The 121896-nt window shown below is 41.8% G+C and overlaps 2 protein-coding genes and 4 non-coding genes across 6 annotated transcripts; 2 read left to right on the plus strand and 4 right to left on the minus strand.

Annotated features, from left to right (window-relative positions):
* Window positions 1-68321: 68321 nt before the first annotated feature.
* On the plus strand, window positions 68322-68885 carry LOC113833763 (corticoliberin). The gene has a single exon (XM_027398703.2). The coding sequence runs from the start codon at window positions 68322-68324 to the stop codon at window positions 68883-68885; it is 564 nt and encodes a 187-aa protein (XP_027254504.1).
* Window positions 68886-71176: 2291 nt separating this feature from the next.
* Window positions 71177-113897, minus strand: Trim55 (tripartite motif containing 55). Its single transcript, XM_027398878.2, has 10 exons — window positions 113730-113897; window positions 113062-113234; window positions 107775-107940; window positions 105570-105665; window positions 92578-92811; window positions 92311-92333; window positions 92086-92210; window positions 90896-91134; window positions 89381-89668; window positions 71177-71299 (listed from the first exon to the last, which is right to left on the minus strand). The coding sequence occupies exons 1-10, from the start codon at window positions 113895-113897 to the stop codon at window positions 71177-71179; spliced, it is 1635 nt and encodes a 544-aa protein (XP_027254679.1).
* A 2712-nt stretch (window positions 113898-116609) lies between these two features.
* Trnaa-agc lies at window positions 116610-116682 on the minus strand. Its single transcript has one exon. It is a non-coding gene; the product is annotated as a tRNA-Ala (tRNA).
* A 122-nt stretch (window positions 116683-116804) lies between these two features.
* On the minus strand, window positions 116805-116893 carry Trnay-gua. The gene is given in 2 exon segments: window positions 116805-116840; window positions 116857-116893. It is a non-coding gene; the product is annotated as a tRNA-Tyr (tRNA).
* Window positions 116894-117257: 364 nt separating this feature from the next.
* Trnay-gua lies at window positions 117258-117350 on the minus strand. Its single transcript has 2 exons — window positions 117314-117350; window positions 117258-117293 (listed from the first exon to the last, which is right to left on the minus strand). It is a non-coding gene; the product is annotated as a tRNA-Tyr (tRNA).
* A 337-nt stretch (window positions 117351-117687) lies between these two features.
* Window positions 117688-117760, plus strand: Trnar-acg. The gene has a single exon. It is a non-coding gene; the product is annotated as a tRNA-Arg (tRNA).
* The last annotated feature ends 4136 nt before the right edge of the window (window positions 117761-121896 follow it).

Here is a 121896-nt window from a genome sequence, read left to right on the forward strand (position 1 = left end):
TCTCTCCATTTAGTTTGATGTTGGCTGTTGGTTTGCTGTATATTGCTTTTATTATGTTTAGGTATGTTCCTATTATCCCTAATCTTCCCAAGACCTTTATCATGGAGGGGTGCTGGATTTTGTCAAAGGCTTTTTCAGCATGTAGTGAGATGATTGTGTGGTTTTTCTTTTCCAGTTTGTTTATATGATGGATTACATTGATGTATTTTCATATATTGTACCATTCCTGGGATGAAGCCTACTTGATCACAGTGAATGATTTTTCTGATGTGTTCTTGGATTCAATTTGCCAGTATTTTCTTGAATATATTTGCATCAATGTTCATGAGGGAAATTGGTCTGTAGTTTCCTTTCTTAGTTGTGTCTTTGTGTGGCTTGGGTACCAAGGTATTTATAGCCTTGCAAAAAGCATTTGGCAATGACCCTTCTGCTTCTATTGTATGGAACACTTTGAGGAGTATTGGTATTAGCTCTTCTTTGAATTTTTGGTAGAATTTTTTACTGAAACCAACTGGCCCTGGGTTTTTTTTTTTCTTTTGGTTGGGAGACTTTTGATGACTGCTTCTATTTCATTAGAGTTTATAGGTTTATTTAAATTGCTTATCTGTTCTTGATTTAATTTTGGTAAGTGATATCTATCCAGAAAAATTAACATTTCCTTTAAATTTTTGAATTTTGTGGAGTACGGGTTTTCAAGTTGACCTAATGATACTCTGGATTTATTTAGTGTTTGTTGTTATGTTCCCTTTTTCATTTCTGATTTTGTTAATTTACATGCTCTTTCTCTGTCTTTTGGTTAGTTTGGATAAAGGTTTGTCTATCTTGTTGGTTTTCTTGAAGAATCAACTCTTTGTTTCATCAATTCTTTGTATTGTTTTCTTTGTTTCTACTTTATTGATTTCAGTCCTCAGTTTGATTATTTCCTGGCATCTACTCCTCCGGGGTGAGTTTTCTTTTTGTTCTAGAGCTTTTAGTTGTGCTGTTAATTCTCTAGTGTGACTATTCTGTAGTTTCTTCATGTGGGCACTTAGAACTTTTCTCTTAGCACTGCTTTAAAATGTCCCATGAGTTTGGGTATGTTGTGTCTTCATTCTCATGGAATTCTAGAGAGTTTTAATTTCCTTTTTTATTTCTTCCTTGACCCAGAAATGGTGCAATTGCACTTTGTGCAATTTCCGTGAGTTTGTAGAGTTTTTGCAGTTTGTGTTGCTGTTGAATTCTAACTTTAAACCATAGTGATCCAGTAAGATACAGGAGGTTATTGCAATTTTTTTGTATCTGTTGAGGTTTGTTATGTTGCCAAGTATGCGATAGATTTTAGAGAAGGTTCCATGTGGCTCTGAGAAGAAGATATATTCTTTTGTGTTTGGATGGAATGTTCTATAAATGTCTATAAACCCAGTTGGGTCAAAACTTCTGTTAGTTCCTTTATTTCTTTGTTAAGTTTCTGTCTGGTGGTCCTGTCTAGTGGTGAGAGGGGGGTGTTGAAGTCTGTCACTTTATGTGTGTGAGGTTTTGTGTGTGATCTGAGCTTTAGTAATGTTTCTTTTACGAATGTGGATGCCTTTGTATTTGGGGCATAGATGTTCAGAACTGAGACTTCATCTTGATGGACTTTTCCTGTGATGAATATGAAATGACCTTTATCTCTTTTGATTGATTTTAGTTTGAAATCTAATTGGTTAGATATTGGAGTTTCTATACCAGCTTGTTTCTTGGGTCCATTTGATTGGAAAATCTTTTCCCAACCCTTTACTCTGAGATAATGTCTGTCTTAGAAGTTGAGGTGTGTTTCTTGTATGCAGCAGAAGAATGAATTCTGTCTTCGTATCCATTTTGTCTTTCTATAGGCAAGTTAAGACCATTGATATTGAGGGATATTAATGACCACTGATTGTTAATTCTTGTTTGTTTTGGGTTTGTTGTTGCTGGTGATATTGTATGGGATTTCTCCCCTCTTTTTTCTTTTGCTTTTTAGGCATAGAGGGATTATCTATTGCCTATGTTTTTGTGGGTGTAGTTAACTTTGTTGTGTTGGAGTTTTCCTTCCAGAACTTTCTGTAGGGTGAATTTGTGGATATGTATTGTTTAAATCTTGTTTCATCATGGAATATCTTGTTTTCTCCATCTATAGTTATTGAAAACTTTGCTTGGTATAATAGTCTGGGTTGGTATCCATGTTCCCTTAGCATTTGTAGAACATCTATCCAGGACCTTCTGGCTTTCAGAGTTTCCAAGAAGAGGGTGTGTGTGTGTGTGTGTGTGTGTGTGTGTGTGTGTGTGTGAGAGAGAGAGAGAGAGAGAGAGAGAGAGAGAGAGAGAGAGAGAGAGAGAGAGAGAGAGAGAGAGAGAGAGAGAGAGAGAGAGAGAGAGAGAGAGAGAGAGAGAGACTGCTTTGTGGGCAGTCTCTGGATGGTTCACCCTGTCGGGGCTGGTGCACTACATGAGGAGCTGACCCAGGAAGTTCAAAGGGGGGGAGGGTTGGGCCTGAGTGGGCCCCAAACTCACCTCAAGCAGATGGCAAAGAGGGGCCAAGACTTTGATGAGGTTTGGCTCCAGATCATAGTTGCCCTTTTCTGACTTACCATTGTATCAAGAATTTTTCAGTTATGTTACATTTAATATTTTGTGGGAATATATATATTTTAATTGTATTTATTTCTTAAGCCTCTTTGCTTTTAGAATGTTGAATATATGGTCAAAATTGCCATTTTTACATGCCCAATTCTGGTATGCTTCCATACATATAAGAAATATAAAATTTTACTAAAAAGCAGTTCATGTCCACTTTTAACATTAACGTGCTCACTCATAGCATTTTGAATTATGAGGGGGGGTCATCAGGCACACCTGCTTTACTTATAAGATATAGGGGGTTGAAGAGATGACTAGGTGGTTAAGAGCACTTACTGCTCTCACACAGGATATAGGTTTTGTTCCAAGCAGTCACTCCGGGCAGCTCACAATGGTTTGTAACTACAGCTCCAGAGGATCCAATACTTTTTCTGGGCTTTAAGAGCATCCTCACACATGTATGTACACATACACAGACAAATACATAAATAAAATAATAGAGAAGTAAGTGATAAGAAAGAAGTAGTGGGTTCATTTAATTGACTTTATGCAGCACACATCCTCACGCACATCTTCTCCCGTGCCCTGTCTGCATGCTAGCCAATCCCGGGCATGATCAATCACAGCTGATGGTGCCGAAGAATTAAATAATTGGTGTCAACTTCAAAAGAACACCTTTAATTAATGGCATTGCTTGACAAATAGATTTCCCTTTAAATACCAAGTTTCCATAATAAGATGTTTCAATAGGCCTTATAGTTACTAACTTACAAAAAAAAAAAGGGTTTCTTCCTTCATAAAAAGGAGTTTCAGAGGACAAATACACCACCATTTCCTATATCACTATTCGTGTGTGTGTGTGTGTGTGTGTGTGTGTGCACGTGTGGATATGTATATGTATGTGTTGTGCATGTGTGAGCATGTGTGTGCATGCATGTATATTAAATCTTTATTAGTCTAGTTATGCTTTAAGAAATTGTATTTTCAGGCTTAGAGGGGTTTTGAGTATTTTCAAGAACATTAAGAGCTTGAGACTTATGTCTATCAAGAAATTAAACCTCTACACTAAAATGGATGCATGCTTATGTTGGAGTCTGGCAGTTTTAGGGGGAAAGTCATTCATTTGACTACATCTGTGTCTCTTATACATTGATATTATGCATGAGTTCGTTAATTCCCATTTGTTTTAAATTGTAGGCAGTATGGATAAGGATGCTTCTAGGCTTTGAGGGAAAAGCTACTTAATTGAGTTTTTATTATTGAGAGGAAAAATCATTAACCTATGTCTAATATAGTGCTAGATACTATAAAGACCAAGTGAGGTGAAAACATGCTTAGGGTATTTTTTTTTAGATTGATTGATGGGTCAAAGCCTCTTAGTGAGAATGAATTTCCCTTGGTATCTAATTGGCTGGAGGGAAGAAGCCACTGAACAACATCTGGGAAGTGAGATGCCACAAAGAATGCACACACACACACACACACACACACACACACACACACACACACACACACACACCTTGTGGATTAGCCAGGTTAAGTTAATTATCATATATACTACTTCACTTAAAATGTACTCTCAGAAATTTTCATGTACACAAAATGTTATTAACTATAGTCACCATGATGTATATTTGATTTCTTGAATTTGTTCCTGGGACTAGATGTTTTCTTCATATTGTAAATGAGTAGATTGGGTTTTACATTTTGCAAAGTGGCTTCTAGAAATGGCTTTATTTTTAAGAGGCTACTGTTTAAGGTAAATGGATGAGGTACTCAGGAATATTTTAGAGATACTTTCTGTGGTGGTTTGAATAAGAATGGCACTCATAGGCTCATATTTTTGAATGCTTAGTCACCAGGGAGTGGCAATGTTTGAAAGGATTAGCAGGATCAGGAGTTGTGGTCTGTTGGAGGAAGTGTGTCACTGGGCATAGGCTTTGAGGTTTCAAAAGCCCATGTCAGGCACAGCCAATCTCTCTCTTCCTGCTGCCTACAGATAAGGATGTAGAACTAACTCTCAGCTCCTTCTCCAGCATCATATCTGCCTGCATGTTTCCAAGTTTCCCACCATGATGAGAATGGACTAAACCTCTGAACTGTAAGCCAGCCCCCAACTATTTTCCTTTATAAGAATTGCCATGGTCATGGTGTCTCTTTACAGCAGTAGAACAGTAACTAAGACACTCCCCCGTTTGCCATGAGAAGATACAGGAAGCCAGGAAGACATCTCTCTTCACATGGAGAGTTGGAGCTCCAGATTTGAATGTGACATGAGAAGGTTCTATTAATTTGATACTGACTGAAAGGTTAAATGAATTTTAGCTCTAGAATTTATGTTTTTATTCTGGAATTCTTTAGTTTTTAGATATGTAAAATGTAGCCAGAGAAGTTAAAAAGAGCCTGGGTGACCATCCAGCTTAAGGAAGCAGGTTGCCACTGTGATAGCTGCTAATAAATGCCTACATCTGTGGAAGAATTTAATCTGAGGCCTGGTTTTCTGGTAACCTGTCAGTCACACATAGAAGCACATATTTGTAAGTTGGTGCAAATGTACTGTCAGTAACATTCATAATATCAAAATTGTAACTCAACAGGAATTGGAGTTTTTAAAACCAAAAATTTTATATTATGAGAAAGCTCATGTTTGCTGTAAAAACAGCAATTTTCTGTTGTTATATATCAGAATAGTACAGATTTAACTTGAGATTGTTTTTGTGTGTGATTCTTAGTGTATTATTTACCTGACAATATAATTACTAGCAACTATAGTGCTGTCACAAAATTCCTGGGCCAGTGTTCCTTAAAAACAGTGGGTTTTTTTTTGTTGTTGTTGTTTTTTGTTTTTTCTTTTTGACACAGAGTTTTACTGTGTAGCCCTGGCTACCTTGGGACTCACTCTGAAGACCAGGTTGGTGTTGAACTCAGAAATCTGCCTGCCTCTGCCTCCTGAGTGCTGGGATTAGACATGAGTGCCACCAACACCTGGCTCCTTTAAATAGTCTTAATTAAACAACAAAAAAGAAGTACTTCTGCTTTTGATAAACTGGAAGACATTCCTTTTATTCTTTCTGCCAATTCCATAACAAGAAGACCTCAAACCCAGATAACATAAATAAAATAACCTGAGAATTCTGAAGGGTTCAAAGGAGAAGCAAACCAGGCAGAAATTTGGTACCCAAGGATCAGCAGCATGGAAGGTACTGAGGAGTTTCTTCTTGCCTGACAAACCCCACATTTGAAGCTTCTAAAGTTATCAACTAGGAGCACCAACAGGAGTCACTCAAGCCTGCTGTTCAGGCAAAGGATCAGGAAATGGGGCCACTTAGCAAGAGAAAAGTACTCTACCAAACACCAGAGGAGCAACTGTGGCCAGCTTCAACCTATGCCAATTGGTTAACCCTCACCATAGTCTAACACGGAAAATTACCACGTAGGTTTCACAGAAACTTGTATAGAGTCAGGACTTTTACCAGACTTCATCGTCAATGAGGCTACCTCTTTGATGCCCCACTGCCATTTAAGGTGGAAGTTATTTATATATATATATATATATATATATATATATATATATATATATATATCTTACAATAATTATAGCAATCACAAAAAACCTATACAAAGAAATAGATGAAAAACAATATAGATACACTTCAGTGAAATTCTAAAAAAAAAAAAATGTTAAGTAACCAAGAGGAAGACAGGAAAAATAAAGGTGAAATGAGAAACTAAGATAAATAATTAAAAAACAAAAATGGTCTGATTTAGTCACCACATATCAGTAATTAGTTTAGATGTGACTGGCTTAAAAAGACCAAATTGGCAGAATCACTAAAAGGCATGATTAAGCTGTGTATTGCTTGTAAGAAATTCGTGTGAAGTAGAACAAAATAGAAACATTGGAGGGAAGCAGATGTAAAAAGATAACATGCCAGCAATCAAAACAGACCAGGAGTGGCTGTTAGAGAAACATGTAGTGACATCAGAGCTAAGAAAAGCACAGCTCTGAGGAGACATTACATAATGACAGAAGTGAGCATCCCAATAAGAGATAGTCACGCTAGAGGTATGCACAGCAAACATCCAAGCTGCAAAACATGTGAAGCAAAAACCTGAGGGAGAAAACAGACAAATATGGAGATTTCGATAGTCCTCCATCAGTGTTGATAAAAAGATAAAGAAAATGATCAAGGTTATAAAAGAACCAACAAGATGATCAGCAAGCAGAAACAAATTGATGTTTACAGAAAGCAGCCCCCAGTCACAGCAGGGTACACATCCTCCCAGGTGCCTCTGGAACATGTACTAACCCCTACCCTGTTTTAGTCCATAAATCATAAGCTTCAAAATTTAAAAGAGTAGATGTCATTTAGTGTTTTTTCTCTGACCACAATAGAACTAATCTAGAAATCAAATAAGATATCATCAAAACATTCAAGCACTGGAAGATAACAGCACATGTCAAAGATATGAAAACAAGAAAAAGAATGGCATGCAAAGAATGTATTACATAAAAATTCACAGGACTCAGCTAAAGCAAGGTCCAGAGGGACATCTTTTTAGCACTAAGAGCACATGCAAGAAAAAGGGAAAGCCTTAACTGGGCAATCTAAGGACCATTTCAAGAACCTAGACAAAAAGAACTGCAAAATACACCCAAAGCAAACACAGAGGGGAGAACCAAAGGTTTAATCATGTGTCTACATGCTAGCTTGTGAGTGCTCATCCACAGCAGGTTACTCCCAGTCAGTGAGTCTATGGTTAGTCAAACTGGACTACCGCACACCCAAATTGCTTATTTAGCAACAGAAAGGCCCAGGCCATCTACACAGACATCAGCATAGATGAGTTTCCAAAGAATTACTGTGGCGGGAAAAATTCCCTGAGTTATATCTTGTGTGATTCTAGCTATACCACAACAGTCTTGAAATAGTGAGCTGACTGGTGGTTGTCAGAAGCAGAGGAGGCAGGAGATTAAGGAGGCGTCAAAGGGAGGTGGGGGTGATTGTGAGAGGAGGGCAGCATGGGATATCTCTGTGGTGATGAATTGCTCTTGACCTTGACTGTCAAGAGTGTTACATCTCTTCGTTGTGGGGTGATGGTGGTAGGGGAGGAAGGGAGGGAGAGGGAACTGGGATTGTCATGTAATTCAATCCTGTTTGTAATCCAAATAAAAACAAAATGATTAAAAGAAAGAAAAACGTTGATGCTATTTCCAGGGCGTATGGGACTGCTGTAGACAGCATCCTCTTTTTCCTTGTCTTTCCCAAAGAGTACCTTTAAAAACCCGTGTTGCACCCCACCAATGCCAGGCAGAGTCTGAGTAGCTACCATGGCATGCAGCCATCCAGCCAGCCTTGATATTGCTAAGGTGCTGGCTGGTGGGGCCCATCCATCCCACTCTCTACCCCAGCAGCATCAGGCCATTTCCTGGTGGTATTTTTCAGTCTTTTGGGACCTGCTGCAAGACTAGATTCCACAGCCATTTTCCATGTGCCGAGCAAGCTCTCAGTTCTGGGAGACTTTTAGGTTCTGCCATTTTATTTAAGATGGTGGAAAGAAGCAACTTTGACAGCTGGGGACTGGGGCGATGGCTTAGTCAGTAAAGTTTGTTGCACAAGTGTGAGGACCTGAGTTCAAGCCCCAGCAGAGGTTCAGTAAGAGGGAAAGATACTAAACATTTACCTCTTGCCTCCACACACTTGTGCATGCATGCACGCGCGCGCGCGCACACACACACACACACACACACACACACACACACACACACACACAAGTGCTAAATCTCGGGGCAGTGTGTCGTCAAAGACATGTGGCACCGCTCTCCCAACCTCCTAACTTTCCATAACTTTACAGTTATCTCAAAAATTAAAAATAGCCAAGCAAGACTATTGCATTTGGTTTCTTTTATATTTTCTAGTTAAAGAGAATATTGAAAAATTGGACTTAAAACGTCCCATTTTTAGATGTTGTAGTGTCTCTTTATATCTGTTATGTTATTTTGATAGGTATGAGTGGCTAGTTTGCATAACTGACTCCTGGCCTTTTGCACTTTGCCAGCCCTGAGGGCCTGCCAGTCGCCTTGTCTTGTATGCTTTCAGTCTTGTGAGTCCCAGGTAAGTCATGCTGTTGCTATGGTAGCTCTTAGGTGAAGAACGTCATTCTAACTCCTGAGTTTGAGAGAGTGTTTAGAACTATAGTGGTTACTATTTACTCCAGGTTGTGAGCTATTTGGAGCTACCATTGATGTTTTCCTTAAGTGTGGGAAGTCAGGAAGAAACAGCACCAAACCTCCATTGCCCAACTACTGGCTATGCACTGAGCTTTCACCACTGTGTCTGAGAAAATGCACTGTGGAGGCATGTGTGCCCAATGGCCTTCCATCCCCAGACTTTGGAAAAAGGACAGGCGTGGCTCTTAGTCTCCAATTTGTTAGGTAAATGGAGGAGGGGGCACGGGGAACTAAAATTTGTTAGGATGTTTTAGACTGCTTGGTTTCTGAGGGTCTTTCATGTTCTGTCCATTCTGCTCACCCCCAAACTCAATTTTTCCAGGAATTTCTTGGTCTGTTGAAGTCTCTACACAAGAAATTCTCCTTCTATGTGACCCAGCAACAACTTAATGGGGTAGATACTTGGGTTTAATCAACTTTAGTAAAAATCAAGGCTAGAGCATTCAGAGCCCCACATTTTCGCCCCTTTTAGTACCTCTCTGATAGGGGAGGGTGGTGGTTTGGGACTGTATTGGTTAATATTGTCGACATGACTAGACCTAGAATCACTTAGCAGGCAACCCTCATGTGAGGAGTTTCTAGGTGGGATTAATTGAAGATAGAAGACCCACACTCAACGTGGGTGGCACCATTCCATGGATGAAGGTCCTAGACTGAATAAAAAGGGGAAAACTAGAGAAAGGATCCCCAACACTCATCTCTCTGCTTTGTGGACTGTGGACACCATGTGACCAGCTTCCTCACACTCTGACTGCTATTCCTTCCTGGCTATAACAATTGATTATTCTTTCTGTTGGTGAGCCTCAATAAATACCCGCCTTCTCAAGTCACTTCTGTCAGGGAGTTTGTCACCACAGTGAGGCAAATAAGTTACACAAGGACATCCAGGGTATTTAGCATGTACTTTTTTACCCTTTTCAGACTTGAGAGTCTGTTCTCATGCAGTCACCTGACTGTCCAGTGTGTTAAGTTCCCAGAGTAGGAAGTGCTCTGCAGTGAATAGGGAAGGTCAGCCTTGACTGTAGTTCACATCTTGGTCTGATTAGCCTCTGCTCTTTCTATTTTCTCTGCAACTTTGGCTCACTTAATCTTACCATTGCCAATTCTTCAATTTACCTGGATTTGGAAGGTGGCTGTAGAAGAGAAAGGGGTTTTGAACTTGTACTATTTGGTTCTAGCACTATTTGGACGTAAGTAGATTTTCCTTCATATTTTTCATATTCTATCATTATTCAAATTTGCTGTAAGCTTGTGTGTGTCAAAATGACTTTGTTTTACAGGAATCTTCAGGCATGAGTGACATTTATCAGTGGTAGTTAGCATTCACAATGTATAATGTACACATATTTATCTAGTCATTTTTGGTCATAAAGTCTTCTAAGATACGGGATTGTTACAGCAGCCCATAAGAGATGATCACTCAGACACAGTTAGAGCCAAAAGTCTTTATTCCAGTTGGCTGGGACTATACTCAGGTATTTGGGACCCAAGTGTAGCCTCAAGCATTTAGAGAAAGAGATTTTTAAAGACAAAACCCACATCCTTTTATTTTGCTCAGGAGAAGGGGGAGGTTTTGCTCAAGGAAGCGGTTTAAAAAAAACTAAGTTAGCCGGGGCATCTTAACCTCAGGTTCCTAAAATAGAGTTGGATAATTTTCCATGGCCTTCCCCATCAAGGAGATCAAATTCTAGTTAAACCTAAAATGGCTTCCGCAAGAATATAGGATGGAGGAACCTCTGCACTGTCTTCCTCTGTCACAGGGTGACAAAACTGTTCCTAAAACAAGATTTGGCTCTAGAAAAATAAATATCGCATTTGAGGCAAATAAAACTACCAACAAAGTAGCAAGTTTCAATGTTTATTTAGAAACCACATTCCTGAGAGAACCCTGTACTTGAACAACGAGGAAAAGTCAGTAGAGAGACAAATGAAAAGAAAAGCAGGAATGAAGGTGTGTCATGTTCAGGAATTATTATTCACGCTCCATCCCCAGGCCGGAAGCCTGAGGTTTTAGGAGCGCATCCTTTGCATTTCCAGGACGAGCTGTCACTCAGTGACTCACCGAGCAGGGGTGTGCAAGGAAGCCACATGGGGTTGTTCTCACTGAGAACAAGACAGCGTGATGTCAGAGTCAGCCCTGGGTAATGCGTCATCCATACGCCATTACCAAGCAGTTCCTGCCTTGATTCCGAGTCTCAGAAGACTGTAGGATTCTGGAAGGGCGAATCTGTCTAACAAGATTGTCTTCTGTAGGCATAAAATAAAAACCAATTTGATGCATTGGAGGTACCTTTACTCCCCAAAGATCTGGATGTACTCAGCTCCTGCCCCAGGGGGATTAGTCACACGCCTCCAAATGTTGCCTCCACTGTGTCACAAAAGGCAGGCCCCTCTAGGCAGCCCACTTCTGAAACAGCCTTTATTTTGAGTAAGATATGAAATAGCATTTCTAATTTGAATGGCAGGATAAATTGTAGGGAAATAAAATGTAATGTCTCTAGCTGGAATTCAACTAAGTTATAAAGATTAATAACTCTTTTTCAAAAGGCTGTCTGATTTTAGGGAGAAAGCCTCTCCTGTTTTGCAAAGGAGAATATGAACTTATGGGAAGTCATATAGTGTTAAGGGGTCACAGCCCTGGTTTGGAAAAGGGTGGACCGAAGTTAGTAACAACAATAAGAAGAAATCAAAGGCAAGGCCAAAGGGATGAGGACGCCGTATGGGAATGTGTGCCTGGTGCTTAGAAAGCTTTGTTCAATCTGCCACCAAAGGACAACGTGTGATTTTCTTGAAGATCTCTTCATCTGCCTGCCTGCCTGTCTGTCTGTCTCCTGTGTGTGTGTGTGTGTGTGTGTGTGTGTGTGTGTGTGTGTGTGTGTGTGTGTGTGTGTGTGTGCATGCATATGGAAGACAGAGGTTGCCACTGGATATATTCCTTAATCACTCTCTGCCTTAGATTAGAGACAGGGTCTCTCACTGTACTTGACTGGCCCCAGAGATTCTCTTCCCTCTGTCTCTGCACTGGAGCTTTTTATATGGACCTTCTTTTTATATGGGTGCTGGGATTGAACTCATGTCTTCATAATTTCCTGGCAAAGATTTTAATGACTGAGCCATCCTCCCAGAACCCTCTTGAAGCTCTTGAATGCCTGTTTTTAAAGATGGAGAGTCTCTGGGGCTGGAGAAATAGCTTAGAGAGTTAAGAGTACTTCCTATTCTTGCAAAGGACCAGCACCCACATGGGAAGACTCACAATTGCCTGCAACTCTGGCTCCACATGATCTGACACACTCTTCTGGCCTCTGTGGCACTGGCACACATGTGCACACAAAGACATGTAAATTAAAAACAAATGCAATTTAAATGGAGGGCCCTTAAAGACCAAGACCAATTGCCTCATCTTCTGTATTCACGCTGAATTGTTTAAAGCCAATGCAGAAAAATGAAATGTACTCCACATGTAACAGAACTTCAGGGAAGGAATATCACAGAGGCAGCATTTTTATCTGCATATTACCTAACTGGAATTCCTCAGGCTTCAGTGAAATAGAGCTCTTCGTATTCTGTACTTAGAGGAGAGAAGTAGCTTTTCATTGTGTGAGAATCATTCCTGTACTCAAAAGAACTTGTTATAAGACTCTTGGTGAGAAACCCAGTAATCGACCTCCTTAAAGGTTCTGATGCTCTGCTACCCTGGCTTCAGCCTTGCAAAGGTTCACCTGAAGTGCTGATGCTGACAAGGGCCTTAAAGTAAAAACTTAAAGATTTTTACAGTTGCATTCATTCTAGGAATTGACAGAGGAGACCGTGGCGAGCTGAAGTGCTGACAAGAGAACCAGCTGAGTCCTACAGTTTGCCTATGTACAGCAAGAACCAGTGACATGTTGTAGACAGGTGGTAAGAAAAGTAGAACAGAATCAGTTTTGGTTGAACTGAGCTTCCAGACACCCACCTGTCAAAAGTGCCTCAGAGTACGACACCACAGGGATGCTGGCTAGCACCTGTCATTTTAATCCAGCTACAGGCTGTGAGATTTAAACCCCTTTCTTCTTAGCCAAGGTGCCAAAATGACAGTCTTGCAGGCTCAGTTCCCAGGAATGGTGGGGGTTGGTGGAAAAATTGTCATTGCCACATAGGTTTGGTTTGCAAGGATATTGGTTTACATGGGATCTCCAGAGGCCTGGAGTTGAAGCAGTTGTGAGCTACCCGTCATGGGTGCTAGGGGCTGAACTCAGGTCCTCTGTAAGAGCAGCATATGCTTTTGACTACTGAGCCATAGCTCCTGCCCCTGATTAAAGCTCTTCAAATGTGTTTATGTCACTGCATCCTGGAGCTGTGGCGGGTGAGATCTTGGCCTCGAGGTATCTAGTGCAAAGTCTTAGGTGTAACAATCCAGAAACGCTGTCCTTGACTTTAGTGGTAACTTTAACCAAGTTCACACTCCTTTCATTACTAGACTACAAAATTTCAGCACATTTCTGCTCTTTCTCACTGAGAATCTGGGTAAATGCAGTAAGCAGCAACCATACCACAGCTTGAATGTTTCACTTTGCTAAGATTTCTTCTGCCAAACAATCTGGTCCATTCGGTTTGAATCCAGTCTCACTCAGATCTTTACAACACAGGAAGGACACAGATACAGACAAACACACACACACACACACACACACACACACACACACACACACTTCTTATACAGTCCTGTATTCCCTCTTAAACCTCAGGAACTTGGCCTCCAGTGTCCACATCACTATCATCATTCCCCTGCCTCAGAGCAGTTCCAAAGCCTATGAACCATATGATCAGATTTATGGCACAACAGCTCATATCAGTTTTCTCTTCTAGTAGAGTTTAGTTACTGAGACCAAATGCCTGGCAAGAAGGAACAGGAGAGGAAGGCTTCATTTGGCTCATGGTTTGATGATAGAGTTTATCTTGGTAGGGAAAGCATGGGAGCAAAGGTAATAGTGGGAGCTTGTCCACATCTGGGCAGATCCAGTGTAGGCAGAAGCAGGGCTATACTGTAATCTTTTTCTTCTTCTTCTTCTTCTTCTTCTTCTTCTTCTTCTTCTTCTTCTTCTTCTTCTTCTTCTTCTTCTTCTTTTTTTGGTTTCTCAAGACAGGGTTTCTCTGTGTAGCTTTGGAGCCTATCCTGGCACTCGATCTGTAGACCAGGTTGGCCTTGAACTTACAGAGATTCCCCTGCCTCTGCCTCCCGAGTGCTGGGATTAAAGGCATGAGCCACCAACGCCTGATTTAGACTGTAATCTTCAAAGCCTAACCCACAGTGATCCAGTTCTTACCCATTGGTTCCTCTTCCTAAAGATTCCACAACCTCCCAAACTGTAAGTGTTCAAACACACAGTGCCATGTGGGGTATTTATATAAAAACTATAGCAACGGATAACTGTATTAAAACTAACATTATGTGTTTTTAATTTGATGAAGCTTTGAGATTAGTAGTACAATGAGATTTATGTAATATGCAGCCATAACATCTGAGCTACTTTTCTGTTGCTGTGATAAAACACCATGACCAAGGTAACTTATCAATGAAAACATTTAATTTGACTAACAGTTTCAGAGGGTTAGAGTCCATAAGGACAGAGTGAAGGAACAGTTGAGAGCTCAAATCCTGATCCACAGACATGAAGCAGACAGACAGATAGACAGACAGTTCACACCGAGAATCACATAATCTTTTGAAACCTCACAGCCCATTGCCAGTGACACACTTCACACTTCTTCCAACAAGGCTATACCCCCAACCCTTCCTAAATAGTTCCACAAATTTGGGATCAAGTATTCAAATATATGAGCCTATGGAGGTCATCCTCATTCAAATCATTGTATTTAGCAAAAGACAAAAACAAAACACAATGCTAAATAGCCAAATGGAATACAATCTTCAGAATTTCCATCAAGCTTGAGCTTACTTCCATTCCTGTCTTCTAGCTGACCCTGATTCAAAGAAAAACACTTTCAAAAGCTTTCACTTGACAGGTCTCTTGGTGCCAAGTTAAGCACTGACCATCCTCTAGCACATGCTAGACACTGGGTTTTCTGTGACAAATAACAGAGCTGACTCCAGTTCAGTGAGATAGTCTGACCACAGGAACATAGTCTTCTGATGGGTTGCACATAAGTTTGGAAATTGTGGTTGTTTCAGGACCATACAGTGCCTGGAGCCTGCTTCTGGTTTCTGAATTTCAGAGCAAGAAGGGTGCTTTCAATCCTTGAAAGTAGGGAAACCATAATTTAAGGAAGTCAAGTGAAGGCCAGCTCTTTGATAGCCTCCTTCATTCCATTAGAAGAAAGCATTGTTTATTCCTCTTTTCTTGTGGCAAAACAGAAGAGTCTTTTCTACAACATGGATCCCATATTAGTTAATCAATCAATTTATTTATTTATTTGTTTTCCAGTGAACAATTGCCCTGGTGGCTTCCAAGTCACTGTTAGCCTTTTTACCCTTCCATTAAATGAACAATTTAGCTTCACATGTTGGTTCCTCCAACTTTATCTGCTGGTGACTTTTTAATAATGGTTTAGTGATCCAAGGCACAGGGATTTAAAATATACATTGAAATCAACCTTTCTTTTTTCAAGACAGGGTTTCTCTGTATTGCTTTGGAGCCTGCCTTGGCACCCTCTCTGTAGACCAGGCTGGCCTTGAACTCACACAGATCCACCTGCCTCTGCCTCCAGAGTGCTGGGATTAAAGGCGTGCACTATCAATGCCTGGCTCAACCATTTTTGCATCCCAGGAATAGATCACACTTGACCACATTGATGATTCTTTTTGTGTGCTGTTGAATTCTATTTCCTAGTAAGGATTGACCCCACAGGTTCATGAGTTTGAACACTTGATCCTCAGCTAGTGGCTCCATTTGGGGAGGTTGGGAAACCCTTAGTAGGTGGGATCTAGCTAGAGGAATTGGACTCCTGGAGGGCAGGCCTTGAGGCTGGAGCCTGAACTCACTTCTGATAGGTTTCTAATTCTAACAGGGAGCAAAGTGCTTCTTAGTAAGGGAGAAGGACCTTTTCTTAAAGCTAATTTTAAAAAAGTTTAGCTGCCTACATGATATCGTATCTTGTGAAAATTGTATGGTTATCCTGAGCCCAGGGATATCATTTTCCCCTAGGCCATTTCCAGTTGTTTTCCTGACATGTGTTCTATGAAATCTTGAGAAAGAGTTTTTAGTGGATGTAATCAATCCATGAGCTGATGGCTAGTATGTTAGGAAGGGAAGAACTTGATTTGAGTGATGGAACTGAGATGAGTGGATGGCTTTAATGGCAGGTCCCAGAGGGGAGTGTCTGTGGGTGGTTTCTTGTTAGCATCTTTGCTTTTGTAAGGGGAGGAGTGATATTCAGAAGCAGTGGCGGAGAATGAAGAGTATGCCCCTGCTGGCTTGTTGGTATATGGAAAGCAAACAGATGGGCGGCCCTCTTCAGGAAGGTGATATTGATGCACACCCAGTAGATTCTGATTATCTCTGCTGATACACCATGACTTCGGGCTAATGCTGGAAAGCAATATTTCTAGACAGTTGTAATCCTGAAAGATAACATGATACAGAACTGAAGTTGCACCCTTGTGAGCCAGCTATCAGTCAAGCCGAAGGGGATCAGTGAGGGGCAGGCAGATCTTTCTGGAGTTTGAGGGTGTGGAGTGATTAATTGACAGTGGAGAATGGCTGGGATCAGGTGTTAGAGGGAAGAATACTGATAGAGAGGGAGCAGTGAGGGTCATGTGAGGAAGCCTAAGATGTCCTTCTCCTTCCTTGACTCTGGCTTTTGTAGCACCCTTGTATTTTTTTTTCTACACTGACTTTATTTACTGTTTAGTTCACACAGTAGAATATGGTTGTCCTCCAAGCCTGTGTGTGTGTGAGTGCACTCGTGTGTGATTATCTTCAAGAAACCAGCCTAGATAGACAGTGGGCACTCATAGCCTAAATGTATAACACATATTAACTCACCCTTGGCCAAGGTACAGGTAACATACAAATATACTTAAGGCACATATGTTGACAAAGGATGCTTTCCAGAGGGGTGGACAGCCTAAAAGTTGCCCTCCCAGGGCCACTTTTCTAGAGTCCAGAGCTAAGGGGGGATGTCAAGCACAATTCTTTGTGTGTAGTTTGTATGAGGTAGATGCTTGGATTTGGATTTGCTGACACAATGAATGGCCCTTTCAGACCAAATCACCAAATATCTTTTGGTCTAGTCAGGTTAATCTTCATAATAAATAGCTTGATTATTCCTCTGATGTGAGAAAGAATTAGTATTGGCTTTCCTACTCCAGAGCAGACCAATGATAATTAACAGCATGCTTTAATTTGTAAATAAAATTTGGAATATGTTTAATCTAAGTGAAAAATTAATATACATCTTTTTTTGTTTTTTTTTTTTTTGAGACAGGGTTTCTCTGTGTAGCTTTGGAGTCTATCCTGGCACTTGCTCTGAAGACCAGGCTGGCCTCGAACTCACAGAGATCTGCCTGCTTCTGCCTCCAAAGTGCTGGGATTAAAGGCGTGCGCCACCTATACATCTTAATGACAGTATAACATATGATGCTGAACATCTGTGGAGTTCCCATATCATTGCAAGAGAGACCTCTTTATTTCCTAGACATGATACTGGAGTATCCAGAGGCAAGTTTTCAAAGCCCATGTAGTCACTGGTGTCCTTGAGATGCTGGGCCTGAATCACTCAGCTCATTTCCAGTGTCAGCGTTAAGATCATCCTTGTTATTGATGATGGCAGGTTTGGCCTTTGGTAGCTGATGGATGGAGCCTTGGCACAGGCTTTTGGATTCTAATTTCAATGGAACACAGTAGAAATCCAAATACTAGGGTGGATCTTTGGCTTGACCCTCCCTGGTTGTACAGGTCTGAGAACCATATGATTGCAAGTGCAAGAGTCCTGTTAAGGGCAGAGGCAATACATCAAACTCCTAAACTTATTTAGTCATTCACTCATGAGGGAGGACACATTGTCAACATGATTTTGAAACAATGTTATAAATAGCAAGAATACAATGATCTGAGCTCTACTTCCAGGGAAGGATAATGTCCACCACTATAATGGTTACTTTTTGGAGGAACAGAGTTACTGTTGAGGAAACATACCACCTTGGACCTCTTGAAGAGTTGAGCTGGCATCCAGGTAGGGAAATCTAAGGATGAGTAGGTGTCAGCTGGTGAGGAAGGCATGGAGATCTTGCCCTAGATCTGGAGATCTAGAGAGAGGAGAGACTCTGGAGAGACAAGGGCAAAGTGTGTTGGACTGGTGGAAATCTAGGAACACGGGTTCAGCAGTGGCAGGAGCTGGAACAGGCATCATACTGTGCAGGCTTCCTACTCCACAAAGAACCTGAATATTTTCCCAGGTGCTGCTGAGAGGGCACAGTTACAGGGCTCTCTCCTTTATCACCTCTGGCTTCTCCTTCAGGGTCACCAAAACTTTATACCAATTTCACAGGAACAACTAGTCCACTTTTTTGTTTTGTTTTGTTTTTAAATTTTTGTTTTTCAAGACAGGGTTTCTCTGGGTAGCACTGGCTGTCCTGGAATTCACCCTGTAGGCTAGGCTGACCTCAAACTCAGAGATCTGCCTACCATCGCCCCTGAGTGCTGGGATTAAAGGTGTGCACCACCATTGGGCTGACAAGTTCACTTTTGTTAATATTTCCAGGATCATGAGTGCAAGAGTTGTCTAACTTGTCCTAGTTTGCTGACTGTTGCTGTGATAAACACCATGACCAGTACTAACTCAGGGAAGAAAGGGTTCATTTGGCATAAAAGTTAAAGACCGTCATCTATTCTAAGGGGAGCCAGGGAGAAAGTCAAGGTAGGGACCTGGAGACAGGAACTCAAGCAGAGACCATGGAAGAACGCTGCTTACTGGTTTGTTCTCCATGGCTCCTCAGCTTGCTTTTTAAATACAACTCAGGACCACCTGCCCAGGGGGTGGCACTGCCCACAGTGGCCTGGGCCCTTTCATACCAATCATGAATCAAGAAATGCCCACAGGCTTGCCCTAGAGGCTAATCTGATGGAAGCATTTTCTCAATGAAGAGTCCCTTTTCCAAGGTAACTCTAGCTTATGTCAATCTGACAAAAACTCACTAGGAACAGCAATGAAATGACAGCTATTGCCTATACTTCCAGAGTAATTTTTTAAGTATTTTAATTTTAAAGACAGTGGTTTTAGTTTTAAAACTTGCCACCAGCAGGACATTTGCTATGGATAAAAGCTAAACTTGGTACCAATTTAAGTCCAGAACATTCCAGCCATTCCTGAGTGGCTTATAGGCACATGAATACACAGGAGCAATGGGTTTTGACTCATTCTTACATTTCTTTGTATTTTTGAAGAGAAGCCAGCTGTACACTTTGGTTTATCTAAATCTTCCGCCATGATTCTATGCAAGAACCATCCTGTAGAAGTTTTCCAAGAGGCCACCAAGAATGATATTTGGGAAAAAAAAAATTCCTCTCCATTTTGGCAACCATCCAAGACCAGAACTTGAAAGATGACATCCAATACAATAGCCTGGAGTTCCTGAAGCTTTACTTGTGGGCTCTTTTCTCCAAAACTTTCCAGTTGTCAAGAACAGGCTGGTATAAGACAAATGGCCTAAATGTGCTAGCTCATCTGGTCGTGGGCCAGAGTCTGGCCAGAGGTCAATGACCATGTGTTCACTTGTCATCCTGTGGTGAAGGCAGGTAATGGAGCCAGCCTCACAGCTGGCAACATCCATCACCATCTGCATCCATTCATCAACAAACTCCTGATGTTCAACGTGTCCCTGAAACTGGACTAAAAAAGTTCTGAGGGTGTAGAAAAGAGAGCTTCTTTCCCCTCCCAACTTATAGTCAGAAAAGAACAGCAAATAGAATCTACAGTGTGGCATGCCATGGACCTGGCAGAACACCGGCAAAGCCAGACTACCCAGCCATACTTTACCAGGAAGTGATGCTAAATTGTAGGTTTTAGAGCCATCATGAGCTGAATAGCACCCAAAAGAAAAATATCCACAGATGTCCTGAACCCTGGTCCCACAGGTCTGTTTGGAATTAGGCTTTTTACTGAGGTAATCAAGACAGGCTTTAGCCCATCATCAATGGTATCTTAAAATTGAAGTATGACATAAGTCAAGAAAACACCAGAAACATATCCTCCCAAACCCCATCATAGAGACAGGGGCTTGTCCTAATAGTGTAGGATGCGCAGGAACATGACAGCTGGAGAGGTTGTGGTAACTAATAGTTTAAGCTGGAGAGGCTGGAGGGTGCCAGAGTCCCTTCTCCTCTGCTTAGTTCAAGGGTTTGTGTCCTTATCAAATTTCACATGAGACATAATCTGCAATAAACCTGTGATAAAAGATCAGGCCTTTAGGAGATGTTTAGGCCATGAAGGATTCTCTATCATGAGTAGATTTGTAATTTATAAAAAAGGCTACAAAAGCAGTATGATATAGCAGATGTACAAAAAAGAGCAGAAAAAGTTGAGAAAGATAAGATACAGCCTCCAGTGACATACTTCTCCAGATAGGCTAGCTCTACCTCCTAAAGTTTCTAGAACTTCCCCCAAATAATACCACTACCTGGGAAGCATACCTTCAATAATGAGCCCGGGGAGGAAATTTTATATTCAAATCAGAACAGGCTTTCACAAAGGCTAAGCTGGTGGGTGGGGTATTTTCTCAATTGGGGTTTTCTCTTCCCAAATGACTCTAGCCTGTGTCAAATTGACAAAAGATGAGACAGCACAACAGCACAAACAGTGAAGTGTTTACACCATCTATGCACATCCTCAGCTATTCTTTCAATAGCATCTGGACTATTTGTAATATACAATATAAATGCTATCTAAGCAATTGTTCTAGTATATTATTCAGGGAGAAAATCAAAGGAAGAAAGGTTGTATATGTCCAATATGACCCAGCACAGCACCCAACCCACCCGAATATTTCATATCTGTAGTTTGTTGTGCATGTGAAATTCATGGAGGCTGAACTCTTGGATGTGGAGGGTTTACTGACCATTAGGAAAGACAAGGACCTGCACTACTCTGGGATCCAGAGAAGAGAATTACTTATTTTTGCTGAGGCTGAAGAGAGCAGAGACAACTTCAGATGAGATAAAGCCTTGAACTTGAGTTTTAAAGGATGGTAGAGAGATGTCAAGGGTACAAAGACATTGTGAGAAGGGATATAGTTGAAAGCATCATGGTGTTTTTTGAAACTGCAAGTGATGCTGTGAGTAGAGGAGACCCATGCCAAGGGGTAGAAGATGCAAGAGATGCAGCTGAAGGCTGAGGAAGGACCTTTGAGGGCTGAGGAGGGGCTGTCTGGGCTAAGCCTGAAGAGCCTTAAAGAACCCATGCAAAAGACTTGGGGTGGTTAGAGGGAGAAGGGGTTATAGGTAGGGACCCAGCTGCATACTGGAAGTGGAGTTGAATGAACTGATAAAAGGTAATCTGATGACTAGCTTCTTGAGTTCTTTGTGTATTTTGGAGATCAGTCCTTTGTCAGATATGGGGTTGGTGAAGATCTTTTCCAGTTCTGTGGGCTGCTGTTTTGTCTTGTTGACTGTGTCCTTTGCCTTACAGAAGCTTCTCAGTTTTAGGAGGTCCCATTTATTAATTGTCTATCTCAGTGTCTGTGCTAGAGGAATTATGTTCATGAAGTGATCTCCTGTGCCAATTCGTTCCCACTTTCTCTTCTAAGAGGTTCAGTGTGGCTGAATTTATGTTGAGGTCTTTGATCCATTTGAACTTAAGTTTTGTGCATGGCGATAGATATGGATCTATCTGCAGTCTTCTACATGTCAACATCCAGTTATGTCAACACCTTTTGTTGAAGATAGTATAATTTTAGCTTCTTTGTCAAAAATCAGGTATTCATAGGTGTGTGGATTAGTATCAGGGTCTGCACCCCAGCCTGACAGCTGGGGAACCAGCATAAGACTGAACTAGGTGTCCTGAATGTGGGTTTTAGTTGGGGTGCCTGGGCAGTCTATGAGGCCTCTGGCAGTGGAACCACTATTTAGCCCTAGTGCACGAATGGACTTTCAGAGCCTATTCCCTGTGGTGGGATACTCTCTCACCCTAGATACATGGGGGAGGGCCTGGGTCCTGCCCCAAATGATGTGAAAGACTTTGATGATCCCCCATGGAAAGCCTCACCCTCCCTGAGAAGTGGATGGGGGGTGGGATGGGGGCCTGGTGGGGGAAATGGGAGGTCAGGAGGGAGAGGGAACTGGGAGTGGTATGTAAAATATGATTGTTTTTAATTTAAATAAAAATTATGCATTTGGATATAGGTACTTTCCATGTACACATGCCCAAGCCAAGTAGAAGGCTAGAAGTCAAATGGCCTCTTTCAGAAAGCTCTGAAACATTGCTGTTGGCCAATGGAGTCATCTAGCTTTGATTATTGCCACAGCACATGCATAGCCAGGAAGGGATCACACATAAATATTTCCCAGCGGCAACTGCTAAGGGAAAAGAACATTGGCATTTCTTAAAGAAGTGATTGGGATTCTCCAGCCACACTGGAAAGTGCGCAGTAAATATTGGACAGCTTGAAAGATTTTTCTTGTTGGCCTGAAAGTGCAGACCAGATTCACTTTGCTGGTGACAGTTTTTAATTAGGTGTTTATAATGAGACACTGATAGTCACTTGAGAGACTTTTTTGGTCCTTCATGGAGGAAACCTGAAGGGAGAGGGATTCTGTGATTCTAGGAGAAATTAATGTATAAACAGATTTCAATGTGCATTTAGGAAAACCCCACAGGAGAAGCACTTTGTGCTCTGAAACTTGTCACATATGTTAAAAGTGAATGCAGTGGGGAAACGTGAGACCCTGCATAGGTTAAACATTTTCTCTGTGGGAAAGAAGCATCAATATTGATGAAAAAATTAGGAACACTTTCAAGTTAATTAACGTACATTTAATTTCGATTTTAGAAACATCATATTAAAGTAAATAACAAATGTGCCCTTAAAGCAACAGAACTGAAGACTAACTGCCATGAAGCAGGTCACCTGTGCTCCTTATGGAGCCATTAAACTCAATCAGTGGCTCGACACTAGATCTACCATGACAGGTGTGCTAGTTGCACAGTGACTTGTCCCAGCTAGACTCACTTGTGTCTTTAATTGCAAAGAAGACATTAAACAGCAGCTAAATTTTCTCCTTTTCACACTCCCACTAATACTGTTACTTCTACATGTGTTTCTATCTCTCAAGCAAGAACCTTAAGCCAGGCCTGCAATCCATGTTCCCCAGCAACTGAGGCAAGAAGATCACCGGTTTGAGGTCAGCCTAGACAATACAGTGAGACCTTGTCTGGAATCTATACATATTCCTTATAAAAGAGTTGGTATTGTGTATGATATTTGCTTTCTTTTATATTCATTGTTTACCATTAATGATTTCAGATCTGGGAGCTGGAGAGATGGCTCAGTGGTTAAGAGCACTGACTGCTCTTCCAGAGGACCCAGGTTTAATTTCCAACACCCACATGACAACTCAAAACCATCTGCAATTCCAGTTCAAGGGACCTGACACCCATGACAAAACACCAATGCAGGTGAAATAAAAATAAATAAATAAATAAATAAATAAATAAATAAATAAACAGTTTCAGACCTGCAGGTCACTTGATAGTGTTGGTTCAAGTCTCTTCAACTGCCATCTATGTTTATGAAGAACTGAGGTAAAACACAAAAACAGAAGGAAAGGTACCATTAAAGGAACCTGTTTTTCTAAAGTCTTTAAGTGGATCAGTAAAAATTATATTAATTTTTGATACATATATAGATGGTTATAAACTAATTACCATATGTATGATGCCACTGTGTTAGTCATTTTCTGTCAGTCACAAAATACCTCAAATAATCAAGTTATAATGAAGAAAGAGCTGAAAGTTATGGCACAGTCCTGTGATCCCAGAACATCAGCACTGGGAAGGCAGAAGGAGAAGGGACTGTGAGAATTTAAGACTTGGCCTACATAGTGAGGCCCTATGTAAAAAAAGAAAGAGAGCTATTTTGCCTTATGGTTTCAAAAGTCTCAGCCTATATAGTCCTTGAGCCTGTTGCTTTGGGGTTGGAATAAAGAAATCATGATAGAAACAGAGTACCGGAGGAAGTTGGCTTAGGGTAGGCAAGCATAGGGAATAGCATAGTAACCTGGGACACCATTTGACTTGGGTAATTAAACACTCCTCTCCTAACAACACACTTAAATAACTTAACCTGCTGGTGGGTACCCTGGGACTCCCACCTGCATCTGGTTGCACATAATACCTTCTTTAAACAATGAAAATAAATTACTCCCCTTAGCAACCACTTGATAATATCCCATTTTTAATTCAAACGTCTGAAACCAAGGGAACCGGTCCAATCAAGTCTGGACTGGTTTTGAGTGCTTGCATATTATGGCAACTATATCCTCTAGGTAACGTTCCAGGGAAACCCCACTATTTACTATCTTATGCTTATGCATGCTTAGGGGTTCACAGGACTAAGCCAGGCTCATGATGGGAAAGAACATTATAGTAGACGAAGCTTGCATAGTCCTTGATTGTCAATCAAAGCCGAGAGGCACTGAAGCGGCACCCACAGCCCTCGGCTTCTCTTTCCCCGTTAAGTGAAGCCCCAGCGATGACAAGACTTCTTGGGTATTTCCACTCGCTTCTCCCGTTACTTTCTCTGACAGTGGATGTGACTTCTACTTTTTCTTGGCTTTTTAACAAAACTTATTGCCATTTTATTATTTGTGCATGCTTCTTCAGTTCTTGCAACAAGAAAATCACAAACCTAGAGACAACCAGAGAACACCAGTGAGAACAGTATCTCATCGCAGCAGGGAAGCAACGAGAGAGACAGGAAGGAGCTGCAATCCCCATGTCATCTCCCAGGGCAAACACTCCTTGACCTAATTTCCTTCATCTCACCCCTTAAAGGGAGGGAACTTGGGTCTCCAGTTTTTAATACTCGGACTGTTTTTTGGAGGGGGGACACTTCAATCTGACTATAAAAGTAATGCGGCATTACTTTTTTATGTGTTAAGAACATTTAAACTATACTCTTGCAGCAATTTTCAAGCATACAATGTACCGTGATTAGGATAGTTTGCAATATTTGTCTTTTCATCTTTACTCAGATTGCATATTCTTTGAAAGTTTCACTTTTTAATTTTCAAAAAAGTTACCCGGGTCTAAAGCCCCAGAGTATTGTGTTAAAAATACTCTTTTTTATTTTATCTCTGTACTCTCATTATAACCTGTTCATAAAGAGCTGGGGAAGAGTGATTGCATTTTCTTCTGTGGCCTCACTGTTTTCTTCCTTCCCTTATTGGTTTTGGTTTATTATGTGTGCCGCATTTCCTTGTTTCAGTTTCAATTGCTAATTTTCATACTCTGTTGTCTTCCATCTGATTCTCGATATGCTCATATTAGTTCAAATAAAATGTATGTTCTCATTATGATTTGTGGAAAATGAGGAGCTGGAATCGGCCACAGCATGTATTATAAGCATTTCCTTAATTAATATTTAGTGACTACTTTATTGAAATTATGGTGTGACAGACTTTCTTGTTTTCTGGCAACTCTTGTATAAAAATTACCTCATATTTCTCAAATTAGGGTAAATTTATATTCTTCTGGGTATAAAAGGAATAATCACTATGCAATAGGAACTTCATTAGGAGTCAAACCTCAAGTCTTGTTTACTTCAAAAAAAATTACATTGTGATCTGAGAGTCTTCAGGCAGGTAGACTAAATCAAAAGAATATACAATTTTGATGTTCCCTTTGAAGACAAAGAATATTAATGAAAAATATAAATTAATTACTAAATTAGTTCAGGAAAACACAGAAAAATGTAGATTTTTCAAAAGCTTTTTTTTAAAAAAAACAAACAAATAGCACAAAATATGTACCTGACTGTTATAGTATTATCTCCTTACAATTTGCTATAGTTTTCTGTTGTAGAATATTATTTTAACCAGAATAGATGTGTACATTTGTTTATGCTACAGAATATTACTTTAACTGTGTAAAGTACATTTGTTTATGCTGCCTTTGTTTAACATGTAAGGATGTGTGTTCAATTATGTAAAGATATGTTGCATCTGTTTCACCTTGCCTGCATTAGGAGAACTCTAGACTCAGAAAGGAGAAGGAATGAGAGATGGAGGAGGAGAGAATGAGGGACACACCCAGTGCCAAAGCCAGGCACCCATCAGCCAGACAAACAGAGACAGCAAGAAAGTAAGAAAAGGCAAAAGGTAGATAAAGAAAAAACAGGTTAATTTAAGTTAAAAGAGCAAGCCAAAAACATGCCTAAGCTGCCTAATGATATGTCTGTGTCATGATTTGGGAGCTGGTTGGTGGCCCAAAAGAAAAAGCCTGGTACAATTTTGTGTTTGTTCTTTGAGACAGGATTTCTCTGTGTAGCCTTGGCTGTCCTAGAACTCACTTTGTAGACCAGGGTGACCTTGAACTCAGAGATTCACCTGTCTCTGCCTCCTAGTGCTGGAATTAAAGGCATGTGCCACCACCACCCAAATTTTTATCATCTTTTCCTAGGACAATTTTAAGGTATTTTCTATAACAAGATTAACAGGGCAGTTCTGTCTTCTCTTTCCCATGGTTGAAGAAAGCATATTATTACTGTTGTTGGTGTCATTATTGCTACTACTAGTGGCTCAGAAAGATTTCTTGCACCTCATAACTCATTTTGATGCATCCACCCATGAGCTGCCACAGATGGGCTCTTCTTTTGTATCTCTCCACAATCCACTATATGCTTTTCTGTGCAGTTTTAAGAATTTTGGCCATGCGTGGAGGTGAGAACCTTAGGATGATATTATTTGACTCCAGTACAGCTTGCTTACTGGATATTCTTAACTCTTGGTTCATGAGACTTCCAAGTGCTTCCACACCAGTAAAAAGAAAAGAAATTAATTTCTTTGGTCAATCTGCTATACTTGGAGCAACTTATTTTTAAATGAGTTTAGCCAGCTTCCTTTGTAACGTGAAAAATAAAAGAAAGACCCAGAGACAGATACTGGGGTTCAAGCTTCAAGCTGAAGATCAGAAAAGCAAAGCTGCCAAGTCACTAGCTCTTACCTCTACCTCAGGCTCAAAGAGTTGATCTTGAGCTCTGTTTTCTTGAGCTCTCCAGTAAGCCTCAGACTGCTGCCTCTCCTCAGTGTGGCTGGAGAATCAATCTCCACATGAGACCCTTTGCCTTTTATACCTCCCTAGTGCTGGGATTAAAGGCGTGTGATCCCAAGTGCGGGAATTATCTTTGTGTGAGCTCTATTTCTCTTTAGGACTGGATCGATTTCGTGGAGCTCAGTGTGTCCTTGAACTAACAGAGATCCACCTTCCTCTACCTCCCAAGTGGTGGGATTAAAGGTGTGTACAACCACTGCCTGGCTTCTATAGCTAACTAGTATGGCTGACTGCTTTCTGTATCCTCAGGCAAGCTTTAATGAATTGTAAATAACATATCACCACATTTCTTGATGATTGGTGTCTCTTAGACTTTAACGTGCCCAATAAAGTCTTCACAGCATAACGGATGGACTCTGTTCTCTCATTTTGACTCTGTGTACAGCAGAGCATGGAGAAGTCAAGCTGACCTCTCCAAGTTTGGCTCCATCAAACGAACAGGGGGAGGTGCCTTTGCCACTGACTGTGATGCATGTTTTATGCAGCAGAATCTTCTCCATAGCCTCCCATAGCTAACTGGTGAAGGGAAACAGTTTTGACAATAGGAACACAGGTTATTGGGATACATTACCTCCTAAAAGCAATGACAGATACTTGTTCTCTCTTAGTTACCTAAAATGAATGAAAGGGAAGAAAGGAACAGAAAAGTTGGCAGAACTATTTATTTAAACTTTTACAACTTTCTTGTCATTAAAACAGTCATCATACCACGATGCTTCCAGTGTTAGCTGTGTACACTGTGGGATGAGCAAAGGTTTTGGAATAGGACAGAAGCTGAATAAAATCCTGATTCTGTTGTAACTCACTGTACAATATTAGGAAAGGTGTTTAAGCCACTAGAAACCTTAGCTGCCTTATCAGTAGAGTGTGTGGACAACTGGAAGGCTGGAGTCTTGATGGAAAATCTGAGCAATGTCACTAGCTGTGTCATCTGGTACACTCATTGCACTCATGTGACAATTGGAGTTGTGTTCCCATTCACACTAACCTGGAGGACGTCTTCCTTAAACAAACATAGAAAGTGCAGCCATCTGTGTCTTATTGTAGTTGCAAATTAGAACCAGAGCCAAGCAAACCATTGGTGTATCTGGTAGGAGAAGAGACCTATGGAGTTGAGAAGACAAAGATAAGATAAAAAATTGTGTCTATTTGTTAATACAATATTTTACAGTGGTTAATTTTGTGTATCAACTTGACTAGATTCGTAGTATTCAGATATTTGGGCAAACATCAATTTTGATATTGCAAATGGTTTTGTATGGAACTAACATTTAAATAAATAGAATTCGAGTAAAGCAGGTTACTCATCACAATGGACACAAGCCTCATGGAATTACAAGAGAACTGACTTCTTGCAGGAAGAAGGGCTCCTCCTCACACTGCCTGTGATCTTCAGCCACCATGTCAGCGTTCGGCATTTGTCAGCTCCCACAGTTTTGTGAGCCTGTTCCTAAAGATAAATACCAGCCTGGTTCTCACACTGTCTCTCTCTTCATCTTCTGTGCTCTGCTTTCCTGAAAGCCTTGAATGGTAATACTGATTAATACTAATAAATATCTTGGGCCACAGTGAATATAAATTTGTATGAATCCCTTGTGTTTATACAAAGGCATTCAGTTTGGTTGGAGCCTTGTCTCTCTTTGGCTCATTCTCTTTTTTCCCTCCTCCTCCTTTGTGTGCATGTGGGTGAGTGTGTGTGTGTGGGGGGGTATGCTAGTATCAGTGTATACATGTGTGTTTTGAGGCCTTGAATTTCTTCTTCAATTTCTTTAATCTTATTTTAAAGACTGGCTCTCTTGCTAAATGGAGGAGCTTACCATGGAAGGTAGCAGCCCCAGGAACTCTCTTGTCTCTTCTTCCAGCACTGGAGTGACAGGCACGAACAGCTGCTATGCAAATATTTCTATATGGGTACTGGAGATCCCAACTCAGGTCCCCATACTGATACCATAAGTGCTTTGTCAAATGAGCCACTTCTTCAGGACCTATTTTTCTTGTTTTTAGCTTATATTCTGATATTAAGGGTTTTTGAGGGTCGAATATTTAATATCTTTGCTTAGCATTTGACCTCTATCTTAAGGATGATCAATAAAACTCAGAAAATAGGAAGTGTTTGGGTAATGTAGGTACATATAAAATATATTTGTATGCATTAGCTATAGCAACCTTCTAGAATAATTGTCTGCTTTGAAATTGAAAGAGTAATGAGGAAAACAACACCAAGGTTTTATTCATTCTGTCCTGGGCTAAGCATGTCACAGCATGTATCTCATATGAGCTTTCCAGTAACTCATGTTGTGGGTGTTACTGTTAAATCTTGTTTACAGACCAGCCCTGCATGGAGTATCTCCAACAAGTACTAGTCAGAACCTGAACTCTGCTCAACTGATTTCAAAAAAGCCTGCACGTTGTCTTTCATAAAAATGTGTTTTCTCATCCCCATTCCTGGTGGGCAAGACACCTCTCAGAGCCTTTTGTGGCATGGGTCTTGTGCTAGTGTTGTACTTCTGGAACTCAGCTAGAAGTCTAGGACTCAATTAGGACAGAGATAGATCAAGTGACCAGGCTGCAGAACTATGCATTGTCCTTCCTGTGCTAAGAGTCTCATTTATGACTATTAATATTGAAAGGGATGAAATGTATCTTTAAATCGGTCATCAATTTCCCTGTGCCTTCACATTCACTTCAGAACAACCCCTGGGAACATTCAAGGTAACTGGAAAAATCGGGGAAGGGCTGAGGCTCTGTAGGGCTGCTGGAGAACCTCTCCTTTTCCCTGGTCTCATAGAGGAAGCTGAGGCAGGCATTAAGTCATTTGCTCACAGGGATGTAGGATGCAGAGCATCTGAAGTTTAAGATGCACAAGGCTTCATTGGAAATCTCCTTAGGGAGCAAATTCTGGTTCTGCAGGGTGAACTCGGTTCTACAGTCTGTATCTTACATGCTGCCAGGCAAAGGCAATGCTGCCATCCTGGGACTGCCCTGGGTGGGAAGAGAGAACAAAGCATATGACAAACAGACTATTAGAAGAATTGAAGAGAGTTACATTGGGTTCTTCTGTTTGTATTTCTTTTTTTTTTTTTCTAACATGGCCTTGCTATGTAGGCTAGGCTGGCTTTGAACTATCATTCTCCCTGCTTCAGTTTCCCAAGCCCTGGGATTACAGCCATGTGCTCTATTCTTGTCTTGACAAACATGTCTTATTAGGCCTTAGAATAGGTGATAATGATCTATATTGCATTTATTAATACTTAGATGAACTGTCAATGTGTTAATTTATTGATTATGACATGGTTTTATAATATTTGAAATAATGTCATCATTAACTAAAATTGAAACCATGTCATGGACATCAAATATTCTGACAGGCTCTTTATGGAAGTCAGTATAGAAGTTTCTCCAAAAATTGGAAGTAGAACTCCCATATGACCCAGCTATACTACTCCTTGTAGGACTCCATATCCTACCACAGAAATAATTACACGTCTACGTCTGCTGCTGCTCTGTTCACAACACCAGGGAAATAGAAGCAGCCCATATGGATGGAGAATGAAAAATGGTTGCATATCTACATCTATAGCAATAACACAAATTGAAATGGCATTTATAGGAAAACATATGGATCTGGAAGTTATTAAGTAAGATAAACTAGACTCAGAAAGACAAATAGAACATGTTTTTCCTCATATATAGAGACTCTAGCTCTCTCTCTCTCTCTCTCTCTCTCTCTCTCTCTCTCTCTTTCTCTCTCTCTCTGTATGTATGTATGTGTGTATGTGCATGTGTGTATTTTGGAGATCAAATTTGGGTCCTTATTTGATGGAAAGACACTTATCAATTGATCTATCTCTTCAATCACCCTCTAATGCTTTATTAAACTAGAGCAGTATAGACACATAGTGAGGCTACCTCAGAAAGGAGTGAGTTTCTTGTCACTAGAGGCATGCAAATAAAATATACTGATTTCGAGAACTGGGGTTGGGAATCTTTCACAATTCTGTTTAACTGCCCAGTAGACTGATACACAGAGAACATGACTGGTAAGCCCCTTCCATTTTGAAGAATCTCTGCAGGTGGGTACACATCTTTCCTCCAGTTATTAAAAGTGCAAGTGGAAAAATGGCTTTGTTCAAGTATAACTCCACTCATATTTTGATCCAAAAGAGATGGGCAGAGACAGGCTTCCTATTGGGCATTTCACCCCCAGTTCCAAAATGGAACAATTTTTCTTTGAGTTCTAAAGTGGTCTGTCTTTCATCAAAAATAATATCACTCAGAGAGGCTTCATCTTTTCTATGACATGAAGAAGGCAAAGGAAGACTCATTTGCAGGAAATCATTTTTCCCATTGGTCTTGCTACATTCCCATTGGTCTTAATTCTCTGTCATTGTCTTTCCTGTGTATAGAACTATCAAAATGAGAATGAGATATGGGGCAACTACTATTAAGCTGTTATCAGCACCACTGTCTTGGCCAGACTAAATTTGGATGTTAGTGTTGCAGTGCTCAGGAGAGCACAGGGCTCTGTTCTGCTGCAGCCAGCACCACTGGATGACACCTCTAGCTGTTAGCCCTCTGGAATCTTCACAGTGTCTTCACCCAGCCCCCATTTCCTGAAAGCCACCACCAGCCAATGATTAACCATGGCATACTAATCAATGATTCCGGGGTGATACAGGGACTCCTCCTACAGATGACTCGTGGGTGAGGATTCTCACTAGCTAATATTCCTAGAAGCTGGTCTACAGTCCAGATACTTCCTCCCCAGGCTCTTTCCTTCCTTTACAGCATCCCATCTGCACTTGGATCCTCTTGTTCCCTCTTCTTTATCCTTACAGGCATTTCTTCTACTAAGTCTCTTATGGATCTATCTCTTTGAGGACCCAAATGGTGGCAGGAATAGGATGAGAAAGCAAAGGGTGACCTGGGAATGTGAAGCAGGCCTACTGCTAGCTCAGAAGGCTAAGAGGACAACTTCCTGATGACATGCAGGGCGTGGGAGGTCCCTGGTCAATGGTAGAGGCCCAAATACTAAAACTTCCACCTGGAAAGACCCAGACCAATGACTAGGTATTTAAAAATTCCAAGGAGGGAGGCAGGCATCTATGGGGCAGTACAGTTTACTGGTTACTCCTAGGCTGTATGCAGGCCCACAGAGAATGGTATTGGGACCTTAATGAGAAACTGAGGACTAAACTGAGAATCAAAAGTTCTTACTGATGGCATACAGAGAACCCTGCTCCTGCAATAGAAGCTGGATACAGATGAGTGTGTGTAACTACTTAGATTGTTGGAGAGAGCTAAGGAGCAAGGCTATTATGCTAGTTCAGAACACTGGATGTCACAGCCTAGAATTCTAGACATGGGAAGGAATGTTCTAGGTGGGCATTTCTGAAGACTGCCCCAAACCCTCTGAATTTTTCAGGATGTCATACCTTTCCTGAGTATGCCCCAACAGCTCACAATTGGCAGACAGCCATAGTGGTCTCACCATTGCTAAAAAGGAGCTCATCCTAATTCCTTATCTTCCAGGTAGATACTTGCTTCATTTCCAATATTTGGCTGTGGACCTGCTGAGACTAATAAAGGAGAGAAATACTGAAGGAGCTTCAGAATTCACTAGAATATACTTGTCACTGGGGGAAGACTCCTAATACTAGATTTTGTGGGAGCATCATTAAGGGAATGCAATAACATGTGTGAAACCTGGTTCCATCCCCAGAACTAAAGAGAATTACGTGTTGAGGTGTTTAAGTTGCATGCAAATTCTATATACTGTATATGGTACATTAGGGACTTGGTACCCGCAGACTGTGGTGTCCTGGAGCCTAACCTTCCCAGATACTACAGAATGACTGTACTAATGTGAGAAGACTTGGTGTCACATATTAACACACACAAGGAAGTTTCTGTCCCCTCTCCCAAGCCTTTGAAACACGTAGAAAGGTCCAGCCAGCTGTTGGGGAATACTTAACCAGAGTTTCTCAATGGAGGAGGAGACACCTGAAGTGGTATGGATGATTCTGGAACATTCTATGATGGTGCTGTCAGCAATGACTAGAACCTGTTACAGAACCAAAGCCTAAACCTGAGCCAGAACCAGGGCAAGAGACTTGAAATCCATGAGGAAAAGTAGGTGCTATTAAAAGTACCCCCTGCAGGTTCCTCCCCAGAATCACAGGTATAGACAGGGTGCAGGATATGAGGACTTTTCCTGGGGCTTCTGTGGCCAGCAAGAACCCCCTGGCTGGCGCAGCTGCCTTGGTTACTGGATACCACTTCACCATGGTAAAGAGGCACTTCACCCCCTATCTAGTGTCTGAGCCTGGATCTCAGGTCCCATCTCAAAGTCCTCAGAGAAAAACAGTGAGAGAGCAATGAACAAATAATTCAGACCATGAAGATGCAAAGCAAGGTGACATTGAACCCTGAAGACTTATGAGACACCATGACAATCAAGCCTTTCCGATGAGGTAAACAAGTCAGAACTAAATGATGGGAATGAGGTAGAGCCGCATGCTAACAACAGCAGGAAATGAGCCAATTTTGGTTTTGTTGTGTTTGTTGGCCCTGAGCCTCTTCTGAATGTCTTTAGCAATGGACCTATCATTGTTTAAGAGTGAAGTCTCCATGTGGAAGAGAAGACTTACGCCACCAGGGAAGATCTGGAGGCCCTCAATGTGGGCTGAGTGACAGAGCCTCTCCACTGGAGGTACTGTGTAGAAACCAGGGTTTGGAATGGGAAGGGAGATTGTTCCATCAAAGTTAATTCCTCTCTACTAATCTTTAAAAAAAAATAGGTTAAAACTCCCCTCATTTCTCCAAAGGAATGTGAATCTACTTTCGATGTTTCGTTGTATCATTTCTTACTTCTAAGCATTTCAAAGGCTTGGAGGAGGGGGCAGAAAGATGGCTCCATGGTAAAGCACTTGTTATGCAAAGCTGAACACCTGAGTTTGATCCACAGAACCTATAGAAAAAGCCAAATGCCATGGCACCTGTCAATAATCACAGCACTGTTGGGTGAGCCTGAAGCTACCGGGCCAGATATAGAGTACATAGATAGTGGCAGAAATACTGCCTCAAAACCAAGCTGGGAGGCAAGAACTCACACCTGAATGCTGTCCTCTGACCTCTGCTTGTATACTGTGGCATACAAATGCCTGCATATGAACACACACAAATGTCTCTCTCTCTCTCTCTCTCTCTCTCTCTCTCTCTCTCTCTCTCTCTCTCTCATACACACACATACTCATATACACACACCTGTGAGAAACACAGAATTTGATAAACATTGTAGAAATAGGAAATGGCTAAATTGTTTCTTGAGCATTAAATTGCACCCCCTTCCTGCCCTGTGGATAAATTGTACCCTAGAGCTGGGTCAGAGCCCTAGGAACTGTGTCTCTGCATAGGCTTCGTCAAGTGCAATGCAAATTTTCAATTTATTTCAAAGCTTCTCAGTGTGGTCATTAGAAACCTTGTTCCATTTTCTGCCCTGAATGAAGTTCTCAGGATTGTCTCACACTAGGCAGGAAGCTCTAGCAGATGATTATAAGCATTTCAGAGTAACAGGCAGCTCCCTCAGAGCACCCCAAGGAGAGGCTGACTACCTGTGGAACATAGAGCTCAAAAAGGCAAAGTGTTGCTCCAAAGCCAAGCATTGTTACAGGTGAAATTTGTCTTTTGTGGTACTGTGATCCTCAGAATGCAAGCTCTTTCACCTGGCCCTTCTTTTTTTTTCTCCCATTCATCAGTCCGTGAAGAAATGTATTTTCAATGAGGCACAGGCTGGGCTGAGACCAGGATGAAATACCACATGGTAGCTCACAAGGGTAAGTAACTCCATTTCCAAGGGATCTGAGCTTTTCTGGCCTCTGTGGGTAACAGGCATGCCTGTGGTACATGAGCATACATGCAGGCAAACTGCTTATACAGAAAACTAAAATGCAAATTTAAATTAAAAAAAAAAGAATCAACATAGGAAGAAAACAGAATCCCCAGCAGAGAAGTAGCTTCTGGTCTATAAGGATGGACTAGAATGGATTGACAAACGGAAGCATTTGCGATTTTAATATCAGCCTCAAAATTTAAGCTCAATCAATTTCTAGAACTATCTAGGGGTTTCCACTATGTCTAAATATTTAGGTAACTTCACACTAGACGACTACACTTAGGGTACTTTACAAGATGTAATGACTGAAAATGTATAGAAAAGCACAGTACATATTGTATCTGCTCAGCCCTTTAAATCAAGGTCAGAATTCTAATGGGCTACACATGGAACTCTTGGGACAGGAACTGAAAGGAAACCCAAGGATCAAGGACACATGCTTTTGAGTCCCATGCTTCACTTCATGGCATGCCATAATTGACATTACTCTTTATTAAAAAAAATCCCATCATCTCACATCTAAGTCATTGTTATTACAGCTCGTAGAAACCACTCAGTTACCAAGGAAAATGAAGACCAAACACCAAAAACATGCAGAGAACCAAATCCTTCAAATCTCTTCATGGTCTGACTTTATAGGTGCCATTTCAAAATGTGGATGACACCGATGTCATTCTTTAGCAAATATCCATGTGAGATTGGCTTGTCACTTAAATGTACTCTGAGAAAAGTCTCAAGTGCAAGTCTCAAGAGGCTCCTTGAGCCTTATGTGTGTCATGGGAACTAAAGTTGATCAGTTTAAGCTGTGTTCCAAGAGAACTGAACATTAGGCAATGGGTTCCCCCAGCAGACTGCCCAGCACTGGAGGCTAACAGTAGCATCCATGACAAACATTTTCCAAGATTAAAACGGACGGAAAAGGAAGTGATCCAGTGTTACTAATAGGAATAACTGAAGATTGGAGGTTAAAGGGAGCTAAAAAGCTTAGCTAGAAATTCGAAGTTTATGTTAACCAAGGAGCAGAAACCTGAAACCCAGCAGTGATGTGGTTCTGCGAACATGAACAGCTCATCATATCCTCTCTGCTGAAATAAAACAATGTCTTGTGAGACATTGTGAGCTGATTTCTCAGCTATCATAAAAAATTGCTCATCAAATGAGAGATAAAATTTTAGTGGAAATTGGAAAGACAATTGTGTTGTGATTATATGCACATGAAGCCTATGCCTGTACAGAAAACTGATTTGGGTGAAATCCAGAAATTTCCATAATTAAGAGCTTGAGGTTTTGTGAAGAACTAGACACTCATCCATCAAATGGATTAGACCTCAGAACAAATTTGTATTTGTCTATCGATATCTATGTATACATGTTTCTGATATCTTTGCACTTATGTGTCAAGGGAAATACTTAGATATCATCCATAATCTATCTGTATATGTACGTACGTACACACACACATATACAATGTATCATATATCCGTTTATTTAATCAAATTCAAGCAAGAGTCAAAGAGTGATGTGTGTTAAACGTTGTGCTATAAGGAAGGATGCAGAACTTGGTCACACCACCATGGAAAACACTATTGGAATGAGGATGGACCTGCCTCAGAATTGGAGCTAGCTCCTACAGTTCGCCCCCTCTTACTCACATCCCACTTACCACAATTTCCTTAAGCAATTTGACAGGAAGGAAGATAAAGTCAGCCCTATGTACCTCTTGTTTTTCTTCCCAATATTTTTTTAGCATAATTCTTGATTATCGGAATTCCCCCACTCCAGGTCAACCAGGTATAGAGAACTGACACAGGAATGAAGACAGTCATACTCTATGTCTTTATATAGTTGCTGGTGACTCAAGAACAATATGAAGAGCTCTTCTCTGCTGCTGAATGTACTTTGTATATGATTAGAAGAACCATCATGGGTGTGGATGGTTAAGCAGTATAGGAAGGAGCCTGAGTGCCTGGGATTGGCTTCTATCTTTCTAGGGCTCTGAATACAATCCCATTGTCTTTCTTTACCCATTCTTTACCTGCTTTCCTACACTAATATGGCAAACACATTATGGCACAGTTAGGAAGGAGTCTTTCCTATATTGTTTTGTTCATTTGTCAGCTTCTCCAGGAAGTAAACTCTATTATTATCCTCATCTTACAAGTGAAGAAGTGAGTCTCAAAGAGCAATTGTTCAAAGCCACACAGCTAGTAAACTGAGCGCCTGAATTCTAAAGTACCGCCAGGCTTGGTCCAGAGAATGCCTCAACTGCTAAACACATTGCCTTTCATACACCAGAGCTAACTAGATTGAGGAGTAAGAAGGTAAGGAATGTGCCTCAGCTGTTAATGACCCTGTGTTGAGTGTGATAGGAGACTATAGGCCTTCTTCTAGCCAACTTTCTAGTTCTATTCTTCTCCAGCTCCAGAATTCTGAAATCATGTTGAAGCCTCTTAGGGTGTGGACCCCGCTCCATGCCTATAGGCTGCATTGGGATAGCAGAGGTGAAGAAAGGTTCTTAAAGGAAGATACATGTGTTCTTCCAGCAATGAGTCTCCCTCCCTCCCTCCCTCCCTCCTTTCTCTTCCACTCCCATCTCTAAACCCAGTAGATAATGAACTGGCTCCTGGTGAGCAGATTCTCCATTGCCCACAGGGTCACAGGTGAGAGGAAGTCTTGAGAATTCTGGGGCTCCTGACAGACCTCTCCTTCCCCAAATAGGCATCTTGAGAGATGTCATTCTCTTCTTTTGTTATATTTGTTTGTTTGGTTAGTTAGCTAGTTGGTTGGTTGATTAATTAGTTAGCTATGTCTGTGCACCATGTGTCCATGCATGCCGAAGTGTGCATGTGGAATACAAAGTCACCACCACTGTATTAGCTCTTACTATGTTCTGTGGGGACAGGGACCAGGTAGGGCAAGAACCTCCTGAATAGTGTCTGGGGCTAGGATGGAAAGAAAGGCTTGCTTGGCCAGCATCTGGACTTCTAGTACATTTAACAGGTGAATCCTAGAAAATGCATTCCAAAAGAAGCAGGCATCCACAATCCACAGCCATCCCCAACCCAGGCTAGCCTGCCACACAATCTGTCAGACTGCCACAGGCCATTCCTTATTCTTCCTTTAGATGATTTGGGTTTCAGGGGCCATGTTTTTATCCCCTTCTTTCACCTCCTGCCACCACCCATGGTGTGATGATCTGGGAAGAATGAAAAGCTTATTCTTCTCTCAGTGTCATTTCCAATGGTATCCTGAAGACCGCCAAGTGGCCTGGAGTATCTGTACAGTTTAATTTTCAAATGACCAGAGAACTTTAAAAAGAGAAAAGTAGACTAGGAAAAAGTATTTTTGAGGAAAAAAAAAGAATTCTATATGAGCTGAGAATAGACACGACTGAGGTGATTGCAAGTTGCTGTTGGAGGCAGGAAGAGGGTGTTGGTGAGAAAGCTGTGACCTCACAGCTATGAGAACCTGAGCTGTGTGGAAGCTTAGTTGTTGCCGCTTGAGTTCAGGGAGCAAACTGCCAAAATATTGTGATAAGATGATATGAATGTCAAATCATCTTATTTTCTCTCTTGCTTTATTTTTTTAGATGGATTCCTAAACATGCTCAGAACACATTTTCTCACCAATCTTGCTACTGTGGGACCTAGGAAACAAACAAACAAACAAACAAACAAATCATGGTCCTCTGCCCTCAGGTCAGGTGTTACTAATTTTATGACATGCTTCATGCTTGCCAAAATCATGCATGAAGATGTGTACAGTGTACATTTGAATTACCTCCCTTCTGCTGGAAGTTACAGGGTACCCTATGCATGAAAATGGGCACACTGTAGTTAGTTCTTTGTGGGAACCATGCAGTGAGAAGATCTGGAGTTACATGCAACAGTATGCTGGCTTTCATGAATAGTGTTGAAAGAAAACAGACATAAGGCTGCATTATTTTAGTCACATAAGATACACACAGTAAAATATATTTGCTTTATCATAAGGCTAGAAAATAGTTACTCTGGAGGAAGAATGACGGGGAGGCAAGAGGGAGGGACTTCTGGTGACTTTCTGTTCTGGAGCTAAGTGTTATTTGCATGGGTGTGTTGGCATGTAACACAATACACTTGACAAGAGCCTTTTTGCTCATGTATATTTTGCTTCAGCTAAAAAATTAAAAGCAGGGGGCTGGAGAGATGGTTCAGAGGTTAAGAGCACTGGCTGTTCTTCCAGAGGTCCTGAGTTCAATTCCCAGCAACCACATGGTGGTTTACAACCATCTGTCATGAGATCTGGTGCCCTCTTCTGGTGTGCAGAGATACATGTAGGCAAAAGGCTGTATACATAATAAATAAATAAATCTTTTAAAAAAAGAACACTTTTAAAAAATTAAAAGCAAAGTATTTACACTTAAATAATGACCAGGCTATGGCAAAAAAAAAATATGGATGATTCAGAGAAAAACACAAGAACTCTTCTTGCACTAGTTGAGCCTGTGTCTAAATACCTATTACTCTAGCCTTTCTGGTTTTATTAAAGCAAATGAGTTTTAGTGTAAACAGTGAAGTGGGTACCATCAATTGTGTCTTCAAAGAGGTAATTAATTCAGTGTTGCCCCTTGCCTAAAGGGAAAGAAAATAATGGGTGTGTTGGTGACTGATCATAACTTTTGTTCTTGTTTGAGGGAACCAGGACTTCAGAACAAGGCAGCTGAGTCCATTACCTGAGTACCAGGAAGACAGGAAGAGGTTGTGACATTGATATGAAAGTCAAGCTCTGCAGCACCCTCACTCCACCCCCATCTCGTTGTGTCTCTGAGCTTGGATTTTTTTTGGCTGGGATCATCCAGGAGTCTAGATATTTTTTGTTTGTTTGTTTCTTTGTTGTTGTCCTTCCACTGCCTACTTATTGCTCTCTAAATATGCAATTATGTGTAACTTTTCTCATTTTTGTGTCTTGCCTGCTTTGTGTTCTCTGAAGGAATAAACTATTGAGGCTCATCCATGCAGAAGCCTTACTAAGACGTGTCCAACCTTTTGATGATAAGACATGATGTCACAATGGACAGTCCAGTTACTAAGAACAGACTTTATTATGTTTTAAGTAAAGTTATGGTTTTGTGTATATTAGCATTATGGTTTGCTTGGTACCTGTGGCCAGTGGGATAATAGCCACAGCAACCATCCGAGTTTCTAGATGGCCGCCTAATCTTTTCAGTAAGCAAGAGACATGGTTGGGGTGTATATGGCATATGGTGGATTTTCCACACCATGACAGGAAATCAACAGAGTCTATTATCTTATTTAGGTGACATCAGTTACCTTGGAGAAAACTGTGTCCCAAATGCACACAATATAGGGAAATAGCCATAAGCTGGGCATTGAGCTGGTGATTCCTTGAGTGTAGCCACAGAGAGATATTCTCCCAGATACCTCAGGAATGTTTCAGTGGTTGTTCTCCCAGATACCTTAGGAGTGTTCCAGGGGTTGCTCTCTGAGACCATGTAGGAAGATTCCAGCAGTTATTCTCTGAGACACTTCAGGAAGATTACAGTGGTGGTTCTCCCAGACACTTTGGGAATGTTTCAGTGGATAGAGTAGCCTTGCTTCCCCTGACTTGGTGAGGTGAGCAGCACATTTAGGTAATCCCATAGGGGTGGTCTCCAAACACTTCAGCCTCTGTTCCACAGTTCCATAGCTGTGTGCTTCTCTGTTCTCAGGGAGCAATGTTTGTACTGGATACAAACTGTGATGCACCACCTGAACAAGTAGACTGGTTACTAACAAGGAAACTGGCATCATCAGCTTTTTTCATTATGATGGGAGACAAGAGATGATTTCATGAATCCCTTTTGTCTTGCCCTCCAAACCTGGAGGCACATTCTACCTCGAAACCCACTGGGCTAACTGGCCTGGGAAGTAAGTGTGCAGTCTTCCCCCTATTTCCTGTCCTCCAATTCTGATTTCCCAGTTTTCTCCCTGGCCATGTAGCAGACCACCTTCTGGGGCCTCTCCTTGATTTCTGTTCCACATTCCCAATGGGCTCTGCAGATCTTACTGACAGCCTTCCTTCTTCACCCAGCCTCTTTGTCTCAGCTGCCAACACCCCAAGGCACTCTACAGACAACCTACTGGCCAAGCTGCCCTGGGAATCAGGTAGGCTATTTTCATCTTCCTTCTCTCTATTTCCAATTCTTCATTCTAATCCCCAGCCCTGTAGCAAGTCTGTCTTCCCTCTCTGCCTCCCTTCCCTGGAAACTCTGTAGATCTTTGTTGCAGTTACAGCTGTCTCCCTCCTGTGGCCCTCTAGCCCATTCCCATTTTTTCATGTCAACTCCCAATACCTAGAAACACATTCTACTCTTGGGGCCCCCAGTGGCTACTCCTGGCTGGACTCAAAAGTATTACCTGTCAGGCAACCCACAGCCACCACACTCTCCAACAGAAACCAAGGGAAGGAAAACCCACCCAAGAAAGACAAGACTAGATATCAACACCTAAAATTACAATTACCCCAAATCCAGATGTCTAGACACAGCATGAAAACACAATCAATAATAGCCAGGGCAAAATGTTTCCACCAGAACCCAACAACCCTACTATAATAGGCCTGGAGAAGTGCAATAAAGCTGAAACACAAGAAAAGGACTTCATTATGAATGTAACCAAGGACACCCTTTAATAAAATCTATGAAAACAAAAATAAACAGCAGAATTCAATAAAGAATATAGTTGAAGATATGAAAGTAAATATCAAATCACCAAAGAAAGCTCAACAGAGGTAAAACTGGAAGTGAAAAAATTTAGGCAGTCAAACAAAACCCTTAAAAGTAAGCCTCACCAACAGGACACAAGAAATGGAAGAAAGACCCTCAGGCATTGAAAGCAAGGTAGAAGAAATGGATACCCCGTCAAAGAAAATGCTAAATCAAAAACAACAAAAACAGGCACTAAACATACAGGAAATCTGGGACACTATGAACTATGATTAATAGGAATAGATGAAAGAGAAGAAACCCAGGTAAAAAGCATAGAAAATATTTTCAACAAAATCATAGAAGAAAAAATTCCTAACCTAAAGAAGGAGATACCTATAAAGGTACAAGAACACCAAGTAGATTGGACCAGAAAATAAAGTCCCCTCAGTACATAATAAGAAAAACACTAAACATCCAGAACAAAGAGGGAATATTAAGAGCTGAAAGGGAAAAAGACTAAGCAATATATGAAGGCAGACATATTAGAATTACACCTGACTTCTCAATGGAGACTCTAAAAGCTAGAAGGACCTGGACAGATATGCTGCAGACTCTGAGACCACAGATGCCATCTCAGACTACTATACCCAGCAAAACTTTCAATCACAATAGAGGTAGAAAGAAAATATTTCAATATAAAACCAAATTTTAGTACTATCTATCTATATGTTCAGTTCTACTGAAGGTGCCAGAAGGAAAACATCAACATAAAAAGGTTAACCACACCTATGAAAGCACAAGGAATAAAAAATCTCAGGTTATAAAATCAAAAGAGGGAGGAAAAACCTACAACAGAACAATAAAACAACAGGAATCAACAAATACTGTTCATGACAACTCACAACATCAATAGTCTTAATTGCCCAATAAAAAGACACAGACTGACATATTGGATGAAAAACAGGATTCATCCTTCTGATGCTCCCCAAAATACACCTTAATATCAAGGATAGACATAACCTTGGGATAAAAGGCTAAAAAATGTATTCCAAGCAAATGTACCCAAAAGCAAGCCAGTATAGCATTTTAATATTTGACAAAACAGACATCAAGGCACTTCATACTTATCAAATGAAAAATCACCCAAGAGGATATTGCAATTCTTAACACCTATGGACCAAACACAAGGACACCAAAGTTCATAAAAGAAACACTACTACTGCTTAAATACATATTGACTCTTACATGGCGGCAGTGGGTGACTTGCACCAACAGACAGGCCATCCAGACAAAAACTAAGCAGAAACCCCGAAACTAAAAGATGTCACAAACCAAATGTACTTAACAAATATTTATAGAACATTTCACCCAAACACTTCTCAGCACCTCATGGAACTTTCTCCAAAATAGACCACATACTTGGACACAAAGCAAATCTCAACAGATACAAGAAAATTGAAATAACTCCCTGCATCCTATCTGACCATCATGAATTAAAGCTGGCTATCAACAGCAGAAACAACAGACAACTGACAAACTTGTGGGAACCGAAAAACACATTACTGAATGAAAAATGGTTCAAGACAGAAATTAAGAGAGAATCAAACGCTTCCTAGAATTGAATGAAAATGAATACAAAACATACCTAAACTTATGGGACACAATGAAGACAGTTCTAAAAGGTGATTTCATGTAGGCACCAAGTGCCTACATAAACAAAAGAGAGAGATCTCATATTAATAGCTTAATGTCACACCTGGAAGAGTTAGAACAAAGAGAAGAAATGACATCTAAAAGGAGTTGATGGCAATAAATAATCAAACTTGGGGCTGAGAAATGAAATAGAAATACCAAAATACAAAAAAAAAAAAAACTCAATAAAAAAAGTTAGTCCTTTGAGAAAATCAGTAGATTGACAAATCCTTAGCCAAATTAACTAAGAAGCAGAGAGAAAATACCTCCAATTAACAAAATTAGGGATGGAAATGGAACATAACAACAAACACTGAGGAAATCCAGAAATCATAAGGGCATACTTTAAAAACCCCACCAAATTGAAAATTCTAAAAGAAATGGACAATTTTCTTGATACATATGGCTTTCCTAAGTTAAATCAAGATCAGATAAGCAATTTAAACAGCCCCTAGTGGAATAGAAGCAGTCAATAAAAGACTCCCAACCGGAGCCTCTTTTGAGGGCCTTACCCTGCCTGGGGAGTGAAGGGGGGATGGCTAGGGGTAGGTGGGATGTTGGGGGAGAGGGGAAGGAGAGGGAGAAGGGATTGACATCTGAAGCAAGCTTGTTCCTAATTTGAACTAATAAAATAAAAAAATATAAAATACAAAAGAGAAAGAAAAAAAAAAAAGACTCCCAACCAAAAGAAAAAAAAAGAAAAAGAAAAAGAAAAAAGAACCCAGGGCCAGATGGTTTTACCACAGAATTCTATCAGACTTTCAAAGACGAATTAATGCCAATACTCCTTAATTACTCCACAAAATAGAAACAGAAGGAACAAATGGAATCTAAGAACACATCAAAAACATTGTCCACCACAATAAAGTAGGCTTCACCCCAGAAATGATATGAATAATCTTGATTTGTTATATTAATCTATCAGTTCAGTTCATTCCTACTAGATTTATAGAGCCATCAACATTCTTAAAACATTCCAGAAAGATAACCCAACCCCCGTCATGATAATGTGTGGTCTTTAAATTCTCATTAAACATTAAAATAAAAATAAACAACAACAAATCCACCAAAAGTTTTCCTTCAGCAATGGGATTGAACTGAACCTCAATTCTACACCTCCCTTCCCTCCAAAGTTCTCAGGGCCACTTTTATGGCTCTCTTCCTGCAGTCTTCAAAAGCCAGTATGACTTCTTTCCTGAGATGCATTTGTCTCTAGGAAAAGGACAATTTAGGTGACAATAAAGTAGAAATGAAATGAGTCTGTGCCATCTGCTCTCCAGGAATTCAGGATGTTTGGATCCATTGTGTGTGACCAGTACTTGAACACCAAGGACGTCAAGGATCTAGTCACAGTATCTGGGGGTGGGGAAGCTATGTGCACGCTTCAGAACATCTGTTGACTTTTGAATTGTTCGTAGACTTAGGGTGTTAGGAGTCAGTAGCATTCATGTAAAAAGCTCTTCTTGTGGCCCTGTTTATCCTCAGAGTCTTCCACATCAAGTTCAAGGCTTCCCTGTCTTCTGAACTAGCAGTGGTGGGGATGAAGACAGTTGCAGGCAATCGAGTGGACACCCCAGCGGTGCAGACCAGTGAAGTGAGGTGGTGCTAAGGAGATCCCTTCTCTTTCTGCATGAGCAGTACAGTTGAGGGCCAAGCCTGGGAACTCAGTGCTACTTCAAAAAGATGGAAGACAACAGACATTTAACATTCCATTTGCTTACACACATTCTCGATGTCCACATACCTAGTTTATTCACTGAGTATTTATTTCTTCAAACATGCTTCCGACTTGGGTAAGCAGAAATCACTTTTTATTAAGTCCTTCCTCCAGACCAAGCAACTTTCAGTGTCTCAGTTGTGCCCCAAACTATGTCTGTTGGATTTCTTTCTCCAGACTCTGAAATTGTAGCTCAGAGAAGCTAAATTGGTGTTCTGAAAAACACAGCTAGGCAGACCCAACGCTAAGTCATCCGGTGTGAGAATCTCAGTAGTATCTAACTTGTCTGCTTATGCTGATAATGCACACTGAAATTGATGTCATAGCTTCAGAACATTTTCATGCAAATTAAATTTGTATCGGTCAATTGAATGACTTCCCTACATTAAACATCTGACTGGCTTAGATGAGTTGTACCTTACAGTTTGTTCTTTCATACGTTCTTCCAAGTTTGAGTGCAAGATCTGTGGAGTTCCCAGGGTTCTCCCTTAGTGTTTCTGAGAACGCCCAGAGAGCGCTCCCATACACCCTAGAGCTGCTTAGCTGGCACATATATCTTCCTGCTCCCAGCTCATTCATGATCACCTTGCACCACCTAATCCCATAAGAGCTTTTCTGATGTGGTCATAGATTTTTAAAAATATTCTACTTCATTTTAAAACATGGACACAATGCCTTCTTTTTATTCACTAATTCGTATTAGCACGGTGCAGTGGCATTTTACAAGATTTGCTATGGGGAAAAGAAAGCTAAAACTATATATCATATCAAGAGTTATACTTTACATCCTTTTGCCCTGTGATCCTTCTCCACATATCTCTCTAGCACCCCTCCCCCTGCCGCTACTGGAACAACAGCTTTCTTTCCTTTACAAGTATATGTGATCTTTTCTTCGCAAAGTAGCTATTCAAAATGAAGGAAAAACGATTGTCAAAAGAATAGACAATATGATAGTGGATGTAATTATTTCACCTTGCGCTATGAAATGATAGAATGTCATCGTTAGAGTAATGGAAAGTTTCCATTTGATGCATTTACAGTTAGGACACTCTTTCTATTCGGGGTTCCTGCAGGGGGAATAAGTAGGCACTTCTATATATGCGTGACTGAAAAAGACTCACCAAAACCAACAGCCAAGAATAAATGTTGAAGAACCTACTCCCAAGAATACATTCTAAATTCTACTTCAGGAGCAGATGCTTCCAACAACTCTTTTAAATAAGTCTCTTTTTTTTCAACCAAAGATACACAAAGAGTGATGTACGATCTCATCCCTGAGCAACATGACAGTGTCAGAGATCTATCAAAAACATTGTTGTTTTCCCATTGTATATCCTTTCTGATTTAGTTATGCAGTATTCATTGACCTCACTTTAGATGATTTATTTGTTTTTATTTATGTATATAATTGTTTTGTCTGCATGCAGTATGTACATCATATGCGTGCCTTGTATTCCCAGAGGCCTGAAGAGGGTGTTGGATTCCCTGGAACTGGAGACAGTTGTAAGCCCCCATGTGGGTGCTGAGAACCAAATTTGATTCCACTTGAAGAATAGCAAGTTCTCTTAATGCCTACATTTATTTATTTAATGTGTATGTATGTATGTATGCATGCATGTAAGTATGTATGTATGTATGTATGTATGTATGTACATGTGGCACATACATATGGCACACATATATGCCACGGCACACACATGGAAGTCAGAGGACCATCACATATAGTTTTTAAGATTATAATATAATTACATCATTACCCCATTCCTTTTCTTCCTGTTAGTTCCTTCCATGTACCTACTCTGCTCTCATTCAAATTCATGGCTTCTTTTTCTTGTTGTCGTTGTTGTTGTTGGTGGTGGTGGTGGTGGTGGCGGTGTTGTGTGTGTGTGTGTGTGTGTGTGTGTGTGTGTGTGTTTTCCTAAATACATAAATACAGCCTGCTCAGTCCATACAATGTTACTTACATATATATGTTTTCAGGGCTGATCATTGGATAATCAGTGTGTTTTCAGCCTTCCTTAGTTTTTTGTAGTTCTTTGTCTAGGGTTGAGGTCTCATGAGTTTTCCCCTGTCCATGTTATCCTGTTTATTGGTGCTGTCCTTGTTCAGCTCATGTTTTAGGCAGCCATGTTGGTGAGACTTTATGGATATAGCATCTCTGACATTTCTAGGAGACACAATCTCACAGCAAACTTTCTGATCCTCTGTAGAGTCTTTCTGCCCCTTCTTCAGTGATCCCTGAGCCTTAGATACAGGCATTGTGTTGTAGAAGTGCCTGTTGCACTGGGCTCCATAATTCAACAGTTTGATTGGTTATGGTTTTCTGTAATGGTTCCCATCTGTTGTAAAGAGAAATTTCCCCGATGAAGGGTAAAAACTGAACATGCCTGTGTATGTAAGGATAAATGTTATGAATGTGATTAGAGTTTATGCTGGTTTAGTAAGTGGCACTTATAGGTTCTATTCCAAGGTACATGACTTCCCTAGCCCTGGGTAGTTGGCTAGGTTTCCAATACCATGTGTGATTATTTTTTTTCCTTGATGACCAAGTCCTACATCCAATTAGAGAGCTGATGGTTACTGCCAAGTTACTCATGACACTACTGAACATTTAGAGTCATTGTACTATGCTGGTTGTTTTTTGTGGTTCATAGACATCCTAGTTGGGTAGGACTATTGGTTGCTTCCTTAATTTGGACGTTTGAAAGTCACCTTTTGATAGCATTAAAGCTCGTCCCCGGGGAGGAGGCTTTTAGATCTAGTCCAGCTTAGGTCAGAGGATAACTTTGGACAGTCAATTCTCTCCTTCCACCATGTGGAGCCTTGACATTGAACTCAGGTAGTCAGGCTTGACTACAAGTGCCTTTGCCTGAGAATCATTTTGCTAGGCCAAGTGTCCCTTTATTGCTGTACCTATTCTTGTGTGCTTATACAAATAGCAATATTTTGTAGCCCTAATTACAGTATGTCCTTGTCATCCCTTCATGAAACTGTCTACTCTGGTAGGCAATAAGATATCTGAGGACAAAGAACTGTGCATTCATCCTATTCCTAGCACATAGTAGGTGCTCATTGTTGTTGCTGCTGCTAAGTTAAATGAGATTTAGCAAAAGAACAAAATTATTCTCCTCTGTGAGCACTTGTTTTCCAGACTCCATCCCAATATACTTGCAACTCAAAGGTGTGATTAAAACAAAACAAAACAAAACAAAACAAAAAACAAAAAACAAAAACAAGCAGAGAATGGATCAAATTGAATGCTTCATGAAAATGCTTTTCTGTAAAGGTGGAAACAAAACCAACCACCTTCCCAGAATGGCGATAACATCTATCCTAGATGTTCTTGAAGCAATGAAATGTGTGTCATGATTGGAGAGACCTCTCAGAAAATAAATAAAACTCCAAACCTCCTAAGGAAGCTATAAGCTCAGAGGGGGATGATGAAGGAGATCGTTATCATCCTGGTATTTTTAGAAGTTCTTTGGTGACAGGTCGGGCTTTAGAGAATCGGAAAATGATAAAAATAATCCTGTTATTCCACAAAGGAGGCTCTATATATATCAGGCCAATTTTGAGCACTGGCTGAGAATGTTGAGAAAATATTTTTAAGTGTTGGTGAAATCATAGGCTTTGGGGGCAGCCCTGCTGTATAAAAGATTCATCTTGAGAGAGACGAGAGAGTTTTGCAATGTGGGTGTCACACGACAGCAGCAGAGAGTGGTAACTGGGTTTTGTTTCCCAAATTTTCAAGATAGGAGTCCATGTGGAAGAATTTCATGAGATGTAGATAGCTAAAAGTTGCTAGTTAGGACTTCAGTGATTCTCAGGGAGACCTCCTGCCTAGTGACCTTGCTATGCATATAAGAGGTACCCTCCTCCCAACTCCACTTCAGCCACAGGTTTCTAGGATTGCCTTATGTAGTTGTAATGGACACAGGCTTTGAGTTTCAAGCACAAATGACCCTTATTTGAGAAGTTTCCTTCTGTATATATCCAGCCATCAGACTCTCTTAATTATTTAGGATTAGTCATAAGTTAACTAGGACGAAAATGATGTTATAAATAGTTTATTGTATATCTATTCAAAAATTTGGGCTAAGTTTATATATCTGACCTATGAAAAAGAGGAAGAGGAGGAAGCCTGTGATTGCTTGAAGCACAGCAGTTTCCTTCTCAGTCAAAATACAAAACTAATGAAAATGTATCCCAGAAGATTCGTGTTAGTTTCTCTTTTCTTAACACTTTTTTTTTAATTTCTTGTTTTCCCTGTCAGAATTTGAGTCTTTAAAAGTATTCTGATTATGTCTCACTGAGTATTTTTAAAAAATATGAATTAAAGATATAAATTCACATATCAAAGAGACTTTATATACTTTTTGGGGGGAGGGCATGAAGAGTGATTTCTAGCAATACTGAGCCTGTTTCACTGGATACTATACCTATGGGCTTTCCTGAGACCAGTGAGACTTGATATAAAGCTGAAGCAATATTAAAGCATAAAATTGAGATATAGGTAGGGAGCCAAGATTTATAAAATAGAACCATAGGACTATAGCCTGCCGTGTAGGTCTCACTGTTTGTGAAGGGCATGCGGTGTTACCTCTACAGGAAGATTTGAGGACTTCTGATTCATTTGTTCTGAAGTAGCTATGGCACAAGTTTACCTGTCACAGGGCCCACAGAGTCTTTCATCTTTCAGTTTCATAGACTTAGTCACCAAAGTCTCTTGAAAACTGCAAATGTGAAATTGAAGGAAAAACACATCAATACATGCAAATGGTGCTGTCCACTCAACTTATCTCCCAATTGTGACTTGGAGAGGATGAAGAAGGAAAACGAGTCCTACAGAGTAATATTCTGTCTCAACTATGAGAGAAGCCGTGGAACCTGTACCTGGGTGGGTGGCTTTAGGGAGGGAAAATGAGGACACATAAAGATGGAAGGTAGAAGATGGGGATCGAGAAGGCCAAATGAAGGTTTTGTAAGGTTGCGATGGCCAACTCTGCCAACCAGGCGAGTCACTTGCAATAGGCAATTTTTTTTGTTTGTTTTTTCGAGACAAGGTTTCTCTGTGTAGCTTTGGAGCCTATCCTGGCACTCGCTCTGGAAACCACGCTGGCCTCGAACTCACAGAGATCCACCTGCCTCTGCCTCCCGAGTACTGGGATTAAAAGCGTGTGCCACCAACGCTCGGCAATAGGCAATATTTTCATTAAGAATTTACATAAGCTTTCTCCAGTGTCCTGTAGAGTTTCTATAAGCCAAGAATTCTATTATTAAAAAACACTTCATCAAAAATTCTGCAGCCCTATGCTCCAAAAATGAATTCATTGTAGGCAGCCTGTGTGGGCCAGCACTCCCTAGAAAAGGAGACGTTTTCTTTGGCAGGCCTAAGTGGAATCCCATCTAGAACATTCCCTGGGCTCCCTACTCCCCAAGACTCCTTCCTCTTCCTATAGCATGAATGAGAACTGCAGGAGTGGCTCACCATAATATGGCACTTGCAAAAGATATCTAGATGGAAGACAGATGCTGCTGTGGGGCCCCAAATGGTTGTATCCAGTGCCTTTCAGATGCTGTGCACTAAGTTGGTACTAATTGCTAGGGTAAATCTCCCAGGTCCTTTAGAGAGGACCTTGGTGAGTGTCCTCTCAGACCACTGGTATTCATGAGCCCAAGAAGAGAAGGCAGCTCCAGGTCCCAGCTTCTATCAGAGTCCCCAAAGTGCTAGCCTATAATGGAGGGCATTGCATTTCCAGACATCTCAGGTCTTGAGGAGAGCATCTTCCTCACTTTTCTCTATGCGTCTTCACGCCTTCGCTGCAGGGCAAAGGACTGAATGAGTTATATGTTCAAATGTATTATAGTAATCTGAAGCCCACACTACTCAAACACTTAATTAGTTTCATTGAATCTCATCTTTGAGACTCAGATGATTGAAAATAATTACTTAATAGAGATTTTGAGAAGACAAAGTAAGGTCAAGAGTGAAAACTTGACATTTATTAAAATAATGTTCAAGAGGTTCCCAGTGGCCTGAACTGACTGGCTTCTGGTAAGACAATAGCTTGGATATACAGCAGACTTTCTGGAAGGCAAAGTTCCAGGGCTTTTGCAGGGTGAGGTGAGCTTCAGGAACAATTTTTTGTTGTTGTTGTTGTTGTTTTCAGACATGAAGGGAGCATTCAAAATCACCCTGCCCAGACATATTTTGAACTTTTTAAAACTTAGAATTTAATAAAGAATTAACAGTTGAGAATGTAGTTTTAAAATAAAGTATTTCTAATAGAAAGCAAGTTTCTTACACAATTGTCCCTCAAATCAAACAAAAGATGATGACTCAATGAATTCAGTTTTGTTCGTTATCGAGTATCTACCACTCAATATTAACATAGGCATTTAGTTCATTGCACCTATTCCCTATCTATCCTCCCAAAGCAGTCATCTCCATGTTAGTGTTGTTATGGGATCGCTTGGTACCTTCAGCACACACACACACACACACACACACACACACACACACACACACACACACACATTTTTATTTTGAAATTTATTGTCAGTTCATAATCCTGTCCACACTTGGAAAGACAAGGCTACTAGCACCCTTCTCTTTATACTTCACCCTGCCAATCACTGCAGTAGGTCTCTTGGGTCCTTCCATGTGCTCTCAAAACCTTCCTCACATTTCCTTCTCTCTTGATTCTGTCATTTAAATCTCTACCTCTGTGTTGTTAAAGTCAATGGCATAACATTCTTCTGTATGACCTTAATTATCAGATGATTTATTTGTAAGTTATATACAAAGCTTAAAATCAATAATCAGTATTTCCCCAAGGTAGTTACATAAATGCAATTTATGAGATCAATGAAAGACAATGATTACATTGCTTTTCTTATACTGAATGTTGTTTTTTTGTGAGTTTATAATTGCCTATTTTTTGCATCATAATTTTGCTGTTGTCATTTGTTCGTTTTGACAGTTTAAAACTATACAGGCTTTTATTAGGGGGTCCCTCTGCCAGGGATGCTCCAGTCTTCTCTTTTGATTTATGTTAGTTGATTCCTATACTTATTACCCTTGGATTTGACTCTTCTTTTTCTCTGTTTGGATCTTAAGTTCTCTTTTCTGGAAACACGTGATAGAGTGGGGTACATTCTCCATTTTCTATAAACAGGGCTGTTCAAATGTGCATGGAGACTTAGACAATTTTAAGGCTTCTTTCTAGACAAATTATTTTATTAGAAAAGTATTGTTAGTCACTGGGCATGACAGCATTCATCTGTGATCATGGCCCTTAGGGAACTGAGGTTTGAGTATGATGAGTTCAAGGAGATCTTAGAGTATATAGAAAAACCACACACACAAACACTTGCACCTGTGCACACATTTTATAATTAAAAACCTTTAATTATAAAGACAAAGAAGTGATTCCGCAAACTGAGTTTGGGAATTGTATGCTAAAAAAGTGTTTACTCCAATTCATGATATGTAGGCCATGTGTATGGCAACAAATTTTACGGAAGTTTACTGGTTTTTAAAGTTTAACATCAGGTTATGTTAATTTAAGTGCACTTAAGTTATTTATGTATAATTTTATTTGTATATATTTTGAATTATAACCTATTATAGAACTATATCTCTAAAAGTAACCCTGATTTATCCACCTTTCTATTTACTGGAAAAGATAGTCACATCACTGTGACTATCTTTTTGAATCAAAGTTGTTTCCCTGTCATATGCTCTTGACACAAATTTTCATTTATTTGTATATTTCCCTCTTGACAAAACCCCATCTTAAAGAATAAATTATTTTTTAAAATTACAAATATAAATGCATTATATAACTCACAGGCACCTATTTGAATACATTATTTTGTTGCAAATAATTTAGAATAATGAATAGAGATGAGATAATAATATTTATTGTTTGTGAGTATAGATAAAGATTCTTCATGGTGTGTAATCACAATCTTGATTGGTAACTGCACATTTTTGGATATTTCTGTACTTGTACCATAAAAGAGCAGCATTATTTTTATGTTTATAACGTCAAGTTCTTGGGAACATGTGGTCACTGAAGTTGCATATCTGTGTGTCTGTATTGTTTTTGTAATAACATCTATTAGATTCTGTTTGAATCATCCATCGTTCTCCTCTGAATATCAGCTTCCAGTGAGTCCTTCAGATGTTGTGGGTTTGCTTCACTCTAGAGTAAGCCAGGGAATATAATCAAGAATTTATGTTTTGATTATATCACTACACCACTTAGAATTTTACAACATGGCATAATGCATGTTTCAAACATATTCCCTCTTAATGGTATAGTTGCTATGTTCCTAGAGAAAAAATTCTTTCAATATGAACATGGCCATTCCCTTCTGCTCACTCTCACCAGGACAGAGAACTGTAGTGGGAATGAGAAAAGCAGCCTCAGTGGTACAAGGAATGTCTTGAAGTAGGCAGAGCTTCAGCTAATCTCGGGATATATGGCATCTGCATATCTGTGGAGGCAGATAGGAGACATCAGTGTGAAGAACTCACCATGGTTGCAGAGCAAAGGTATTGAGCACCTGGAAGAAAATGGCATAACCACCACAGATTGTGGGGAGCCACAGCCCCAAGATGGCGCCTGGCTGGATGCCAGGGAGACCGAGCTTAGTTGTAAACAAGCTAAGCTTGTTATTTGGAAGTGCTTAGTGGATCTGGTGTGCCTCCTCCAGCTGTGACCTATCCGGGATCGCCAGGTGGCATGAGCTAATTGGGTAATGAGCTTGCTATCCCGGATTGCCAGGTGGCGTGAGTTAATTGGGTAATGAGCTTGCTTTAAAGGGCTTGCCAGGGGGCTGGGAGATAATAGAAGAAGCAGAGAAGAAGCAGATGGAGAAACTGAGGTAGAAGGAGAAGGAGAAGCTGATGTACAAGGTTCCTGAATAAACTGCTTGAAGAAGAGTCATGGTCGTGTTTCTCTTGGTGGTCGAGATAGACGTGACAACAGATAACTGCCTATGTGGTGACTAACCTGGATGCTGGCTGAGGGGCCAAACGCATAAGAGGCCTGCTCTCTCCTCAACTGCCTTTGGGTTCTACACTTGGGTGTTGGAGATCAGAGTTGACATGACAGTAAAAAGCTAGAAGAGAACTGACTTATGGGCCCAAGGCAAGGCCAATTGTGGACTTGTGTGTGGTATATGTATACGTGACAGTTTGAGTGAAAATGATCTCATAGACTCATACTTTTGAATGGTTGGTCTCTAGTTAGTGGAATTGTTTGGGAAGGATTAGAAGTCATGACCTGTTAGAGGAGGTATGCCACTTGGGATGGGCCTTGAGCTTTCAAAAGTTCACACCAGGATCAGTGTCTCTTTGTCTCTCTTTCTCTGCTTCCAATTTGTAGATCACATGTAAGTTCTAAGCTGTTGCCCCAGCAACATGCCTGTCTGCCTGCCACTACAATCTCTATCATGATATCATGAACTCACTCTCTGAAACTGTAAGCAAGCTACCCATGAAATGTTTTCGTTTATAAATTTTTTTACATACATTCCTACCATGATGTGACACACTCTACTGTACTCATGGGATACCAAATCAAGAGGCTGCCTATTTAGAACTTAAGCCTTCAAAATGGTGAGTGAAACAAACCTTTTCTTTTTATAGATTATACTTCCTTAGATATTGTATTGTATTGACTAACAGAGAGGGCTCACTGAAATTCAACATCTAATGTCAGCCTGGTAGCTCAGTCTCAGTGATTCTGTGAAAGAATTATAGCACTGAACAGTAGGGACCCTCCTGAAAGCAGGGCTTGTCTAAAGGTCTAAAGACAACACTGTGGAGTGAGTTCTCAAATCTCAAAGGGTATCTGGTTTACCTTGTGTACAGGGGGTGGGACAGGGTAGTCAAAGTTCTTCCTTTCAATAGTACTATCTTTCTATTAAAATTTCTCAATATTTTTCTTTGTTCCTGATTACTGAAATTTTATGATGATGAAGGTATGTACATGTGGAGATATGTACAGAAACTTAGTAGCTAATTGTTGTGGGTATTTAGCAGGCTTCTTAATTTGGAGACTCATGTCCTATGACTCTGGAAAAAAATCCGTTGAGATATTTCTCTGATGATTTCTTCCTCTTTGTTATTCTTTCTCTTTCAGTCCTGTAAATCAAATGTGAGGCCTCCTGGAATTCTTTGTGCATCTTATCTTTCCCTTTCATATCTCACAATCTCATTTCTTTGTAATTTTACACCGTTTCCTTTCAAACTCTAATAAAATTGTTTCAGCTTCCAAAACAATACAATCAAATACAACAACTACAGATTATATAGTTGTAGTCTCTGATTTATACATGTTTTGGAATATGCATACACTCATGCATATAACCTTCACAAATCTATGAACATGCACACACTCTAACATGTACACACACACACACACACACACACACACACACACACACACACACAGAGGAATCCAGCCCACGTAGCTTCTAGCTTAGTGCCCTTTCTGCTGACTCAGATCTTCTGCTTCAGTAAACATGTTGCCATTCTCAGCAGGATTTCCTCTCTTTAAAACAAAAGCCACTTAAATATCGGTTTTTTTGTTTTGTTTTGTTTTGTTTTTGTAAATTACAGATTCTAACAATTGTTAGTTTGGGGAATGAATCATTTAAGTCAATTTCTCAATTTCTTTTTAAAAATAAACTCCAATATTAATAAATAATTTTTGAAAAACCTCAGGTGACGATGAATGGCTACTTTGCAATGAATCACTGGACAGGTGATTCCGCTCATTTAGTCATTTCTATCCTTTTTATCTGTTTCCCCTGTGTGCGTGCACAAACTCCTATTTCTCTCTCTGTGTGTGTTATGGGGAATGTGACACCTGAGTATTTCTGAGCTCACTGAATGAGTTTGTTCTAAAAGACACAAAGAGATTCACCCTGGAAAGATCTACAAGGTGTTTCCTCTAAGCCTGCATACACACATCCAATTTTACTAGCTTTCACCTTTGTATCCACAGAGCATCCAAGGTATCTTCTAACACCTTGACAGTGGGGATTTGACCCAAATAACCTTGTCCTAGTTGAGCTGACAGCACTGGCAGTTTCATGCCTGGAGGGCTCCAGCTGCCCATCAAAAAAAGAAGAAGAAGAAGAAGAAAAAGAAAAAGAAAAAAACACTTCTCTGCCAGGCTGGTGTGTGAGAGTCACTGTTTTTTAAGAGAACAGTCCACATTTACTGTCTACATTTCTGCTTCTCAGTCCACTGCTAGATGGCTTTCCTCAAAAACATTACAACTAGATGACTAGATTGACAAAACACTGTGCCACTAGATTGATAAATCACTCTGCCTCAAGCCACCTTTCTAGAGTCCACTGTAGCCTGGAGTCTACAGTGCTGGATTTCTCTGATGTCACCTGGTCCCCATTGTGTTTTACTGGCAGAGGTCACTCCAGGGAGACTGGAAAAAGAAGAGGTAAGAACAGGCTTCTGCTTCCTGTTTGCCTGCTGTGGATGCTAGCATGACTCAGTACCAAAGCCGCATCAATCTCTGGCTTCTACCTGCCCCGCCCCACACCCCGCCCCCTGTCCTGTGCTCCGGAACTGCCCCCCACCCCCCTCGCGTGCAGGGCTCCGAACTACCTGCAGATTCAACCCCTGTTCTTTTGAGATCACCTTCCAAGCTTCTAGGGCAGCAGTTCCACTTGAGCTGAGTTTCCTTCCCTGACACTCAACTCCCTAAGGCCCTTTCTCTGAGCTGGAGTTATCAGAATCAGGTGGGAAGCACCCCCACCCAGAGGTGGATGGAGCCACTCCTAAGACTCCTGCCTCTTCTCTTTGCTTCCTAGCCCTCCAGGAGGGAGTTCCCACAGATGCTTTCTCTGCTCTTCTTACTTTTCTAGTTCTGTGAATCCTGTTTTCCCAGATCCTATGTTAAATTTTCTCTGTGAAGTAAACAAGTTTGCAGTTATGCTGATTGACTGATTGCACAATCACCAAGTGTGCATATTGCCAGATCCGGTGGATATCAGCTCTTACACCTCATTCGACAGCCTCCTATGTCTTGTTTTATATTTCTGACTGTTCTCCTATGGCCTCATGACTCTGTTCTTTCTCAGTTTTCCTTCTTATTCTCGAGCTATCACAGCTCAGTCTCCCTAGGGCTGACCTCTTTATTCAGCCACCCCTTAAACCCAGGCTTTCCCCACACTGCCTCCCTGGCCTTTCTCATCTTTTACTCCATCTTCCCAGGTCCCTCAATTGCTTACTGAGAATTCTAGCTCTTAACCGTTCAGACTGGTCTTTGGGACTCACACTCTGGTGACAATGGCAAGAAGAATATTCTTTCTGAATGTTCCTTAGGCTTTTCACCCTCAATAATTCCCAAATAAATCCTATCATCTTCCTAATTCACTGTTTCCCTCCTGTGCTTACCATCTGCCTCATTGCCCAAGACAAAACAATGAGATCCTTTGGACATCTTTCTCTGACCCACCAGGCTCTAGTTCCTGTCCCTGCCACACCATAGTTCCTATGAGAATTATCATTTATAAAAAGTCTTGACATGTACCAAAGGCAGTGCTGAGTGAGGGCTTTATGTAATCAACTCTTCTAACCCTCACAGCAATACCCAAGAAGAGGATCCCACCTTCTCTTTTATGAAGAAACCAACAAACAGAATGTTACATAGCCTGCCTAGTTACATACACAATGAGTCATAGAGCTGGGATTTGGATCTAGGATGGCAGGTCACAACCTTTTGTCTGATATGTTCTCAAATATCCTGGTTGTTCCCTGATTGCCTTAATCCACTTGAGGATTCTTACTAGGCATTTCTGTTCTTAGGCTCCTCAGCCTTGTGCCTCACATAGTCAACATGGAAGTGTTTGTTACCATCCCCACTTTACCTGCCATCCATCTCATCTAGTCCATCAGCTTGAGTTCACTTCCTAAAGTCTGAATCTGCTATATCATTCCCACTTAGTCGTTACTGACTGGACCCTTTAGAGTTGGCCTCTGAGGACCATTCTACCTTTGCCTCTCAGGGTTTCCTTCTCTGAATACCTTTGCACCTTCATGCATTACAGGAAATCATGCACAAGTCCTGAAAGCCCATCTGATGCAATGCTCCAGTCTTGCTTCTTCCGATCTGAGGTCGCTTCTCTGGGATAGCGTCCATTCTACTGCTTGTCTTTTCCTTCTTTCTTGTCTCATCTTGGCTACCACCTTCTCTTCCTACTCCATTGAGTTCTTATCAGACCTTTCCCCTTTTCCTTTTTGGGGACAGAAGCCCTCCTCTTTGCCCATATACAGTTTGAACATCACAAACATTTTCTAACATGTCTCCCTCCGTGAGCAGTGGATATCTCAAGGGTAGTGGAGATTCTTTTTCTTCATGGTTTTTATTTTCAGCATCAAGCACAGGGACTGGGACACAGTAAATACTTTGGCTCTTAGTACTCTTTGTCTGTTGGAGTGCAGTGGTCTGAGCCCGATGTAGGGTATTCAGTCAGGCACATATGTAACATCCGAAGGGTACTTTCTAAAGACAACCACACAGAGAATTACTTGTTTCAGACTAGGACAAAAACAACTGCAGCAAAACCTTTGGAAAACATTGTAACCTAAAATGTGGCTTCAAGGACCCTACCAAATAGCAGAGGAAAGAAAGAGAAGCCAATCTTTCACTCAAGGCTGGGCACTAATCAGCTCCCTCTGTTTTTGTCTTCTAAGATAAAAGAATCACATGGATGCTGTGTAATTGTTTGCCGTCATTATGTGTGCTCGTTTCTTACTTGCTTATGCACAGAATTTACAAGTTGCCTTCTGCTTCCCTTCCATTTCAGATAGTTGATTTGAAATTGTAGCAAAGGTACACATTAATTAGCAGCTTTCTATACAGCAAATATTAACTTAGAAAGCACTGTGAGGCACAAGCAGCAGCATATACCTATGATAGAATAAGAGTCTGCAAGTCTTTTGAAGGACAGAGATGTGGACCGGGAGATTGGGATCCATCCTAAGGCTTTCTGTAAGCACATTTGTTAGTGGCTTGTAACCGTTGCCCCTCAATGGCTGCTGGAGATGGGCAGAGAATAGGATGCCCAGCGTGGGTTATACAGAAGAGGAAGGGGAGTTCAAATTAAAGAAGGGATGTGGTTGTGAGCCACAGAATGATTAAGGAGTGCTTGTGCTAAGCCGGCTGCCCTGTCTTCTCTTGTAGGACGAGCACAAATGCTGTGGCATTTTTCATTATCACACCTTGTGGTTAATGATGAGGAGAGAGACATCCTGGAAGCCTGGCACATCTATTGGGACTGCCATACCCCTACCCAGAGCCCCGGGAGGCCTGAATGATAGGAAGGAGGGAGAGATGAGAGAATTCCAGCTCCTTCCACATACCTGCTGGGAGATGTGAAGCAATTCACCTACCCATTCTGGGCCTCTGCTTATTCATCTCTGTAATGTGGATAATAATTCCTACTTCCCAGCAGGGCTCTGGGATAAAGGATTGGAGGCACAAAAGCAAAGCTTCTGGAAGAAGCACAGACAAAGGAAGCTATTATTGTACTTTTCTTGGCCCAAAAGGAGCGAGCTGCAATGCCCCACATTTCTTAGTGGAAAGTTCTGTGTCCAGCTTCCGAGAAGTTCTTCAGCCCAGGAAGTTCCCCGTAGAAGATCCCTGATAGCATTCCAGGGGATACCTAGGTGATCATTTAATATTTCATAACACCTCCAACATTGATGTTTGGTTATAGCTCATGTTGGTTCCCAGACTTATTCCTGGCTGCTAGTCTTTACCCAGGGATGTTCTCTGTGCTGGAGAGAGGCGATGTGGAATGCTGGTCTCTGTCCTTGCTTTGCGTATGCAACTGAGATTTGGTCCAGGTCACCCAGCTAGAAAGTAACAAAGTCAGAAGTACAGTACAACAGTTGGCAACTGCCATCTGAGAGGTCTACACTCCTTCAGGAAATGTTTGCAAAGCTATTTGAAGTTTCATTCTCAAGAAATTTTTAAGCAAGGATTCTATGATGACTTCCATAAAAAAAATGTCATTTATTTCAGTGTGTTCATGGAATAGGTGGCTTAGACAATGAGTATTGATTGATTTTTCAGTACTGGAGGTTGGGACATCCAAGACCAAGACCAGTGTCTGCTGAGGGTCCTCTTGCTTTCTGGTGACAAAAGGTTGGAGGGAAAGAGAGGCCATCATTCCTGTGTCTTTTGTGAGAGCACCAATCCAACTTGGGGTGCGTTGACACCTTCATGCTCTGATTACCTCACAAAGGTCCCTCCTCTCAATCTTGTCACAATTGGAATGAGCTTTGATGTAGGAATTTGGAGGGCACCAAATTTTCATTACATAGCAAAATTCTTCTTCAAAAGCTGAGCAGCACTTTTTACAGAAGAAACCTATCTAGTTATGTAATTATAGTTCTCCAATCAAACAAAAAAAAAATCCCCCCTTGCAATTACTGTTGTTTCTGGGAAGCTAAAAGTGCTAATGCACATGGCAGAATTTTAGAGCTATTAAGAATTAAAGTACAAAGAAAACAAGTTGGGAAATAAGGTGCAACTCAAAGATATCTCTATATTTAACTTCATATGAATAAGAGTATTAAACCTGACTGTTTCTTGAGGCCATTAAGTCTTTTTCTATTATCCCGGGGATGTTATTGTTCAGATCACTCCTAAGATTTATTCAAAAACGGGGAGAAAATGTGGCAAATCAGACAGTCTTTATTCCAGACATGGGTTTCCCACAACCCCCTTTCAAGGATCCATTGGCTTCCAGAACTATAGAGCCAATGTGGCCTTTCTGCTAAACAGGACACACACAAGTGTATTAAGTCTCAGACTATGAAGAAGTAGGAGGGATGCAAGTTCCCAATGAAGCTAAGAGTCAAAGGATTGCACATATAGAAACAACTGTAGCTTTCGTGATGGAAATTAATATCCCATTTTCTACATATGGATCAAAGAAGCCTTGGAGAAGGGGGGGAAAAGCTTGTTCCAAAGTTCATGACAGTCATGAACCCAGACCTAGGGAAACTTCTCTGGAACCCACAGCTCCTGAATGCTAGCTGCCTCATTGCTTACTGGCCCTTGGGTAACTAGAATTCCAGAAAAGGAAGACAATATATCTCACTGCAATTGATTCTGTCCAGATCACTTGCTTTGATAGCCAGACCCAGAGATCTGCACTGAGGAACTATCACCTTCACCTGACAAAGAAAGGCGCAAACAGACTGGATTGCTCATCAGTGGTAAATGAGGATTTGGCAGCCTCTTGCTGTAAGCCAACCCTTTCAAGGGCAAGAAAATCTGAACACCCTAAAACTATATGGGTCACCATACCCCAAGATGCTCTTCTAGAGAAAACTATGCCTGCCATTTTCCACAGAAATGGTAAAAATAGCTAGCAGGTTTAAACGTTGGCTTAAATGCTAGGTGCCAAAGAAAGGAAATTCAGGCAGATTCCAGACAGAGCTGCTGGGGTCACTCTGTTCCCAGTGATCCTCGCCATAGCATTCTGTGTGGGCAAGTCAGTCTGAAGACTCTGAAGACTTGGGGATTTAGGACGCTACAGAATAAAAATGTAGAAACACTAAAAATTCTTCTGTAAAATATATGTACAAATTTGCTTTAACTCTGCCCCTTTCCCTTTTTGTAGAACTAGTAACATCCCTAGGAGACTTATTGGAGGACTTTTTCTCCAGAGCCCAGTAATGTTTATGAATATAAATGTCTATTCAGGATGCTCTGTTGGTGGATTTCTTTCTTGTGGCTAACTATTATAAGATGATTAGTTCCTACAAATTGCCATTTTTGACAGAAAGTTTACACATTTCCTCCCACTACCCTCCATCCATTATCTAAGTCTAGAACAGAAACTTCAATGTATTCTGATGTAAATAGAAAGGTCAGTCATGTCTATTGTCGAAAGAAGAGTGGAGCTTGTCAGAGAAACAGATGTGTCCCTTTCCTGATGCTCTGAGTCATCTCACCAGGGTCAGTTACTTCCTAACTTCTGGAAAGACAGAGGGCCAGGCAATAATGTCCTTGCTGTTTTCTGAGGAAAGGGGATAAAGCATCCAGGGATGACTCCTGGATGCTGAGAGAATGGCTAGTTGGGAACTGAGATGAAGCCCTGTCCCCACATAAGTCTGGACAGTGTGGTTTGGATGTCCACAGGTGGAGTGCTCTGGGTTCTCTGGATCACATCCTTGCCATCTGTAACTTCTATCACCCTTAGGTGATGTCAGCTTTGTAGGGGAGCAATCCTAATAAGCAGAAAGTATAAGTTTGTTTGTTTGTTTTACTCTGCCCCCACTCCAATCTGTTTGTTACACCTCATTCAGAATGCATTTGCATTTATCTCTGAGGCCCACTAAAATTATAGAATACAGTTGTGCTATTTAGTGCTATCCTAGTAAGGTATAATATGAGCATAATCCCTGGTAAAGAACCATGTATGTATAGAAAGTTTGACTTGCTTCTGAAATAATATTTTTCAGAAACAAATGAAGTAATGTCCAAGGAAACAAAATGAAGAAGCAGAGGAGGAGTGTTGCTCAGGGGATGGGAGGACAGAGAAGGTGGAGTAAATCCCAAGGAAAAGGCTTTGGCAGGCAGGCAAAAGTAGAGGTGTTCTGGGAGTCTGATGAAATAGGGCAAAACCTAGGGCAGATAATTGGAATTCTCGGTATGCAAGATTCAAACGGTCTCATCCTCTGGGAAGGTAAAACATCCAAATGTCTGTATGTTGTTCCAAAAGCAAACAAGTAAGAGCTTATAAAATCTATTGCTAGGGGCTGAGCTGTATCTTCCCTACACCCATATATTGAAACACTAACCCCCAGGATCTTAGAATGGACTGAATTTTGAGAAATGGCCTTTAAAGAGGTAATTCAGTAAAATTAGGCCAGAGAGAAATGTTTGTGCCATATTTTTAGGTGGAAAGAGGAAAATTATAGAATACAGTTGTGCTATTTAGTTATTTGGGATGGTGGACTTTTGGATGAACTTTCTGTCCTGCATTCATTCAATGACTATGGAGTATTCACGTAGGTTATGGAGGGACCACTGCATTCATTCAACAAGCTATGAACTATATGCTGAATTCATTCAACAGGCCAGAGAGTGTCCATTGCCTTCATTCAACAGGCTGGAGAGTGTCCACTGCATTCATTCAGCAGGCCAGAGAGTGTGCTCTGCATTTATTCAATAGGCTGAAGAGTGTCCACTGCATTCATTCAACAGGCTGGAGAGTGCCCACTGAATTCATTCAACATGTTAGGGAGTGTCCAGTGCATTCATGCAACAGGCTAGGAGTATCCACCATTCATTCAATAGGCAAGGGAGTATCCACCGAATTCATTCAACAGGCTAGGGAGTGTCCACTGTATTTTGAGCAGGAAAAGACAACTTATGCAGAAAACCCATGTCCTGCCACACAGTATACAGCTGTTACAGTGACTATTGAAATGTGAGCTTTATAAATGAGGGGCATCCACGATTTTAGCAGAACATAAAAATACAGGTTCTAAACTTAATCTGAGAAATAGTCCCACAACCAACCTCTTGTTAATTAAATGATTAATGTACATTGCCAAATAAAAATTACACACACACACACACACACACACACGATATACAACATATTTTGGTATGTGTATACATCATGGAACAGCTAAGTGGAATTTACTTACCTGCATGCCACCTTACACACCATTTCCTATGGTAAGAACATTAAAAAATCTACTTTTTTGGATTTAGTTTTTTAGAACATAAGTTTTACTTTAAAGTCAAGATCACAATTAAAAACACAGTATTAGTTCAATTACAAAAATATCTGATTGCATTACAAACAGTTGGGTACAGATAACAGAATGGTAAATGTGATTAGCTTCAGACTCTGGCATGCTGAGGGATTTTGTACAGTGTTGTTGTTGACAGAGTCTTACTGTCAACAGCTCAGGCTAGCCTCCAGCTGTGATTCTCTTGCTTGCTGAAGGTGATGGGACCACAGATTTATGTCACCACACCCAGGTTGTATTGTTCATTGTGTTTTTCAGATGCCTCCAAATTCTGTAGAAAGAGGATGTATGACTTTGATACCAGAAGAGACTATTAAAAGTCACATGTTGTTACCAGGGACATGGGAAGATATTTATGCTCTTGAGAGCCTTTCCCCTCATTTTATAGAGGGAAAGGGTGGCTAATAATGTATCTAAAGTGCAGCGGCCACAATGATTAAGCCACTTGTCCATCCTAGGCATTTGTGAAGTCTGTGAGTAAAGATGGCAGGTTACTTTCAACAATTTTTTTAGTTAGCAAACTTGGAGAGTGTATTCATTTGCCTGAATTTTGCCAATAGAAGTGCACAAAGATGCAAAGAGATGCAGGAGTTATTTGCTTTTTTGCTCTCTCTCTCTCTCTCTCTCTCTCTCTCTCTCTCTCTCTGGTCTCTCTCTCTCTCTCTCTCTCTCTCTCTCTCTCTCTCTCTCTCTGTGTGTGTGTGTGTGTGTGTGTGTGTGTGTGTGTGCGCGCGCGCGCGCCTGTGGGTGGTACTAGGGCTTGAACCCAGGGTGAGTGTTCTATCACTGAGATACACACCCAACTCATTGCTTCTCTTTTATGTAACTAATCTGTGCTCCATATTATTTAATTCTACCCTATGTTAAGTTGCTATTGAAGAAATATTTTGAACAGGAATTAATTACTATTTGGTACCCATGGTTTTTGAACAGCATTTCTAGGGTCTAAAAGCATTTGCATCAATCCATCCATGACTCCTTTCAATAATGAGGTGATATCTCTTGGTTTGAGTTTTGTGAGCCTAGATGCTTAATGCCTTGTGTAGACTGTATCTTACATTGTTACTTCTGCAATCACACATCTGTATCATAATTTTCAGAATCCTCCTTACTCTCTATATTTTATAAAAAGATAAAAGTCAATGTTTTATTAAGTCATTAATGCATTTAGAACCTCACATCATAATCACAAGATCCAGCTAACATGAAAATAGCAGTGTGCATACACAGAAATTTAAAGCCAGCAGGCATTGCATGGGGAATTTCTACATTCTCATATATTGGGAATAAAAGGAAAACCCAAGAAAAGGCACCTCAAGGACTGATACGTGTGTTGCCTCACTTAAATTCCACTCATCTCAGCTCACTCATGCACCTCTACTGGGATAGGAAGCAAAAGGATATTGTAATATTATATAAATAGTAAGACTGGTAGTCAAAAGAACTGGGTTCTCATTCTGACTATCACCAGCTGGGTGACTTCAGATAAATCACTTAATCTCTGGTTTTCATTTAAACCAAGCAATCACTTCTAGTGTGAGCACTCTGTGATTTAATGAGATCTAACTTTGGGTAAATTATGATGCTCCACATTTATATTCCAGTTAAGCCCCCTGGCAAGAACTCAAGAGCAATAATGGAGCTAGAGCAAACAGCATTCCCAGATGGCCCAATGGGAAGGCATCTTAGAGGGAAGGATGTTAGCCAGAGCCCCATGCTTGCTTCTTCTTCCCTAAGGAACATCCCTGACCTCCCTTGACAAGTTCACAGGCATTTCCCTTTCCTGCTTCCTCTTCAGGATTGACTGACCTGCTTTCCCTCTCCAGAGTGGCTGAAATTTGTGAATGAGCAGGGAGGGAGTTGTGAATGAAAGTTAAAACAAAACAAAAAACCTACCCCAAACAAACAAGCATTGAGATGAATTCTAACATCTAAAAAGCCCCCAGTAACACTAGTTCTGGAAGCCTCCCTATCAGTGCAAACACAGCTTTTCTCCAAAGTGCTATTTAATCATGATTTATTAACAACTCGCATTTTCCCAGTCGGCAGGATTCTTTCTCTGTTCTCTTCTCTCAGAAGAAAATCCCACAGTATATTACAGCTCTGAACAGACTTCTCTGAAAACCTTCAGCGTTTCTCTGCCTTTTACTTGCTTCTAGAGCTATTGTAGATTAGTACAGACCCCAGACAGGGGTTGAAATCTTCGGCATTATCTGTCCCATTAGTTACAGAGAAAATGGCAGAGATAACGAGAAACAAGGAACAGGAAATTTTGGATAAACAACAGTGGTGGTTATGAAGCAGCTGAACTGAAGCAATCACAGACGCAAGAGTTTGCAAGAGCATTGTGAATTGCAGGATTAAAGGTAACTGCTTCCCACGTAGATAAAATATCCACTTAACTCAAAAATTGAGAGTGGATTTGTAGATACATCATTCCATTCGATAATAGTGTCAGACAGCAATTATTGATGACACTCTTGGTGCACATTTAAATTTGGAGAAAGAAAACAGAAAAAAAAAAACCCAAAGAACTTGGGTGCCTTGCTTGACATACTATCATGATTTCATAGTATGTGGAGGTGAAACAAAACATCTTTTTACAGATTTAGTAACTGATTTTTTTTCCCGGGCTCCCAACACACGAGTTAGAATGGGTGCCTCCTTCCTCGGTTTTTAATGTAGACTCAGAATAGACTGTTTAATACACACAGCTCTCTATGGTCTTCTTAGGGGAAAAGTCCCGATTAACTTTAGATTCTGAGAGGAGACCCACAGGAGGCCTGAGATTGAGTTGAACCTGAGGTCTTTGTTTCAATCTGTGTTTCTGGCCTTCATAAATTAGAATAGCTCCTTTCTCGCTAAGAAAAACACTGGGCTGGGTCTCAAAAAGCAACTTATTGGCCTTTCTTCAGATCTGCAATTCCTTTATCTGCTCTTGGGAGGACTAAGTGGTTAAAAGCTAAAACCCGGCTGTCTTTGCACTACCCTCCCCTAGTTCTTCATTCTCCTCCAGGCAGAAAGATGGTGGGGCCATAGTAAAGATGTATTTCAGACACTGAGATGTTTCTTGAGAGGACAGCCTGATATAAAAGTTAGGTGGGGGTGGTGAAGCATCAGGGGCTATCGAAGTCTACCCTCTTAATGGTGGCTATTTTCTTGGTAGCACTGCATTGATGGACCTCTCTCCCCACTTCTTCTCTCCTCTCCCAGTCTCTGTCTCATTTCTGGTCCTTATCTGGCCTATCATAGTAAGAGGTCAGTATGTTTTCCACACTGGGATAATTTCATTCAAGAATTTTTGTCAATGGACAAGTCATAAGAAGCCCTTCCATTTTAGGGCTTGTTGACGTCACCAAGGAGGCGATAAATATCTGTTGATATAATTGGATGTGAGATTCAGTGTTGAAATAGCAGAACTCTGTCCCTCGCTCCTTGGCAGGGCCCTATGATTTATGCAGGAGCAGAGGCAGCACGCAATCGAGCTGTCAAGAGAGCGTCAGCTTATTAGGCAAATGCTGCGTGCTTTCTGAAGAGGGTCGACGTTATAAAATCTCACTCCAGGCTCTGGTGTGGAGAAACTCAGAGCCCAGGTACGTTGAGAGACTGAAGAGAAGGGAAGAGGCAAAGAAAGGGAGAAGAGAAAGGAGAAGAAGAAGAGATACTGCAAGAGGCATCCCGGGAGAGGTCCCTCTGCAGAGGCAGCAGCGTGGGCTCACCTGTCAAGGAAGGAGAAGGTAGGCAGCACCTAGACGGGCGGGCGGGCGCCACCAACTTTATGCTGCCTGAGCTACTGTTGTGTGCCCGGGAGCCAGTTGTTGCTGGAGTGCCTGTGCCTGTGCGTGTATTTGTGTGTGTCGCCAACTGTGCCTTAAAATTCCACAGGCAGTGGTAATGTGGCAAAAAGCAAAGTTAGACGGCTGCTCATCCTTATCCACCCAATCTGCCACTTACTGCTCACAGCCTGTGTAAAGAATGGCTCCCCCATCCTGTCACAAGTCCATCCCGGACCTCCAAGCAAAGGGAGCCAGGGCAGAGATGGAGACAGGGACGATGTAGTTCTCAATTTGGAAGAAAAGGCTGTCCGAAAGGGGGCGATCAGGGCGGGCGATAGCTTAAACCTGTAGCACTTCTTCAGGCTCAGGGAAGCCCATTTTGGGAATACGTTTGTGAGATCCTTAGGAAGAGGGACCAGGCTCTGTCCCTTCTGGGTCTCCAAAGACCGGTTACCTGCTGGGCTAGCAGTGAGCCTTGCAGGCACCTGGCTTCAGCACCGCAGACAGCGCCACCGATGCCTAGAGCCCAGCTTGTCTGTGAGTGTCAGATAGGAAGCCTGGGTGCACCTCCCAGTTGAGCTAAACTCTAACCAGTCTTCCCTCTCTTCCCCACCTTCTTTCTTCCACTCTCCCCCACCTCCGTGCTGCAGCGAGCGCCCCTAACATGCGGCTGCGGCTACTGGTGTCCGCGGGCGTCCTGCTGGTGGCTTTGTCGCCCAGCCCTCCATGCAGGGCCCTGCTGAGCAGGGGACCCGTCCCCGGCGCCCCGCGGCCCCCGCAGCCCCTGAATTTCCTGCAGCCAGAACAGCCCCAGCAGCCTCAGCCGGTTCTGATCCGCATGGGAGAAGAATACTTCCTCCGCCTGGGGAATCTCAACAGGAGCCCCGCTGCTCGGCTGTCGCCCGACTCCTCGCCCCTCTCCGCGGTTCGCGGCAGCCGCCCCTCGTACGACCCGGCAGCCGCTAACTTTTTCCGCGTGTTGCTGCAGCAGCTGCAGATGCCTCAGCGCTCGCTCGACAGCCGCGCAGGCCCGGCGGAGCGCGGCGCCGAGGACACCCTCGGTGACCACCAGGGGGCGCTGGAGAGGGAGAGGCGGTCCGAGGAGCCGCCCATCTCTCTGGATCTTACCTTCCACCTTCTGCGCGAAGTCTTGGAGATGGCCAGGGCAGAGCAGTTAGCACAGCAAGCTCACAGCAACAGGAAACTGATGGAGATTATTGGGAAATGAAATGGTGCGTTTGGCCAAAACGATTCTGCATTTAGCACAACAGTAAAAATAAAAAGTTTAAAACAGTATTCTGTACCATATCGCAGCTCTGATATCATTTGTTTATTTTTATATAGCTTGAAGCATAGACTATGTACAGGGAGACAGCCTATACACCCCTTAGCATGCACAAAGTGTATTTCTGTGCAGTAGCAAAACACTGTTATTTGAATTGCCCGTGCTTAGTTTCCATGTGCAAATACGTGTCTTTATAGCAGTATTTTAAGGAAAATGTGGACCCAAGGAGGAAAGCTTTTTGAGAAGCATATGGAAGTTACCGGTTGGTTTTTTTGTGGGGAGGGGGGTCACAGCAGAAGAGAATTCATTCTTGAGGGGTGGCCAGGAAAAAAATGTGTAAGCTCTTCGAATCAACTTTTTCTTGCAAATGTTTCAATAATAAAACATCTTTCCAATCCTTGGTCAACTTGGTTGTGTAAGAGAACGTTGAATATTTATATTTTTTAATAAAATCTGCAAAGGTTATTGTGATTTTATTCGTCCTCTTCAGTGTGTATACAGAAATGGCCCTAGCACAAAAAATAAAAAAATAAAAACACAACAAGCAAACCTCCCACAAAACCTCCTATGTTTTATTTTCTCCTAAAAACACCAATGTTTGTCAAGTAGCTCCCACAGACCGTGTGACTGTCCTGTCCTTTTCTCTATACCCCGGGTTTCTCTTCTGAGATCGAGTTAAACAATTTTAGAGGTTCCTCTAGCCTCTAAAACTTGGTAATTTTGCAACTGGAAGATCAGTCACAGTAGAAATTAACATGCAAACATAATTAGTTAGTGGGTGAAGATGGGGGGCAGTCATGCTCCATGGCAAATGTGTGGCAGTCAGAGGAGGATTGGCAGGAGTCAGTTTTCTCCTACCATGTGAGTCCTAGGGATGGAACTCAGGTCTCCAGGCCCAGAGGCAAATGCCTTTGCCCACTGAACTACCTTACCAGCCTTAGTGAGGAGAAGCTTAATAACACAAACATTTCAAGTAACTAAATGTATTTGCTAAAAAGGGCACTTGGGTTTTTTTTTCAAAAAGAACATTTTGGTTTTAATAACCACACAAATGCCCTTCATATTTGTCCCTATTGCAATCCTAATTACTGTGACTTGTAGGACTATGCTATTTGCTTCTAAAATTAAACAGCACATCTAATTAGCTTGACAATATATTTGCCTTTAGTAGTTTACTTACCGCTTTGAAAATTTCACTCCCATGATTAATATTTTAAAATTAATTTATATATATTAAGATGGTACTTCTCCGGAGGCCCCTGAAATAGGCTTGATGGTTGGCTTAATAATGATATGAGTAATTGAATAAATGATTAGGAGGCTAAGGTTTTTAAAAACAACATTTATTTAAGAGTTCACTTAAAGTTACACTTATGTGAAGAAGGCATCACAGTGATAGATGATAGATAGATAGATAGATGATAGATAGATAGATAGATAGATAGATAGATAGGGGGTTGGATATATATCTAAATACATGCAGTTGTTCCACAGTTTATCAAATTTCTGCTATGGTGGCCACATAAGAAAGCAGACAGTTCCTCCCAGAAAGTCTTCAATTAAAATGCCCAATATATGAATATAAGTTTATGAGATATGTGATTAGGATTAGAAAATGTCAAAAGACATGGCCTAGACCATTGGCCTTCTGGACTACAGAAGTGTGACCAAATTCAAAGAATATTTCCAGCTGCACATCCAGTGACATCTGTAGAAAGGAGGAACCTCCCTAGAGCCCTTCTTAGTCCTGGTCAATGACCTATCTGGTGCCTGTATTTTGATAAATTGGTCAGTTCTGTACTGACACTGAATGTCACCAACCACCTGCAATGCTAAGGAGAAAAGCAAAAAAACAAAACAAAACAAAACAAAACCTACCTGTGCTAAAAAACAAGAAGCTGGTGCCCACAGACGAATGTAGTGTAGTGTCCACTTTGTTAACACTTGTCACTTATAGTTGCCATACACACACATACCATACCTACACAGCCTTCAGAATGTTTCCCACATAATAAAAGATTTGCATGAGATCATGTTTCTTTATGCCAGTGTTTTCTGCAATTTTCCAAGCATATTAATTTTCTCAACAAGTTAGATAAATCATCTGGAATTAAAGGTTTATTTTTTCTTTCAGAAATCCTGTCCAGAGGTCTATTCATATGCATTATGGAAGTTCCCCACTGCCTGGTGTGCATCTCACCCAGGCCACCAGGGGGCAGAAGCCAGAATAAATATCATTCATTCAGGGAATTCAACCAGGAGAAGGAGAAGACATGTCGAGATGGCTCAGAATCAGCCCCACCCCCACTCCCCGAGGCTGATGCCTGTCCCTGGGGAGAAGGGGCCTCAAATCCAATCTGCAAAAGAAAAAAATGTGGATGAGAGAAAGGAAAGAATAGACCTTTGGGGAGTTGGTCCAGTCACCGTTCTATTGAGGAGAGAGGATGACAATAATAATTATATGAAGCATAATTATTATTAGGGACAGAAAGCAAGCTCAGGTTATCTTAGCTACAGTCAAGAGCCATGAAAGTGGTTCACACTCATGATTCAAAAGGAATAGCAATAACACATGCAGTGGAAGGAAACTCTTGATGGGAGGGACCAGGCTGCCTACTTGTTTTCCCAAGTCCACTTTGTGCATGATTTACTGATGTGACAATCTCATTCATACAAACAGGTATCTAGGTTTACAACAATCTGCAGAACTGATTAATATCCTTCTGAATTTGTAACTCACAGCTCAGTGGTTGAGGGCTTTCTCAGCATATGTAAGGCCTGAATTCCATCTCTAATGTTATAAAAGACAGAGAGGGCAGGGCAGGGAAGATAGAGAAGAGAGGGAGGAGAGAGGGGACACCCCTAATTTAAATGATGTTGCTACGTCATGATACTGCAGGATGTATTCATGTTCATAGACTCTCTCTGCTGCTGAAGTCAGAAGTTTCTACCAAATTACACTCATGTGCCACCTAATAGGGTATGCTTCCTAAAAATGCACCGTGAGGTGACTTCACTGCTGTGTGAACACCAATGTGTGTGTGCACACATACCAAGATGGCAACAATTCCAGGAAGCCACACTGTCTAATACATGGGAATATCACTGAAAAAATATTATTATGCATATCTTTTTAAGTTTATATATGCCTTCAGCTCTGCACACACCCCACCCCAGCCCAGTTTTGCAAAGGTGAAGGACTGATCTTGAGCAAATCCTGAAGGGAATTTCTCTAGGCATTAAAATCTGATAACATTTATACAATGTCCAATCTAATACCAAAACTTTTGAAAAGATAATTTTGATAAATATCTGACTGATATGGGTTGTAAATTTGAATTAACTGACCAGCTCAGTGTTATAAATAAACTTCATGTTGTTTTGAATTTGTAAAGTAAACTTAATGGAACAACAGACATGCATATACAAAGACTTGCAATTCAATTGTGTTCACTCTGACTGTAAAGGTGCCATGGTGAACCTGTTTCTTCCCAGGGAAAATGGTCAAATATGTTCCCATTCTTCACTGATAAACTGTGTGGTGCCAAAGGCTTTGAAGCAATGAGGTAGCACACATATTCAGTGCAGAGTTGGGGTGCGGCTGTGATGCCAGATAAAGCAGAACTTTGGTAAGTGTAAGATTATTGATGCTATTCATAGAAGTGTTTAGAGGAAAATGAATGCTTGGCAAGCACCTTCCTGGATTATATCTCCATAAATATAGGTTTGGGGTGACATTCAAAAACCAACATAGTCATAGTGCGTTGTTTGGTTTTAGGATTCCTTTTCCTGCTTCCTGGAAGAAAGTTAATAAGAGCTGTGAGGTCATAGTTGATTAAAAGTAAAGCAACTGCTTTCTGAAAAAAAATTAAAAAAGCTGCAATGTCAAGTGAAACAGGTTTTCTTGGTAATGGGTTAGATATCCCCTGATACTGAGGTGGAGCCAGGTGGGGAGGCACATGGTGAAGGCAGGAGCATCAGGAGTTCAAGGACATCTTCAGCTACATAGTAAGTTATGGCTAGCCTGGGCTACTTAAGATTCTGATCTCAAAAAAGACAAAGAAATCGAGGTGGAATAGATGTTATCTTCAGAGTCCCACAGCTGATTACACCAAACCTTTGCTTGCCCAGCAGAGTCATCTACACCTAATGGTAACCCAAAGCAGATCAGCCAAGTGTTGGAGGACAAGACATTGTTTCTTCTGAATATTTTGGATGAGAAGATAGGGCATTCTGCCTGGACACTATCTTTTCTTTGAAGGCAGAGCCTACTCCAGAGAGAGCATTTCTGCGACAGCTGGCAAGAACTAACAGGTGTCACTAATAGGGCTAGCTATTTCCTGCAGACGGTTACCATGTTCAGGCAAGGGTGGTGGCTGACAGGCTGTTTGGGGTTGCTTTTGGAATTTGCTGGCTTATAAAAGCTTTTCTAGAGCAAGTATTAAAATCTACTCGCTGTTTAGATATTTAGCTGCTGATGCTGATAGTTGTCAAAACCAGATTAAACCATTTGAGGTTGCTGCTCCTATACCCACCACGGTTCCAGGCATTTTTCCCCCCTCCAAACAATGTAGACTGATATTCTCTTTCAGAGAAGAAAGTGACAGACACAGGGTCAAGAGCAGAGGTTATCTGGAGCATCTCCAATGCTCATGCTATCTCTCTGGGCTGGGGACTTTACTGAGCATCTCAGTAGGAAAGACAGTGGCCACTTGGCTGAGGTTTGAATCTCAGATGCCATGGTTAGCTTCAGCTGTTAACTGGACACCCACCGGAAGAGGGAAGCTCAATTAAGGAACTGGGTACATCTGATTGGCTTGTGAGCAAATCTGTGGGACATTTTCTTATTGTTCATTGCTGTATGAGGACCTGGCCCACTGTGGGTGGTGCTATTCCTTGGTAGATGGATCTGGATTTTGTCTCAGTTAGGATTTCTATTGCTGTGAAGAGACACCATGACCAAGGCAACTCTTATAATGGAAAAGGCAACTCTTACAAAGGAAAACATTTAATGTTTAAAGGGTGGCTCATTTGCCGTTTCAGTCCATTATCATCATGGCAGGGAACATGGCATCGAGCATGGCAGCATACAGGCAGACGTGGTGCCGGAGTTGAGAGTCCTACATCTTACAGGAAGTCGACTAAGATACTGGGCAGTATCCTAAGCATAGAAACCTCAAAGCCTGCCCCTACCATGACACACTTCCTCCAAACAAGGCCATACCCACTCCAACAAAGACACACCTCCTAGTAGTACTACTCCCTATAAGATTATGGGGGATAGTTATATTCAAACTACCACAGCTATGTAAGAAAAATAGCCGGGCCAACCAGTAAGCAGAAACTCCTGATTCCTGTTTCAGGTTCCTGCCTTGGTCTCCAGCTTTGGTTTCGCTGGAGGCTGGAATATAACTTTTAAGCCAAACAAATCCTTCCCACCTCAAGTTGCTTTTGGTCAGTGACAGAGAAGCACACTAGGACACCAGGCCAACCGCTTACTATCTGTATGACTTGGTCAAGTTATTTCACCATTCTGAGCTTAGTGTTCTCTCCTGTAAAATGGAAATAAGATCCTCCATCACGAGGACTGAATAAAGTAACATACATGAAACACTTGGCAAACTCCTGCTTTCTAGTCAGCCACTCCTCCCTCTCTGTTTCCTTTCTCCTTCTATTTCCTCTATACCCTCTTCTTCCTTACCACAGTGAAGAAGCTCCCCCATCACACAGAATGGCTGGGCAGCTATTTCTGGTGAAATTATATAGTACCAACAGCTTCCAGTGAAGAAAAACAATTGTATGGTAACTGTATTTGCAACTTCACCTTTCTGGAACCAGAGATAACTTCTATGGCATGACTCTTTACATGTGGTAATCACAGTCATCTATGGTACTCTTCCATGTATCTCAAGTGGTCCAACTCTCTACATAGTTATCTCAGGAGGGACAGAAATCACCACCCAGCAACCAAAAGCATACATTCTTCTTGTAGTCTTCCCTTTTAAATGGAATCCTATGTTTTGTGCTCTCTCAAACATTTTGTTTTTTGCAAGATGGATGCCATAGAGTAGAACAAAGTGTTGATGACAGCTAACTTTGATCTGTATGACAAGGAAAACAAGGGACTTGCTAGTACCACATCATTTCTAGGTTTTAACATTTTCCTTAGGTGGCTGTGATGCATAAGCTTCACTGTCAACTTGACTGAGTTTGCAATTGCCTAGGAGATGCACCAATGCATGCCTGTGAGGGCCTTTCCAGAGGGGTCATTGAGGATCGAAGGTCGGCTCTGAATGTGGACAGAGGAGTTTATAGGTTGTGGTCCCAGACTGAATAAAAGCAGGGAAAGGAGGAAGTCGGCTGGGTACCAACATCTACCTCTCTGTTTCTGAGAATTCATTCAATGAGACCAGCTGCCCTGCATTCCCGACTCCATGCCTTCCTTGCCACAATGGACAGTGCCCTCAAACTGTGAGCCACAACTCATCCTCCCTCCCTTTCTTTCCCTCCCTCCCTTCCTCCCTTCCTCCCTGCAGGTCTACCTTTGTCAAGAATCTGGCCACAGTGATAGGAAAAGCAGCTAACACAGTGGCAAAACTGTACAGCCATCATTTGACACTGTGCACAAAAACCACAGGGCTACAGATAATTGGACAAATACAAATTTTCATCATGAAAAGAAACCAGGAAGTAGAACAAAGAGGCAGAATTAACTTTGTCTCAGCTCTTAATGGAATTTGGTCAAAACTCACATACATGCACAGCAGACGGAAATGAGGTACTTTCCTCAAATATTCTCCTCAGGGTTGACGGAGCACCCTGGCTAAAGTAAGACAAGACTCTCAAAGGACGCTGAGTGCTTTCTTTTCCTTTACTATTGTTTTACCGCTGCTATCAAATGCATTTTGAGAAGGGATGATTGAATGTCTGCTTAGGGCGGAACTAGGGTATTGCCCCCACTGTACTGGAGAGCACGGTAAAATGATGCCCTCCCACCCAGAGTCATGCCATGCAGGCATCAACCCCGACCCCCTTGTCACCTAGAATTACTCCTTGCTGATGGAGATTAAGGAACACACATCCTGCCAGAGGTTGGTGGGCAGCAGACAGGTCAGACAGGACTGTGTAGAGTAGTTTAAGAAATAAACATGAATTGGTTGCAAACATCAAAAAATCAGGAGTGAAGGCACAAAGACATAGCTACTGTTTCAATGTTGGTGGGAATGTAGAATGGTATAGTCATTACGAAGCACAATAATAGTGGAAACTCACAGGATTAACCATGGGCCAGTAGGATGGTTCAGAGGGCAAAGTGTTGTCAACCCTGATCATCTCAGTTTGATTCTCCAGGACCCACAGGGTGGAAGGAGAGAACTGACTCCCACAAGTGGCCCTGACCTACACATACTTCATTTCACAGGGCATCCCATGAAGTAAATGCAATAAAAATATTCTGAAAATTAAACAGATACCATGTGGCCCAACAATTCTACATCTGTGTATATGCCCAAAAGAACTGAAAGAAAGAATTTGTACAGACTTTCACACCGTGCCAGAGCAATGTTACTCATAGCAGCCAAGAAGCAGAAGCAATCCCAATGTACCTCCTTAAAGGAGGGAATAAGCAAGCCGTGCCATGGACATAAGTGAATATTGCTCAGCTTAAAAAAAGTAAGGGACTTGTACAGTAGCCAAATTCATAGAAACAGAGGGTGGTTGCCAGGGCCTGGGGCCAGGGGAGGCAGGGTTGAAAGCTTTTGTTTAACAGGTATTAAATTTCATTTCTACAAGATGAAAACTGCCCAGGATTAGTTAAAAAACAGCTAACACTGCTGACGTGTACAATAAGAAATGGTGAAGATGGTAAATTTTATGTTCTCCCTCCTGTCTCCCCGATACAATCTTTTTCAGAGGTGACTTAATATGAAAATCTGCACTTAGAAGTTCTGTGAACAAAGAAGAAATGTGTTGGTGTGATTTTCATGGAAAGCTGAGCAGTCCCAGATCCTGGACAGGGTGTGTTCCCTCCTACCAAGTGCCTGCTACTCATTTCCTCACCCTGCAAAACCGAAGCACCTACTGCAATGTGAGCCTGAGAGGTGCCTGGCACAGAGCTCACACAGTAGCTATGGTTGGAGTGGAACTGAGAGGACATCTTGTATTTATGCTTCTGTCAACATGTGTCTGTCAACAGGGCCTATTTGGTCACTAATACTACTTTGTTGATAAAGGTACACAGCTTGCAGTGAGTTCTGTTTTGGGTGGGGATGAAGTTAGCTCACAGGGCTTCATTGCATATACTAATCATGAGTTCTGCCACTGGTCTATGCCCACAGCCCCAGCTCACAGCTCTTATTAGGTTATTTTTCTTTTTGTAAGAAACAATTTTTTTTAAAAAAAAGTAAAAATGCTCAAGTGTGTCAGTGTGTATTTGGGGTTGATTTCTATGTTCAGTGTGATGAATTAAGGCCTGAGGGAGCCAAGGTGAATCTGTGGCAAGATTCTTGACAATGAAATCATGAAACTGTTGTCAGGTTCACTTGAGAGAAAACCAGTCCTTGGGTGCTGATCTTGGGGTTCTAATTGTGTGTATGTAGGTAGAGAGTATGCATGTGGCTGGCTTGAGGGGTTACATCAGCAGTCCCCTTTACCTAACATGCTCCACTGGATAACTCAGACTGAACAGGTGCTGTCCTGGCTTTCACTTAGACACAAGTGTTGGAAGCCACACGTAGGAGGGACATTCTTTTAAGCTGGCCCAAAGTAGAAAAGTGAACTCATTCCCATTAGTAATGAGCAACCCCAGCTGCCTGTCAGCTTCCCAGGGTGTGTGTAGCATTCCCATACTTGCCCTTTTCCAAATAGCCATTCTGTGTGCCACTCGGTGTCCTATTCCATTTTACCGTACCTGGGTTCTACTCTTCAGGTGATCGAATGCACTGCAATGAAGACATTAATGGTTGGTGATGACTTAATGTGCACCCACCAGATAGCATATGACTTAGGGATGTCAATATCTTGCTGTGAGAGGTCAATGATGCTGGGTATTGAAGGGATGCTGGAGTTGTTGGGGGATTTGGATCCAAGCGCCCACACTCAGGCTGCTGCATCTCAATGTCTAAGAGTGGCAGTGGATGCCAGTGAGAAATTCAACCTGACAGTCTGGTCACTGTTGCCTGTTAAATGCCATTCCTTGCAGGTCAGTTCAAAAGAACCCAGCTGTAACAAAATCCCCTTGCCTTGGGGAATGTGGGTAGGAAGAATAAGGCTAGACTTGAGGCTTCCAAATGTGCAGCCATTCAGTATCCACCCTGCACCTGCCAGGCTGGATCAGTTAATCAAAGCCAGGAGTTCGAAACAGGTGTGAGCAGAAAGCCTGAGTATTTAGAATGCTTATTCAAAAGGAACAAAGCCACGCCTTGGTTTGTTTAGCATTTCTGAACCTGGAGTAGCTTAAGCATTATAAACTCTGAGTGGGAAGATAAGGACAGCCAAGGTCCTTGACCAGTCAATTGTGAAAGCAACCCAAGTGTGTTGTGTAGCTCTAAGCCTTGGAAACATCATAGGTGTATCTTTCACAATATGGGTGTTTCTGCTTAGAACAAAGCTAGCAGCATGTGTTATCATGAAGCATGGAAAAATTTACCCAGTCTTCATGAATGCTAGGGAAGAAAAAACGGATTCTCCAAATAGGCCAGGAAGGAATACACTCACTAAGAACGTCTCTTCTTGAGAGGTTTTATAGTTTCATCCTGAGTGATGAGGTGAGGGAAGGAGACAGGTGACTTGGGGCTTTATTTTCATGAGTGGATCCTTCTTGGGATGTGAAGACCAGAGCAAGAGAAATACCCATAGGCAATCAGACTTTAAAAATACTCATTTCCTTAGCCCTGGGGAGGATGCTGGAGTGTGTTCTGCTTGGTCTGTTTCAGACATGGTTCCTAGGTATTGGCGGGGTCAGAGTGAAAGGCAGCTTATGATATTGATGTAAAGCCAGCCTTCTTCTCAGGGATGGGTCTGACAGCTGTGCCTATCTGGTGAGTGTGTGTGCTCTCATTCTTACTGAGGATGAGTCATACTTTTTTTTACACAAGGGCTTCTCTACATTGTGCTAAGCAAACAGATCAAATATGAGATTCAAGGTAGAACTAACCCAAAAATGGAAGACGGAAGTGCCATAGTTTATACAGTACTGAAGGATTGGAACACTCGCATTTGCAATGGGCAGAAGTGGAGGCCTGGAAATCACACCCCCTTGCTTTGCAAAGCTGTGTGAGCCATCATAAGTGGTGAGTCAAAGCAGGGGGCCTTTCAAGCCACATGGACCCAGGAAGTAGAGATTCATCCACTCTTCTTAAATGCCAATGTGGCCTCCAAGACTGCACACCACACTCTGAGGCAAAGGGCAGAGACAAAGGAGGGAGCTCCTAGCTTCTGTGTGACCCTGAGCAAGTCCTCAGGGTTTTCACCTCAGTACTGAGCTGATAAGGAGATTAAGCAAAGAATCTCTGTGGAAGACTCTGTGCCTAAAATGAAGCAATGCTCACACATATTACAAGCCCCACCATGAGCCATGGAGTTTGGGATGTATTTAGACAATGTGCCACTTCACTGGCACTGTGAGAAAATGCAAATCACAAATGAGGATAAAATAACAAGTGAGATGGACAGTACTAGTAAAGGGTCTGAGGTTAAATCAGAACAGCAAAATGCTTAAAAGCGTAGGAAGCAAACTCAACCATCTTTGTCCTAATAGCTCCCCAGAGCCCTCCCCATTGCCCAACTGCCCCATGCACCCTACCCAGTGTCCAGCTCTTCTACAGCAACCTCCCCAGTAACGAACTCCCCTAGAGAGTCCTCCCTAGTGTCCACTCACAAAACCTGGGGGAATACATGACATGGTTGCAAATGGTTTACATAGTGTTTATCTTTTTAAAAATGTGCACCCACTTTACTTCTCTGCTAAAGTGACATTTACTATTTGCTCCTGTGAAACAGAACCTACAATTTCAGGGTTGGTTTGTCTAATTGACCTTTCAGTAAAATAACCAAATTGACAATTATTAAAATGTCACTTTCTCATGGGGGGGGGGAGTACAAAAATAAGAAAAGTTGCAGTGTTGTAAGACAGAGATGCAAAAGCAGTACTAATGGAATGGTCTCCCCAAAACTTTTTTGCTAAGAAAAAAATTATTCCCTCTTACAGCATTATTCTGTATAAAAGTGACTGCATTTTGCCAGCATTGCTAGGATTACTAAATCCCTACAATGTCATCCAGTAAATGGAGGCCATTCTGGAACATCACGAGTTTTCATTTTCTTTCTTACACTGGGAAATCCAGCACAAGGGCACCCTCAGAACAGTGACATGTAAGCTTGCATCTTATAAAACACTGAGCAATCAGTCTCGGTAGGGGTTTCTGCTTTAAAATAATTTGATACCCTGGATCCCGCTATTAGATTTAGGGAACATGGCTAAATTTTCATTCACTTCTGTTTGTTTTGGAACATTAAATAGATCATTTCAAAGAACACAGGAAATATATTCATACTCAAGGGAAATTATATTCTTGGTCTCCTGTTCATGTTTGCTTCCTTTCTTTTTTAAAATGTGAAAATAATCTCATACATATATAGAATAATCTCCCACATATATATTTATATATAGAAGAATCTCACATATAGAAGCTTCCTGGCCCTCTTGCCTCCTGAATTTCCTACTTCTCAGTCTCCAAGCAGTTGGAGAGATGCTTACTATGAAATCGTAGTGGATAGGTTAGTCTCAAATGTCATTTGTGTCTATGGCCATACCACCCTGAACGAGCCCAATCTCATCAAATGTCATTTGTATAAAAATGACTTTTTTTTAAATATGCAGCACTGGGTGGACCTACAGAGCATCACACTGGCTGTTAGCTTTGGACCTTTAGCCCATTGCTCACACTGGCCTAGGAGCATGGGAACATTGGGTGGTATGGTATTTAACAGGGTTTGGATCTGGAAACAGACACTGTTCAAAGAACCTAAGAAATAAAACACAACTACTAGCACAGTCCTCTACCCATCTTTCTTTTTGTGTTCTTTCTTTCTTCCTCCTTCCAGTCCCCCTTCATGTTCTTTCCTTTTCTCTCTTCTGTCATCAGGTTAATTATGTTTTCCTCTGGGAACATCTTTATAACATGCACATTTTTATAGCCTGCATTTTCTTGCTGACACTTTCCCATTGCTTCTATTTGTAATAAGACACTGAAATTAACCTGTATACAACCCCCTCCTACCTGAGGATGATGACCCTTAAGGTATGGGGGACCCACATTGCTACTGAGACTCTATGTCTGAGACAATGGTATGACAGGTACAAAGGAACTGGGGACACAGAATAGACAACCGTATCTTCTTTGGGCACTTGGATCAGTCCTTCTCAGCCAACAGACCACCTAGTGCTTGAAGTCACCCCCTCATGGCAGAGTGACCTCTGCAGTTCTATGGCAAACTTCAGCATATGTATATAAAATAATCCTAACCAGAATTACTTGACAAGAAATTGTGAATCAAAACTATAAGAAAGATCACACATATGCATTAGAATGGCTAAAATGTGAAGGACGATGCAATGTTCCATCAGCTAATATGTAGAGGAGCTGGAACACCTACATTCTAGGCTCAAGCACAAATCAATAGACTATGGAAAACAGATTAACAATTTCTAGTGAAGTTAGCTACACAACAACCATACAACCTAACAATTCTGTTGCTAGGTACTTCCTCAGACTTACTTAAGAGACAACCTCGGGCATAGGTATGTCATGAAAATGCCCAGAAACGATAGCTGATAAATCAGCTGAAATCAAAACTAAAAACAGAGCCCTACAGAATGGACCACCAGATAGAGAAGTTCAGCTCAGGTACTTAAGAGTCTGAATCCTTCTGTCACTTGCTGCCCTTGGTCCTGTGTATGGCTGAGAGAAGAATGGAAACTAGGTATGTTGGATCCAGGCCGGGAGCTTTCCCTGAGGGTTGATATTTGGAATGATGCCTAAGGACTGTCAACACCATCCTCCAGGCTCCTCCCTTGCACCACCACCCATGGTTTAAACAAATCATGGCAGCTACAACCTGTATATGTGGATGAGGACCATCTGTATAGAGCCCAGACTAGGCAGGTATGAGCAGAGAAGAGGTAAGTTTTGTTATTAAGAAATACTTCATCTTGGAATCATCTCTTGAAGAAAACATGACACTGTTAAATACACAAGTACCTAAACAGAGTTTCAAAGTATAAGAGGCAAAACCCCCAACAGGTCTGTAAGGTCTATGTAAGTGAATTCTTAAGTATAATAAACGTTCTCAAAATTCCTTTCTCGGTCATTAATAGAACTGATAACAGAAAATCAGAATGAGTACTGCAGACTAGAACAGCATCATCAATCAACTGATGTACCCAATATTTATAGAAAATGCCAATCACAACAGGAAATTCTTGTACTTCCCAGAACATGTATATGTTCATCAAGTTAAGTCACACTATAGGCTGTAAAACTTAATAAACTTAGAAGGGTGGGAGCATATAGAGTAATTTTGTTTCCATAATAGAATTGAATTAGAAGTCAAGCAGAAAAAAAATCTAGAGAAAAATCTCCAATGTCTCAAACTTTAGCAATCCCATCTAAATAACCCATGCATTAGTGACCAAATCAGTACATTAATCAACAAATGTTTTGCATAAAAATTAAAAAAAAACCACAACACATTAAAGCTTGTGTGATCCAGCTAAAGCAATGAACTCTATGGCCTGGAGCATTCATATTGAAGAACAAGAAAGATAACAAATCCACAACCCAGGCTTTCATCATAAAAATAAGAAAGATAAGAAGAAGCAAACACAAGGAGACAATAAATAATAGAAATAAGTAAAATTAGAAAACAAACCAAAAATGAAGAAAACCAATTAAACCCAAAGTTAAGTCTTTAAAAGATTAGTGAAAATAATGGGCTGGAGAGAAGGCTCAGTGGTTAAGAGCACTGACTGTTCTTCTAGATGGACCCAGGTTCAATTCCCAGCACCTACATGGTAGTTTACAACTGTCTATAACTCCAGTTCCAGGGGATCTGACACCTTTATGCCAATGAACATAAAATAAAGTTAAATTATGAAAAAAGAAAAAAAGATTAGCAAAAATAATAAAAAGGAAAAATCATTTTGAAACCAGATCAAAGGTGGCAAGCTTATTCATTTGAAGGTTTCATAAAACTATGACAATCAACTTGGTGGAGAATATGCAGAGCAATTGCACAAAATAGAATCAAGAATTAGACCCACACAGGTATGACTAACTGCATTCCTAGAGGGAAGGGGGCGACTTTTCAACAAAGGAAAGAAAAATGTGTTGGTGGAACAAATGGATAAGTATATAAAAACCAAAGAAGAGAAATAACACCCTTCAGCTTCACCTTACACATTCAAATTTAACAAATTATACTAGAGCTTAAGAGCTAAAATGGTTAAAAAAAAAAGTCATAGCATGTAGGAGTAAATCTTCATGATTTAGAATAAAGGAAATATTTCTTAAATAGAACAACAAAAAAACAGAAACCATAAAGGTAGAATGATAAATTAGTTAATAAAAGCTGAAGATAGATTTACACTTCAAAGCAATACTGTTAAAGACTAGGGAAATTTGGGAGGTGACCAAAACCTTTTAAATAGCTATGCTGATAGCTACACAATGACACAAATTTGTCACAACTCACTAGACTGTACACTTAACATGGGGTGAGTTTTAGTGTATGTATAGTCAATAAAGCTGAGTTTAAAAGTCATACATCTTCACCTGTCTCATGTTAGGACTGCCTCTAATGTGTACACCTTGCCTTTGTTCTACTGGGCCACAGGATCTTTAAGAACCCTTACATGGTCTTCACAGGTCTCATGGAGTTCACAGTTTCACCAACAGGAAGAACACTCGTGCAAATACTGAGGTATATATAAATAGGTACCAGGGAGATATTTGTAAATCAGCATAGGAAGCAGGGGGGTTCTATGAGAACTTAGTGACAGCAAACGCAATTTGAGAAATGCAATGGGTTGTCTGTTCGCTGGACATCTCATCTCATTGTGTTTCTCTGAATGATGGTGTCAGGCCCAAGTCTGTAACTTCCCCCATGAAAACATTCTGAAACACACTCTACGCTTCTCAGTACTCGGGCCCACACTTTCTAAAGTTGTCTAAATATATAAAGCAACTAATTCAGTCCCCTTATTTTCCTAGTGAGAAAAACCAAGGCACAAACAAACAGAATGCCTAGTCAGACATAGCTAGAACTGAAGTCCTTTCCCTAGTTACATTGAACTTTCCATTCCGAGGAGGCTTGGCAGAATTCATAGATGATTCCAGCATCTATTCTCAGGCTTGGAGAATGGAAAAGTGGACAGTCTGTTCTAGGAACAGCAAATAGCTGTAATACAGTAAAGTTTTCATCTCTCATCACTTCATCTTCTAGTGAGATAGTTGCTGTGAAAAGCAGAAGTTTCTTCATAGTACTTGGCTCCTGCTGTGTGTGTGTGTGTGTGTGTGTGTGTGTGTGTGTGTGTGTGTGTGTGTGTGTGTGTGTACAAGTGCGAGCACACACGTGCAGTAGTGGAAGGGGGGGTCCTCTGACCTTGAAGCACCTGCTGTGTCCAGCTCAAGTATCAGCCAGAGCAGCTGCTGAGTTAATCCACCACAGACAGACATTTTCCCGGAAACTTCTGTTCCCCATACGGCTCCAGTTAAGTGTTGTGGATAGATTCTTCCTTGGGAGACCATTAAGTGACACTGAGAAGGGAGGAAGAGGGACAGAGGCAACTTTTGCTGCTGCTGCTACTGCTGCTGCTCCCATCTCTGTGAAAATTCCATGCCAAGTAAGGTGTGGTGGTGCACGTCTTTAACCCCAGCACTTGGGAAGCAGAATCAGATCACTGTGTGACAGGCCAGCCAGGACTATGGGAAGACCCTGTCTCAAAAAATTGTAATCACCACACATATTCACAGTAAAATGCTCACTTGGAGAGGATAAGGATGGGGGCAGCCCTATGTTAATACTGGGGGGGGGTGAGGGTGGGGGGGTAAACTTCAGGTAACTTGTAACAAGCGTGGTGAGGGGAAGCATGTTAGACCTGGCAATGGCTGCAACAAGGCATAAATACGTGACGAGCTGACCATACACAAGATGTTTGACCAAGGGCAGTTGTTATGATTCTGATGTGGCCCCCAAAGTTCATACGCTGAAAATTTAATCTCAAATCTCATATGCTAAATGTTTATGGAAGAGGGTCCCAGAACACTATAAACGTCTCAGGCATTGGATGACTACAAGGAAACATTCTCTTCAGGACACAGCAGGGCAACTTCACATATGTGGTTGTGACAGCATACATAAAACTGTGCAAAGGCAAGCCAGGCCAAATCCCAGCAAGGACGAAGGACTTGGGCACAAAATCCCACCTCAGATTGTGGAGCTGTTGGCACTGTTGGCTGCTAGGAGAGACAGTGTGTGTGTTCCCTAAAAGTATAGGTCCTGTTAAGTTGACCACTCTCCAGTAGAAGACCACACATCCAAGAACACAAGTTGGTCATGAAGGATTTATAAAAGAGAGGAGGGACGCACACAAAGTTGGGTGGGTAGGGAATGGGGTGTGAATTGGGGTATTGGAGAAGAGTTGAGAGAGTGGTGAATATGACCAAAATATACTGCATAAAAGTCTAAAAATACTCTTAAACAGTTTTCAAAAAATTTAAAATAAATACATGAAAAGCATCAAATATTATATCTACCAAATTCTCTTTGCATTCACTAAGTGTATAATAAACATGACCCAGAAGGGTGGTAGACACAGGGACAATCTGTCTCTGGCAGCCTGGTCAAACTTTAGCTCTTTGCACAGTGGTTTTTTTTTTTTTTTTTTTTTTTTTTTTTTTTTTGCAGGAATAAGGTTATGAGAAGGTTCAACATTTGTCCTACAGAGAGTGGGAACTATCACCTTTTAAGAGATAAACTGACAACTGTGATAAATCCAAATTTTGAAAACCATTATTTTCATAGGAAACGAGGATGAGTATGGTGACAATCCACCTTTGGTCTATTAGAAAGTAACACCTTCATCCCCCAGTGCAGAGGGAGTTGATGTCTGTTTTTATATTTTTTCCATGCCCAGATTATGGTAGCATGATCTGCCTGTGTTCTGGGGTTAAGAGTGGGTTTTGTGTGTCAAAAGGATGTGTGGAAAGCACCTGAGGATTGACCATCTTAAGAGATTTGCAGCTCAGCCATTGGGGCTAAGGCGACATTGAAGGTGAGATATTTAGTTTGTGATGTTTGAGTTTCTAAGGCAATGCCACCCCTGACCTGGAACTGTTTAGAACTGACCATCAGTGAATTGGAACAGGCTGGTATCACATACAAAGTGTTCAAGGGAAGGACAGCAGTTCAGGGAGACATTACAACAAGTTAAATGCACACTGGACAAATAGCTGTCTGGTAGCTTGGGCTCTGAGTGTAGAAGTAGCACCAGACATAAAAATTCACCGAGGCCAGGAATTTGCTACCATTGTGAGATCTTTATAGCTCTATTTATATCCTATTTCAGGGGTTCAAGAGTGGTACCCATTATGATCAGGTTAGTTTTGCTATGTGAAAAGGCCTTTTCTCAAACACGAAACTACATGACCAAGGTGCTTTGCAACAACAAGTAATAATTCACTGCATCAATCCTGCCCCTCCTACCTCACTCCATCTTACCACACAGGCAGATGAATGTCCTCATACAGTGACATGAGCTTGGAAGTGTCAGCCATGAAGCACGACACTCCCCTTACAGCCTCAGAGGATCTTGTAAGGATATATGGTGACAGGGTCCCACACCCACATTCTTGGAATGTAAATAGAACTCTTCAGACAATTATTCAGATCCACAATTATGCCCTGCTTCCAACAACCATGTTGTTTTCTCTCCCTATTTTTGTCCCTGAGCCCATCATCTGTGATTCCATTTTACCACAAATAATGTGGACGGAGGAGTCAGGCAGCTGAAAATACTCAATGCATGCTCAGGATATTTGAGTGTGCAAAAGTTTCCAGCTGACTGTTAGACACAAGGTGGGGGGGTGGAGGTTCTGCTCACACAGTTACAGACACAGCTGTATACATGGAAATCCTATAGCCACTGAAGAGCAGGTGGCTAATAAGACAGAAAAGAGGCCTATCATAGAAGGTTAGGGAAGCCGAAATAGCTGAAGCTTTTTAGCACCAGGGATCCTGGACTGCTTTTGGGCTAAGGGAAATGGCTTAGGCCAGTAGCACCCTTCACTCAAAAGCTCATGCACTTGAGTTCATGCACTCCCAATATTGCTAAGTAAATGAGTAGCTTTCGAAAGATTATTCAAGAGGTAAGATGTCCATCCCAAAGCAAATGTCATAGCTTGACTGTGAGAAATGTAACGTGAAACATAAGGCAGGGACTGTAGAAGAAAATAGCTGCTTTTCTTTGATTTAGAATTACTATGTGCACACCCATGCCTGGCTCTTTATTCAATGTATTTAATGGCTGCTACACTTGTAGCATCGTTGTCTCAGAGACCTCCTCTCCAAAGGAAGACCCTGAAGACCATGAAGATGCAAAGAGAACCTAGCATAGTGTGGTGAAGAGACTGCTTTGGCAGCATTCCTGACAGCAGCTATCTCCTAAGCCTCTCAGGGTAAACAGGGGATACTGCTCCCAAACCTGCAGCAGCCCTGCATGCTACTGGATGGGTTCTTTGTTATGTCTTCCTCTACTATAAGAAGAGTCCTGAGCACACCTGTGCAGGTGTACGAATGGCCACCTGGAAAGTTCACTCCTATTGGATTAGTGAATAAATGCTCACTGTTCTGGGTCAAGGTTCTCCATGAAGGAATAGGCAATGGAATGAGTTTCCTTCAGAGGTGCATGGGCACCTGTACTGTAGGAGGGAGCTTGTGGGCCTGAGTGAAATGGTTTTAGATGACTGAACCTCAAGGCTTGTGGGAAACGCATCTCTGAGCCTAAAGAAGAGGAACACTATGGGAGAAAATACACGAGATGTTAGTAAATGGAAAAGAAAACATTTCCTACCCATTAAAGCAAAAATCAAGCACTGAATCTGACTCCAGATGTAGTGGAGAATAAGAAAAGCCAGGAGTGCTAGGCAGATTGCTAACTCCTGTGAGGAAACAAGAAGAAATCTTCACTGGCATCATCATAAATCACTTCTTCAATATCATTTAGACAACCTTTTATCTTGAGTGGGAGACCTACTACACATTCTTCAAGAGGAAACTGCACTGTTGCTAAAGAAAAGAACTCTTCCTCCTCAAATACAGACATCTCCATTAAGATTCCAAAACAATTAGTCCATCTCATTTGTTTTGCTTTTTTAACCTAAAACTATCCCTGAAAATGTTAGTTTACAAACATTTACTTTTGTCATTTTATATCTGTGAATAAGGATCAAGTATAAAAGCATGACACTCCTAACTCTCCAAAAGAATGTCCTTTTGTTACCTGGAGAGACTGGGGTCCACTTGAGCAATTACAATAAAATCATGCTGTTTGCTGTCCACTGTCACATGAATGACCCAAGAGTACAGACCCACAGATCTGAGTGACAGCTTATTATCCACACACCTTATTTAGTAATCCCAAGGCTGGGGTGATTGACATTCTTCTTCAGAAAGAAACTGTACATGTGTTCTATTGGCTTTTGGGGACATGCAAACATCTAACTAAGTGATAGAAGGAAGAATTGGACTTCAAATTTTCATTATAAAAGTAAAAGTTTGTCAAGCTATATTATCAAATTTTCTTAAGTTATCAAGACCCCCCTATAAAATGGGGGAACTGAGTTTTCCTGCCCCCAGGAACACATGTTTAGGAAGCACAGAATCTAGCCAAGAGTATCTAGTCACTGCAAGCACATTCCTGGAATTCCAGATTATTTTACAGAGAAATTTAAACCAATTCAAATATTGGTGATTGCTAGGAATGACTCCAAAGCAGGTGATTAGTCTTTGGAAGCCCAAAAGGAGATCATTCAGGCCGAGGAAGGGCAAGTGGATTTCACAAAGAACCAGAGACACCAGCCAGCCAGCATTGCAGATAAAACAGCTTTGCACAGCATGCCTAAGGGCTACACTTGCTTGTACCCCATTCCCAGGCATGAAGTCACCATGGGCAATGGGGTTCAGATTGTTTGGTTCTTTGTTTATTCTTGGGTAGAATGCCTAAGTGCAAGCCAGCATTGGAGGCTGAGATATTGTGGCATTTCCCCCAGGCAGCAGTTTCCCTCTGCCTCTTAGAAAGCCCTGCTCTCTGGTTGTGCCTATTCCAGCAGGATTGTAGCAGGTGTGGGAAAGCATTCACATAGAAGAGCTTCAACACTAACCTGAGAAGTAGCTGCAGGTGAACTAGATTCCTTACCACTCACTGCTGCCTGCTCATTGGCTGCGGTTTCTGCCACTCCTGCCGACTGCACACTGGAATCCTCAGCACCAGGAGGCCCTATTTGTCCCAGACCTTCACTCCCAGGGGTGCAAGGTGGGTTGGAGATGGTTTTCCGGTTTTGGCCTTTATACCAACTAGGGTAAAACAAGGGATCCGTGGTTTCCGCTGCTGAAGGGCTTGGAGTTTCAGACTGTGTGGTCTGCTGAGAGCCAATGGGCACCACCTCCCCCTTTATCAGAACAGATGGCGTCACAAGTAAAAAAGAAGAAGAGGAAAAAGCAGTTGGTGTTATTTCCCTTTGGGCTTGAACACCCTGAGCTCTCTGGGGATGCTGGGATGAAATGCTCGCCATAGTGCTGTGCCTCTGATGGGCATCTATGTGCTTCTGTGCTTGCCTTCCACTAAATGGTAGCCCAGATAGGGGGAGAGCAGAAGCCTCGAGTGAAAAGTTGCTTATCAAATATCACACACAGCAAGTTGTTGACCAAAATTAGTTCTGGCATTATATGTGAGTCCCCAAAACTGATTATTAAAAACCTAAATTATCAAACCCAACCCTTATTGATGTCTGCTCTTCTTTCAATGCCAGTGCCACTGGAATGCTCAGAAGTTCAAGGTTCTGGGAAATAAAAAGTTTTATCTTTTATGAGCCTGCCTCTCCCACCACACTCAGTGACTGGGATTCTGTGCACTGACGTGTCTTGGAAGTTAACACAAAAGCCCCAAACTGAACGGGGGCTTTCTAGAAGCCCAGGTAAACTGATCAGACACTATTTTCCTAGAATATCGTTAACCACACGTTTTTCAAACAACAATCAAATGGAAACCCAAGTTTTACTTGCTTGTCCACAGAAGGAAAGATGAAGTCGTGTTTCAGGGTAAGCTATGTGAACTCCTGTGGTTTCCCTATTTTCTTCTTCTACTCTGTACAGGAGGTTCAATGTTCTGAAGTCGAATCACTTTCATTTCTCACCTCATATAAATTCTGCAATGCACTCTATGTTTTCATTGACTATGCACCAAAAGGTAGACTACATTTCCCATGAGCAGCTCTTACACACACACACACACACACACACACACACACACACACAGAGAGAGAGAGAGAGAGAGAGAGAGAGAGAGATTCTTAATAGAGATTGCTTTCCCATGAGCAACTCTTATTTCACAGGCAGGCTCTCTCTCTCTCTCTCTCTCTCTCTCTCTCTCTCTCTCTCTCTCTCTCTCTCTCTCTCTCTCAGCACGATTGCCTCAGATCTGAGAGCACTGTTGGTATAAAAGTGGCAAGTCTTGCCAACCAACCAGCTATAATGGCCATGAACCTGGTGAATCACCTAGAGGACATTTCTCCCCGACATTGTAACTGTCCTGACCTCCCCTGTCTCATAGTAGAATAAATTGTTTATAGTATTTGACAATGAGGCAGTTTGGTAGGAAGGGACTAGTGAATGGTTACCTGTGTCACCAGGACATCTGCTGCAGGTGCCGTAGATGAAGGCGGTTCTGGAGAGTAAGCAAGGGGTGGCCCGGGGGCAGCCTGAAGCTCTGAGGAGAGTTCAGAGGGTTCTGAGGCTTTTTCCAGTCTTTCCTCTTCCCCTGATGACTCTAACTGAACGCTTTCTACCTCTTCTTCTGCTGCATCTGCTCCTTCTCCTTCTTCTTCAATCTCTCCTGCATCCTCTTCGTCTTCCTCTTCTAGTGAGATAAGATCTTTTTAAACTTTTTGGAACTATATGGTAGCCATGGAAACAGTTAATAACTAGCACCTACTGCCTAGGGCTAGAGAAATCCCTTCAACTGGCATTTGACAATGCCAGTTCAGGCGTGTCATGCTGAAAGTTTGTCTTCTTATATTCTCCAAGGCAGGCCAAATGTGAATGAATCATTGACTTGCTTTCATCCCCAGTACAAAGTTGTCCCCTGCCCCCCATACAACCTCATTCACAGAGCCTGCCCATATCTGCAAGCTCTTATACAAAACCTAATAACTCGTTATGAAGATGAGCCTCTAAACTTGTGTCTATGCAATTTCATGGCATAGCTAGTGGTGTAGCCCACAGCTGTTTTCATGTCTCTTTTATATCTACAATGAGTCAAGGCAGTCAGAGCTGGTTATCAGCTCTAGAGTTATTGTCTTTCTTTCAAGTGTTTCATCGGGATAGTTCTAAGACTGGGAATTCTGAGCCAAGAGCAGAAGACACAGTTAGAGCTCATGGACCCTATCCTATTTCCATGCAATGACTAATTCTGTGGCTTGTCACCATCTCATCCTCTGATGTCTGATCAAATTGATATGCTGTCATACCTAGCCCAGATGTCTTCTGTGTTTTCTTTTTGACTTATTTTTAACCTTTCTCCTTTACACCACTATGATTCATATTCAAGTAGAGTTGAAATTGAGTTATCACCATTTATGCCAATTATTAGAGATTTCATTACCCAGAGTCAAACCCTTGATAATGGCATTAAAACATTATAAACAGTCAAAAGCTATGTGATCGTGCAGTGAGGCTGAGCATCACATGGTTTGTGATCCCTGTGATCACAGATGTCTGTGCTGTGGGATGTTGCACATTCCCCCATTCCCCTCACGCAACAGCTTTCCCACAGCACAATTCGAAACAGATAGTCAAAGAAATAACACACCTCTGTAAAAATCAATTTCACGTATAATTTTCTCTTCTCTATTGAGGTTGACTGTGAAGTGGGTCATGATCTCATAACCTTGCTCTACGTTCTCCATCTGAAATGCCTTGGATGCTTCCGCGATCCTGCATCAAAGACACTTGTCATTTTTTGTCACTGATTAAACTCTGATAGCCTTGGATAAAAGTGAAAAATGTGCTGTTCAATCAAATAGAAAGTACTCACTTTTGTAACAGGGTCTTGGCATTCTGTGGAAGCAAGAAAAATAAGCTTACTTGGCTTCTTTTCATGAAGTTGGTGAGATTTAATCCCTCTATTTGTTACTCAGAATCTCCTAGCTGGATTTCTAAATGCCAGCCTCTCTACTTAAGCAATACCAAATGGATGAAGCTTTTAGTTAACAAAATAGGTTTTTAATACTGAAAATGTGGTCACAGTTAATTCTCAGCACTGACGTTTTGGGTTTGTGTCCTTGGTGCCAAAAAGCATTACCTGCAGAAACACCGCCATTTCTGGCTCATCCATGAACTGGATCCCTGACTCCACCAGCTTTGAAACGTTCTCCAAGTGATCAGAATACTTTCTGATAAGAGCTCTGACATGCTCCAGTTTCTCCTCTTGCGTTCGGGTGATGGCTTGGGTCATTTCGGTCTTCCTTTCTTCCAGGATGCTATATAGATAATCAAACTTCTCACACAGGTCCTGCTTCTGCTTCCTGCAACATTCCTGTTAGTTGGGTTAGCCAATGTTAGCAACTGTTTGTGAGAAAGATCATCTGGACATCTGAGGAGATAAGAGCATCTCCCTATGGAAGATATGGAGTTTTTCTTTCCCCTTCAGCTGTCCCTGTAGGTATAGACACTGAGGTAAAGCTTTGAAAGCCTCCTTTCTAACAGTTTGATATTTAGGTAGACAACTAATGCTGAATCATATTGGCTAAATAAATCAATGATATCTCTCTCTCTCTCTCTGTGTGTGTGGGGGGGTGGGTGTTTATGTGTTCATATGCATGTGTGTGGACCTATGTGTACCAATGTATATAAAAGTATAGGCACATGTGTGTGGATATATGTGTGCCAATGCATGTGTAAGTGTGTGCACATGTGTGTGGAAGCCAGAGATCAATGCTTTGTGTTTTTTTCAATTTCTGTCCACCATATTTTTTAGACAGCATCTCTGCCTCTTCAGTGCTAGGATCACAGGTCCCTTTGCTGTGCTTGACTCTTTTTATGTGAGGATTTGAACCCAGGTCCTCATGCTTGCAGAGCAAGCAATTTGCCAACTGAGTCATTTCTCCAGACCTGGACTTTTGGTGAATTTCATAGAAATTAGAACAGATTTTACACTGTATTTTATTTAGATTGTGCAGACTACAGGCCATACTTGGTGAGGGGAGGTGAAGAAAAACTACGTTACTTCTTAATTTGTGCATACTTTAATTTCTCTTCTTGCTTGTAGATTCTAGAGTTTCCCACAGGCCTCTGAATTTGGGATTCCCTTCTCCAAACCAAGCAACTGTACAAAGCCATATTCTCTCTTTTCTTTTAGACTACATTTCTAATCATGATTTTTCTGTCACAAAGCCAAAGTGTGAGTAATAACATTTAATCTTTGCAACCAGCTTTTTTCCACAATCAAGGTCTAGCTTTCCTTTGTAACATTCTGCCTCCCTCTATCACATAACTTGTAGTCCAACAAAAATCAACCACTTCCCTTCCTGGCTCTTACTCTTCCCTCAGTCGACAATGTCCTTCCCTACATCACAGTGACAGCGTGACATCACCTCGACGGCATTGTTGGAGTACTACTCCTTACATAGAGTCTCCTTGGAGCTCTAAGGCAGATTGTCATCATTTAACCTTCTGAAATCCCGTAACGTGGAACCTATGGCACCTATGGCATCTATTTGCATCTGGAGAAGCATCTATTTACCAAACACTGCTGCAGAGAGGAAATGCTGCAAGAAAGGCCCTCCCTCAAGTCTGACTCTCACATACACTGTGTGGCTGATGCCTCAGAAGTCTGTGTTAAATCATAACTAATTAACCCTTCCCCTGGCCCATGCCTTTGCCTTTGCTTTCTCCAGCTCTAGTAAGCTTGGTGTGTGTGCCAGGGTCTTAAGATCTGACTATCTCTGGGTCCTGGCTTCAGGGTGTAGAGCAGGTTGTGAGACATAGTTACCTCACCTCACTCTCCTGCCCTGAAAACTCACTCAATTTATGTCTGACACCTCTGACCTCACCATGACCTCCCCCTGACCTCCTCCTGACCCTTGTCTCATGCTCTTTCAGCTTAGTAAACCCTGTCCCCTTTGTTACCAGGCCTTGCTTTCTTCTTATGTTTACATAGTTTATTAACTATCTATCAAAACTATAACCATAACTGGGAATAGGCCCTGAATCTGCCCACGTGTCCATGGAGTAGAAGTCTGAACCACAAATACATACAAAAAAGGTCTTCATCCCATAGCCCCCAACCCTTTTAGATTTATTTTGTGTGTATGAATGCTTTGTCTGTGCCCACGGATGTCAGAAGAGGACTGGATCCCCTGGGACTGGAGCTACAGATGATTGTGAGCCACCACATGGGTGCTGGGGATTGAACCTAGGTCTCTGTAAGACTAACCAGTACCCTTAACTACAAAGCTATCTATCTCTTCAGCTCCTGCCTAGTTATTTCTTAGTATATGGGTTTTTTGTTTGTTTGTTTGCTTTAGATTGTTTTTTATTTTGTTTTGTTTTGCTAGTTGGGATCTCACATTGAAGATTAGGCTATCCTGAGACTCACTACGTAGCCCAGGCTGGCTTCAGACTTGTAGTGATCCTCCTGCTTCAGTCTCCCAAGTTTTAGTATTACAGGTACACCCAGGTTTTTTATGGGGTGGTAGTGGTGACACAGGGTTTCTTGTAGCCCATGTTGGCCTTCAATGCTTTACAAAGTCAACACTGGCCTCAGACTTCTGTTTCTCTTGCCTCTCTTTCAGATACTGGGTTACAGGTACTCACCACCATCACCATTCCTAGAAATCTGCTTCACTTTCTAACCCAACTGCAATGCAAGCAGGAGATACTGTAGTTGGAACTATTTGGATAACATGGCTGCCATCTACCCACTGGTTCATTCAGCAAACAATTCTTAAGTATGTTGCTTCTATTCCGCAAGTCCAGAGATGCAAAAACGAATTAAACATAGTTCCTGTTACTCAGTAACTCAATTTACTGAAGGGAACCGGGGGCCAATCATGTGATGTAATATAAGAGGCTGAGTAAAGGAAACATGGTAGAGATTCATACCACATCTTCAAGCAGAGTATGTGTAGAGCGTTAGTTCAACACTTAGTGTAGACTGGATATTCAAGGGAACCAAAAGTGTTGACTCGGGAAAAACTTCCTAGAAGTTGCATGAGACAAGGGTCAGAGTGAGGTCATGGTGAGGTCAGAATAAGGAATGAAGGTGGGGAAGGAGGAGATGAAAATTAGAGTGGTGTCAGGTGTCAAAGTAATCAGACAAAGGACCCTCTTAGATATAGACATTATTGGGCTTGCCAAAGTTGCATTAATTTTTAGTTCCATAGCTGAAAATCTGAACTGTTACCACAGCTGGGAACTGAAGCCTGCCAGTAGTTTTCCAAAGAAGCCATCTCTTATTATAGTACCTTTCATCCAAAGCTTATAGGCAACGGTGTGCCCAGTGTGGTCCTGAAACTTGTCTCTGGTATTTAGAAGTGCCACTGCTTACCAGGACTGTTGCTAGCTTATTTCTCTATGAATTGAGCCCTAGCAACACAAATAGTGCATGTGACACTCAGCCCACCTTTTACTACAGTGTTCTTCTCTGTCATTTAATATATGGGCGAGAACATCCAAATATATGAAAGTGAAAGCTGGATCATTTGTAATGAGAGTCTAGTATATTTTCTCAAACCTAATAAAGAATATGACTCTTCTTTCAACCAAATAAATTGTGCTTAGTGGTTTAAATAAAATAACTAAGTGCATTTGTGTGATTTTTCGACCATGAATATTATTTTAGTTCTATTTTGGTTTTTAAATCATTTTCACAGATTGGATTTTAATCATATTTTTATCATTTTAACAGCAATGGTCACTCATTTATATCTTACAGTGTGGGAAGTACTACTACATGCTTGATCTATGCTTTAATTGTATCACTGATACTTTGAAAAGCTCTTACAATTATACTGGGCCCACAGAAAGAATGATGTCATTATTCTTCCAATATAGATTCACACCCCTTAACTTGTCTCCTTCAGTGATATGATCTTGAAATGGTGTGGATGTTAGACGTAACCTGCTGCAAATGAACGCACTCCCATGAAAACTAAAACTCAACAGTGACTTTCGTTTAGGGGACTTTCTATCCTGGCTGTGTCTATCCTTGTAAGTAGCTCGACAAAATTTACGTAAAGTGAGGAAACCAAGGTCCATAGGGATAGACACCATGTTCTCTCTCTCTGGATCCTAGTTTTGAATTTGTAGGTATGTGTATTTAATTTGAAATGTCTATAGAGTTTAGGAAGTTCCAAATGGCTCATGAGAGGATCGGGGGCCTTAACAGGTGGAGAGGATAATAGATCACACGTATGGAGGTAGAGGAGGAGTATTGGGAATGGAAAGGTTTAAGCAGGGATGGGGGATGGGGTATTTTGTGTGCGCTCAAAGATGATCCATAGGCTATAATGCTAAGATTTCTTTATTTAGATAAACACCAGCCAAGCACAAGCCAAAGCGTGCCCAGAGCTTCCAAGCTAGCGTGGCCAGAAAGAAGGGCTATTCACGTGTGCGCCTGCCATCTTCCCTTAAGAATCCTTCCCGTGTCACCTTTAGACCTCTCCTGACCACTCCCTCATGGGCGTGTCCCGGCACACCTGTCAGGGCTACTAGGAGGTGGGGCTACAGAGTCTCCCTACAGGGGGATGGGGGATGGAGGATGGAGGATGGGGGATGGGGTGGGTGTTGGGAAAATGTTAACAGAAACTCGGTGTGTATGACAAAAAATTATGGGAACCTCTACTGCTTTGTCAGTGAGTTTAAAAAATATAATCAAAACTGAGTTTGGACAAGGTGGATAATGCTGCTCTCAGAAGTGGGATCATAGGTTATTAAATAAAAATCCTCATGCTGTGTGTGGTACAATCCCCTAGGTACTGTCAGGGAGGCCTCGGAGGCTCTGGAAACCATACAGGCTGGTGTCATTGCTCTTGATTGCCCCCCAGAACTAGATGGTAAGATCCTGTTGCTAAAGACATCATATGCTTTGGTTGTAGAACATAGCTCCCTCCATGCTGGGTAGTTTTCATAGGTGCTGTTCACACTGCTGGGAAAGAAAAGTCATTAACAGCTCTACCCATTGGTGGAGCTATAGTCTTGATCTGGAAGGCAAAATGTGCCCACTGGGGCATTAGTGGGATAACTGCTATGAGAGTAACTAGTCTTTCTTATTGGAGTTTAAGGAACTAATGACTGGTACTATAAACTTGGTTTAAATGTCATGTCTGGGGTGGTCATAGGCCCTAAGTGGAAACCTCCTATTCTATCATTGTTTGCAGAATGGACATGTTGTCAAACTGCCATCCAAATATGCATGTTCATAACTATAGATTAGACTCTACTGGGCAGTAGTTAAAGCAGATACTCATTACAGATCAAACTGCTGAGAATCAGTGATGGTTGATTGCCTGGCCCTAAATGGGGCATCAATATTACCTCCTGCACACAAGACTCAGGGAACATTGTAGAAGAGGGGCAGACAGAAGGAATGAAAGAGTCAGAGAGAGAGTGAGAGGAATGCTATAAAGGGCTGTGTTCCAGACATGACATGGCCAATACACTCCTGAACTCAGAGAAGCTATGGTTACCTGTCAAGTCCTGCCCAAGGTGGAGCTGCTAACATCCCTGTATGGGGAGGAGGGCTCATAAGTCCTTACCCCTAGCTTTAGGGCTACTGGAAGCTAATGGTTGCTAGGTGTGACAGTCAATTTTTTTTTTGAGTAAATAGCCCCACACCTAGGTTCATGCAAGCAACCTAAACACATTCATATAGGAACAGAAAGTCGGAGAATGTGTTGGAAAAAAGAAAACATCCAGAGTGAGTGACATTGGGAGGCAGACATCATTATATATTATATACAAGTATGAGATTGTTAAAGAATAATTTTGGGGGCTTTTTTTTGAGACAATTTTTCTTTATGTAGTTCTGGCTGCCCTGGAACTTGATGTTTAAACCAGGCTAGCCTCAAACTCACAAAGACCCACCTGCCTCTGGAGTGCTAGGATTCAAAGCATATGCCACCATGCTCAATCCAAATAATAAAAGTTTAAAACTTACATAAAATGCTCGTGAAACTGCACATAGGCCACTTATCAGATCTACTGTGCTGAAAGTAGGCTCTTAACACCCTTTAAAACTTCAGATTTATGTTCCTCAGTTCATTGTTTCAACAAAATTAACTAACTGCTTACTATCTACTGGGCAGCATGCAACCCAAACCCTGCCATGGTGTTCCGGTGTTCAGGAAGTGGTGAGTACAAACTTCATAATTAAATGATAAATGCAAAACAAAACGATTACATTCTTAAATTTCTAACAGAAAAGGGGCATGTTCTTCTCTTGCTTGTTTGGCCTGTAATATAATTCTCTGTAGACTGTAGTATAAGACAAACCTGTCCCTGAAATGTGGAATTCAGCCTTCCTCCATGGAATCATAAGACTGGAATGTGAACGCTTTGATAAATTATGGTTTTCAGGTAAATCCAATGGTTCACATGGGGAATGCCCTGGGAAGGCAGGCCTCGATTATCTATTCTGTCCCCTCTGAGACTGGCTTGGTACCTTCCTATCTTTCTCAGGAGCAGGACCTCAAGAATGCTGTCAACAATTAATAAACACCTCTTGCTATCAATGTGCTTAGTGTAATTAAGGAACAGGCATGTGCTGCCCAATGAAATAGTCAATCATTCTGAATCCAATCCTCCCTGTATCTCTGAAAAATGGACCCATGATACTTTTAACAGTAAACCTGTAGTAACCTGAAAATAGAATGGGGAAAATGTAGACTTCATGGGGAAAAAATGCAGATTTCTTTGCATCTATGTGTCTGAAAATAGGAAAATTTGAAGGACAGTTATTATCTGAAAAAGCATGATTACAAACATATTTCTCTCTTCTCCACAAAACCTATTCTTTTCAAAGAGTTACCCTTGCTTTTTGTCATAGTACTTTATCTATTTCAAGAAATAGACTAAGGCCAATTTCCCATTCTTTCTCCCCTGCTTCTCTAGATAGTAATTAAATTAAGATACATAGTTTGTGAACTTTTAAGTTTATTCTTTCATATAGTTTCCATTTTCTTCTTTTTGATGTCTCTACTTTCCATGGTGTGTGTGTGTGTGTGTGTGTGTGTGTGTCTGTGTGTGTGTGTGTGTGTGTGTGTCTGTGTGTGTGTGTGTGTGTGTGTGTGTGTGTGTGTGTGTGTGTGTGTGTGTGTCTGTGTGTGTGTGTGTCTGTGTGTGTGTGTGTGTCTGTGTGTGTGTGTGTGTGTGTGTGTGTCTGTGTGTGTGTGTGTGTCTGTGTGTGTGTGTGTCTGTGTGTGTGTGTGTGTGTGTGTGTGTGTGTGTGTGCACCTTGCACCTGCATATGTGTGCTTAGCCAGTGAAGTAACTCCACTTCAAATGTACTAGATACTGGCCTTAATGTACTAGACAAGTGCCTTCTGATGATAAGCCTCTGGCTGCAGAGTGACTCTTCTCCTGTCTGCCACAACTGTTATATGTTCTGGCTTCTTAGAAAAACAAATTGAAGTTGTCTATAATACTTTAATAAAAGTATAGTTCCCCCAGCCTCCATGGAAAACCAAGCATGGATGTGATAAGGGAGGTATTATTTCATAAAGGGAAAATTACCCTGTGTACACTGATAGGGTAAGATGAGGACAGGTGGAATATTTGTTTCCAACCAAGGCTGAAACCCCAAACGAAAAGAAAAGCAAATCAGGTACCCAGCTATTCCCATGGAAGTAGGCAGGCAGTCTTCAATATTGACCTAAAGACATAAACGTGCTGTAGCCTTTATAGGAATGTCAAAATGGGGAAGCTCTGTTTTTCGCCATCTTTATAATTATTGGCAACAATACAAAACAAGATGTGCAGAACTGTGGAGATGGCTCCATGGGGAAAATGCCCCACAAGCCTGAGGACAAGAATGTGTATCCCCAGAACCCAGTAAAAGCTGTGCAGGCATGCCAGCCCATCTGTAATCCCAGTGTGTATGAAGCAGACCAGGACTCTCTGAAGAAACCTGGCAGACAGTGCAGAATGATGAACTCTGGGCTCAGTGGGAGACATTGCCTCAGTATATAAGGAAGAGCAATTGCTGAAGATACCTGATATTGACCTTGGCCCTCTGTATACATGTTTACGGATACACCCCACACACATAAGAACACTCAAACACACCCATGTAAACTACATGCACAGGCATATCATACACACATTTTCTTAAAAAAAAGGATGTGCAACTGCAAAAATAAGCTTTGTATTGAAAAATAATAGATCATCTTTTATCCAAAGAATCCTTATGCTAAGCTGTCTGGCCAGCAAGCTCCAAGAACTTACATATCCCTGCCTCCCCTGGTGCTATGATTACAAACATGTACCAAGTTCCAGGATTTTCTTACATAGGATCTGAGTATCAAACTTATGTCTTCATGCTTGCATGACACACCCTTTAACAACTGAGCTGTCTCCGCATCCTTAATAGTTGGATTTTTATTGGTTTATTTTCTACAAAATTAACATTACATATTTGTTTAACTGTCTAAATTCTCTATTAGAATAAACATTTCCTAAAATTCAGTACTGTTGTGGAATATTAGTTAAAGATGTGTTACATCAAAAAAAAAGATGTGTTACATCTTTTATGCCGTAGAATATTTGTTTAATGATGCAAAGATGTGTTGCATTCTTTTATGTAGCATTTGTTTAACCCTGTAAAGCCATGTTACTTTGCCTGTGTAAAACACCTGATTGGTCTAATAAAGAGATGAACAGCCAATAGCAAGGCAGAAGAAAGGATAGGTGGGACTGCTAGGCAGAGAGAATAAGTAGGAGGAGAAATCTAGACTCTATAAAAGAAAAATGAGAAGAGGGAGGAGTGAGAAAAGGAGGAGAGGAGGACGCCAGAGGCCACTCACCCAGCCACACAGCCAGCTGTGGAGTAAGAAGAAAATCAAGATACATAGAACAAAGATAGGTAAAAAGCCCAGAGGCAAAACATAGTTAAAGGGAAACAAACCAAGCTAAGGCCGGGCAATCATAAGTAAGAATAAGTCTCCGTGTATTTATTTGGGAGCTGGGTGGCTGATCTCTCAAGAAGGGAAAAAGCAACTACAGTATCATTTATTTGAGGACATAGGTATTCCCCAGCATTATGTGGACACAATGAAACATTCAATAAACTCTTGGGGAATAGGTGTTTGGAAGATGATCAAATGGGTATAATTTGACTCCATTCAAAAGCTTCCATTTTATCCTGTCCCAGAGAAATAAATACTTAAATGTATGCTTCAAATCTCTACTTCATCTGCTCCTCAAGATATGGAAACCATTAATCTCGGGACAATTTTTAAAAAGATGATGTGTATAGTAGTGAGTGACAGGCCAGATGGGATAATTGCTGATATCCCTCTGACTCTACAGCTCCAAGACTCTGTGACTTAGAAATGTGGAGATATTTCTGATGCTCCCCAGGCTACAGCATTCCTCTCTCCATTCCCAGCCTGTTTCAGAGTGTCATCTACATAAGTAAGACAAAACATCAGACCCAGTTTAGGTATGTGCCATAGGCATGACAGGAAAATTCTAAAGTGATTATGACCGCTGCTTTCGCCATGTAAGGAGCATAACTCTGTGTCCAAAATAGCCTGAAGATAAAGCCTCAGTCTGGCCACTTGTCACTGAGCACCTGTGGCTCTACCACCCGTTCATGTCCCCGCCACATTCCTCCAGCATTCATCTGGGTACACTTGTGCAGAAATGTGAGATACAGTACTTTAAAAGTCCATTCCTCTCTTCCCCCAAAAAGAAACGGGAAAACAGACATCGAGTTAATAATCCTGAACAAAGAACCATTTTAAGTAGAATGAGGTTAATAAACCCACACATTCATTTTCAAGGCTCCATTTATAAACACTTGAAGAAGTCCCATAAACACAGCCAGAATGTTTCTAGTAAAGGAACAAATTGAACCTTTAGGCACAGGCTGGGCTTCGGCCCCTGCCCTGCCTGTGCTCTTGCTCATCAAAACAACTCTGTACTGGCCGACATGTGAACATGGATAGATTAATTTTTCCTCAAAAGAAATGGGCTTTGGACTCAGAGCCTTTGTGTGCTAGAAAGTCATTCTTTATCCTCAACCTCTTTTTATTTTTATTTTATTATTTTTATGTTGGCTAGTCTAGAACTTCTAATACCCCCCTACCCCGCCTCACCCTCCTGAGTAGCTGGGACTATAGGTGTGCATCACCAAGCCTGGTGTGAAGATGAGCACTTTAAAGATGACGAATATCTTAATGGCTTGGAAAGAATGATAGCATATTTTCTTCTAGGATCCGTGGAAATACTTATAGAAGTGTGCTGTGTAGGGTGGTGACATTACCAGTAAGAAAGGGGTGATGATCCTGACCTCGGCTGCTCTCCATACTGTCCCTAACTAAACCCTTTCTGCTGAATTAGCTTTAAACATGTACTTTCTTGGCTTGTTCTCAAATGTAACTAGAGATGGCTGCTTCCTGCTGAGGCCCTGGCTAGCCTCTGTGACAGATGACCTCTTGTCCTTCCGAAACACAGCCAGAGTCAAGTTGTTTCTCTTGCCCAAGACTGCAGTGGTCCACTGGACTTTCCACACATCTTTTGATGTCTTTATCCCAGACAGGAAGCCAGCTTCCCCACAGAGACATCTCTGGGGAGGCCCCACAGTCCCAGGAGGTGGCTAGAGACTGCCTCACTCAACACAAGCCACAGGCTATTTATACACACCAGACTCAGTGTAGCCCCACATTGGAGTGCTGATTCATTGTAAATAAGTGGAGAGAAAACAGTTTCCTTTGCCCACTTCTGAATTTCTTAGGCTCTTCACCAAGAGAAAATATCTCTTCTGTAAGTGAGGCTCCAAGTACCAATGGTATTTTCAGTAATAAGAATGTAGAGAAGAAAGGAAATTGATTTTAATGATGTGTAAATCTAAGGTGGAATAATGATAACTAATGAAGTCTTGAAGCCATCCCCTAGGACATCCTCAGATTTGTAATAATAGACTTCACCTTTGTAATAAAGTAATGCCAGGTAAGCATCTTCATGCCTGTAAGCTCTGCAGAATAAGGGAGATTTCCTCTTTCATGCTTATAGTAACACGGATGGATCTTAACATAATTCTTAGTTCAAAACACAAAGCAGCTACAATGCAATAGCAATAGCATTTGTAAAATTAGAATGCATGCATACTGTGATGGTTTGGATGAGAATGACTCCATATGCTCATATATTTGAATGCATGTTCCCTAGTTGGTGAAACTGTTTTGGCAAGGATTACAAGGTGCGATCTTGTTGGAGGAGTTATTGGGGGTAGGCTTTGAAGTCTCAAAAGCCCACAGCAGGCCCAGAATGATATATGTCCCTCTCTCTCTCTCTCTCTCTCTCTCTCTCTCTCTCTCTCTCTCTCTCTCTCCCTCTCTCTCTTTCTCTGCCTCCATCTTACAGATAAGATGTAGGCTCTCAGCTACTTCTGTAGCACCACACCTGCCTGTTGCCATGCTCTAACAATTATTGTCATGGACTCAATCTCTGAAACTGTAAACAAGTCCCTATCTAGTTAAACTCTTTCTTTTATAAGTTGTTTTGGTCACAGTATCACTTCATAGTAATAGAAAAGTAATTAAGACACATACATAAAAAAGCAATACATATTTTATGAGAATGCACAAACAGAGTCAATCCAATATGTTAGAACTGTTATCTTTGGGAAATGAGGACAAAAGGAAATAATAGGTAATAAGAGAGGCCTAGAACACAACGATGAAAACAGTGTACTGGAAGCTGAGTGGTTAATACCCCAGCCTGCTAGCCACAACTGGGGAGATCTTTCTCTTCCTCAAGGTCTCCCATAATGACTGCTATGGGAGTACAGGTGTGCAGGACATGCTCTCATAAGACTTCTGGAAGCTCACAGAAACAGCTGACCTGAACATCGGGGACTCTTGCTCCCCAGACTGATAGCTGGGATACCAGCATGGGACTGATACAGACCCCAGGAACATGGGTTTCAGTGAGGGAACCTTGGAAATCTACGGGATCTCCAGTAGTAGTTCAGTACTTATCCCTAGCATAGGTGTGGACTTTGGGAGCACATTCCACATAGAGGAATACTCCCTGAGCCAAGACAAACAGGGGTGGGCCTAGGCCCTATCCCAAAGGCTATAGATAGACTCTGATGACACCTTATGGAAGGCCTCACCATCCAGGGGGAGCAGAAAGGGTATGTGATAGGTAGGGTTTTAGTTGGAGGGGTGGTAGTAGGGGAGGACAGGAGGGAGAAGGGAATTGGGATTGCCATGTAAAACAATCTTGTTTCTAATTCAAATAAAAAAAAATCTGAAAAAAAAAAGACTTCCAGAAGCTAAGGGGGAGCACATGGACCCCCGACTACTGTCTGGGAGGCCATCATGGGACTGATCCAGTACCCTGAAAGTGGATGTCAAGGAGGAGGTCTCGGCACTCTATGGGGCCTCTGGTAGTGGAATCAGTATTTTTCCCTGGTGTAAGAAGGGACTTTGAGAGCATCCCACGTGAAGGGATGCTCTCTTGGCCTGGACACATGGGGGAGGGCCTAGGCCTGGCCTAGGATGATGTTGTGGAATTTGGGGAGAACCCCCCCATGGAGGGCTCCACCCTCTATGGGGAGCAGAAGGGAGAGGGGGGAAGGAGGAGGGAACTGGTGGGGGGTTGGGGAGAGGGGAGGGAGGGGAGGGAGAGGGAGAAGAGATTGACATGTGAAGCAAGCTTGTTCCTAATTTGAACTAATAAAAATAAAATAAAATAAAGACTTCTGGAAGCACCTTCAGCATTTCTGAAGACTGTTCCGGTTTCCACCCAGAAGTCTTGTTAAATAATAGCAAGCATTCGCTTCCATTGCTGGCAACTGATTTGTCTTGTTACTAACCTTTCAAAAGGAGTTGACTGAGGAAGCACACACACACAATAACTGCCTGAGCAGTAAAAATCCACCTCATGAAGTTATGAGGTTAGTTCTCTTAAGTGCCAGGAAGTGTTTCAGAGATTTACCGGGAAGGAGGCCATTCTATAGGGGAAGAATGGAACATTGGGATGGGGTTTCCAGCACATCCCTGAGCAACCATTTACTCCTAGGAGTATCAGGGCTGGTTTTGACCCTCTGTGAGCCAGCTGACTTACCTCAATAGTTTTACAGGTATCCTCTAGCTGGCTGATCACTCCCTGGACTCGATCGTTGCCTCCCACAAGTACAGCGATGCCATCACTGAGTTCAGACTAATGACAGAAAACAGCACTCAAGATATTATGGATGATCATGGGCTAGTCACAGCATTATCCTCCAGGGGGTTTAATCCCTAAGGAGTAAGCAAGCCCACAAACTGGTGGAGTTCTCCTGGGACATAATTCTTATTGTGGGCGAAGAAGCTGCTGGTAAGCTACATTTCCCACTTAGGCTGGCAGGGTGGCTCAGTGATGTCCCTCTGGCCTCTGGCCCCAGAAAACAAATCTGAGGGTGAAAGTGGCCAAGGAAAACCAGAATGTTCTGTCATTGTTAGTTTAGGTGTGAATTAAGTGGCTGTAAGAGGTAGGTGTGGGTGTGATCTCCTCATACAAAACCCAGGAAATGTGATTAACCCATCTAAAGACTGAGGTGGGGAAACCCAGGAACCTGTTGATATTGCAAACAAACTTTGGCCTTGTTTGGGACAAGGTTCCATAGTTTTTATCACGTTATTGCTGGAGACCTGGATTCTGTTAAAAATATGAAGAACACTTAATTATAAGCCACCAGTAATAGTATATGGAAGCTGGAGAATTCTAAATACTGTTCATAAGTGGGACAATATGACAGACTCAAATATGTGACATTGGAAACTCAAAATGAACTATCTACTGCAGCTCAGAACCAATTTTCCTTGGGCAATAAATGCAGTAAATATTTATCTACTGGGCATATGTATATTACAATCCTACCATGCTAGTGCAGGGCAGATACATACAAATGTTCACCAGACTGTAACACAAACTTAAAACTATAACAGCGGCTGGCTGGATTTAACAGAGGTATTATAACTTTAAAATTCCTGTGTCCCAAGAAGTATGCTTCTCTTCCTATTTACCCTCCTCCCAAATTGGACATGGAGCCACAAGGAGGGCTGGATGGGGACTTTGGAGATCTAGCTGTCGTTTCCCTTTGGCCTAAACTTCTCCAGGTTACTGAGCAAGACATGCAACCAATTTGAACCTGAATTTTCTCACATTTAAAAGGAGAGATCTAGGCCAAGACCTGGTAAACCTAGTTTTAAAGCATTTGAAAACTGTAGTTAAATCGACGTGAATTCAAGGCAGCCTGGTCTACAAAGTGAGTTCTAGGATAGCCAAGGCTACACAGTTTTTTGAAACTCTGTCTCAAAAAACCAAAACAACAACAAAAACCTTCCCCTCCCTCTGCCCATCCCATGGATTTCCAGGCCTCTGAGGGAAGTACTCAAAGGCAGATACCACAGAGCTCTATCATGCTAGGCCTTGGGGGCACGGAGAGGAGGAATCAAAGTTGAAAATAAACAATAGCAGCAAATGTAACCAAATCCAGTAACCAAAACATGGTTACTGGCTGTGACCGGTGTTCCGAGAGTTTGGCTTCCAAATTGATTTCAACTCTGGTCTTTAAGGTAAAATTGGAATCAATGATTATAAGTGGAAGAAACTGAGATGAGACTGACCCTCTGAAATGCATAACCCTTTTATTTTCACAGAAGCATGAGTTCTGAGCTACTGCTACAGGATACAGAGTGGATGAGCTAGCTAGGAGACTTTATTGAGTCAGAATGAGGAGGCCTGGATCCAATCCCTGGGGTGAGGGACATGCACTACATTCAAAGTCTGGCTTTCAGTATCTGGCCTAGGTGGCTTGAAGACCAGAAGGAGGCACGGACCTCAAGTTGTTCTGTAACTATGTGCCACAGCTATGAGCCACTCCTCACACCAGAAGTGGGTGAGGGAAACAGAACATTTCACTGATGAACAATAAAAATATTCTGGAAAGGAAAAGTGAAGACCATCTAATTCTTGTCTGTAGGTTAACTCTGAGTCATCTTTAGCAACTGGCACTTGACTAGCCTCCTTGACACTACTACATATCTTCAGCAGCCCCCGAAGGTCACAGAAAGTGACCTAGCCCTTCTGCACCGTTTTCTGAACCTTAGCATTCTCCCTCTCTGGCCAACTCCACAACCTTGAGAATCGAACGTGAAACAAACTGCAAGATTGCTTTCTGTGGGCCATACAGCCTCCCTTTTGCTGGGCTCCCCCTCTTTGGTTACTTGGAGCTCCTTCACTAGTGCTTAGAAGGGGGCTGGGGTGGAGGGGAATTGAAACTCCTACCTTCTGCCTCTGGAACACATGGGTAAGGGGAGCCACCTGGCAGTCCTTGTGAGCGCCAAACACTTTGCACAGAGAGCAGGTGGGCACCTCACAGTTCAGACAGTAGATGTTGATGCGTTCCTCCTCGTGCTCTTCACACATGGGCTGGTCGGACTTTTTTTCTGGCCTGAGAGAAGATAGGAAGATAAATACATATCAACATCTACCGAGGCAGAGCAGAGGGGAGGCAAGCTTTGCAAACTCACTGGCCCCGATTCCGCCCCTCCCCACCAACCCCAACCAGAAGACCCCAGAGCCTTTCATGTTCAATTCGGTGCTGACAAATCTCTGTCTGCCTGTGCTGGGACACAGGACCACAAACGCCCATGTGTATAGCATTGTCAGTTAGCATTTGCAAGATTTTATGCTGTGTTCACATCAGTTCAAGATTTGAACACTGCCTTGTGGAATTCCTGAAAGTTCAACACTGGTATCTGGCAAGCCATTTGGAGCCCATTCTGGCTCTGTGCCCACAGACGAGCTCACAGGTGTCTGGAAACTTTACTATGGGTGGAGAGGAATCTGCCAGTAAGCTACATCTCCAGTTGAGGCTCAGTGCTGCCCCTCCAGCCTCTGACCCCAGGAAACCTTTCCCACTTACAAGTCAGACGACGGAAGCACTATGGAAAAACACAACCAGTTCGCTGTGGGTGTAGCCTTCTTATATAAAACCCAGAAAATTTGATGTGTCCTATATAAAGACTGAGCCTGGGGCCAGCAACATGGCTCAGTGGGTAAGGGCACTTGCTACCTTCAATCCAGGACCTACATGGTGGAAGGAGAGAACTGACTTCTATAAGTTGTCTTCTCCATGAGCATACTCCCCATACACCATAAATAAATACGTGTAAAAATTTAAAAGTTAATGATGGGAGGAGGTCCTTCTGTATGATGTGAATATATGTTTCTCTTATTGGTTTAATAAAACGCTGATTGGCCAGTAGCCAGGCAGGAAGTATAGGCGGGGCTACCAGACTAAGAGAAGGCTGGGGAGAGGAAGGTAGAGAGGAGCCACCTGGGAGATACCACGTAGCTACCGAAAAGATAGGATTCCAGGCATTCCCTGGTAAGCCAAGACTATATGTAGATACTTAGATTAATAGAAATGGGTTAATAATTCAGAGAGAGCTAGCCAATAAGAAGCCTGAGCCATTGGCCAAACAGTTTATAATTAATATAAGATTCTGTGTGTTTATTTGAGACTAAGGACTGTGGGACCTGGCGGAACAGAAACTTGGTCCACAAGTTAACACTCAGACTGTTAGAAATATTTGAAAATAAAACCAAATTCAAAAGTTTCTCATATTCCCAAGTGTAGTTATTTAGAAACATCTCACTCTAGCCACTGCTTTAAAAAAAATGAAATCTTCTTAAAAATCACAGGGGTGTATAGACAAGGAAACCATTTAGCAAGTGACGGGCAGTAAGAATTACAAGTATTAACATATGAAAGTTTTGTTTCAAGTATATGTGTGGATTACATATGTACACCGAGTGATGTAGACATCATTCAGATGTGAAAAGAGGTGGTGGTGTGATGTAAAGCACACTGTGTGGTGAGTCATGCTTGCAGGTGTTTGAACACCCTGGTGTTGGTGTGCAGGATTATGTAGTTGCAGTGCCAGATGCAGAAGGCAGGGGGCGCGGTGGTTCATCTCTACTGCGCTGGGTAGAAGTCACGTACTGGACACTGGCAGAAATACAAGTTGGAAAAACTCGAGGTCTTGTAAGGGAGTTTCATGAGCTTCTGGGTCCAAGACTTTGCAATGTGGTGTTTACAAGAGGTATCGCTGTCTGGTCCTGACGCCGTATAGGTTCACAAAATCTACGGCCTCCTGCTTCACCCCTTTGTTTGGGACTCAAGCGAGGAAGCACGGCCGTGAAGGGAAGACTGCCTCCTTTCCCAGGCCTCTTGCAGAGGACCAGAGTTTGGTTCCCAGCACCCACATGGTGGCTCATAACCATGTATAACTCCAGTTCTAGGGGATTCGATAACCTCTTCTGACCTTCACAGGCATCAGGCACACAGTACACATATATGCATATACACAAATATGTACATGCAGGCAAAACACTCATGCACATAGAATCAAGTAAATAAATCTAAAATTTTGTTAGAAAACAAACCAGTAACACAATTATCATTGGTGATAAATAGGAAGTAGGTAGGAGAATTAAAAGTTATTGCACTTGGGGAGTGACAGTTAAGAGTGTGAGACAGAAAGGTAAGAACAGGCCTTCTTACTAGAGGCCTTGTAGTCCTGCTTAAGGCTCTTTTAAAATTAAAGTATTTATGTATTTCATTCCCATTGGAGCATTTTTAAAGGGCTGGGGAAATGTCTTAGTCAGTCAAGTACTTGCCATGTAAGCATGAGGACCTGAATTTAATTTTAAGCATCCTTAAAAGCAAACAAAAGTGTGGTGGTGTGAGCCTGTGATTCTAACCCTGATGACAATGATGAGAACCCCTAGCTTGCTAGCCAGCTATGCTCCTATTTCAGTGACAGATGCTGCCTTAAAAAATAACATGGAGCACAACAGAGCAGAACATCTGGTCAGACACTGGCCTTCACACACATGTGCACATACACCTGCCCACACATGAATATACACACATGCATTACACACACACACACACACACACACACATACACACACAAGCATTCAAAAATTTTGATAGTGTGATAATAAAATCCACCTCAGAGGACCATTGGGAACATTAAAGAATCACACCTGGGGCACAGGTAAAGCATCTGAACAGAGTCTAACACACAATACAAAGCCATTTTGCTTATTATATCAACAAATTAATCACTATGTTCAATAATAATATTAACCAAGTTAGTGTCTTCCCTTGCCCAGCCCAAACTGTGGCTAGTGTATCACGATGAAGAATGCTAGTTAAGGCTAGGATTTGTCATGACTGTAGCTATCCTGTAAGAGGACAGAGTTGAATGATACTTCAAAGTCTATCACAGCAGCCTTTTCCCTTTCTGTTGACACTGCCAAAGACTAGAGCTGGGGTTATCTTATTCTGTATTCTAAGGTTGTTGAATATATCCCATGGCTTGGGGCTCATGTCTGGTATAACTTCCCAACTTCAATTTGATGTGACTAAGCCATTTTAAGCAACTACCATGTAAAAACATCCCAATGTGACTTGAGTTTAAGAAACAATGTAAGAATTTTATAATTACAAAATTATCCCTATTCCTGATGGCTCTTGCTTTAGTAGTGGCAATTTGGCTCATTGTTTTTGTATAATTTGTTTCCCATCCTCTGAAGGAGTATCAGGCTGACTTCATGATTAAGGCAAGACTATATCTTGTAGTTGTACTAACACTACAAGTTTTAATATTTCCTGTCCTCTAGATTTCATCGCAAATGCTATTATGTTTATGTTTGAAGTTCCAACTAGGTGAGTGGTGAGATAAAAAAAAAAATAACTGTAATAAATAGAACCCAGAAGCCTGACAGTGGTGCATTTCTTTGTTCTGTTTAAGGAGCTAGCACTGTGGAGCTCCTGTTCTGGGAAGGCACTGTATATGACACTGAAACCATAGTTGAATAACTGCCATTTAATAATTGGTTGGTTATTAGTTGCCATGGTAATCTCTTAAGGAGACAACGTGTGGTTGACCTTTTTTATTTTTGAGATCATAATATAGTCACATCATTTCTCCCTCTCCTCTCTGCAAACCCTTCCATTTACCCCTCCTTTCTCTCTTTCAAATTCATGACCTCTTTTTAAATTGTTATTACATGTACATATTTATTTATTTATTTATTTATAAATAAATCCTGCTCAGTTACTCTTATTATGTTTTCAGGACTGACCATTTGAAATTGTGTAACCAATTTTTATGCTCTTTGCTAGGAAAGACTATTCCTTCCACTCTCAACATTGTTTAGTTGCCTGTAGTTCTTTGTGGTTTGAAGCCTCGGGGGTTTTTCCTCACCCATTTTGGCATGTCTGTTGTCGTCCTTGTTCAGCTCACATTTAGGCAATCATGGTGGGGGTCAGTTATGGGTATAGCTTCTGACACAGTCTTATAGCAAGCTCCCTGATCAGCTGGCTCTTAAAGTCTTTCCATGCCTTCTTCTGCAATGTTCCTTGAGCCCGAGGTGTGGGAGCATTTTGTAGATGTATTCATTTCATTAACACAATGAAATACGATGCAATCAGATCTGCAACTCTGGTAACACTTTCCTTCTTGTCAAAAGATTTGGAAGCAAGGGAAACAGGTGGCTGCAACATGTCATCAGCAATTCTTCCTCGATCCCATCTATAGCCTGGTGCTATCTAATTTAGCTCTGAATCTTGAGCAGAAACTAATGGGCATAATAATCACAATAATTACATGTTAGATTAATGGAGCAACCTTCCTGCAAAGAGTACAAGGCATTTGCAGCCCTGCAGATGTTCTATAAACACATGCCCTAGATGCTAGGGATCACAGAGGGTCCATTTCTAAACGATCTCCATATGGATACTAACGTTTTGAACTCAAATGACCTGTGTAGAATTGAGTTAGGACTCTTCTCAACATGCCTTCTAGGAGTAAACTCTGCAGTTTCATCTCTAGGAAAGGAACTGTATAACTTATGTGGGTGATAATAAGAGGCCTTTAAAAATGTTTTAATGAATGGATGCATATGACACACCAATCAATCACCAAGTAGATGCTAAGAGTATGCACTAATAGAGAAACAGCCTGAAATGTACTCCCTCTCCCATGTCTGTAAATGAAGTTTCTGAACACCAGCATTATATCTTGCTTTGAACATTCTATTAGAGCCGATATTAGGACAAATGATGAGGTCAGAGTGTTTTTAAATTTTAGGTGTTACTGTTGCTTAGACCATTTTTAAGGCAAGGCCACTAGGAGCCAGGGGATTTTGAACAGTGATGCTTCCCTTATGTGCATGTTTGTGCTAGAGTTTTTCTGTAGCATAGGATCTGGACTTACAAGGAACCTGCAATGTGTCTAAAATGAATGTAATACAAGGCTGTGGGCAGCACCACACCTCTTTCAACATGACTACCTTTGATGACACAGGGCACGCACACCAGCTCCCTTCTTTCCTCCATGAGCAACTCCATCTCATTGGGAAAGACTGACATGGAAAAGCCTTTTAAGGAACAATTAACTTGTGACTGCTAACGAACATGCAGTGCATCAGACCATCAAGCTGAAAACAATTAGACAAAGCATCCAGTAGGTTTGTCTCTCAGAATAGCTCTTACCTGGTGGATTCCTGTTTATAGATGTCAATGATGTTTTCCACGAGCAGGTTCCTCTGAAGTCCATAAACCCCATGTCTGTCTAACACCACCTCATGTCTGCAGGAGGGACAGCGGAATCGACCCCCTGATGCCACCGTGGTGCCTCCTCTTGTGGGTAAGTATGGGTTAGAGGCCTGTTCTTGCCAAGCAAGAAAAAAAGGAACTGAGTAATGCCCCATGGGGAGCTTTTTGGAGACTATTTTCACTCTCTGACACCATGCACTATATTGACTCTCAGGGCTTACTACAAGTGGTCCTGAAACACAGGCCTTCCCTGATCCACAGCCAAACCTACAATGTCCCCTCTTTAGCAAGAAGCATTCTTCTATCCCGTGTTTTCATAACCCAAAGTTTCAACCAGAAGCTCCAACACTCATCCTCTGACCAGTAGCTCATTTTCAATTTTTAAACATAGTCAGTACATCTGTTTTGTTTTACTAATGACAAATACGGTTCTTAGAATGAAAACACAACTGGATTTGGAATTAAGGAGGAAGCTGACAACCAAACCTGGGAAAATGATTCAAACACACTGGAAACAGCCTTGGAGAGCTCTCTAAGGGGACCGCCTTTGATTTCAAACAGGATGGAGGGACACTCGACACCCTCTGAATTCCAAACACACCTACCTGGAAGATATCACTGGCACATTTCCTACACAGGTTGTGCTGGCAGGGGAGAATGACGACAGGCTTCGTGAACATCTCTAGGCAGATGGGACATATCAGTTGCTTTTCCAAGTTATCCATAGTCTGCTGCTCTTTGGAGAAAGACTTGTAATTCAAAGAAGCGCTCATTTCCTGGCCGTCGCTGAGTGTGCTGCCAGGGGACTGGTGCTCCCAAACGGCTTCTGCAAGTGTTTCCTGGAAATAATTCCAAGGACTGTAAGATCAAGTGTCCTTTATGTTTCTCTCTATGGAGGACATTGTTGCAGGCCCTGGTTCAGAGTGGGTGATGGAGCTGTTTTTAGCAACCCAAGGTCACATGGCCCTGGACTGACTTGACCATATAAGCCAGTGACAGGAGGATGGATTCTGACAGGTGACAGAGAGCAGGAGTCAACATTCTTGCTCTAGGGAGTAAGAGAGTGGGTGGGAAGGGGATTACAAGTCCCATTTAGCAGGGGTTATGAAGGGAGGGCAGTCTACAGTCCACAGTTGTCAACAACAAATGCAAATGTACATGACTGGTCTCTGAGCCATGCCCTCAGTGAGGGCTTGGAAAGAACTTGGTGACAGGCTCCTTTAGAATGCAGCCCTACAGTGTAACTGTATAAGAAACATTGTTACTTCAGACAGGAAACAAGCGCCAAAACCCGAAGTAACATAATGGCAACTTCTTAGCTGCAAGCAAGCAGAACTTGTTCTGCAGATCTCCATCCTGACCTCACAGGGCACTCCTGATACTAAGTTTTTCATTTTTGCCACGATTGTGGTGTAGGGGAAATTGCAATTTAAAAGCGTAATTCAAGACCTTATCACCATAAAAGTATCTACAAAAGCTTTTTCTTTTTGCACATGTCTATGTGTATGTGTGCATAGTCACATGTGTAGGGTGAACATGTTGTGCACATGCATGTGTGGACAGGCATGTGGCTGCTTCCTGCATCACTCTCCATCTTCTCTGTAGAGACAGGATCTCTCAATTAAAGCCAAACCTGGCTGATAGGACCAGTCTAGCAAGTTATCTTGCTTAATTAGGGTCTTCCTCTATTTTCCATGGAATTAAACATCCAGCGGGCATTTAGATGAGCTCTGGGGATCTGAACTGGAGTCATCATACTTGTATAGCAAGTATTTTATCCACTGAGCCATCTCCCAAGACCCAAAAAGTTAACCGAACTGTTGACTACGTTGCTCTCCTTCCTACTTTTATCCTGTACCTCCCACCCCACGTACAGTACAAGACACAAAGAAAATTTGTGACAGTCTCTTAAAAGTTTAGCTTAGTTTACAGCAGTAATCCTCAATGGGATAACAGCTGGCATATGGATTGCATGCTATAATTGCATTTCACCATGTGTTGGAGGAAGATGTCAGTGCCTTCTACAGCTGGAGTGAAGACAGAGTACTATATGCTGCCCAATCTGCACCTAAAATGCCTGTGTATTTTGCCCTTCATCCAAGGTCCTTTTAAAAATGATAATGTCACTAATAATTTCTGGTGTTCTTGGTCTACTCTTGTCTTATAAACACAAATTCTGACATTTGCCAGGGACTTGTAAAAGTCATAATTGATACATATTGCACAGAAAGCTTTAAATCAGATAGAAAAACGAAAGAAAAATTCATGTCATTTTTAAGTGACAAATTGTTATCTTATTCCCTATGATTTCAAAAATCCCAAACAAAACACAAAAAGTCCCCAGTGTACACTTGGTTATTGGTTGACCAAATGGGATGACACATGACCAAAGGCTGTATAGTTCTACAATGGCCTTCTAAAGACTAGAGACACACAGAAACCAATATCTTTTTTATTTAAGAAGCTGTAAGTTTTAGAACAAGAGAGCAGTGATATAGCCAGGAAGCCTGATGCCTGAGGCCTGGGGATGACAGCAGCAAACACCGAATCACCCCAAAAAAGTCCAGTATGCAAACAAATATGGATGCCCCCTTCTTTCTCTTTTTATTCCTAAATTCCAGCTGCCCACAATTCAGAGTGGGTCCTACTTGTTCAATCTGAAAACTGATATATGAGTTGATTCTAGAAATAGCCTCACAATCATACCCAGAAGGTACTTGACAAATTTCTAGGTGTCTTTAATTGTTAACAACCAAGATTAACCACTACAGTCTTTAACTAATATATTTTGAAAATAACAAAGTGAGATTAAAAATGGAAATATAGAAAATGGAAAGCAGCAATGAATTGCAGCAGGTTGTATACACTGGAAACAAAAGCACCCAAGTTGCCCAGGAGTCTAAAATGTACAAATGAATTATGATTCGTTGTGATCCCCAAGGCTAACAATTCTGCCATTGGAGAGGGATAACCGATTACAAAAAAAAAAAAAAAAAAAAAAAAAAAAGTGTGAGTGTTATGTCACTATCTAAATGTTGGTTTCAGAGTATGGTGTGTGTGTGTGTGTGTGTACAAGGGGAGTCTAAATCAACTTCCAAATATTTATTTATTTATTTTTGATTTTCAGTTTTCCCTCCGTGCTGGTCCTTAGCCAACGCCACGCAGCACAGTTTCTTCCTGGAGGTCACTCCCAGCCTCTCCGAAGCTGGTCGCCTGTACGACCCTAGGTACCAACCCTAGGCCTTGGTTCCTGATCGAGCGGCACAACTGGAGGCTGCGTTTACAGCGGCTCAACGTCCACCTCCTGCTTTATCCACAGGCCGGTTTCCCTCGGTGAGGGTCGGCTTAGCTTCAGGCTCCCCGCTGGGAGTTTCAGACTTAAGACAAAACGCCAAAGTGTCACCTGGCTGAGTTCTGCCTACAGTGAGGTAGATGCAAAAAACAAAAAGGAAAAGCTGCCGAAATGGGTAGGGAAGGAAGAAAACTGGAGGATGCGGGCATCGATCCCGCTACCTCTCGCATGCTAAGCGAGCGCTCTACCATTTGAGCTAATCCCCCACCGCTGGTTGAAGCTGTTTATCGGTTCCTCTAGAGCAGGTCCAGAGCACCGCGAGCCAGAGAATTTTCGTTTTGTACATGCCTCGTATCTGAGATTGAAAAGTGAAAAAATTTGAGCTCTCTCCTTCGAGCCGGAATCGAACCAGCGACCTAAGGATGCCCGCGAACGTACGCCTACAGTCCTCCGCTCTACCAGCTGAGCTATCGAAGGGAGCGGGTGGCCAGCTGGCGAATTGGCTCCATAACGTCGCGTCACCGCCCCGCGCGGCGTCCTCGCGGACCTAACCGGGTGTCCCCGGTGCGTGGAACGAGGAGCTAGCAGGACTGAGAGCCGGAGGAAACGAGAGACACTCGGTCATGGGGCGGGCATCTGAGCACGCTAGCATCAGGGAGATCGCAGAATGTCGAGCACGCTCGCATCAGAGAGATCGCAAAATGTCGAGCACGTTCGCATCCGGAGGTGGCAAAAGGCCACACGAGAGAGGAAGAGGACAGACCCGATGTAGAGGAAAGTAACTACCAAGAAGGATCGCGAAGTTTATAGCTCGGAATCCCGGAGGAAAAACATTGTAGTCTCCTTCGAGCCGGAATCGAACCAGCGACCTAAGGATGTCTCGTGGGAGTGAGCCAACTACAGTCCTCCGCTCTACCAGCTGAGCTATCGAAGGGACACGGGGTATTGGCTCATGGCCCTTGACACTGAACAGGTTAATTGTCTGGAGACTTCCGCGAGAACAAACGGAACTAAGCATGCGCACTTCCCGGGATCTGAGACTTTCAGGACCGCACGTCGTTTTACGCACGAGCGCCACCTTAGTGCGGCCTTCCTGGACTCCCTGAGCAGTCAAGAAAGGACCGTAGCGCAGTATCCCCGGAAAGCCTAGGCTCGGGTCCCCCTTGGTCGCCTGTGGTACCTTCTCCCTTCTCACCCCGTGTGTCCCGGGTGACTGTTGAGGACCAGCTCATGGTGTCATCCTGAAAGCCCCCACACCCCTTACCATCGACGGGCCAGTGGCGCAATGGATAACGCGTCTGACTACGGATCAGAAGATTGTAGGTTCGACTCCTGCCTGGCTCGTACGTTTTGTCTCCTCGGTTTTTAAAACCAAACATTTCTGGGTAAAACCTAAGACAATGGAACAAGGAATCCCAGAAGAGGAACAGTGAAGTTTGCGTTTCTGTAGAGCCATCTGTGCTGGGCCTCTTGGTGCGGCAGCCCTGACATCCTTGCAGTCACTGGATATTGAATCCTTCCTCCACTCCTCCCCCGCCTCCCAGCACACACACACAGTGCAGGGAAACTCATCAAGAATTCTGAAATTATCCTTTTGAATAAGGTTCTTAAACTAAGTTTTCACAGAAATTGTTCCTCCCAAATGGGCCATTTCTTGGAAAGGTTACTGAGTTAGTAAAATGTTAAGTGCTTGTCTACGATACTGTGCCCACTTCAGTTGTTAGAGATTTAAAAAAAAAAAAAAAAAAAAAATCCACCCAGCGAGCGACTTGGGTTTTTTCACCAAACAGAATGTTAGTTTGAGCTACGTGGACGTTACCGTTCGATGATAGGAGCGCCCTAAAGTTTGGCTTTTGGAAGGTTTGAAGTTTAGAACCAAGAGAGGAACTTGAGGGACGTGTTAGGTCTCAAACTCAGGACAAATGGCTAAGTGAGGTGCCTGTTGACACTTCAAAGCGGACTGTGGCCTCTGAGACCCTATTTGGTACAGAGCCCTGGCTCCAAGCACTTCTCACCCTCAGCCCAGAGATTGAGGCCCCCACCCCTCTTCTCTGCCCCGTATAACCCAGCCATTTTAGCTACCCTGGCCTCTTGGCTTCTGGCTCTCCCCTCCTGCTTTCTCACACAGTCCGGGTCAGTTTGCAGGCATTGTTCACTCTGGACTCTTGAGGATGTCTGTGGCTGTGCTCACCTTTATAGCTACAATAAAACCCCTAACCCACTGGGCAGTCATGTCCTCCTGTTCTTCCTTCCGTCCTTCCTTTCTCCCTCTCTTTCTTTCTTTAAATCAGGACTGGCTATTTTAATTTTTTAAAATGGAAATGTAGCAGCTTGCTTAGAGGTGGTTAAAAGAACCTAAAATTTAAGATGGTGGAAAAGCATAGACTTAACTTGAAAATGATGGGAGTTTTTCTTTTTGTTTCCTCTTGATATTGGTCACTTTTTTTACGTGCAAGGGACTGGTATCTTTAAAGTTATATAGTGTTTCACAGAGTTTTTGTTGTTGTTGTTGTTGTTTTTCTTTTTACCATCTTGGAAGTTGGGGAGTGTTGCTCTTCTTCATCTAAGTTCATAGACAAACAAATCATTTAAGAGCAAAGAGCCTCTACTTATTCTTCTTTTTCTTATTTTGAAAGGGTGACAAACAAGGTAATTATCTACAGGTCACTGTCATGGCCATGGATGCACTGTGATAGAAGCTATCACCCTTAAACAGCCTATTGTGAACAGTAGGGGACCAGGAAGTGTGTGGTTTCTGGCTCTTTTGACAAAATCTCTTGTGAGCAATAATAGAGGGCATCCCCATGAAACAAAGGGTGAAATATCAGTGTCTTGAAGGCTCCTCCCTCAGCCGGTTTCTCTAGTGCCATAGCGCTCCCCTAGAAGCCTCCAAACTTGAAGAATATCTCAGTCTGTCACTGAGAGACTCCATCCCCTTTCTCTAGCCAGATTGCAAAACTCTCCCTTGTTCTGGCATTTTCCCCCCATGACTAGGAGTCAGGAGAACATGTGCAGTTGTGCAAATAGAGTTTCTTCCCTCATAGCACATTGAAAAGATAACAAACATATTATTCAATATGGAGTGAGGGCAGGGGAAAGACAAAGAACCACTGCCATGTCAAAAGCTATAGGAGGTTCAAACAGCACCCAGAGATTTTCTACCACATTTGGGAGTTGGAAAGCAAATGAGAGAATAGAGATACATAGAATGGGGGTGAGGCACCCTTCAAAATATGCATCATGCAACTCACAAAGACAGAACCCTATTCTACATAGAGCTCTCAAGAGACTTCGGAGAAGAGGTGGGGACAGAAAGGTCCGTGGCCCAAATACTGTACAGCTGTTGTTGAATTTGTCCCCAGCTATAGTTGCCTGGAGAATTGCTTAAGCACAGGAGAGCTGCTTGGGAGAACCTGAGGGAGGGGGGTAGAGCTGGGGGGGGGCAGAGCAGATCCTAATAATAGACATGAAAAGAAAAGGGAGAACATCCAACCTGACTCCATGCCTACCAGTCTGTGTTACCATCCCCTCCGCCATGATGGTCCTGGACTAACCCTCTGAAACTGTAAGCAAGTCCCAAATTAAATGCTTTCTTTTATAAGTTGCATTGGTCATGGTGTCTCACCACAGCAAAAGAAAAGTAATTAGTACAGTCTCTAAATGTCTTTCTGAGACAGACTAAATATGATTCGAAGATGTCATTCATACTGTTAAGTCCTCCAGGGAGATGAACCCGAGACAGATTAGAATATATAATTTTATTATATACATTTTTAATGGGGGAGACACAGGCCCTGCTAGGAGAAAGCATCATATGGTGATGCTGAGCTGACAGTGTCTGCTAGTACCCTTGGTAGTTCCATAGCAAACACTGGCGTTCAGAGGAGCCCTGAGTGAGTGGGGCAGAAAATGCGGGCCCTTTGTATCACTGGGTTGCTGAGTCACTGGCCAGAGGCTGATAGCATCTGGAGGATCCATAACATTCTGTTAACTATTATACTTACAGAAGAGCCTACCTAGGCTTTTGAAGCACGTCCTCAAAGGGATTGTAGGACCCTGTCTGTCCTTGACTTCCTGTTTTAATGTGACCATTCAAATATATGCTAGTTTTAACTGTCTACTTGACACAACTTAGAATCACCTGGGAACTGGACTTCAGTTGAATTGTCTAGATCAGGTTGGCCACGTCTTGTAGAGGATTAAGTTATTAGTGTGGCAAGATGCCACTGTGGGGTGGCATCATTACCTAGGCTGGGGGTCCTGAACAGTATAAAAGTAGAAACTGCAATTGATCTGAGCACAAATAAGCAAGCAAGTAAACACGCCTGTTTCTGCTTTTGACTGTGGATAAGATGTGACCAACTGCTGTCCAAACTCCTGCCTCGATATTCCCTCAGTGACAAAACTGTATCCTGGAATTGTTAAGTCAAATAAACCCTTTTCCCCAAAGTTTCTTTTTGTCTAGATATTTTACCACAGCAACAGAAATAAGACTACAGAATCCCACAGTACAAGAATTGCTCTGTCATTTCCTATGATCTCTATGGCCAGAGACTGTTGTACAGGACTATCTTATCTTCCAAGACAAACTGACACCAGAAGTCTAGTTGGGCCTGCTTACTAAAGATGTCCCCTCTTGGAAAGAGTGAGTGAGAAAGGTCATGGAACCCTCATCTCAGTATCTAGCCACGCCCCTTCCAGCTAGTTGTATAAAATTCTGCCTTAATTACACATGACACTGGGGTCTTTGGGAAGGAAGGACCAGATGACATAAAGACAAGGGATAGGGATCCATCTATGTGGCTACGGGGAATCCTTAACCCCTGCATGGTAAAGTGACTCTATAGCCTAATGTCCTATAAGGATATATTAGGCCCACCCTAATGCCTACATTTTAATTTAATTACCTCTTTAAAGGCCTGTCTCCAAATGTCACATTCTGAGGTATGGAAACTGTCTTCAATAGATGAATTTGTGGGAGGATGATACAGTTCAGCTCATAACACATGGCATTGATTTGTCAGAATTGGGCCACATTTCAGTTTGTTTTATATTTGGACCATGTTTTTTTTTTCAAAGCCCTTTTAAAAAAGAAATTCTTAAGTATTTTTGTCTTACTTTTTAAAGAAAAGTAGCATGTTTCTTGATCCTTAGTCGCACTACTATTGTAAGAATCGTTTTTTTTTTTTGAAAGATAAATCTTCCCAGAGCCCTCTGAACTAGGCCCTCCCATTTGTCCTGATTATACTTTTATCCTGCTGCAACACATATATTAGCAAGAATGTTGCCACTGTAATGAGATTTCTGAGACAGGACAACTTTATAAAGGGGTTGATTTGGTTCACAGTTTTAGTGGTTGAAAAATCCAAATAGCATGATGTAATGCAGCTAGAATTTCTTCCCCTTGGGAGAAGTAACCAAAGCTCACCCCTTCTCCTAAGGGCCCAGCAGCAAACCAAGGTGCAGCTTTGTCAAAGTTC

Source organism: Cricetulus griseus, chromosome 2 (genome assembly GCF_003668045.3).
Source record: "Cricetulus griseus strain 17A/GY chromosome 2, alternate assembly CriGri-PICRH-1.0, whole genome shotgun sequence".
Lineage (NCBI taxonomy): Eukaryota > Metazoa > Chordata > Mammalia > Rodentia > Cricetidae > Cricetulus > Cricetulus griseus.

Bases quoted from the DNA above. Each gene is read 5' to 3' on its own strand.
- LOC113833763 (XM_027398703.2), top strand. From the start codon at position 68,322: ATGCGGCTGCGGCTACTGGTGTCCGCGGGCGTCCTGCTGGTGGCTTTG.
- Trim55 (XM_027398878.2), bottom strand. From the start codon at position 113,897: ATGAGCGCTTCTTTGAATTACAAGTCTTTCTCCAAAGAGCAGCAGACT. The intron at 92,812-105,569 runs GTAAGTCAGCTG...CCCAACTAACAG, and splicing joins ATACCTGTAAAACTATTGAG to GAATGTTGCAGGAAGCAGAA. The intron at 71,300-89,380 runs GTTAGTGTTGAA...TTTCTTTTGCAG, and splicing joins CACCTGCAGCTACTTCTCAG to ATTGGATTTGAGGCCCCTTC.